Source organism: Megascapheus bottae, chromosome 4, assembly GCF_031878675.1.
Source record: "Megascapheus bottae isolate mThoBot1 chromosome 4, mThoBot2.hap1, whole genome shotgun sequence".
Lineage (NCBI taxonomy): Eukaryota > Metazoa > Chordata > Mammalia > Rodentia > Geomyidae > Megascapheus > Megascapheus bottae.
In genome coordinates, this window is record NC_143512.1 from 6,084,730 (window position 1) to 6,228,908 (window position 144,179).

Sequence of the window (144,179 nt, forward strand, 5' to 3'; positions counted from 1 at the left end):
AGCATTGAAATACATATGTAACATAGACAAAATAGTCTAGGCTAGCACACTAGGTGATCTCTAATTTTTTTTTTCTTCTAACTTTAGTGGTCCCAGAATTTTCAGTGATTACTCTGTGAAATAGTTGCCATACAGTTCTGTGTTCTTAGTTAGTCATTGCTTGAGAGAAAGAGCAACTGTTGTCTTTTCCCTTTACATCTAGTGTCCTCTGCAAAGAGAAATTTAAGCATGCAGAATGGGGTCCGAAAAGGCTGTCCCAATTTGGGGAGGAGAGGAGGTGATAATGGATTTGCAGAATTATCCAGGTTCTGCTTAGTGAACAGAAAGAAGCCTCAGCTCTTACAATGTCAGGAAGTGGGAGATTAAAAGTTCTTCATGTCATGGCTTTCTTTGCCTCGATTTCCTCTCTTCTTTTACACTTTTATTGTGGATTCTTGGATGAAATCTAAATGTTTGCTTTAGTGAAAGCAAGAATACTAGACTGAGGATGAAGGGAGATTACATCTTCTTTAGCAATTCATGTGGAGAGCCACATTTAATTAAGCTAATTGAAAAGTTTGTCATTGTGCTGTAATGCCAACAGCTGTCCTGTTGATGGAATTAGGCTGATCTGAGTTTGAATTTTGCTTCTCTTAGTTTGTAGATTACTTATTACTTCCTTACTCTGAGTTTATATTTCTACATATCCCCCAGGGGATGAGTAAAAGCTATCTAGTCAGACTGCAGTAATGAAAAATTTATATCAAGTACCATGTGGAAGATTTATACTATAAACACCAACCATGTATGATATATTTGTTACATTGTAAAATGTTTGGAGCTCATTATTATTTATCCTATTGTAATGAGATTTTTTTTATGTTGCTTAGATTGGTGATGGACTCGATAAAAAAATTCCATTCATCTCCTTTGTTTCTCTAGCTTTAGACTACTGCTAGGTAGAACACATGGACTATGTCCAGTGTATAGTATTGCTTTGATCCCTTGTGGATGCTCAGAGAACTACATCTTCTAAAATGTGGAACAGAATGATATATTTAAGTAGGAAGATTGGCGGGTTTGTTAATCAACTGAACAAACTCACTACTGAAATGGCTGTAAACTAAAAACTTAGCATAGTTAACATTTTATTTTAAAATGTTATATTTCTAAATTAAAGATAATGGGAATTTGTGAATGATGGCCCTTCATTTTTCTTTCCCTCTTTTCAGACAAATAGTAGTTACATTCTCCCATTAGTCCTATTCTGTGTGGTACAGGTTTTCTTGTTCTTGAGCTCCTGCTTTCATACCACTTCTATTCTGCCATAATTGCTCTGACAATGATTCCTCTCATACCTGAGGAATGTAACTGTAACCCATCTATAAATTAACTCAACAATATAAAAGAACAGAAAAAAAATGATAGAGCTTAGGGATGTCCTCAAATATATGGAGATTTATGAGAAGGAAGATGCTTAGTGTTTGTGTGGAGACGGTAAACAGGAGGAGGGGATGGGCCAACATTTATCTTGGCTTCTAGGACTATTTCCAGTTTCATGTAAGTTCATTCTTTTCAATAAAAATCATTGGTTTGTTAAATGTAAAAAATGATTCCTTTCCAACTACTATTGACAATTTATATAATGTTCATGATTTCCTTATAGCGTGTGCTATATTGGGTCACTCCAAATTGTTGGGAATGCCTAGATTAAAAAAATAATGTCAGTTCTCTGGTTCTCCATGGTTTATTTTTCTTTCGTTGTCATCTTTCCTTCTTTAGCATTAATTATACTGATCATTTTCAAAGTGGTTCATTCACATGATTTTTTTCTAAGAATGCATATTTTCCAAACAATACTAATAAGCCTCACTTCTTTTTGAGTTTTTGTTATAACTCAAATTCGAATTCCTGAATGTGAGAGTACATAAAATATCAATAGCCAACAATTTGATCCACATGTAAGAATTATTTGTATATAAACACAATTTATGAATTATATGTATATAAACATAATTCATCTTTTACCCTAGTACTGGGGTTTGAACACAGGACCTCACTTTGGTTTGGTCAAGTTTTTTCTTCTGTTCTCTTTGAAGAGGAGTGTCTCAATGAATTGTCCAACTTTGCACTACTTGATTTTCAAATTTTAATCTCCTTAATCACGATGATAATAGGTGTGAGCTACCAATGCCTGACTATATTCCTTTATGGTTCCCTCTCTACTAACATTTCCATTCTTCATGACAACAGAGTTCTTCAGAGTTCCGGCTGGAATTCAGACTAAAACACTACTTCCATTGTTAATTTCTTTATCTCTCTTTGCCTCAATTCTTCTTTACTAACTCCAATATACTTTCACCAAGACTTAGCTTCCTTCCTTTTTCAACTTCCTTCCTTCCTTCCTTCCTTCCTTCCTTCCTTCCTTCCTTCCTTCCTTCCTTCCTTTCTTCCTTCTTTCCTTTCTTCCTTCTTTCCTTCCTTCCTTCCCTTTCCTTTCTTCATCAGTACTGGGGTTTGAATATATGGCCTTGGGCTTGCTAAGATGGCATTGTATCACCTAAGCCAAGCCTTCAGCCCCATTTTGGTTATTTTTAAATTCACTCCCTGAATACCTCTGGACTGAGCCATGATCTGCCTACTTTAGGCTTTCTGTAATTTCGGGGCTCGCAGGTGCAAATCCTGCGGTGCAGCAGCACTCCATGCAGGTGGAGTCTTGCAGACTTCGATGCTCAGGGTCACCTGGAATGTGAGCCCTTGAAGGGTCAGCCTCAACTTGGGGTGACAGATACATGCCACTGTGCCCAGCTATAAAAGGGTTCTTCTTTGCTTGTGCTGGTTTTGGATACTATGTGGCTAGGATTACAGGTGTAAGCTACCAGCTCAACCACTATTTTCTGATCCAATAGAACAAGTTCTGTCCTTTCTGCCTCCTTTCCTTTTGGTTTCAACTCCTTGCATGGGTTATATTTAAAACAATGGTTATCTTGTCTGTTTTCTTTGCTGTGAAAGTAATGGGGCTAATAATTGCCAATGCAAATTTGTTTAGAAAATTACATTATCAACATTTTGGCAGCCACTGTATGCAGACTATTGCTCACTCAGCATCCCCCCCCCCCCCCCGCCACACTGTGGATTCCATGGGAGTGGAAGTTCTGCTGTGGTTAAGTTGTGGATGCTGGGTAAGAATATCAAGCTGCGTTTAGTCTGCCAATACATTAATTTGAAGTAAAAATGAAGTGGATAAAGAAGATTCAAAAAGCCCCAAATTACTCCAATCATGGAGGCTTACTTTACTATTTAAAAACACCCTCTTCATCATAAAAACACAAGAAGAAATTCAGTAATCCCAAAACACCTTGTAGAGGAAATTGGACCCTTATCGGCCTTTGAGAGGTCTGATCTGTCCTCTTTAAGCCAGACTGGTCCTTTCCACACTTCCCTAGGGATATGGCCCCTGAACACAGAGCAGAGTCTGAGGAAAAAAGAAAACATGGATGGCAAAGCAGTAATTAAAACAGCATCATTTATTCAGAACAAAGGACTGGCTGTTTCTAGACTGTCTTCCACACGTTCCTTGTTATTATGCAACAATTTAATAAAGGGTTCGTGACGCTAAGTAGTCATTTAATGTTCCTATTGTCATTGTGTTGTTGAATGTGCCTCCTTGGTGTAGTCTCAATTTGGCAACAGATTACTCATTTATATTTAAAAGGAAAGTTTTACTTAGAATATGCGTTCCTAATGGCTGGGAACATGCTTAATGTTTGACTTGAATAATATTTTGAATGGGAAGATTTTAGAAGAACTATAATTTGGATGGATGACTATAATCTCCCATAAGCTGTTTTCAGTGTGGAGATTTGGAAATCTGGAAAGAATGACTTGTGCATTAGGGAAATCTAATAAGAATGATTTCCTTCTGAAGCCTTAGCTGGAGCGGCCTTTGGTATACTCTCAATGTGAGCTCCAGCTGTCTCCAGATGCCCAGAATAGGAAGGGGAGTGTCTATGTGAATCAGAAGCAGTCCTTCTGATTCTTTGTGTTTGATGGAGGAGAAACCACAGTTTTGGCAGAAGAGATGTGGCTCATAATGGTTCAAATATTTAGTGCAGGGAGATGCTTTAAAAGTCAGGGAATCCAACCCTTTATGTTAAACAAACAAGCCACTCAGGTGGTTCAGATCTGAGAATCGCAGTTCAAAGTCAGCCTGGGAGATAATTCCCTGAGATTCTTATTTTTGTATAGCTCAAGTAGTAAAATACCAGCTTTGAGCAAAAAGCCAAGCAAGAACTAAAGGCCCAATTTCAAGCCCCAATATAAGCACACAGAGAAAAGAAAAGATTTAGGAAAGAAAGCAATGAGAAAGAAAGAGGCATTGCCTACATCACACACAGGAAGTTAGCGTGTGCATTTTGACCCATTGTCTGACTCCAGAGCCAGTGTTTCTTGGTACTGCTTGCTTCAGGCTACATACAAAAAAGTTTGAAGATTTTATTCTCTCTGAATAAGTAACAACTTAGAATGTAATTCCAAGTTCCTTATCCTTGCAATTATTATTCAGTGTCATATCAAGGCATATCATGGCAGAATCTCAGATGACCCAGAATCAAGACAATTATAAGACTTTAAAGAATGCGAATCCAACGAAGGTAAGAGAATTGTATGTAACTGACAAAACTTAGCTTAAATGTCACAGTTGTGACATGTGTAATTGTTATATATGTAATGGATAAGAAGCATGTTGATGGAGTCATATAATTTGCTGTGTGAGCTTTTTTTTATACAGAAGCCAATTTTAAGTTATAACTTATCATATAGCAATAAAAAGTGCATGTCTTAAACACATCCACCTATACAGGTAGTTCACTGGGAGGTATCACCAACTGTAGGATACACCTTAATTTCTAATACGTTAATTTTATTTTAAAAGCTTATGTAATATAATATTTGGGGGTTGGAAAATATTTGTCATTGCCCGCAGTTTGGAAAGTGACAACTAGCAAGCATTTTGGACACACCAAGGCAAAAAATGTAAACAAAGAAATAAGTACCAGGATTAATTTGAACTGTTCAATATGGGCACAGGATCAGAGTAGCACCACATACAGTATGTATTTTCCAGATTTAGATAATTAAATCAAGAAAGGTAACAAAAGTTATTGATTGAAATTAGAACCAAGGAAACCCAACAATGAAGAAATTAAATTAATGACCATCTATATATTCTCCACACAGAACATTAACCAAGTTCTCTTCTAAATTATTATTTCTAAAACTGATAGCATTGTCTTAAATACCTTAGAAGCTATTCAGCAGTAATTGATAGAAATTCTCTAGTAACTTTTATAATTTCCCCATTGTTTCCATAATTTCATTCATGAAATGAGTATTTGTTCTGCAAGTTAAATACTATTTAAATTTTATGATGTGAACAACAGGATGCCAATGAAATCTGCTCTTCTTTTGGTAAAAGTATTGCATTTGGCTTACTTTTTATTCGTGTACATTAATAGTAAGTAAGGGTTTTCACTGTGATAATTCCATCACGTTTAGGCTCTTTTGAATTGAAAATGGTATACTCATAGAAGAATTTTAGTTTAAACATTATTGTTTCAGTGAACATTTGTATTGACCTTACCTGTTCATTGTTTTTGCCCTTTTATTGCATACACAAACCTCATGTGGGCAAAGAAAAATCAGCTAAGCACATTCTGCTCAGAAGAAATGGATAAAAATACACTCACCTGCCCTCCTTGACTGTAGACATCTGAAAAGGAAATATAAAATCCAAACACTGTAACTCAGGAATGTGAGAACGTGAGATTTACACACTTAATACATCTTCATACTTCTTTCTGGTTCTGGGTTGTGTCAGGAGGTTACACTGTTCTGTTTGATGGTTTACCTCTGTTTACCATGAAGGGAACAGTAGGAACTTGGAAAGTTATGTAAGGACCTAGCCCACAAAACTACAATATTTGTTATGGATTAGGGTGAGGGGGCACAAAATGGCTTAAGGTTCTGGAAATTTATGATGCAGTTCTGGCTCAATCATTGGTTTACTGAGGAACAACCGAATTGCCTCTGGTCTCATTTTGGAGACGCTGTGTTAGGCAGTTTCCTCTGACACTGGCTTTGAGTCTGTGCAGTTCCTCTCACAAGTGCTTGTTTCAGGCAGTTGGAGAATTTTGCAATTTGTTCACTGAATTAGATTTGCTCTTTGGCCCTTTACCTACGAACACAATTTCAAAACCATAAGGCCAAATCCATTCTTTTCTATGCAGGATTTCCTCCTTCTACATTTCCACAAGTTTGTGAGAAAGGAGTCTTTTTCTTACTCCCTTAATATGAATGCCTGCCATTTTAGATTGTGACTAATTAGCTTAAATGATTTCAAATAGTGAGGCAGTGAAACTCCTAGGTTCAATTTTGGCACAGCTGCTATGTTCTCTGGCCATTTCTGTGGAGCTTGTATCATAGAAACACCACTTACATGTAAGCTCAAGGCTGCCTCATTGAGGAAGAGAGTGGACTTACGATATCCATCTCCAGTGCCAGCCAGTGCTTGGGGAAGATACTGAAAATGTCTCAAGGCAAAACCATAATAAGTGAGGATAAGGAGAGAACAAGACTTTAAATTGTAAAAGAACCTGTGTCATCATTTCTAGCATCATTGTTTGCTAGCCAATAGAGGAGTGTTCACTATAAAAACAGATTGCTTGGCCACATGCAGTGGCTAGTGCCTGTAATCCAGCTACTCCACAGAGGTTGAGAAGACCACGGTTCATGGCAAGCCCAGGCAAATAAGTGAGATTAAATATCAACATCAACAGAGGAAAGGTGAGTGAGGTGGTACTATGCAGAAAGCAGAAGTAGGAGGATGTAATGCTGGCTGGCTGGACAAAAGAACCCACCACCACCACCATCATCATAATCATCATCATCAACATCAGGGTTCGGGGTATTGTTCAAATAGCAGAAATTGTTAGCATATCTACCTAACGAACAGAAAGTCTTGAGTTTCAACATCATTACTGCCAAAATAGAAATAAAATAGAAATAAATGAAATAAAAATAAGGATTCTTCAGATGAACTCTTAAAAATTGTATGATATAAAACCTGACAAGCCCTGGGATTCCATTCTTTTGCAAACATCCTCAGTGAATTTTATGATCAGGGAAAAAAACCACTACAATTTTCAGTCCGATGTCCACTATGAAAGATCTGTGAGTAGATGAGGAAAGATTTGCTCAACATCTTTTAGCTTAAAAAATGGCAAAAGCAGAAGGAAGATGATTAACTATAATATCTAGGTCCAATTCTGTTGTTTTCATCAACTATGAAAATATGGAAATACGGAGTTATGGAAATAATACAAGGTGTTTGTTGAACACCTGCTCTGTGAGGCCCTTTGTATACATCTCATAGGCTTTTCCATTTTGAATTAGTCCTTCTGTAAAGGCTTCTTATAGGAGGGAGCCTCAGAAAGGTCACCTTGAGATGAAAGTGCTGGGAATGAGCTTCGTTTGGGGCGTTCTACAGGTGGCCCCTGGGCACCAAGTCCCTCCCACGTGACATCTATCACATCTACGAAGTATCCACAATTGATGCTTTTGATATTTCAGTCACCCAGATCTTGGTAAAGATCAGTTCATCAGTGCAAAGAAATGCTGAACAAGAAAGTAAATGACTACAGAGACTATGGTTGTTGCAACTGTATTTTAAGATGTCTGATCTTTTTCTGGCAGCTCAGCAACTTATTGGACTACCAGTTTGAATTGTTTGATTTTACTACGCAACCTTACTGCATTGTATCATGGTACTCTTTTTATGATTTTTAAAACATTTTGAGTGGTTGTGTTTATACAAAGTTGATCAGTTACAACAAATGATATTCTCTATAAGGTCAAGGTTATAAAAATTATTTGTTACATATTCAGCTTTAAATTCTTAGCAAAATCCATGTGCTGTTCACACAGATGATTTTACACAGGAGAGAATATTTCAGAGAAATGAGTTATTTATTTCATTATATAATTACTGGGAGAGATAGGACTGAGACTTGGGGACACACACTCTTGTGAGCACTTTGCCCCTAAAATATAATATCATAGATTAATGCAGGATAAAATATACTTATACACACACATACACATATACACATATGCTGGTCATATAGATGACCACAATAACCAGAAATGATTCTTTTCATCTTCAGCTGGAAAACATCACTTCCAAGTATGAGTGCTAGATGCATCACTCTAATTGATAAAATTACATTACTTCTAGTTAATGTGCTATATTTTCCTGTTTAAATAATTAATTTCTCAGTTTCTTCAACCAAAAGTTCAAGAACTTCTTTTCAAGAATTTCCTCACTAAGTTTATATTTTCCCCTTGTTTCAATTTTTAATTACTTGAGTCCTTTTGTAGATAACTAATGGCAGGATAGCTTAGTGCTATTTTGCAAAGGCAAGATTAATGCTGAAATCTTTATGTAATTCAGTTAACTCAATTTCTTGACTAGTTCTTTAGAATAAGCAGCATGTTGAATGTCTACAAGATCTGGTTTCAAATTCCAAATTCCATTTACTTGTGTGAGTCTCTTGGCAATTTTCTTAACTGTGTCTCATGCAGAACAGGGATTTGAATTCCTTTCCAAGAGATGATATATGTCATACCATGCCTAGAACAAAGTATATGCTTAAAAATGACAATTAGACAATAATTTTATCACCATGACCATCACTGTCATCATCACAATCATTACAATCATGATTGTGATAATTTGTATTTTATATTGTTGTGATGGTCTCCCTTTTATATCAAAGTTATTATAATTTTGAGACAACCTGGAGAACTACATTTTCACCTAGATATGGAACCAACCCAGATGTCCCTCAGTTGATGAGTGGATCAACAAGACGTGGTATTTATACACAATAAAAATGAGATGTTAATTTTAAGGAAAAAAAAACTCACCTGAGAACATGCAGAAAAGAGCCAGAGAGAGGAGCACAAAGACACCTGCTATTTTCATGGTGTCAGTTAGCTCACTCAGATCAAGGCTGCTTAGCTTAGCTTGGGTTCTTCTGTCAAGAAACTTCTCAGAAAGCACTAACGCACATATTCACACACACACACATATATACGAGAGACAACATAAGGAGAATTGAGATCTAATCTCCACCTTCTTTTATAAACAATCACCTTCTAAAACCATATACAGTCCTATACACTTTCGGTATTTATGGGGACCTGTCACAAGTTAGGGAAATGTTTTATGCTCCCCATCAATCTTAAAAATGAGGACAATTATGCGAGTCGCACCTTAGATCGTAGTAGAGGATGTCATTTGCTGCTAGTAACCTATATTTGCCTAACAACCAATACATCCTCCCTGCTCTTCATACTAAGGCTTCTCTTCATTAAAGTTATGACTCACACGTTCCGCTTGCTGGCTATGCTCTTTTCCAGGCAGGTCCTATGTGATGTGGACAAGATGAATAACCAGAGGGATGGAACTTCTGGGCGGAACATGGATTTTCTACATCATCTAAGGTGTACTTAAAGCAGGGGGGATATTCTAGAATGTTTCCAGAATTTCCTCAGCACAAAATTTCCTACTTACTGTTTGAATCACGATGCACTCAAATACCAGTGATCGGAAAGTGTTGAGTCACCATGTATGAGCAATTTGCTATATCCTCCTTATTTAATTAAATTCTTTGATTCCAGCTGGGCACCAGTGGGTTATAGCTGTACTATGAGCGACTAGAGACTGAGACTGTGAGGCTCACCATTTAAGGCCAGCTCTGGCATCCCTGCTCAATCAATAGCTGTGTGCTATGTTACACTTGTGTAGGAGGGTGAGAGTTGGAGGATTATGTTTCCCACATTGGTCTGCTGAAAAGTTCATGAGATTCTATCTCTACAGAAAGAGCATGGATATGGTGGTTTGCATGTGACTGAAAGCCTAAAATAGCTGAATCATGGTCTAGTCATGTGCCCATGCAGAAAGTGAGATTCTTTTAAAAAAAATTACTGGTATTAAAAGGGGCTGCATGGCTGACAGCAGTGGTAGAAAGATTCTCTACCAATCTCCGAACTTTGAATTAAGATACCACTCCCTAGAACTGCTGAGGAAAAAAAAATGGTTTCAAAGTATATTGGTTCATACTTCTAACCTCAGCACTGGGGAGGCTATAGCAGGAGGGTTCTATTTTTAATGCCAGCCTGGGCTACGTTGCAAACTCTGAATCAAAATAAAATATTTCAAATGTGAGAGGGTAGGAGGACAGAAAAAAGTAGGAATGAATTTGATCAGTTAGTGTTTGTGTGCATGCAATTATGACACTGGAGGCCATACATATTGCACAATTAATATACACTAATAAAAATGTTAGGAAAAAGTCATAGAATTGGGTATTTAAAATGAGCAATAGTTAATACTTGCAAAATTAAAAGCAGCTATATTAGAGACATTTAAGTTTGCATCTTGCAGAAAAACATTTTTCATATGTTAGGAACCTCATAATGGTCACAGCTAATGTAGTTGATAGATCCAAGGGAAGAATGCCATAACTCCTTTCTGTAAAGGATAAAAATGATTAAGAAAGAAAGGTTAGAGCCTGGAATCTGAGCTACTCAGAAGTGTAGATTGATGTTTGAAGCCAGCTGTAGCAGAACAGTCAATAAAACTTTCATCTTGAATTACCTGGAAAAAACTGGAAAAGGATGCATGGCTCAGGTGGTAAATAGAGGGCTACCTTGAGTGAAAAGCCAATTGAGAGCACGAGACTGAGTTCAAACCCCACAACTGCTGTGTGTGCATGTGCGCGCGAGCATGTACACACACACACACACACACACACACACACACACACACACACACACACACACACAGTATTGATAATGAGAGTCTGTCTTCAAACATAATATAAATACCATGAAAAAAATGTAGCAAGTTAAAATACGAAATGACTGTGTAAAGTGTATCCTGTGGAAAGAAAAGATTAGTGCAATTTATGTATATGTAAGTCACAAGTAATCAGGTAAAACAATTAACTTTCTTTTACAGTAGTTGCCTTGAGGGGCCAGGAGTGTGGCCTTGTGGTAGAGAGTACTTGCCTAGCATATACAAAGCCCTTAGTTCACTTACTAGGTACCACATACACAGAAAAAGCCAGAAGTGATGCTGTGACTCTAGTTGCAGAGCACTAGTCTTGAGCAAAAAGTGTCCAAGGACAGTGCCCAGGTCTTATGTTCAAGCTCCAGGACTGGTAAAAAAAAATAAATGAATAAAGTAGTTGCTTTGAGAACTTATACACACAATTCACGTATTTGTTTATATAAGAGATTTGCTTTCATATTAGAATTATTTGCTTTTAAAATGTTTCCTATGTCTCAAAGTTATATCAATTTTATGTTTGAAAATACTAAGTATATTTTATTGACTTTGACAATCAATTTTGAATAAAATGGATGACTTTGATATAAATAATCATTGTCTTTTTACTGCTTCTCTGTTAATTAAGAAAAAAATGTTGCCTGGTTATAAAACTCAGAAGAAAAAGGAAATAGGAGCAAAGGAAAGTATTAAATGTGTGTTCAAGAGAAAAAGTTAAAGGGGGTATGTTTGATATTTCTTAAATGGGTTTCACTCAAGGATAGTGTGATGCCATGCCTACAAACACACACTGGTGCCCACTTGCACATGCATGTGCAGAGACACAGTGTCAAAGATCTCTATATAAAAGTACGGATTGGAAGTTTGACCTTAAATGCTTCAAAAATTGTATTCAAAAACTGGAATTATATTCAAATTTTTTCTCACTGTCATACAAGAAGAGGATTGTGTGGTATCTAGAAAAATAGGGAAGTTATGACATTTTATTAGAAAAACTTGGTTCTTTATCATCTAAAATCATTTCTCTAAATCTTGTAGTCTTTATGAAATATGCTAAGTTTATATTCTGAATAAACATACTATGTGCAGTGTTTTAGATAATAATAAGATATAGACTTAATAATTAGAAATAACATTTCTCAAATTATACATGGACTGTTTATAAACACACTGCATAATTGGCAAAATGTGTAGCTAGATTTTTTGAATATTCATATTCTTTTATTTTGTATTTTACTTAGATCTTGGGAACTCATACTTGGCTTGTTTGCTCTTGGCTACTTATTGCTCATAGTTGGTGCTTTACCACCTAAGCCATGCCACCAACTCTTTTTTTGCTGGTCATCCTGAAGACGGAATCTTACAAACTTTTCTAGGGATTGTAGCAGTGGGCCACCAGGATCCAGCTTCAATTTTATGTTTTTCATAAGAGTAGCTTCCTGTGATGCATCATGTATTTTATATTTATTTCCCTGACTTTATTGTATTATAAACACCTTCCTTTTCAACCCATATTCTTCATTCAGTCTCTCAAGAATATTTAGGCTTGCTTATGGCATCACCTAGTGATATTCCCAGCTTTTTACCAATTGTCTCTAAACATGATTTTTCAGCCATCATCATTGTCATCACAAAGCATTGAATAAAACAGGCTCAAGGATCCTTCACTTCTTTTTTTATATATTTTTATTGTAATTAATAGAAGGGTTACATTATATTCACCAGATAGAAGGTGCATTACTTCACATACATTGATACCCTTTCTCATGACATGGTCCCCATTTCCCTCCCCCCCCCCACCCGCACTATTTGATTTTCCCCCTTCCCTCTCCTATTTCAAATAACTAATTAAGTATACATAAAATATATCAGATAACAAGGTGAAATATTGTAACAATATGGAATAACCAAGGGACAGCAAAAGAGATGAGCGATAACATAGTACATTAAGGACAACAATCACTCATTATATGGCTTTGACTTCTTATCTCCAAAACTACTCTGCTGAAATCAGTATGCAGGTATTTTCTGGCCTGGTTCTAAACGTCTCACCCTTATGAAATGCAATGAGGTGAATTTGCACAAGCAGGGCCACATGAATCACCATGGCACAAGTCTTCTAAATACTCAAATTAGAATATTTTCTGCTCCTCCTCACCAGAAATATCCATGTCCCCCAATATACACTTTACTTGATTTTTAAAATTTTCTCTCTTTTTTGTAAAGTTTACTTTGTTATTACTGTAGAGACCGTGTTCTGAGGAATTACCATTATGAGTCAATAATGAGTACATTGCCTTTCATACAGTTTCTTCTGTTCCCATTCTCTCTCCGTCCCTCCCTCCCATCTCCACCCATGAATTGTATCAGTGTCCTCTGAGCTCTGCTGCTACATTTTTCCACCCTCCATTCCTGAAGTTCTGTACCCCCTCAACTCCTCCCCCAACCCATCCAAAGAAAACCATGCATAAGGTAAAGAAAACAGAATCATCAAAAACTAAAAACTGAAGAAAAGAAAGAAAGAAAAAAAGAGATCTCAGCCAGGCACGATGGCTCATGCCTGTAATCCTAGCTACTCAGGAGGCTGAGATCTGAGGATTCTGGTTCAAAGCCAGCCCAGGCACTAAAGTCAGTGAGACACTTATCTCCAATTAACCACTAGAAAACCAGAAGTGGGGCTATGGCTCAAGGGTGGCCTTGAGCTGAAGAGCTCAGGGACAATGCCCAGGCCCAGAGTTCAAGTTCCACCATCAACAAAAAAAAAATGTCTCATTTCCATATATTGGAGTTCATTTCAGTATGTATATTATTTAACATAAATATGAAGAGGCACTAAGGCATTACACCTTCATGTTTCTTTCCCAAGAGTATCTTTTTGCAGTCTCACTGTGTATCTAGAATCCTGTATAGAGTATCATAGCACAGTGTATTTTAGATCTAACTTCAGCATATCAGAGAGAACATATGCCATTTGTCTCTCTGCATGCTCTTCATTTTTATTTTGTTTCTTTCACATCCTTGTTTACTCACCTTAACTTGTGGTGCTACCTTTGCCTGGGATATATTTTCTTTAATGATTAGATGTCTAAATGCTACTTACCAGACAATCAGAAGGCCAAATGACAATACTCCCCACAGGACTTTATTCTATCCACGAATGCAGACATTCTAAGATGGTTGCTTGAAGACCAACACTGACTGGGGCTTGTTAATATATTTCATTTGCATCACGAAATGGTTTTATTTTTCCCCTTAGGCCACGCCTTTTAACTACTTAACTAATAAAAGCACAAGAAATCTTGAAACTGTTTTAGCTCTTCATTGGTATGACAAAACCCATCTGATGTTCAATGGTAGCTCCCTCACAGAAGTTTGATTTGTTCCACTCCTTTGCTTTACATATCATCCACCCTAGAAATCACATGAGCTGTAGAATTTTACCCAAAGACATTTCTTAATTCCCAAGGTACATACCATTGTATATGTTTCTCTTTTTTGGTGAGTTGGGGCGGGGGCTTGAATTCTGGGCCTGGGCGATGTCCCTGAGCAACTCAGTTCAAAGCTACTACCCTACCCATTGAGCCAAAGGGCCACTTCTGGCCCTATGCTAATTGGAGATAGAAGTCTCCCAGACTGGGGGGAAGGGAAATGGGGACCAGGACATGAGAAAGGGTATCAATGTATGTGAAGTAATGCACCTTCCATCTGGCGAATGTAATGTAACCCTTCTATTAATTACAATAAAAATATATGAAAAAATAAATAAAAATAAAATAAAATAAGAGTCTCCCAGACTTTAGTGCCTGGGCTGGCTTTGAACCATGATTCTCAGATCTCAGCCTCCTGAGTAGCTAGGATTACAGCGTGAGCCACTGCACATGGCACACACACACATTAATGAAAGTGCTAATCTTTCAGGAAGGAGTACATCTTCTCCATAAGTGATAGAGAGTTCACTAAATCAGACACGTAATGAATTGTTCACTGTATTGATAATTTTGTATGTCCCATAATGATACTCTAAATATCCCAATGGGCTTTGGCAAAAAACAACAAAAAAAAAGTTCCACTATCTCTGCTGCCTTGTGATCAGAATCTATATTTATTATCCTTTTTCTTGCAAATTTCCATTTTATATTTAGCAATTCCCAGTGAACTTTTATTTTAAAAATATTAAAATATAACTAGTACCATATGTGTCTCAGATACAATTAAAACTATTCCAGCTGCCACTATCTCCACAAAATTCATCTTCCCCCTGCTTTAAACATGTAGACATTTGTTCATCCCTACTTTTCTATCACCTCATCTCCCATAACTAAATCTAAATATAAGTTGGAAATCTTATACCTTTATCGGCTTCCTAATGAGACAGAAAGTAAGTCTCTAATTCTCATTAAGTCTCATACAAGAGTCTATAGATGGCAAAGCTTGAAATTGGAAGTCAAGTACAGCAAGTTGAAAATTGTTTAGGGAAAATTCTTTTGGTATTGAATTAAAACAACCCATATGACCCTATCTTCTACCCCATGTCCTACTTTTCTAATTCAATCCACCTTCACTAAGATCAAGTCAGGCTGTAATTTATATTACTTTAGCCACAAGGGATATCATACTACACAGTGTAGTATTCTAGTATACCGTGGTTTATAAAACACATATAAACTTTTGCAAAGTTATTGCTCAAGTGCCAAGAATATTAGTATACCTTTAAGAAAATTTGCACTTAGCTAGGTGCTCATTTCTGTAATCCTAGCTACTCAAGAGGCTAAAATCTGAGGATAATGGTTCAAAGCCAGACCAAGTACAAACGTCTGTGGGACTCCCTATCTCCATCTCCAACCACTAGAAAACCAGAAATTGCACCATGGCTCAAGGGATGAGTGCTAGCCTTGAGCTGAAAGAACTCAGGGACAGCACCCAGGCCTGCAGTTCAAGCCCTGTAATGGACAAAAAAATATAAAAATAAGAAAGAAAGAAAGAAAGAAAGAAAGAAAGAAAGAAAGAAAGAAAGAAAGAAAGAAAGAGAAAAGGTCTGAGAATCATGATTCAAAGCCAGCCAGAGCAGGAAAGTCCATGAGACTTAGCTACAATTAGCTACTAAAAATGCTGTATGTAGGTGGAGCCTATGACTCAAGTAGTAGGGTGACAACCTTGAGTGGAAAAAGATACGGGACAGTGCTCAAGGCCTGGGTTCAAGCCCCAGTACTTCCACATATACATATAAAATTATATTTCAACCGAAGCTCTTTCGTCTTAGTTTGTTTCTTTTCCCCCATACTTGTATATTTCTGGTTTATTTCCTTATTTAATTTGGGATAGGTTGCCACTGCATTGTCTAAGCCAATATTGACCTTGTGGGCTCAAGTAACCCTCTCTCAGCCTCCTGAATATGTTAGAATGTGGAAGACATAACTTTATTACCTTCAGTAAAGTATATCTGAGATGCATAGCAACTTAATGGACTTAAAGTTTCCATGCTGGTATGAGTGGGTAGGGACAGAAGGGTAGCCTACTGTAACTGGAAGCTACTGAACAAAAAGCTAGTGATGAAATAGTGTAACCAGGAGGAATAGAATTCTGTCCTAATATGAATTTTGCTGTGAAATAAATGTGGCTAATAAGTGCCTCCATCGTATTCTGGATTACAGATATTCTGATCTATGTCACTGCATTGTATGGTAGCCCTATTTTTAGCTTTGTGAGATCATTTTACGCTGATTTAAACATGAGTGAACATTCACTCTAATAATATATTAGAATTCTTTGCCCCTACACTCCAACAGTTATCTGTTGTTGTTTGTATGCCTGGTGATGGCCATTCTGACTAGAGTGAGATGGAATCTCCATATTGTTTTTATTTTCATTTTCTTTATGCTGAACATTTCATCATGCATTTCCTGGCAAGGCAAAGGTTGCAACTATCCCTCATATATAGATGCCACACCTAAAATGTAAGCACACTTGTGTATGTGCACTCGCGGGAATATTATTCTGCTTTATACAGGAAGAACATTCCGACATGGGCTATAACATGGATGAATATGGAGGACTTTTCCTGAATGAAATAAGCACATACAGCACCACAAATACTATATGACTCACCTTTAAGAAGTTCTTACAATCATTAATAATAGGTACAGAAGTTTAGTGGCAATTCGTGCTTATGGGCCCAGAATTTCAGATGGGGAAGATAGAAGCATTGTAGAGAGATGTTTGTGACAGATGTGCTTACCATATGAGCATTTAATGCCACTGGACTGTTGAAATAACTGCACAGTTAAAATTGTTGAGGTAGTGATTATTTTTCCAATCCTAAGGCCTGGATGTTGTCCTTGAGCTTTTACTCAGGGCTGGCACACTGCTACTTGAATCACAGCGCCACTTTCAGATTTTTTTTCTGTGGGAGATGATTCTCACAAGCTTTTCTACTAGGATGATTTCAATTGTGATCCCCAAACCTCAGCATCCTGAGTAGACTTGATTACAGGCACAAGCCACTAGAGCCCAGCAAAGGTAGTGAATTTTATGTTGTACAATTTCCCATTGTTCCAAAGTCTAAATTGGCAAAGTGTTCAAGAGAACATGGCTGAATTTCTTCCCTGTGATTATTTATGTCCCTTATTTTTTTTTTTTTTGCCAGTCCTGGGCTTGAGCTCAGGGCCTGAGCACTGTCCTTGGACTTTTCTCAAGGCTAGAGCCACTTGAGCCTCAGCACCACTTCCGGCTTTTTTCTATATGTGGTACCAAAGAATCGAACTCGGGTCTTCATGCATGCTAGGCAAGCACTTTAACCACTAGGCCAAACTCCCGGCCCTGTCCCTTATTTTTTAAGAGCTTTTAAAACTTTGCTCCACTGAGATTGGTTCTTCATCACTACAATTTTATTTACTGGCTGATTTATGTCTTGTAAGTCCATTTACAGTATGAGATTATAACAGATTTGATGGAAAAGCATGCATTTGTCTTAATTTTTGAAAATTCTCATTGATTTTGCTAGACTAAGTCTGCAATTATAACTTTAACTAAAATACATACAAATTATTTCTACATTTAATTTTTCTTTTGGTATCCCACGGAAATTACATGTGAATTTTGTAAGCCATTTGTTATTTGAAATTTTTTTTTTGCCAGTCCTGGGCTTGGGCTCAGGGCCTGAGCACTGTCCTTGGGCTTTCTCAAGGCTAGAGCTCTACCATTTGAGCCATGAGCCATAGCACCACTTCTGGCTTTTTTTTTTCTATGTATGTAGTACTGAGGAGTCGGACCCGGGTCTTCGTGCATGGTAGGAAAACATTCTACATTAGGCCAAATCCCAGCACTGTTATTTGAATTTTTGCTTTTTCAATGTTTTCTACACTTTGTGTGCATTCTCAGTATTTTCAAAGGAATTTTTGTGTACCTTACATATTGTATTTACAGCAGTCTACTAATTCATAATCAAGGGCTCCATAGCTTAGAAAATCAGGTAGAGTTAATTCGTTCAATATAATGTGACAACATTTTAGAAAATATACTTTTTGAATGTATAACATGTACAGTTATTTATGATTCAGCTGGTGCTGATGGTGGTTCCATTTGGGAATAAAAGAGATACATGTGCAAAAATATGAGCCCTTTGAGTTCAGTGTAAAATAATGTTTGTGGTAGGAATGGGAATGGGTGACAATGAGAAGGACAGCTATAGAAACACAGCAAAACTAGAATCCATGAAATAGACATGAATACTAGAAGACCATTAACTATTTGAACTGGAGACAGCTCAATAGAGCCTTGGAATACCTGGCTAAGACGAACACAGCCACTACTATGAGCCAATGCATTTGACTGAGAGGGAGGTTGAGATAGCCAATACCAAGTAGACCCCGTAGCAGGTCTTGTGGTCCCAATAAAATGAGACAGCAGTAACTCAGAATTCCTGCTGGCGTTTGGAAATTCCCCATCATGCTAAATGAAAACATTTATTCACCATATGGAAAATGTGATGATGACAAGTTTGAATAAATTGCAACCTGGTGATAGTGAAAACAAAAGGGCATAGTTTCAGCCCATTTAAATGGCTTTACCAAGACACTTTGAAGTTTAATTATAACCATCAGAGGAAGCCTCTTAAAATTTACTAAGACACTCAATATGAAGAGGGGAAAGTTTCCCAAAGGTTTTTAAAGTCACAGGAAGGAATGCTGCTGAGGTCAAATAATTAGTTCAAATAAATCATTACTAAATTTACCTTAAACAGTGGAAATGAAAAGACTCTGTAGGAATTTTTATTTCTGCATGTAAATTTCTTCTCACCTCTTTTAACTCTGGCCCACCAAAGCAGTTTCAGGGAAATTAATAGGAGTGTGTCTTCATTGATTGACAAGACTTAGACAATAAACTTGATGCATGTAAGCTTGAGATTCAATGCTCGACTCTGAATGGGCATACTTTTGGCCCAACTTCATCTCCCAGTTTTGATTCCAGGCACCAGCATCTCAGATTTGCAGGATCCAGTGCAATTCAGATACAGTACAATTTGGATGAGTTCTTTTTGCATGTCAGAGTTACTTTTGTCTAAAATACATTTTGCATTTGGTACCTGTAAGAATTTGACTCAGGGTTGCTTACTGATCTAAAAAAATTGTATTCTAAAAGATATCCTTTTGTGAATCAAGAAAAAAGTAGGTATGTTGTATGAAGGAGATTTTGCATCTTACATGTTGCATATTGTTTGATGTGGCCTTATAGCCTGAGTGTTTGAGAAGCTTATTCTTGTGTTTTTTTGGATATCACAAATCTAATAATCCTTTTGTTTCATACTATTCATTTTAAAGCATGTACACATAAATTTAAATTTACCAACTCCTGCTAATTAAATACAAATAGTTTGGTAACACAATATTTTGCCTTTGAACATTAGCAGTGATAGCTGAGTTTTGTTCTAGACCCTTCATTCTTCTTTTTGTTTTTGTTTTGCCAGTCCAGGGCTTGAGCTCAGGGCCTGACCATTGTCCGTGGACTTTCTCAAGGCTAGCGCTCTACCACTTGACTCTCAGCACCACTTCTGGCTTTTTTTATGTATGTGGTATGGAGAATCAAACCTGGGTCTTCGTGTATGCTAGGCAAGCACTCTACCACTAGGCCAAACTCCCACCCGACCCCTCATTTTTAGTCAGCCACATTAAAAATAATAATATGCTTGCAGTTGTATGAATGTTTATATTCAAAATAAGTCTACACTTGACTCGATGAACAAACCACAAGGTAGGAGAAGATAATGCCCAAAGTAATATCGAGACTGTGTTATAGTCTAGAGATGAGGATGAAACCTAAAGTCAAAATAAGTTAACTGGATTATTTCATCTGATAAACACTTTGTCTTCTTGAGATTGAGCTCTCAATCTCACATAGGAAAGGGGCAGTAAAAAATTATCACAAAATAAAAAACAACAAAAAGCTACAAGCATTTTGCAGCATTTTCATGGTCTTAATGCAGCAAATTTTGCATCATATTTTTTGTTGAAGTATTATCAGGGTAATGTTAATGTGAAAATGACTGTGTATAAATATATATATATATGTGTGTATGTGTGTGTGTGTGGGGGGGTAATGTCTATTTTTGAGCTTCTCTACCTGTGGCTGAGTACAGTAACACACAGCTGTCATCTTATGCTATGGAGTTGGCAGGGTTCGGGAAAATGGTGGTTCTAGGACAGCCAATGCCAGAAAAGTAGTTTGAAATTCATCGCTACTAAGGAAAGCCAAACATACTGCCATACCTTTGCCAGCCACCTATGATGTAAGCTAAAATGGGTGGATTATAGACCAGGCAAGCACATGGGCCTGAAGTAAGATCCTATCTCAAAAAACAAGCATCACAACAGAGCTGGTTAGATTCAATGTGACATCCTTGACTGGTAAATGCGAACCTCTGGGTTCAAATCCACCCTTCTTCCACAAAAAATGATGGTAATAATGCTTTTTTACACCATCAATGTGGTATAAAGCACAATCTTTCTGCTTAGCATTTCTGAGAATTAGGCTTATACAGCATCTACATCCGAGGCAGATAGGGATACCAGGTCTGCGTGCTGAGAAGCTGAGCAAGGCTCCATCTCATGCAGTGCCCTTAGCCCAATGCTACTTTTCTGGTGATAGAGGAAGAAGGACAGTGTAGACAACACGTCCTCTGCTCTCTTAGTCCCACTGTGTGCCGGGTAACGATGCAATGCTCGCTCATTGCTTCAGTATCTCCTTATGTTGTTCCCAATGGCCGACCCGATTGTAGACCCAGTGTTCAGACAGACTTATAGTGGAAAGCTAAGCCTACTGGGATAAAGAACTAATGCACCAGAGAATATAGTTCATCCGTCAGTCAGTAGATGAAGCCATAATATCCAGGGAGGGATGGTGTGTGTGTGTGTGTGTGTGTGTGTGTGTGTGTGTGTGTGTCTGTGTGTCTGTGTGTGTGTGTGTGTCTCTGTGTGTGTGTGTGTGTGTTTGTGTCTGTGTGTGTGTGTCTGTGTGTGTATGGAAAGGCATGTGTGGCAGTCCTGGGGCTTGAACTCAGGGCCTGGGTGCTGTCTCTTAGCCTTTTTTCCCCCTTCAGAACTAACAAACTACCGAGTCACAACTTCAGAGTCTCATGGACTTCTCTGTCTGAGCTAGCTTTCAACTCTTATCCTCAGATCTCAGCCTCATAAGTAGCTAAGATTATCCGTATGATACCTGGTGGTATCACTGATACCTGATGGAAGCTCTTGTTTGGGGCAAGGAAACCTATTAGGAAATGTACTTGGCTTCAGGTTCTATGCATTCATTCATCATTTACATTTACTGGTCAGTGGACACTTGCCAAGCATTACCCAAAACTCTGTAATGTCTCAATCATTTAGCACACTCATGTTAGTTAGACAGTTAGTTTAACTGTTAGTTAGCTGTAAAGTCATTTAAGCAGAGCTTATTTTATGATGTCTTCAGCTAAGGCCTGGCCCCAAATTAAGCTCAGAGTTCTGAGCTATCATGGATACCTTTCTATTCTGAGTTTCAGACAGGACATAGTGGGGGGGGGGAATGGAAAACTAGAAATAGTTCACTCACAAAAGACGGCTAAATGTGAAAAGAGATGTTAATGAAAGAAAAAAGGACCAGAAAGTCTATAAGGCATACAAAGGAAAAACAACACAAGGAAAAGGAAAAAGGAAAAAGGAACAAGAAAAGGAAAAACAACACAAGTAAACCTCTACCTTTCAGTAGTTATAATCAATAAATGACACATACCGGCTTAATTCTCCAGTTCTTAAATACTTAAATCCTGCAATGAGCCCTTTGCTTCTAGAGCTGGTGTGTGGTTTTCCACTGGTGTGAGTAAACTAGGAACCTGCAGGTGTAAATAAAAGATGTTCCATGTGGAAACATGGGCAGCCAATGAAAAAAAGTACTAGAAGTTCTCACTTGTATGTGGACTCTATCCACATGTATGTCTAATGTACAATGTATACATACATACACACATACATGTATGAGTACCACAAGAAGCTGTTTACTCCCTCCACTGGAAGGAAGGAAGGAAGGAAGGAAGGAAGGAAGGAAGGAAGGAAGGAAGGAAGGAAGGAAAGAAGAAAGAGCAAGAAAGGGAGGGGAGGAAAGAAAGAGAGAACAAGAAACTCTCTTTTTTTACTACACAACTCAAATGATTGTGGAGGTCATTGTGTTAAATGAGCTAGCCAAAGACGTATAAATATTACATGAGCTCTGGGATGGAGTGTAATTAGATCTAACTCACAGAAGTGGAGATTTGTAGGCCAGTTAGCAGAGACTGGAGGTGAAGTGGTCATGGAGGTATGTTAGAGAGTAGAGTTTCAAATAGGCATGAAGAATAAGTTTAATGACATCAATTGAACCACAGTATGATGATAGGGAATAATGTGTTTCAAATACACAAGAGTAAATTTTGAATTTGTTACTCCAGAATAGATGAATATGTTAATTGCTTGACTTAATTATTCCACATTGTATACACATACCAGAGCATCACGTCCTACCACATTCATGTATCCAGCTATCACTTGAAAATTAAGACATTTTAAATAAAAAAGATGTATATAGTTCTTGTTTGCATATTTCTCTTAAACATGAACTTTTTAATTGCCTGCATAGATTCATACTGTCATTGTTAATTTTTGTTTACTCAGATGAGTCCTTTTGAATTAACTTGTTTTTGTTGGTAAAAAGATCTAATCTGAAAATACACAAGACTTAGAAGAGTAATATTTAGCTCATCCAGTAGAATCTTTCCATTAGTTAGAAACATTTTGTTAGGAACATTGCCCAATTCAAAGTGAGATCTGAAAAAGACAAAAGTCTAGTGTCTATTAAGGATTTTGCCTTCCTGGAAGGTGTTAAATAAGAAATCGGTTTCTCATAGCGTGAGAGCTTTACCAACCTCATCCAAACCACGTGGGTGATGACTGGTGGTGGAAGATCCTGTCAAAACTGTTATTCTAAACATACTGTACTGACACCTTGTGGACGAAAGGGCTCATTGGCACTTCTACAAGCATTCATCAAAGATTGCATGTACTCCGAAGTTTTGTAGAAAAAAAGTAAAAACAATAAACATATCACCAGGCACTGGATCTCAGGTGTGGCTTCCTTCAGAAGAAGCTCTCAGTAGGGGCAGAACTTGTGTCAGTGATGGCTTGAAACAATAATAACTGAGATCACCAAGATCCAGCCTGGTATCTCAGGCTCCAAAAGTGCCCTAAGATTGGTCCAAATAAAGCACCATAGGTATTAGGTGGAGAGAGCGGTAGAAATAAAGGGTGTGATGCATGAACATGGCTGCTTCTTTCTTTCCACATCCAGCCAATCCCATTTCTTGGAGCTTTACCATCAAAACCTCCATTGAATTCCTTTCCCCTGACCGAGATCCTGTACTTCCAGCTCACTGTTCATGTAAACATAAACCTGTTTCCTATTATAAAAGGCTCGATGGGATATAAATCCTCCATCTGGAGTTACATGACCTCACCCCCTCAAGAGTCTTCTCAGTTGTCACGACTATCTAGCCCCAACTTTTTTCTCAACTGTAAATCATTCTGCCTTTGCATCATAGGTTAAGTACCTCCACGGCCTCAGAAATATTACCTGTTATGTCCTGTACGCAGTTATTTTCCATTTTTCTTTCTATTTTAGTTTCTCGTACCCTTTTTCCTGTATATAAGCTTATCCAATCTGTGGAAGGGAAAGTGAATCCCAGAAAGAGCAGAATGCAACAATGATACTAGACTTTATGTTGAAAATGAACTTTAAAAATTTGGCATGAGGATGGCAGGGCTACATTTCAAGTACTTCGAAAAGTGAAGGAATGTGATGACACACATCTAATATAAAAATTAGAATTTCTCATTTTTCCTTTATGTCACTCACCATGTGAGTGACATCTACTGGCCTCATAATGCATGCTATGCTTAGAGCATGGGCCAAAATGAAAAGAGCATCTTCAATTCACATTCATAAACTTTTCAAATGCAATTCAAGATCATATTCAGAGATTCCCTACTCTTTGACATTTTACAGAAAGATGCATTGAGACATTACAATGTATTCCACTGATTCCATGCTGCCTACTTTCCTTTCTCTGCCACAGAATGACAGATAGTGTGGTCTGAAGTTCATTCTCATCTCATCCCAACAATCCCCGTGGATTTCTGGTGTAATGGAGCTGCTAAGATGGAAGCTAAAACAAAATGCCCTGAGCATTTTCTCATGCCATAGTTGACTCATCATAGAAAAAAAAAAGAGCCAGAAAAGTGTAATGTGTTCTCTTTGGATTGGTGTTCATTATTTAAGCTGCATGTTCTTAGACCTTCTGGGAGGTCAGAGTGGCTGTGCAGGAGAGAGAAGGCACTAAGGCTTTGTGTTCTAGACTAAGCAGGCCTTGGGTGGCCCATTTTTCCAGATGAATGGAAGTCAAACCTCAGCAGGGGATGTTGTAGGAGATATGAGGCTGGAGGGGGGTAAGAAAGGATCATGGGTAGGCATTCAAGAAGTGCACAATAGTGAGGATTCACGCCTCAGTATGAGGAAACATTGGAGAACATTGTGCATGCTTCACAACAGCCAGTGATTTTTCAGCCAGAATGAAAAATGGTGGAAGTAGCTAAGTCAGAGAGGCTGGAATAGAAATCTGTATGCTGCAGATAAAGTCTATGGATGCTGCTGGCATTGGTTTCAGCTTTATTCCTGTAGGAATCCAGAGCCTCCACTAGGTTACCAAGGAGGAGCTGTTATCATAGGTAACAGAGGAGTAAGTTCTGGTACTTGATATTTCTGCCTCTATCTTCTTTTTCTGTTTAAAAAAAATAAATGCAGTAGCTGTTTATTTAGAAATATAAAAATATCTTGAAGTTTCATACATCAGAAAAGGGTAAAAATACATTGAACGGTATTTTCCAATTTTTATAACATTTCTACATGTGTGCATTATAATATATATGTACACATTATAAAATTCATGTATATGTATGCATTATAAAATACATATAATTTGTGCCTATGATTGATATATAGGTATGTATGTGCATATATATGTATTATGCACATATATTTAATATTGGCACAAATATGCATGCATGTACACACATGTATATACATATACACATGCACACATTATATGTAATCTATACATTATGTATACATATATAGCATAGACATACATATACTTGTGCATATAACAAATATATACACATGCATATAATATATATAAAGCATAGAATGCAGAATTTATTCTAATAGTCGAATTCTTGTAGTCTACATGGGTGTTCCTCATTTATAAATTCACTATGTCTTAACTACAGTCTATAAAATGTGAATTTCGATCACATTCTTAACTCACATTCTATCACATTAATGAATCATATTAATTATTCTTCCATTGTGGCTTAATATTCATTATAATAAAGATGCTGAAATAACAGATTTTTTACAGAGCTCAGATAATTTAGCTCATTTCACTTAAAAAGGCCTTTATATAAACTTTGGGGAGACTTCCAGAAAGAAGGATTTGTTAAGTTGTGGGGCCTATATTTGTAATCTATTGTGAAAAATACACTATCATATTCCTGTGTGACCAAGTGTGTACTGAAAGGAAAAAGATACTCTACTGTTCAGAAGGTGTCTGGGTTCAGAGAAAAAAGATCCCATTGTAATGTTTTGTGAACTTGGAAAGTAATTTCTTCTCTCTGTATCACAGACATTTTTCCAATTCTCACCTTCTTTTATGTTCTCTTTAAAAATTTCATTCTGTGAGCATTTAAATAGAGGAAACTGTCTGAGCTAGATAAGCTACTATCAATTTTCTTTGATGTAGGACCTGAGGGGATCAAGTCAAATTGTTGTTTGAATTGGCTAATGGTGACTGGAAACATGTTTAAGAGAGGAGCAGTTATGAAACAGTAAATAAATACATGAATGCCAATAGATCTTCATTTAAGATCAGCTAGATTTGTTTTGTTTCTTGGTCCTTATTAAGGAAGTTTCTACCTGTGCCAAAAAGACCTACTGTATCTCCTATTTTTTTCTTGTAAAGTTTTCAGTGTAACAGCTTTTACCTTGAGGTCTTTGATTCATTTTGAGTTAATCCTGGTGCAGGGTGACAAAGAAGGATCCAACTTTAGTTTTCTGCAGGTGCTTAACCGTTCTGCCAGCACCACTTGATGAAGAGGCAAGCCAGACCCAAAGGAACATAGGCTCAATGGTTTCCCTCATTTGTCATAATCAGTAGAAACCTTGGACTCTTCTAGCAGAGAGTTACAATAGAACAAAACCTAGATATATAAGGCCATATAGTATGATGCTAAATGTAAGGACCTCCAGGATATAGAGACAAAAGCCATATAATGAGTGGTTGTTGTCCTTAAAGTACTATGTTATCTTTCATCTCTTTTGCTGTCCCATGGTTATCTCATATTGTTACAGTATTTCACCTTGTTATCTGATATACTGGATATATGCGTATTTGGTTATTTGAAATTGAATAGGGAAGGGGGGAAAACAAGATGGGGGCAGGGGTGGAGGGAGGGAAATGGGGACCAAGTCACAAGAAAGGGTATCAATGTATGTGAAGTAATGCACCTTCTATCTGGTGAATATACTGTAACCCTTCTATTAATTACAATAAACAATATATGGAAAAAAAGAAAAGGTAAAAAAAAAGATCAACTAGAAGAAAATAGCTTTTTAAGAAACAGCCCACAAATATTCCAATGAAACATTCAGCCTAAATGAATGTAAATGTATTTTTAGTACAGTTAAGGCAAAGAAACTATGGTAAATGCATCGCTGACACTCATACACAATTTTCATAATCATTTGTCCTCCCTGTAAAACAGGATATGAGATAATACAGTTGATGACTCTTCCTCAGAGTTTAATTGCTATGGTTGCATTAATGCATGTATGTTCTGAAATACGTTGCTCTTAGTAGTACTTGCTATTATAATTAATTTTAGGAAGACTAGAAAATAAAAGGAGAAAGAAAGGAAGACTATAAAGGAAGAAGCATGTATTGCCATCAGCATTCACTCTGTGTCTGCTCGTTAGCTGAGCTTCCATAGGCTATCAAACTGAGTCTAAAATGTCTGTGGGCCTCATAGACATATTTTTAAAGGCTTCTGCCTCCTCTGGATGCTGCCAAAGCAGACATTTTTATTTTTAAACTTGTGGCAAAAATGTGCCTGAAATTTACCTTCTTAATAAGTATATCGTGGGGCCGGGAGTTTGGCCTAGTGGTTAAAGTGCTTGCCCAGCATGCACGAAGACCTGGGTTCGATTCCTCGGTACCACAGACACAGAAAAAAGCTGGAAATGGTGCTGAGGCTCAAGTGGTAGAGCTTTAGCCTTGAGAAAGTCCAAGGACAGTGCTCAGGCCCTGAGCTCAAGCCCAGGATGGGCAAAAAAAGAAAAAAAAAACAAACCAAAAAAACCCAAGTGTATTGTGACAGAAAAGCACCTTTTGCAGAAAATGTTAAGATGGTTTTCCTCAAATGACTGAATTTCTACACACATTAAACAGATACTTAATTTTCCCTCCGTGTGACTCCTGGCACCATCCTTTTCTTACTTTTATGAAGAAGATTGAAATTTCTCATAGGCATAGAATCAGGCAGTCTTTTTTCATTTGTGTTTGATTTCACTTAAAATAATGTTCTCAAGGTGCATCCATAATGTCATATATGACATTTTTATGACTGAATGATTTTGCCTTATTTGTACACATCATGTTTTCTTTACAATCTGTTTGTGGGCCTCGGGATTATGTTAACATCTGGATTTTTAGGAATAATACAGTATTGTTATTTCTTTGAGATGCAGATCTCTATTCTTTTAAGTGTATACACAGGTGTGGTACTACTGGATCATGTGATAATTGTATTTTCAAGTTTTTGAAGAGCCTTCTTTTTTTCCTCAGTAGTTATATTATCTTACAGTCCCATAACTAGTGTACAAGGATTCCTATATCACTACTGTCTTAACCCAATAATAGCCATCCTAACAAGATTTGAAGATGAATTTTGTTATAATTTTGATTTACATTTCCATGATGATTAAGGATGTTGAACAAATTCTCATAGACATGTCTACAATTTGTTATTTCTCTTACGGAAAAATGTATATTCATATCATTAAACCATTGTCACTATCTTTTATTACATTGTAGTAATTCTTTAGATATTGTGGTCATTAACTTCTTTACATATTAAATATGGTTTGTAATGATTTTAGAGCAGACATTACTTGAACAAAGTAGGTTTTATTATGACATTTCTATAGATATACATACTGTACTTTGTTTATATTCATCCCTCTGCTGCTGCTCCATCTCTTTTCCCCTCCACATCCTTACCCATCCCACTTTCACTTTTGTGTTCCTCGCTCCTTACAACATTCTATGTAGAGAGAAAGCATGGGAATCGTGTCTTTGTGAGAAGACTGACTTGTTACACTTAAGATGAAGATTTCCAGTTTTAGCCACAGTAGAAGGAATAATGTCATCTCATTCTTTTTATGGGTGAATAAAACTCCCATATGTATATAATTATATATATATATATATATTAGTCATCCATATACATACATACATACATGGCTGAATGAAACTCCCATACATAATTACATATATATGCAAAATTTCTTTATTCAATTTGAAGGGCCTCTAAGCTATTGTGAAAAGTAACCAAACTATTGTAAATTTGTGTAAGTAGGGTGTGGGGTGGAAGAGAACAAAGTAGGGAACAAACCCAGTGTCTTGTATATACTGGGTGAATGCTACTGTTGAACTATATCCCTAGTACCTGGTATAGGGCTATTTTTACCCCATTCTGCACTGTGTTTTCAGTTTTGTTGATATTTTACTTTTGTTGTTCAGAAGACTTGTTTGATGTAGTCACATGATTTGTTTTTTAGTTGTTAGTGCTTTTGATGACATCAAATACTGTCAGTGCTAACGCCAAGGTTTGGAAGCATCCGCCTATGCGTTCTTTCAGCAGCTGTAATGCTGTGGGTCTTCCATCTAAATTTTAAGTTCATTTTGTGATGATTTTGGTGTATGATGGGAAGTCAACATCATTTTTCTGCATGTGGGTATCCAGTGTTTCCAAAATCACTTATTGAAGCCATGGCAAGAAGGATTGAGCCAATGCTGCGTCTCTCTCTTTTTAACTTTATTTGAATGATTTTATTTTCTCCTTTCAACAATCCTGTGTTTCTTCAACATTTGCTTACTTTCTTCAAAACACCAATAATAGTTATATTGTATTATATTAGTAGTATAAAGCATACTTTTTTATTTTCTTGACCATCATTTGTTTCTCCAAATTTAACTTAACCATCCTCTAATGAAGGAAAGGAAAAATACAACAAAAACTTATCCATAGCTTTTAACCAGTGCTTTCATTGTGGATGTTATGTTATTCACTTTTAAATTACAGAATGGAGATTCTATTTCTTTCTGCAGAAAGTCTTATCTTGTGTGTTTAAACAGGACATAAGTTGAAGGGAACTATATACCCTAAGTCCTGCCCTAAGCCTTATGTGAGGAATCACCCCATCCTCTGAGACCTCTTCTTAGCACAGAACAATGACATCTGCATGGAGAATTAGGAAGCATTTCCTGATGGGTTCTTCAGTGTCCATCTAGGACCTAAGCATATATCCTTTGTGAATATAACTTGTCAACAATTAACTTTTAAGATCTTGGACTCTAACATATCAGATGGAGAAAAATGTAGAAGTCTGTGCTAAGAATCACAAGAGGTAATACTAAGCTTACTTTTCTTAGTTTCATCTTGGGATCATTTTTCATTTCCTGATTTTGAATTTTAGGACCAGCTAATACAGTCTTGGTGAATTGGGTCTGTTCCTTAGCCCATAGGCTCATGAAGTAACTCAGTGCTGTTTACTTGACCTTTAACATAGCTATCTTGTGATGATTTAAATACAAATGACGTTTTTATATACGACTATTGTTTGTGTATCAAAAAATCCACCTTTACTCCTTTAGAATACTTTTTTTATTTGTGCCAGTCTTAGACTTGAATTCAGGGCCTGGACACTGTCCTTCAGCTTTATTGGTCAAGGCAAGCACTGTACCACTTGAGCCACAATTCCACTTCTAGATTTTTTTTTTTTGGTTGTTAATTGGAGCTGAGAGTCTCGTGGACTTTCTGTCTGGGTTGATTTTGAGCCATGATTCTCAGATATCATTCTCCTGAGTAGCTAGGATTTCAGGAGCGAGTCCCTGGCACCCACTATTTTTGGCCTTTTAATTAGTGACCATTCTCTGTCCACTAAAGGCCTTAGAATGACAAAGGGATGGAGTCTAGCTTCTGTTATTAAAAACAAAACAAAACAAACTTTCTTATTTCTTGGGCAGTGATAAAGAAATCCCTCAAGGATAATCTGCTGAGTTTCTACTTTTATTAAACAGGCAGTCGGACAGATAACATTGTCATGATATCTGCAGAGCACAGATGGGCTGAAGATGGCTCTGTACACTCAGACCAGAGTCCAGGAGGAAAGAGATGGAGAAGACTGAAAACCAGTAGGTCCAATACCAACAGCTCTGTATTGTTTTCTATAGCAAAAAGATAAGTTCTGAAGAAGTCTTTGTATATACAGATGGCAAAGGTAGGTGGTTCAGAATTGGGATATAGAGTTTCCCCCGGCTTTCACCAATCCTTGTATCCTCATTTGTCCTGAAAGAGAAGAGGGGGAAGGTTAGATGCTGGAACAAGGCACACTGCACAGATGTGCATTTATATGAATCAGAAAAGCCACCAATTCACAGGCTATCTGCTGAGAACTACCCATTTAAAATCATACTCATATTTACTCAGTGTGAGTCTATGAATCTCAACAGCAGCTTATACTGCCTATTAGGTTAAATACAACCGTAAAGCATGATTCAGACAGATAATAATTACATGAAACCTTTAGGTTAATACCAAAGGTAAATATCACTAACACCATTTCACAGATAAGGAAACTGAGTTTCAGATTTTAGTGTCCTATTAAGTTTTCCAATTAGGTCATTATGAATCTGACTCCTAGAATGCTTTTATTCTTATTAACCACTGTCTTAGTTTTCAGAATATCATCAGCTGTTTTCTTTCTACATAAATCCTGATAAGCTCTCTGTAACAGTTGATCTTAAGACATGCCTCATCTGCACCCGTAACCAAGATCACTAGCCAAGATGAGGGGAAACTGAATTTTCATCTATTTTTATAATGATTTGTTCTACTGAACACTAGGAAACATTGCTGGTATTAACAGTGTCTCCCAAGCTGTCATAGAAATAAACTTCCAGAAATGAAAGGAAGGGAGGCTCCTACAAAAGCTTACATGCTAACCCTGGCAGGGTTAGTCATTATTTTAGGAAATACTTATCAGTATAACTTTAAGACAAGCTCCTTGTGATTTCATTTGTGGCAAGTCTTCTATAAGGGCAAGAGGTACAAGGGCTTTGAATTTAAACAAGAATTATTTTGACATTTTTTTTGTCCTGAGATACCTCTTACAACTAGATATATTTGTGAGGAAGAAAAAGAGTATATTTTTCAATAAAATAGGAAGCTAACCAAATAGAATTTTATTAAATATGATAGTAAATGATGTTGTAGCTAGAATGTATATTTAAATATTTTTGCCAGTCTTGGGGGTGAACTCAGGGCCTTAGTACTGTCCTTGAGCTTTCTCAAAGAGAGAGCTCTACCACTTGACAAGAATAGGTAAATAAATGCCAAATAAGTCCACATAAGAAAGAAATGGGTTGTTTATGTTCTTGGGGGCCTTTATTCCTACTGCTACTGTGAAACCGAAAATGTTCCAGCTTGTATTTTTCTCTGTCGTTTTGTTTTGTTTTTTCAGTGTTGGAACTTGAACTTGGGGCCTGGGTGCTGTCCCTGAGCCTATTTATGCTCAGAGCTAACAGACTCAAGGCTCTGTCATTTGAGCCACAGTATCACTTTTGTTTTTTTCTGAGTAGTTTACTGGAGATGGGAGTGTCAGGGACTTTCTTGCCCAGGTTGGCTGTGAACTATGATCCTTAGATCTTGGCCTCCTGAATAACTAGGATTATTGGGTAAGCCACCTGTATCTGGCTCCTAGCTTATGATTCTTGTATTCCCAATTTCCCATATGAAAGCAATATGATAATATAATTTAATAAAATGTTCACATTCAATATACAAATTTATTAGAAAATATGTCAATTAAAATATAGTTAAATATTTTATTAACATTATAATACACTTCTAAAACTATAACCCTCTCCCCGCCCAAATGCTAAGTGCTTGTGGCTCACACCTGTAAATCTTTGCTGCTTAGAAGACAGATCTGAATTTCATGGTTCAAAGGCTGTCTGGGCAGGGAAATTTGTGAAAATCTTATCTCAAACAAAACACTAAGAAGCCAAAAGCAGAGCTATTGCTCAAGTAGAGAACCAGCTTTAAGTGAAAAAGCTTAAGGACAGTGACCAGGCCCTGGTTCAAGCCCCTGAACAATCAATAATAATGTTGATGACAGTAATAATTTTTAAAAAAGGAAATAGAATTAAGCAAGTAATGTGCCAGAGCTTTTCTTTCTTAAATTATACTTTGAAGTCTTCCTTTCACTTTATACTTGGATCTTAGGAAAGTAATAAGAAGTAATAAAAAAGGGAATAATAAAATTTGAATTATTTTTTCAGACACAGTGCCAACTGCTATAAAGTGGGTGGTTTATAAAAATATGTTTCAATAATTCACTGAAATCTTTGGTTTGAAACATTTATATTACTGGCTAGAATTTTCAAAAACTGGGAATTGAACCCAAATTCCTTTGACAAGAGGATATGTATTTTAAAAATTATCTATCATCTTGCCTGAGGAAGAGACTCCTCAGCAAATGTCACCAGGGGGGATTTGAAAGTCAGTAACCTGTGCTGAACTATCCTTATGATTGTTAAACAAAATAAGTCAACTTTCAATGTGGGGAAACCTTGAATGCAATGTGACATTGTGGAGAGATCTGACATTTCATAAAAATAATTTGTCTTGCTTCGTTGCTCTCTGTCTCATCTTTGCATGCTAGTCACAGTATTCTATAGGGCAGAATTAAGCCTGCCCTGAAAAATGTCATAGGGCATTTAGAGTCATAGCTCATAAACAATCTATTACTGAGGACAGAAATATATATATATTTAAATACAAGCTGCTATATTAACCCCATATGTTTCAGGAATTATTTAAACACCATCACAGGAAAAATGTGACCAGTCACTTGACCTCAAGAGAACAAACGCACAATCAACTATTTCTAACACCATGAGCACGAAGGTCAGAGTACTCACAGATGCGATGCCAGCAGGAGCTGATTCTGGGGCGTTTGTCTCCTCACACTTCCCTTCACTACGTATGTAAACATTAGTTTGACGTATCCTACGACAAAACAGAGCAAGCTTCAACAATCGCACAGCTACAGTGAGGGGGAAAATAAGACCAATATGAATGCTTTTGAACAATAAACCAAACTCAAGTTGGAGAAAAGGTCTGGGATCTGGTCTTCCCAAAATCACTTTCCAGAAGATATTTATTCTATTCATCTATTCCTCCCTGTCTTGATTCTTACCCTATCTCTGAACCTGTTCGGTCACATTTCATCCAGGATAACATTCATGGGATTATTGCATTTTGGAAATGCCCATTTCAAAAGCCACTCATTTATAAATGGGAAAATTAAGATTCCAGAGAGAAGTTTGACTAGGATTTGGGGACTAGAGAATATAAGAAGATACAATAATGCAGTATGGGTTTTGAAACTTAAAATCATTATTATGAGAAAATAATTGCCTTTTGATAAATATTATGAATCAAACATGTATTTGTCGAACAGTGGTAGTGGAAATTACTCATCTCTCAAGACAGTGAACTCTATCTTTGGATGTTGCTCAAGCTGAAATCGCTGCCCTATCCTCTCCCTTCATACCAAACAAATGAATATTAGTTCCTTTTTTCTAGGATAGCCTGAATTTTCTCTTCTCTCTCATATGAACTCCCACATTTATAATCAAACAATCCATCCTGAAGAATATTTTGTAGTTTTTTAATATAAGCACACTAATTCATACTTTGTCTTTTTTCCGTCCTCGTAAGTTTTTTTTAAAAAATTATCATTAAGTAGTGGTATAAAGGAGTTACATTTAACAGAGCAGTTTATGAATACAAAAATCAGTATGTATAACCCAATGTACAACTATCTTCTTTTATGTTACATAATTCAAAGGTCAATTAATATACACTGAATGATCTTTCCAGGGTTAAAAGACTATATCAATGAGCCCTCTTTTCATGTCCTAGGCCTTATTTACAACATTTTAAAGAAGATAAGCAGTATTTGGACTGCCAGTGTAAGCCTGGACCAAGATGTGACAACCTACGAGTTGTAACTATGTTCTCATTGAAAAATGGTCATGTGGAGATTTAGAGAAAATGAAGGATACATATTAAAGCAAGGGGAAATTATACCCAGAATCAGGTAGCATTTAAACAGAAAATCAAACAAGAAAATTAATAAAAAGGAACTAAAGTGGGTTCTTTGTACTTAACCTAAAATAAAAACATTTTCTTTTTAGGAAGTTATTGTCCATAGTCTGTGAACTTAATTGCTCAAACTACTCCCTCCATTTTCTCAATGAAAAACGGAGTCTCAGCATGATGAGTTAAATTGCTAGTGAGCAATTTAAAGCAGACATCGGTGTAGCGTTTATTCTAGGGGTTTTGTCTGGCACCACTTTCTTCATGAGAAAGATTAAGAGAGGACAGGAAATTAATGCTCTAATCATAAAACTTTTTAGATATTATAAGTAAGTCTGAATTCATGTGGCAGTGGTTCTCAGGTGATTTCTGCTGCTTCATGCTGGATGGATAACATTCTTATAAATATGCTCTATATCTATTGTAACTCCACCAGGTTCCTTTCTCTTCAACTCAGTAAGCTGGGCAACAGCATAGGTGAGCAACTTTTAAAAAGGAATAGTACTACACTTTTTCTATATTTTATTTAAGTGAGAATATTCACAAAATATTTTTCTTTTTGGTGTTATAAGTACTTGAACATGGGGCCTCTTGCTTACTAAGCAGGCTTCACCAGTTAAACCACACAGTGCTTTGTGTGTTAGTTTGTTTTCTAGATGGGACCTTGCACTATCAGAAAATGTGTTAGGACTGGGCAAGTCTTAGCCAGCCTAGCATCATCATCTCTCTACTGTATCTCCTCTACAGCTGGGATTACATACATAAACCACTATACCTGGCTTAACAAAGTTTGAGTTTAACTGACATGATTAACAAACATTTTGTAACATAGCTCAAACCGACACCCAGGTGTCAGTCCACAGAAGATGTGTAGTGTGCCTTTGTGTACTCACAGATTTTCATGACAAAGCATGCAGGGATTATTGTAGGTCTGACCATCATCACCACAGACATAATTTATGTTCTTCGGGCAAAGGTAACCCATCCTGGGCAGTATTTTGTAGTGTTTACACATGTCAGAATCCTGAATGAATAAAGCAGAAAACAGATTTGCTTGTTAGCTGTTAAGATAAAGCATAGGCTGGGAGATTGGCTTGAATCCTATTTGAATGAATGACTGAAACAGTATCGTGATATGGGTTATGCAAATGCATATTTTTATTTAACACACATGTTTGGTGGACTAAACCCCTAGTATTGGATTCTTTTAACTAGGTGAGTGAGTAAAAGAATAAAGAACAAAAGGAAAAATATGGTAAGAAAAACAGAAGTCTTAAAAAATATGAGGCATGCAGATTGGAGCATGCCTATAGAAAGAAAACTAGGGTGTCAAGGATGCTAGAAATAGCATTCTTCCCCCCCCCTTAAATCAGGGAACTAACTATCTAGACAATTTAAGAAGAAAAAATTCACAGCTGATTATCAACTATTCTCATAGATTTTGATATCAAACTCTTCCACTAATTAGAAAGCAGTTTATTAATTTTATCATATGAAAAATAGTTGCTTTTGTATTAATGTATTTCAGGATAAAATAAGATAGTGAATCAAAGTGGATAAATAACACAGTGTCTATCACATAGTAAGTGCTTGGTGAGGGTTTTTTGGTTTACTATGTTCTCTCAGTTAATTTAAAAATAAAAACAAAGCAACATTTTCTACTTGGCAGGTTTCCTATCTCACATAGGAAAAGACCTAGGTTTAATCCTCTAGATCACAAAAAATTGTTTCTATAGCCTTTGGGTAGTATAATTTAATAATACCAATAACAACTAAGATAATAACTTCAATCAGATTAATCATAATAGAAGATTAGGAACATAAGAAAAAGTAGCTTTGAAGACAAATAAGTTCCTGGAAACTTAACTCTAACACTATCAGACATTCTACTAAACATTAATAAATAAGTACTATACATTAAAAGCAATTTCAAGCTAAAAAACACAAATAACACAATTATTTGTTGTTGGTTTTTGAAACCAGAAATATACTTAAATATAAGGAAAATGGTAGGTTGGCAATAAAAGTATATCATGAGTCAAATTAATCATAATAAATTTAGAAAGTGGTTCAGAATGAATGAGAGAAATGATAAACTCTAAATCTAACAACTAAAACAGAGATTTGATGGAAAGTTATGAGTTTACAACTACTTTGAAATTAAAGGAAGTTGTAAAAATCAATGATTCACACACCTGACATCTCCAGAAGCTATTAGATTAAGGCCAAAGAGAACAGAAGTAAAAAGGAGACAAGAGGCAAAAACTAATAAAAAAAAATCACCAAAGAACCCAAAGTGAACGTCTCAAAAAGATCAGTGCATTTATAATCTGGTTTCAGAATTATCTGAGAAGACTATGCAACATACATCATCACTAATAGAAATAAAATCACATCAATGTATGAAGTTTAGATATTAAAAGGATAATTCGAGAATGTTATGAATAATTCCATGCCAATAAAGGAGACCATTTAGATAAAACTACAGTTTTGTTTTTGAATGAAACAAACAAGAAAAAACTTCAATAGTATTATATTTGTTAGTATTAATTCCTGAGATGTCAATGTTTGCTTATCCGTTTGTTTTGAGAAATAATTCCAACATCTAAATAGACTTAGATTGTGGTGAGTTCCATGCCAATATACACATTCAAAAAGAATTTAGGTAAGTAATCAGTGTGACTCAAGTACGTCCAGCAAACTTTTCAGAAAATTGCTGCAACAGTGTTCAGGAAATACTCGGATAAAGCACTGCAAAGAGGAAGCAGCTAGAGAAAATCAAGCAGAGTACTTTTCTTTTCCTGACATAGTTTATCAACCCTGAGCAAAGTCTCTTGACTCCTTCAACATTATTGATCTAGTATCCAATCACTTGTCATAAGCTCCTCTCTTACCACTGTGCTAAAAACCAGCTCCATCACCTCCGGCTGCCTGCACTCACTAACAAGCTGTGAGAGGCCACCATTCAAAAGTGTGCATTACTCAACTGCCAGTAACCTTAGTTTGCATTTTAGGGAACAGAAAAGTGCTGGGCATAAAAGAGGCAGGTGAGAGGAAAGTGGGCCACAAGCTTTTTGAACAACTAGAAATACACAATGGACTACATCTGACCACATGCTTGACACAAGACATATGCCATATGCAGGTAAACACAGTCAACAATATACCCACTTAAAATGTCAAGATGCATTCCATTGATTAATAATCCCAGAAAGCAGAAGAATGCTGAGAAATAACAACTGAGAAAACTCACAGTTCTATCTAACCCTGACGACTTGTTTGTCTTTGGTCCTGAAGCCTCCTAGCTGCATGGCTTGGTCTCCCCACACCCTTCCCCACAAACTGAGATTACGGAGGGGAAAGGAAATAGCCTGAAATGTCAAATGGCTTACATTGATGAGGGGCTTTTCAGGAATAGCTGGTCTTACCAGAGAAGCAACAGTGAAATCGGGGCTACTTTTTTCTTCAGAAGCTCTGCTGTGGGATGGCTTTTCTTTAAGTTTTGCTCTTTCCAAAGCTTCTTTCTGACTAGAGAAGGAAACACAAATGATTTAATAAAATCAAATGAGACAAACCTGGAGACCATTCAATCAGAGACACCCTGATAAGGTATTCAGAAAAGCACTCATGTAATCATTATTTTTTATGATTGAGATCATGTATAGAGGGGTTACAGTTATATTCACCAGGTAGTGGGTGCATTACTTCTCCCATATTAATACCCCTTATGTTTTGTCCCCATTTCGCTCCCCCGAATCCCTTCCAATCATCTTGTTTTTCCCATTACCTTTCCTAAGAAAGGGTATCAATGTTTGTGAAGTAATGCACTTTCAATCTGGTGAATATAATGTAACCCTTCTATTAATTATATTAAAATTGTATGGGGAAAAAAGACCTATTTTTTTTTAAGGAAAGGCCAAGTAACGGTGGTACACGCCTGCATTCCTAACTATTCAGGAGGCTGAGATTTGAAGAGTGAAGGTTCCAAGGCAGCAAGAGCAGAAAATTTTGTGAGACTCTGTTTTCAAAATGATCAGAAAAAAATAAACAGGGCTGGAGGCATGGCTCTAGTGGTACAGTACCCACCAAGCAAGCTGAGTTCAAAGGTGAGAGAAGAGGAAGGAGGGTGGGGACGGGGAGGCACAAAACCTGGTTTAGAGGCCTGGTTTAGAGCTCTCATCTGTTAATAAATGTGTGATCTTAAACATGTGGTCTTGAATAGGAGAGACACTAGGTCTCCTTGGCACAGGTCTAAACTTTCTTAATAAAGACCCAGAAACACAACAAATCGAAGATAGTTCGGATAAGTGGTACTGGATTAAACTGGAGAGCTTCTGTATGGCAAAGGACATAGCTAGCAAGCTAAATAGAAAGCCCACAGAGTGAGAGAAGATCTTCATTAACCATACAACAGACAAAGGCCTCATATCTAAACTATATCAACAGCTCAAAAATTGAATCACTCCAAAACCAATCTCCAGAGAAACAACCATCCCATTAAAAAAATGGGCCAAAGACTTAAAGAGCATCTTCTCTAAAGAAGAAATAAGAATGGCCTATAGACACATAAAGAAATGCTCGATATCTCTGGTCATAAAAGAAATGCAAATCAAAACAACTCTAAGATTCCACTTTACTCCAGAGAGAATGGCCATAATCTAGAAATCTAATAACAACAGATGCTGGCGGAATGGGGCCAGGAGGGATCATTACTACACTGTTGGTGGGAGTGTGAACTTGTTCAACCACTATGGAAAGCAGTATGGTGATTCCTCAAAAGACTAAACATAGAGCTCCCCTGTGACCCAGCAATTCCATTTACCCAGTGGTCCAGAAACAAGGACGTACTAAATCCACTAGCACAGTGATGTTCATTGCAGCACTCTTTACCACAGCAAAGAAATGGAACCAACCCAGATGCTGCTCAGTTGATGAGTGGATCAACAAGATGTGGTATTTGTACACAATGGAATTCTATGCTGCCATCAGAAAGAATGACATTGCCCCATTTGTAAGAAAATGGAAAGACTTGGAAAAAATCATATTAAATGAAATAAGCCAGACTCAAAGTAACATACGTTCAATGGTTTCCCTCATTTGTCATAATTAGTATAAACCTTGTCCTCTCCTAGCAGAGGTTTGCAATAGAGCAAAACCTAGATACATAAGGCCATATAGTATGATGCTAAATGAAAGGACCTCCATGATATAGAAACAAAAGCCACATAATATATGATTTTTGTTCTTAATGTATTATATTATTTCTCATCTCTTTTGTTGTCCCTTGGCCTATCTCATATTGCTACAGTATCTTACCTTTGTTATTTGATATGTTGTATATATGTTTTATTTGTTTATTTGAAATAGGATAGGGAAGGGGGAAAACAAGATGAAGGGAGGGGATGGGGAGAGGGAAATGGGGACAAAAACATGAGAAAGGGTAGCAATGTTTGTTAAGTAATGCACCTTCTATCTGGCAAATATAACATAACTCTTCTATTAATTACAATAAAAGTATATTTAAAAAACATGTGGTCAAAGTCCTGAGTTTGAATTTCCTGTAAACAGGAATAGTACTGGCTATTCTTATTTCAATAAACACACACTAAAATGTTACATCTACGATATTCTTTTCTTCACAGTGCCTTTTCACAACAACTGCCACTAAAATCACTATCATAATCATCATCATCACTACATATTCTGCCCTTGTCATTTGGCCACACCTTAGAATAATTCCTTAAAGTTACTCAGAAACAACTTCCGAAAGACACATCTTCTAGCCCTAGAAATATAATGTGGAGCAAATACAATCCAGGTGGTGGTGTTGGCTTATGCCTATAATCCTAGCTACTCAGGCCATGAGAATCTGAAGCTCTGAGAATCTCAATTAGAAGAGCCTGTGATACTCTTATTTCCAATTAATCAGCCAATAATCCAGAAGCAGGGGTTATGATTCAAGTAGAAGAGCACCAGAGTGGAGCAGAAAAAGCTGAGGGAGACAGGTAAAGATCTTGAGTTCAAGTCCAGGTGCCAGCACAAACAAATCATCTATCTTTACAGAAAAAAATTTCATATATTTTTATTGTAATTAATAGAAGGGTTATATTATATTTGCCAAATAGAAGGTACATTAATTCACATACATTGATACCCTTTCTCATGTCTTGGTTCCCCATTTCCCTCCTCCCCACCCCCCCCCATTGTCTTCCCCCCTTCCCTATCCAATTTCAAATAACCAAATACAAATATATCCGATATATCAGGTAACAAAGTGAGATACTGTAACAACATGAGACTTTTTATTGAGCAGAATAAAAAGTGGGATTTCCTTTTTGATGTTGGAAGTGGATACAAAATTCAACTGAGACGTAGTATGAGTCCCAGGTAGATCCCAGGTGGAACTTCCCCTGTCTACCTAGCCCAAGCGCTCTCTCTCCAGTCAAGAACTGGAGAGACTTACTTTAAGGACTCCTTGGATTTGTGAACAGGGCACACTTACTCCATCTGCCTTTCTTACTCACAAGACAGCTCTGCACTTGTAGCACTGGTTTCGGTAGAGCCTCCCATCTGCCCCGCGCACTGGGTCATTCTCTCTGGTGCAGGCCAGCTGGTTGTTCCTTATAGACTTGCGGAAGTCTCTGCATTCATCCTAGGAAATGAGAAAGGGAAGTGATCTGGGTCTATTCCCTTGGTTGCTTGGAGTGTTTTGGTCTTGTTTTAATTTATTATTATCTTTTCTTAGACTTGGCTCAGGCTGGCACTCACTGCACTGATCCTGGCAACGGAGGCTAAGGAACGCCCAGACTGTCTAACATCTGCATCCTCTGCTTCATTCGGAAGCTCTCTGCACTGGTCCTGGAGCATGGAGAAATACAAGACAGCACTGGGTTGACTCTCCCCCTCCCCTTTCCCAGTCATGCCTCCTTTCTCTCCCCTGGTTTTCCGCTGAGATTTGCTCTTAATCCAGGGAGGCTCTTGCAGCCATCTAACACTATACATGTGACCTCACTGTTAACATATCGGATTGAAGAGATCTTCTTTGTGGTCTTGGAAAGCAAATAGAAAAGGCAGCATGCAACACTAGTGATTCACTGATTCTGAGAAAAAAAATCATCTGGAGAAAAAAAGAAAAGAGATATCAAAGAGAAGAGCCGAACAGGATGCTTGAGATTAGTTTATGTTACCTGGGTGATTGGAATCAACATCAAGGAGTTACCTAAAGCCTCATTTCACATTTACTGTGTCAGATGTGAGCATGCAGTTTGCGATAAACATGATTTGTACCTTCTAGTTTTAATCCAAATCTGTCCTAAATCAGAAAAATTAAAGGAGATTACTGACACACGTGGTGGCAGAATTCTCTGTGATTTTTTTAAAGCATCAATCCCCAAACCAGAAGAATAAAATAATCTTACGATCTCCCAAAATGATCATGCGGGCAAAATCAATTTTTTCTCTGAAGTGAAATTACCATTTTTGTTATTCAAACACCAGAAAAGAAAGCCAGGTATGTGAAAGAGAACAATAAATGTTACTTTGCAGTCTTTTCAGAAATAACCTTTGCGTCATTTGAAGGCTTGGAACTTGACTTTTCTTCATCGTTCTTTTTTCTTTCATTGGCTTCGCGCTGACTGCAAAACACAAAAGTTGCAACATATTTTTTTTTCTAGGACTTTTACTAAGTTGTCTTTCATCACATGATTTTTCAAATTTTAAGGCTGAACAAGTCAAGCACTTACTTACATGTCTAAAAATTCTACTTAAGAAAAAAACTAGTCAGCTCTTATAGTTTAGAATTTTCATTTGAGACAATGTTCTAAACTTGCACTCATTCATTTATTCGACTATTATCCAGAATCTTAGGGTTCAAAATGGTCGTTATTGCTCTTTTTCTTTTATTTTTCCTTTTCTTTTCCTCTCTCTCCTCTCTCTCTCTCTCTCTCTCTCTCTCTCTCTCTCTCTCTCTCTCTCTCTCTCTCTCTCTCTCTCTCTCTCTCTCTCCTCCCTCCCTCCCTCCCTCCCTCCCTCCCTCCCTCCCTCTCTCTCTCTCTCTCTCTCTCTCTCTCTCTCTCTCTCTCTCTCTCTCTCTCTCTCTCTCTCTCTGCCAGGGGACTTGAATTCTGGGCCTGGACACTGTCTCTGAGCTCTTCAGCTCAAGGCTACCGTCCTGTCCCTTGAGCCACAGCACCACTTCCTATTATTGCTTTTCTTAACAGGATATACTTATTCTACTCTCACATCTGGGTCATCTCAACTTCTCTACTTTTCAAGTTAAGTTATCATTACATTACATTCTTCAGTTTGGTTATTCCTTAGAGTTCTTGTTTTTTTGAAGCTGATAAGTATTTAGGAAGCATTATCACTATATAGTTCTTTTATAGGAAACAGGCTGCAGGGGTGGAGATTTTTCTTCCCTTTAACAGTCAGTGATTCTGTCATCAATGCAACAATAGCCATTTTCCTACCCCAGAGGCTCCAGGTATGGTTCTCATCACAAAATAAATACACAAATAAACAAATAAATTGTGGTCAAAGTATTTCAGAAACTAACTCTTCATAAAGGAGATTGATCTTTATGCATATACTCAAGTCCTAAGGTTTAATTGACAGACATCATTTCCTGAATCACAGGCACTTATATCAGACTTAGAGATGAGACTTTTCACGTACAAGATGCTTTGACACATGGCACACTTATTCACATGCATCTTGCCATACGGGCCCCGCACAGGATCGTTTTCTCGGGTGCAGATCAGCTTTCCATCTCTCTGCTTGCTCCGGAATTCATGGCACAAGTCCTGCCAATAGGAGAAAAATCAGATTTCACCATGTTCGTCTTTTCCCTCTGGAAAACATGTTCAATGAGACAGACAAGGCCTCATAACACTTGGGGGATACTTGAGAAAAAAGGATTTCCCAGTTTGAAAGACTCTGTCTGGCTTGGTCCCTCTTTCCTGCTGCCTAATGCAGCCCACTGATTTAAAGACACTTCTTATTCCAGTGCTAGAATTGAACTCAGGCTCTCATGTCTCTTTTCTTTGTATGCTGGTTTGTAGACAGTGTGGTAAAGTTTTCCCAGGCTGGCTTCCAGCTCACGATCCTCCTGCTTCTACCCTCTGAGTGGCTGAGATTACAGATGTGTACTATTGGGTTGGCTATCTTATTAAAACTCAGAGTGTTCTGTGAGGCTCAGGCTTCAATTTATCTCCTCACAATTGTAAACATTACTGCACACTTAAGAAATCTAAGTCAGGAGCTGGGAGGTAGCATGCTTGCCTCGCACACACAAAGCCTGGGGTTTGATTTCCTGAACCACATACACAGAAAAAGCCAGAAGCAGAACTGTGGCTCAAGTGGCAGAACGCTAGCCTTGAGCAACAACTGTTCAAGGACAGTGCCTAGGCCCTGAGTTCAAACCCCAGGACTAACAAAAAAAAAATCTAAGTTGAGAAGAAAGGTAACAAAAACTTCAACTATTCCTATGTTCCTACAGCTAGACTTATAAACAAATCAAACTTCAGTGCCTTCCTAAGTAACCAAGTGTCGGATGTGTCTTACATGCCTGAGGCCAGGCCCTCGCCCCTGGCATACTGATAACTTAGGACACTAAGACTGGGACAGCCTAGGTTTGAGAAGAGCCAGGAAGAACATGCTTAGGAGACTCTTTTTCAATAAAGAGCTAAGAATGGTGGTGCATGGCCATTATCCTAGCTATGCTGAGAAAACCAACACAGGCATATTACAATCCAGTAGATACACACACAGGAGGCAAGACCTTATCCAAAATTAACCAGCACAGAAAAAACTAGCAGACTGGCTCAGTAGTAGAGTGCCTTCCAAACATACACAAGTCCTGAATTCAAACCAGTACTGCCAGTAGTGAAGGAAGGAAGGAAGGAAGGAAGGAAGGAAGGAAGGAAGGAAGGAAAGAAGGAAGGAAGGTAAGAGCAAGGAAGAGAAAGGAAAAAAAAAGAAGAGAAAAACTAAAAGCAACAGATCTATTTTTTTTCATTCATAAAAAATAAGAACTGGTGAAAACAAACCCATGGAACTACATCCAAGAAGTGTGGCTTCCTTTGAGATCACTGACATTTATAGAAGTCTCTTCAACTTTATTTAACCCCGAAGAGACAAAGTAATGATATGGAAATGCTATTCAAAAAGTAGTTACTAGCCTGGCATCATGGCTCACGCCTGTGATCCTAGCTACTCTGGAGACTGAGATCTGAGGATCACGGTTCAAAGCCAGCTCAGGCACAAAAGAACCTGGACTCCTATCTCAATTAACCTCTAGAAAATGGGAAGTGGAACTTGGCTCAAGGACATTGCCCAGGCCCAAGTGTAGGGTGATAGCCTTGAGCTGAAGAACTCAGGGACAACACCCAGGCTGAGATCAAGCCTCATGATCCACAAAAAAAGTACCATTACTTTCCTAAGCTGTAGTTACCCTTCTTTCATGAAATTATCCTATCTACAAACAATTCTAGGCCTGATATATCAGCTGTTCTTTTAAGTCTCTGAAATGGAATTGTTTCACAGCCCTCATTTGCAAAAATAGCTAGAACTGTTTTCCGTGCCAGGTACTCATGATTCCATTTATGTGCATGTTGATAATGAAGAGCTGAGATTTGTGGCTCCTCTCTAGCTATTTAGGAGGTTGGCATCTGAGAACTGTGGTTAGAGCCAGCTCAAGAAGACAAATCCTTAAGACTCTTATTTCCAATTGACCTGCAAAAAGCACAAGGTAGAGTCATGGTTCAAGTGGCAAAGTGCCAGGTGTGATGGAAAAATTTGAGAACACTAGGCCCTGAGTTCAAGAGTCAGTACTATCAAAATAACAACAACAACAATAATTGTACTTATATCTGCATTGCAAACCTTGCTTACAAAATTAGGTAACATGTTCTTCTATTTGTTTCTTATGTATAATTATAATTTCTTGATTCTTTCTCAGTTGTAAAATTGAAGTAGGCCATGAGATAGATTTTTGAGAATGCTTAACTGTGATAAAATGTAAAGCTTTCATAAGGCCATATAATGTGAAGCTAATTGAAAGGACCTACAGGATATTGAAACAAAAGCCATATAATGAATGATTGTTGTCCTTAATGTACTATGTTGCCTCTCATCTCCTTTGCTGTCCCTTGGTTATCTCATATTGGTATAGTATCTCACTTTGTTATCTGATATATTGAATTTATTTATATTTGGATATTTGAAATTTGATAGGGAAGGGGGGAAAACCAAGACGGGAGGGGGGTGTGGGGAGGGGGAGGGAAATGGGTACCAAGACATGTGAAAGGGTATCAATGTATGTGAATTAATGCACCTTCTATCTGGCAAATATCATGTAACCCTTTTACTAATTACAATAAAAAATGCAAAAAAATGTAAAGCTTTTTTCCTTTGCATATATATGTGCAAAGTTTATATAGTATATATATATATAATATATGTATAAAATTTTGCTTTTCTAACTGGATAAATTCCCCAATTGAACACTAGGAGGCAGTAAAAAGCCAGGGCAATGTTTGTCATTTGCCTCCTTTGTCTGTTTTTTGGGATTTGCTTATTGATCTGTTTTTAAAACCACAGGAATTCAATACACTGAAAAATAAGTCATAATCACTTGACATTTGTCAATGGCCCTATAAGTCAGAGTTTCTCTCAGGTGATTGAATGGTGTATTGTTACTTTGTGAGAGATAGCCATCTTTTCTTTTTCACCATCATACCCCCACTAATTAGGAGAGAGCAAGTATTCCAAAAAACATTTGCAAATGAATTCCCTGTACAGTGTATGTGCCAGATTTAGTCACTAATATGAGTAATATGTCTGACCTCCTTGTCCTTGCTCTTGTCTCCTGTCGTCCTCTTAGCTTCATCTTCTTTCTTTTTCTTCTCAGCTGCTTCTCGTTCCCTAAAAGAAACAATGCAAAAAAAAAAGACAATCAACCAAAACACAACCCTCTTCTGTCCCAAGATATGCTTCTAGAACAACTTCCTTTCACTCAACCTATTAAGAAATGACTATTATACACTAAAGAATTTCCATTCTGGGGGATATACTCACAGCTTGTCCTTACACATGGAACATTTGTTGACATGAGTCTTGCCATCTGGTCCCCGGACAGGGTCACTTTCGCGAGTGCAGAGAAGATTTCCATTTTTCATTTGGCTTCTAAACTGATCACACACATCCTGGAAAGAAGAAATGATGGTATTGAGAGTGTTTTTCCCTTTTAGCATTTGCTTCCATTTAAACAATCAGAAGATCTTTTATCCAAAATGTAGTTAGCAGACTTATACCCTTGAAATTGCCCATGTTCTAATTTCTCTCAGTCTCAGAATTTCAGACTAAAAAAAAATGACTCTGCTAGCCATTGCTGGTTTAAATGTGCCAAAAACAAAGCAATGTAGGCAGTTTCCACAAGTTAGAAAAAGAAAAGAAATGGATTCCCCCTAGACTTCCACAAAGGAATGCAACTTTACCAAGACTTTAGTCTTAGTGAGACCATTTGTAACATCTGAACAACAGATGTATTTGTTTTTGTAAATAGTACTTTTGTGTAACAACAATAGTAAAGTAATATATTTGAAGAACTTTGTTTTCTTTAAAAATGCAGATTTAAAGTCTTATCTGAATGCTGGATGCTGGTAGATTACAACTAGAATCCTTATTACTCAGGCGGCTGAGCTCTGAGGACCCTGGTTTGAATCTCTCCCAGACAGAAAGCCCATGAGACACTTATCTCCAAATAAACATCAAAAAGCTGGAAGGAAGATGTGGCTTAAGTGGTAGAGCACCGGACTTAAGTGCAAAAGCCTAGCGAGAGTGTGAAACCCCAAGTTCAAGTTCCAGTAAAGGCAGAAAAAAAATATTCTTATTTGATCATGCTATTGAGAGAATGAGATAAACTGGTATTAATGAAAGTGCTGTAGAATGTTAGATGGAAATATTTCCAATTGGCATTAAAATTTTACCCTGAGCCAGTTGGTTCTGTCTCCTGATCATCTAAGGGCAAACTCACAGCTGACCATTTCAACACCCTCTCTCCACTTCATTGATAGTCAAGTATGGACTGGCTTATGGGAAGATGAATCTCTCAAAAGCATGTTAAGGACTCACCTTTCCTGATCCACTTTCATTTGATCTTGAGCCAGAATTCTTATTTTTTTCTTCTATTTCTTTTTGCCTGAAAGAGAAAAGAGTCAATAGTCATCTTGTTAGCACATCCTTAGGAATTCAGGGCCTAAGAATTAATCATCTCAACCCACTTCTGAGGCAACTAATTCTGCCTTTCCTCAAGATGGACAGACAGGTGTGTGAGTGAGACTCCAGTAGACAGGCCCCTTTGCCTCAATGTACGTCAACTCACATGCTTACAGAGCTTTTGTTAGTTGGCTTCAAATACATCTTTGTATAACTTTCATCCTATAGTCTTAATTCATAGCTTGGGAGCAAACTAGAGCAAGTGTACTGGATCTATGGCTATTTAGTGTTGATCCTTTTGATATTTAAGGCATGTTTTATCCAGATTCCTTGTTCAACTTTTCATGAGTTCTAACATGCCTTTCTGGCTTTATACATTTGAGTCAACCTATTATAACATTATTTCTTAAAGTGAAATATAACATTATTCTTAAAGTCCCAAATTGTAATAAGAGCAATAGGGCTAGCAATTTAGAATTACATTGGGTGTTTTGTCTTACTTTTGTCATGCAATATTTATGCCAGTTATCTCTATGTTCTTATGCCCATGGTATTCACTTAAGAGACAGTTAAGAATTCAGATTCACTGATCATACCATTACTTTACATGCTGAACTTTGGCTTAGTAAACTGAGTGTTAGCAAGTAAGCCAGGAAATTCATATATCCTTAGCCACACATCAAAATATTAAAAATTCTTTCAAAATTTCACTGTGTTTTCACCCAAGACAATTTATGTGTATACATATATAATGCCATAGTTCTGAGCATTGAAGTACATTTTAAAACCACACATAATCTTCAAGGTGACCTAGAACTATCTCAATTTATGGGTTGAAAGGGTAGTAATTAGGCTACTTGATGTAATGTGGCTGAACTGCGTCAGAAAGCAGTATAATTCAATGCCCATAACCAAGAGAAAATAAACAGGAAAATTTGCAGCCTCTTTATACAGGAAGTATATACTGCACTGAGGATGAAAAACTCATTCTCCTCAGCTATATTGGCCACTTATTCTAAATGGTCATTTGAAATCACAGTGTCCTGGGATTCAGGCACAGGATGTGCTGTGTGTGTTGTTTATCTGTGTGGGTATTGTTCAGAGACATGCCTATTGCAGTAAGCACTTACAGTAACTCTTTACACATGGCACATTTATTGTTGTACGATTTCCCATCGGCACCACGCACGGGGTCACTCTCCCGAGTGCAGCTAAGTTTTCCATTTTTCATATGCTCCCGAAATTCGGCACACTGGTCCTGACAAAAGAGAGGAAGCCGGTCTCCTGAATTACTTAAGCCACTCTATGGAAGTTAGGCACAGTCTAAATAAGAGAAATTCTTTGTTTATCTTCCCTGATAAGAATTATGCCATCCAAAAATGTGGTTGGAGGGCTACTATTCACAGAGAGAGGCCAGAATAATCCATATTCTAATTATAAGAGAACCATTGTTATAGCTCTTAATGTTGCCTTTAAAAATCCACATTGAGAAATTAAAAATGCCAACTGGAATTTAATGGCATTTAAGGCTAGTGAACTATTTAGCCCACAGACCAATTCTGTTCTGCTGGTATCCTGCCATGTAAATGGTGGAAACAAATCACAGCAACCAATTCCCTATGATCCACAGTGCCTACAGAATTTACTAAGAAAAAGAAAAGTTGCTGAAATCAGGTATGAATAAAAGAGAAAGCACAATGTGGTGAGAAGCACAAGTAAAGTGATCTGTCAAAGACAGGCTTTCTGGGATTCGAGAGGAGACAGACACATTGCATTGCTTAGGAGAGAAGATGTTTTCCAAACCTGGCTTCAGCTGTGCACTGGTGGTTCATGCTTGTGATTCGTTTTTTTGTTTTTGTTTTTTTTTTGTGTGTGTGTCCAAATCATTGAATTGCTATTTATATATTGAATATGTTGGAAGAAAATTGTACAGTTCATATCTAATAAGTAGAACCTTGGGAGCAGGCTAGGGAGAACAGATACCCTTCAAATCAAACACCCAGTAGCATACTTCTAACAATTAGCCCCTAATTCTAAAATTTCATCACCACCAATGGCCCATTTAGCTAAGAATCTGTGGATCTCTAACTCATTGATAAGGTCAGAGTTGTCATGATCAAATCCCCTCCCAAGAGCCCTATTTCTGAGCACTGCTGCATTAAGGAATAAGCCTACAACACGTAAGATTTCAAGGGGCATTTCAGATCCAAAAAACTTTTCATGCTTGTAATTCTAGCTATTCAGGAAGCTGAGATTTGAGGATCATAGTTTGAAGCTGGGCCTAGCTCACGACTCTGGGAGACCCTTATTTCTAATTAACCAATAATGAGTGGTAGTGTAGCTTCAATGACAGTGCCAGTACTGAGTGAAAAAGTCAAACAAGAGCAGGAGACTCTGAGTTCAAGCCCAAGTGAGCGCGCGCGCGCGCGTGCGTGTGCACACACACACACACACACACACACACACACACACACACACACGAAACAATATTGACTTAATCCAGAGCAGGAAAGAATATTGGAAGAAAATGCAGAGCACGTGATACTGATGAGAAAGAATATTGACTTGAGGACAAGATTGCCTGAGCAGGGGAAAGGAGACTGACATGAAGTCATCGCATTCTCAATAATTTCCAGTTTGGAGATGTCAAACAGAAGCAAGCAGTGAGAAGCTGCCTTAGCTAATATCTCACAGAGAACCGCTCCATTCTTCTAAAAGCCATTCAGACTTATTACATCCTACAAATCCTTTGGCCTTGAGCCATGACTAGTTTCCCAGGCATTAAGTCTGGCCCCTGTGGTTGAATGACACAGAAATTACTCTCACCTGGGCTTTACCTCCACCACCATTAGAACCTGCAGCATTTCTCTGATTTTCTTCTTCTTTTCTCTTTCTTTCATCATCTTCTTTCTTACTGGAAATTAGAACGTGGGAAAGAGGGAGGAATAATAGCTTAGAGAAAGTACAGTACACTTCTCTGTGCCTGTTGCCACCACTACATCTACCGTCCCTCTTTTCTCAGAATAAAAAGGATTTGTGATGTGGATTCCTTGGCCTGGAAAAAAAAATGTCATATATGACTGCCAACAAAATAAGGTGAGTGATTAATTTCGTAAATGTTCACTGGGGATGTCCTGGGTTTCTTATTAATTCCTTATATTTAAGAAGCATTCACACCCAATAATAATTTTTTTTATGGGTCATGGGGATTGAACTTGGCCTGAGTGCTGTCCCTGAGCACTTCAGCTCAAGGTTAGTACCCTACCCTTGAGCCAAGCCCCACTTCCTGTTTTCTGTAGGTTAATTGGAGATACGAATCTCAGGTCTTTTTGTGCCCTGGCTGGCTTTGAACCTCGATCCTCAAATCTCAGCCTCCTGAGTAGCTAGGATTACAGGCATTAGCCACTGGGCCAGGAAAGAAATGAAATTTTTGATACCTCCTTTCCTACCTGCAACATTTTAATTTGTTTCCACTGCATATAGAATTGACCACTCTATGCATTTGGTGTGGCATTCAGGATTGGTAAAGATGGTCATTTCTAACTAAATGTATCACTTACATTTTACTTAATTCAGTTTTCTTCATTTGTATCTCCATCTATGTCATCATTCCTTTGTGCCATGACTGTACCTCAATCAGGTTGTAAGGTCTAGTTCTAGCTATACTTAGAACTTCCTATTAGCGAGTGCCTTCACCCAAACTGTCTTACGCATTTCTTCTGATATATATCACTTTCTCTTTTGTATCATATTAGTTTACTTCTGGGTCTAATACCTAGTACATTATCTTTTTCCTGAGAAGAATTTGTTGCTCATCTTTTCCTAATTATTATACATATTGTACACTTTAGACATTAGGTCATTTACTATTGAATCTATATTTTAAATATACTTTGGGTGAAAGACCACTTTCCATTTTCTGAAATATGAAATCAATAAGGCTAGTAACAGGAGTCAGATTGTTGATTTTAAAAAATCTGTGTATTTGCCTTCAAATGAGAATTCTAAGGTAATACAGAGAAAATATTTACTTGATAAAGGACTTCATATTTTAATATGAAGATGTTATGATTTATTGGTAGGTTCTATCCCCAGAGAATATAATAATCTGTCAATGTATTAACTACTTATTCCTAGCTCTATGAACATTCTATTGACATTCTAAAGGAAATTTCGCTGGAAAGTGCTTTTTCAGTAATTAGATGTTTCTTTTGTATACAAGGAAAGAAAGAATAAAATACATAACCTCCCTGTTGTTTTTTTTTTGCTAGTCGCAGGGCTTGGACTCAGGGCCTGAGCACTGTCCTTGGGCTTTTCTCAAGGTTAGCACTCTGCCAGTTGAGCCACTTCACCATTTCCAGCTTATGTGATACCGAGGAATCGAACCCAGGCCTTCACACGTGCTAGGGAAGCACTCTACGACTAGGTCAAACTCCCGGCCTGTTCCCTGGCTTTTTGCCTCCCAAAGTCTCCGACCACCAATAAGAGCATTACTTGTGCACTCACAAGACCGTCTTACACATGGCACACTTATTGCCATGAGTCTTGCCATCTGGGCCACGCACGGGGTCATTTTCTCGTGTGCAGTAAAGATTTCCATTTTGCAACAGATTCCTAAATTCACTGCATGTATCCTAAAAGGAGAGAAGATCAGAGTGTGCATATTTTCTTGGAGTTTTGGTTTCTTCAGTTTCTATAAAGCATTTCCAAGAGAAAATGGCTTAAAGATTTATTTGCTAGCAATCAGATCATTTGCTTCTAATTAAAGACTTACGACTTTAACAGAGCATTTCTTTTTCTTTGAGAGCTAGCTTCCAAATTCAGACTGGAATTATAATCACATACACTTAAGATTTTCTTGGTGACTTTGTTTCCCTGGGAACTATCCTTGCACTATGATTTATTGTCCATCTCTAGCACATCATCATACAAGGACACCACTTCCAATGTCTTAGAAGAAAATGGATTCCAAGTTTGAGAAAAAGCTTGAACTTCCTGTGGTTTAATTCTCCATACTGCATCTGAATTCCTGTCACATCATTCCTACCAAAAGGTTATCAAAGTTCTGTTGTGGAGACCTGCAGTGATAAGGAGTCTTTAGCTTACAGATGTTTCATTCCAAGATTTCAACTAGATAACTCCTACAAATTAGCCATAATGGTTCTTTGCAGGGTTCTTGAAAAATAACCCTAATAATTATCTATATTTAAGGTTTATTTTCCTGGTTTATTAAAAATTGAATGTGCATGGTGGCCCTTTTGCAGTGTGAGAGTTCATCATTTGAAGACACCTTCTTTCTCTACTGCACATTCCAATATTCCCTTCAAAGAGCCATTCTCAGAAACTTCATTTGTTAGGTTTATGGCATAATTATACACAGTTTCTTACCCTAAGTTCTGTCCAAAGTACAGTTTGATAAGTACTACCCTGTTGAAAGTTCATTCTGTTATTAGTTAGGATCTCAGTTTTGCTATCAAGAGAACTGGGATGGGGGCAATTGATTTTTTTTCTAACTCAGATACCTCATGAATACAGTGGAGATAGGGGTATCCATTCTACATGGTTAAACAGTGTTATCTGAAATACAAGTGTTATATGTTCAATACATATGCCAGACTATGCTGAGAACAAGTAATCTAAGAGATGTATGTGTTCTGTGTGCATATACATGTATCTATAGTGTGTGTGTATGTGTACTAACCTCCAGAAACCACGCACTAAATATCAGATAAAGAATTCTGCGAAGAATGCAGAGAATAAAAAACACTCAGGGCCTGGGCCTTGTCCTTTCTGAAGGCTTGTATTCTACCTTCTTATTCATATTTTAAGAAGTATTGAGCTTTGATATCAAGGATATGCCATTCTCATAAAACTATGGACCTAGTAGAATTTGCATAATATTAGCATCTATTCTTGATGTCTGGAACTCACCAGTCAAGCCAATTCAGATGAGAATTTTCTTTTTCTGAGGTTTTCATTTTGAATTTTATAATAGATATTGGACAACTTAGATTTCATAGTTCTTGGGTTAAATTTGGATAGTTGTGTTGTTCAAATGAGTAGCATACCTGTTGGATTTTTTTCTTATTATTTAATGTCTTTAAGATAGGTAGTAATCTCTTTTATTACTTGTATGTTTAATACTGTTAAATATTCTTTTTACTCTGAATTATAAATTGCACCATGATCAGTCTAAGATATTAATTTTATTAGAACATTTTTATGGTGATAGAGATAAAATCCAGGATTTTCTACCTGCCAATTGTATACACTGCCGTTTGGCCTTCCAGAAGTCAAATACTCTTGATTGTATTCAACACTCAGAGAATAAACTACATTTGTATGATTTCTATTTTACTGACGTAGACACTTTCATATTTACCTTATTTCCTTATTTATTTTGAATTTAAATAACTCTAATTTTATGACATCTAAAGAAAGAAGTAGTAATTCTAAATCATGAAATTTATGAATCTTAATTATTAAATGTTTGCCTTATAATTTTTATGAATAATATACTAAATATACCACATAAATTTTGATAGCTTGTTTTCATTGTAATTGAACTCAACTGAGCTCCTTACTTCCTTCGGATTTTTAAAAAAATTAATTTTATAAAGCAAAAAAACCTCAAGAATTTCAAATTAGTTATTGGTTGAAATTAATTTTGCGTTCATGACTTTTCTAAATTCTTTGTCTGAAGTTGAAATTCAGTGGGAATAACTATAATTTCTCCTCCTATTTAGTTGTTCTTCAGAAACTTGTGCTGTCCTGTAACTGATCAAATTTTGCAAAAGAGAATGGCTCATCAATGCAAAGTACAGTGGATAGCACTGATTTCATCTCATAGAGTCATCTCCTGCACATATTCCTGAGATTCAGATAAACAATTGTACACAATGAAACTGCAATAATCAAATCTATTGTTGCTTTTTAATAGGCATAAAGAAATGACCACAACCTGTAATAGACCTGGAGTCAGTCTTTTTATGGCCACCAAGAAAATGTAATTTGCATAGTGCTTATTTTAAAATTTCTTCCCTACAGGAGACCACAAGCAAATGGTCAAAAAGAAAGGCATAAACATGCCTATAGTTTGACTGAATGAGGGAATCCTAAAATATAGTGTGTTAGGAAGAATGTTGGACTGGGTGTGCCAGGAAGTCTGCATTTGAATTCTGTTTTACTTTCCACTTTTCACCTTTGATGGTACTAATGTCATTATACCACTAAGTTTGTAAGCAAGTTCTGTCCCTGGATTTATACTTTCATTTCCAATATGGGAATGGAGTCCATTAGAGAGTTAAAAAATGGGCTCTGCGTTAACAAAGTCTTGCCAGTGCACCTTTTGGTAGAATAAACTTTTATGAAAACATGGCCATGCTATTTGAGCGTCCATACTCTGTGTTGTGTTACAGACATAAACTCGAGTTCAGTAGTGGTAGTTGAGGCTGTGGCTGAAATAAACCACTATGTGGTCCTGAAAATACAAGATGCATTTCCTTTATTGCTATGAGCTTCAGCAATTCCAAAACTGACTTCTACAGAGAAATGGTGAGCTACACCCTTTTGTTATGGTATGAAGGACAACTACCTTCTCAGCCCCTCTTTTAGCTCTAGATTCAGCTTTTTCTTTGGCTTCCTGCAAGCTGTAAGAGAGAAACAGGGAAGAGTCATTTTTAGAATATAATGTATATCATCTTTAACTTTTCCTTGATGAAACTGGAGTTTGAACTCAAGTTCTTGTACTTGTTAGGCAAAACTCAACCACTTGAGGCAAGCCTGCAGCCATATCTTTTGCTGGTTACTTTAAAGATAGAGTCTAATAAGTTTTTCCTCCCATGTCAGTCTAGAAACTCAATTCTCCATATTACAGTCTTCTGAATATTTAGGATTATAACCCAGTTCAATTGTATTTCCTTGGGGGAAAATCTTTCTAAGTACTATTCCATTGCTTCTATATCACTGCCAGTATAGCTTGGAAATTGGATGGTAAGTAAAATGATTGTCCTTGATATTAATGTTGCTTTGGCAAATGAGACATATACAATATAGTAAATAAGTAAATATATTTTCATATTGCAGAGTATTTTTTAGGAAGTGAAGATTTTGTCTTTTTTTCCCAGAAAACATCTTGGAAACGATTGGATTTTTTTTTACTATTTCTTAACAAACATTGGCTAGATCTTTAGACATGGCTGTGCCCTAATGCACACAGAAAATTGAAGGCAGAGGCTTCTATGTCACAACTATAGGGGAATTGGTTATTAGCATATGTCATATGTTGTTTCCAGTACCTTTCTGAACATGGAAACACTAGAAACAAGTGCGTGTGTGTGTGTGTGTGTGTGTGTGTGTGTGTGTGTGTGTGGCTTTATTAAAATAGATTCTCAAGAAAGATGGGCGACATTATTTTCTTCAAATTCATCACTTCAATGCCAGCCTTCTCCATGCCCCATAGACATTCCTCTACACTTCACAGGAGTGGCTAAAGCTCTACTCACAAGAAAGCCTCACACATGGAGCAGGTGTTACCATGGATTTTCCCATCCAGACCCTCGATGGGGTCATTCTCTCTGGTACAGGGCAGCCGACCATTCCTCACATGGTGACGATACTCACGGCACAACTCCTGCCAAGTGAAGAATTTAAGGGAAACATAATTAGGTATCATTAATAGGCATAATCAATATAAAACTCATTATCCAATAATAAATGATAAATACATAAATATTAAAGGTCACTTTGCACTACCCCTTAGAAAAATACTACCTGATGCCACAAAATAAAGTGGTTGCATGGAAAAATGATGTGAATCCAATATTAACACAGCTTCTTTCACATGCATGTCACACATTATTTGAATCATATGGTCAATGTTACTAATCTCAGGAGAATCATAGCAGTAGAAAATGATGTGTGAAAGGTGGCTGAGCACAGACAGGTGATGCAAGAGACAGGTGATGTTGGTATTGTTACCCAATGGAAGGCTCTTAATTCTTACTTTAGGTGTGATGAGAAGCCAGTAAGTGACAGGATGTGCTTTATGTTGGGAAGTAATTATTGGTATTTAAGAGAGTCAGGGGTATGAGTAGCTGTGAGGAAACAAAGATAAGAACAGAGAGCCATATAAATGAGATTTTTCCAAATGAGAAAATAATAAAGGAAAGAAACGTAAGAAAACTTGAGACAAAACTTGAAAGAGTATTGCCAATGACCGAAGAGTGAATGGATTTAATAAGAAAGTAAGTCTTGGTGTATGTAAGGATCTGAATACACTTGCTCCATCTGGAAAGTCACTAAAGATCCTGAGATTAGGAGAGAGGTGAAGGAGATTCTTCTTAGAATGAGCACTAAATACTCCCAGGGGTCTACTGATCTAAAACAAGTACCTGGACTGCTTCTCTCTTAACCTTTTCAGTCTCAGCTTTCTCCTTTTCTTCTTTCTCATGGTTTTTCTTCTCTTCTTCTTCCAGTTGGCTGTAATGGAAAATACAAGCTGAGTACAATTCACTAACTTTGGTAGAATGTTTCAAGAAGGCATAAGGGATTTCCAAATCTTATTTTTTATTCTTAGGACAGGGACTTCAACTTATGTATAAAAAGCCACAATTGAGGGCTGGGAGTTTGGCCTAGTGGTAGAGTGCTTGCCTAGCATACACAAAGACCCTGGTTCGATCCTTGGTACCCCACATACACAGCAAAAAGCTGGAAGTGGTGCTGAGGCTCAAGTGGTAGAGTGCTAGCCTTGAGAAAGTCCAAGGACAGTACTCAAGCCCTGAGCTCAAGCCCAGGACTGGCAAAAAAAAGCCACAATTGTCTTGATTTTTTTTTTAACAATTGTGAATATCTGATACCAAAATTAGTACTACTGTTTCTCATAAACAAAGTGTGATACCAAGTAAATTCATGGCCATGAAAGCTATGTTTCAATATAAAATAAATAGTTCAAATGTTATTTTAGTGGAACTTATTTGTATATTATAACTAAAGATTTGGGTTACAATAAGGATTTGATTCCAGAAGATTTAGCGGCTTACTTATTATTTTTTTAATGGGTCATGGGGCTTGAACTCAGCCTGGGTGCTGTACCTGAGCTCTTCAACTCAAGGCTATCATCCTACACTTGATCCAAGCCCCACTTCCCTTTTTTTCCCTGGAGTTTAATTGGAGATAAGAGTCTCAGGTCTTTTTGTGCCCCAGCTGGCTTTGAACCTTGATCCTCAGATCTCAGCATCCTGAGTAGCTAAGATTACAGGAGTGAGCCACCACGCCCGGCTTTCAGCAGCTTATATTTGAGGTTAATTACAAACCTAGAATTCTTGTATTCTAGCCAGTGTGTGTGTGTGTGTGTGTGTGTGTGTGTGTGTGTGTGTGTGTGTGTGTGTGTGCTGGTATTGTGCCTTAAACTTGGGGAATGGGTATTGTTCTTTAGCTTTACCCTGAGGACTGGTACTCTACCACTTCAAGTCTATATTCAACTTGTTGCTGCTTAATTGGAGATAGAGTCTTGCAGACATAGCCTGTCAGGGTTGGCTTTGAATCATGATCCTCAAACTCAGCTTCTTAAGGTTAGAATTACAATTATGAGTACCAGCTAGTGAACTTTTCTGAGACAATTCTCCCATTCAGCCTAAGCTAGTTCTAAACTAATCATCCTGATACCTCACCCTTTTGAGTGCTGAGTTTACAGACAAGTAAATGCCCATGAGCTTCCCAATTTTTGACATTTTCTTCTGATGTATAGTATATCAAAAATCTATGCCATTTACTAATTGTACTCATTACCACAGTGCCAGAAGATTAAGGAAATAAGATAAAAGCCCTATCTCAAGGCCACTGTTCTAATACCCTGTTCTGTCAGTCTTTATTTTTAAGGAACTTTATGCTTTACAGAGCTATTAGTTGAGTGTTGATTTCAGTGTTTCTTTTAGGTTTGCTTTCAGGAGAAAATTGAGAGGCCATGAAAACATGAGAATTACGTGTGGAAACATGGAACATCTGTCTGGTCTCGAGAGTACCACACCACTTGGCAAAATAAAATGCTAGAAGTTCCTGATGTGGCTTAGCAAAAAGACATGAAGGAACCACCTAATATATAAGTTTTTCTTTTCCTTAGGGAGTTCATTCTACAGTAAAAATTACCCACACAGAGCAATGTCTCTGAAACAGATGAAATCATCACCATTCCTATTTTTGTTCAAGTTATATTAACAATCTTTGTATATTATTACACCCATACCTGGATATACTCACAGTCATAAATTACCAGCGTTCAGAAGAGAGCTCAAAGAGAATTTACAATTCTGATCATGACACACCTGCTGTCTTTGTAGTATGTAAATGAAAACTAACATATTAAAAACATTTAGTAGTAAACTGAGTCTTTACCCTTGACAGAATTGAAAGCCAGAGGAATAACTGAAAAAAAGCAAAACTGTGATTCAATAGTTCCTATGGTCTTGTCCACTTTTAAGATTCTCTAGCAAAAACCTATGGTATATTTTGTACGCAGGTAAAAAAAAAATCTGAGACCCAGGAATGACTATGGATGGGAGAGCTGGATTGGGGACTTACAACAAGCTCGCACACATGGCACACTTGTTCACGTGCATTTTCCCATCTGGGCCAGGGACAGGTTCATTCTCCCTGGTGCATATGAGCATTCCTTCCCTGACTTGGTCCCGGAACTCACTGCAGGTTTCCTAGAAAAGGAAGAAGATGCATATGCAGGACAGTTTTACACCCATCCTGCATTTTAACCCTTATAAAGCACAAGTAAACTGTGATGTAGGAAGAGTGGAAAGTGACAGCATGCAGTGATGGTTTAGGAAGCAGCCACAAAGCCCCTGCCACGAACTCAGAATGGGTCTGAGTCACTGAAGATCTATTTATCATCACTGTTCTACCAATGGCACTTATCACGGAGGTGTAGATTAAGATTGACAAAATTGTTGGAGACCAGTGGGAACATTTATGTTTATGCTGTGTTACACAGTGTCGTCCCTAAAAGCTATGGGCTATCTCGGTAGATCCAGTAAAGATTTTCTGAAGAAACTCAGAATATTACTGAGCTGTGCTTTGTCTTTAGTATGCTGAGAAAGAAGAGACAAACAATGCTCAAATTATGGAATAGACACCAGCGGAAAAACAAATATGATCTCTGGAGAAACTATTTGGTAGTAAAATCAATCCACGGTGTGGATGTAGATTAAAACTCCAATACTAGTGAGAAATGGAAGAATGTGGTAGGACATTTGAAAACATCTAGGAAGAGTTGGAAATTATCATATATAATGAATGAAACAAATGTTCAGCTCTAAATTCTTCATCAAAATACAGTTCCAACTAATGAAAAGACAGTTAATTTAAAACAAGCCAGAAATATTTAAGCTATATATACTTTCCCCAAATAATGGCTATTTGTAACTTCATAGGTATTATGAAAAAGGTAGAAAAACTGAGTAAAGGTATATCTGTGTATGGATATTGTCTAAGATATTCCAGCTTTACACATGGATAAATCTAGGTTTGTTACCTGTAAAATTAAAAAGTTCATTAAAGCCATAAAGGTTGACTAAAAGAGATCTGAAAGTCAAGGAGAAAAACAAAAGCGCTGGTACTCCCTCGATAATTGGGTGGGGATGAAGATTAAATATGACAATATACATGCAGGTTGTTTTGTGAATAGGAAACTTAGAATCTAGTACTTCCTTATGGGAAATGATAGAGGTATAAAGAACGCAACTTAAAATTTAGCCAACTGCATTAGTTAATTTTAATAACCTAAACTTAATGAAAGAAAGCTGGTAGAATAAAACCATGTTGTAGATCCCTTATAAGAAACCAAGATGTACGTCTAAAAACAAATATTAAGTGAGCCTCGAAATTGAACCACCATGAAATCAATCTGATATTCTGGAAATATCTAATTAAACCCCTGTTTTCAAGTTAAGAATTTTATTCTCCTCTTGTTCTGTCTTTTGAGACAGAATGTCACCAGATTTTCTTTGCAGGCTTTGAGACTTAAAAGATCACACGACTCCCTTCTCTCAGCCTCTGAAGAAACTGAGACTACAGATGACTAGTTATGTTAAAACTTTTTTAGTTCATTCCCTATGTAAAATGTATACAGAAAACATGCGTGGGAATGGGGGAGCTACATTGTTAATATAAAGAAAAACTGTAAGGTCCCACTGTAAGCACTTCTGGTAAAATTACCTTTGCAGCTTCTCTCTTAGACTTTGCTTTTGCTCTTTCTTCTTGCTTACTATAAGGAACAGAAACAAAACAAGAAAGGAAAAAAGAAAAATAATATATCTTAGTTCCACAGAGCTCATCATTCACATCCATAAAGGAGGTTCCATGCATAGACTATTCTTTAGTAACTCCAAATATTCACACAAAGCATTTGCTATCTTATTAGAGCATTAACTAGAATGGATCACATCACTTCAAGCGAATGGTGTTCAACAGCAAGTCTTTTAATTAAAAAGCAAGCTTGTGTAACTACCACCTTGTATACTACAGTGATAGTTTCTTACTTGCTATTTCTTTTGCTTTGTGAACAGTTTTTGTTGGTGTTGTTTTTCACAGCTGGGCTTGAAATCGGGGCTTATGTTTTCTAGACAGATGCTCTACTACTTGGACCACATCCCAGCTCTCTCTACCCCCCATTATGTTTACTTTAGCTAGTTTTTAGATTAGAATTTTGCTTTTTGTCCAAACCTAGAATGAAGACTATTATCTCCTATCTATACCTCCCACAACGCTACAATAGCATGTATGACTAGCATACACAGCTTACGTATTTGGATATGTTTTTGCCTGTGGTGGCCTAGAATCAGAATCCTTTTGATCTGTGTATCCAAACAAGCTGGAATTGTAGGCATGCACACCTGTCCTCTGTGACACATTTTAATAACGTGTAATATCTGACTTCTGGAAGGCAATACAAAAATGGCAATGAGAAGAAAACTCTCTAGTACAATGTTTTTTTTTTAAAGAAAAACAAGAAGGGATGAAAGTATGTCTTCCTTGTCTTTAAGGAGAGGACTTGTGGCTGGAGAAGAAGAGGTAGTAAAAACACACCTCTTATAGAACACTTTAGGAACATTCACTGGAGTTGCTGCATATAACAGTTTGAATATATACATCATAAAATGATTGGTAGAGTGGATTATGATAGGTAGCCATCATCATTATCATCATCACTGTAAGCTTCTATTCTAAAAATTAGTGCATGAGAAAAGTGAACTGAGAGTTACTGGACTCTTTTGGATAACTAACAATGCTAACATTGAATTTAATGGCCTGAATCTACAACATAATTGGACCCATGATCCAAGTAATGTAATCAGGTTGGTGGAAAAAATACATAAATGCATAAAAAATGCTCTAATGAACACTAATCAATCTTAATTGAGTCCTCAGATGAATTAAGAGAATTTGAAACATTGGAGAACCCATTTCTACCCTCTCTGAAAGTCTTCACCAGTTAGTTATCTAGGGAGGAAAGAAAGCTCCTCAAGATGTTCAGTGGCTTTGATCATGAAACATGGGGCAACAAAAGTTTATTTTCTCATTTTTAATATTTTACAGAAACCTATTATTTATATTTAAAATATAGGTGAAGGGTTGGCTCATGTTTCTTTCTATGAAAAAACTGATCTGAACACTGGCACAAATCTAAGTTGATTTCATGTTAAAAAATATGTTTTCTTTGCAAAACAAAACCACTCTAAGATTCCACCTCACTCCAGTAGAATGGCCATAATCTAGAAATATAATAACAACAGATGCTGGTGGGGATGTGGCCAGCAGGGATCACTACTACACTGTTGGTGGGAGTGCAAACTTGTTCAACCACTATGGAAAGCAGAATGGCAGTTCCTCAAAAGGCTAAACATAGAGCTCCCCTATGACCCAGCAATTCCACCACTTGGCATTTACCCAATGGTCCAGAAACAAGGACATACTATATCCACTAGCACAATGATGTTCATTGCATAAAGATATGGAACCAACCCAAATGCCCCTGAGTTGATGACTGGATCAAAAAGATGTGTATTTATACACAATGGAATTCTATGCTGCCATCAGAAAAACCAACATTGCCCAATTTGTAAGGAAATGGAAAGAGTTAGAAAATATCATCTTAAGTGAAGTAAGCCAGACTCAAAGGAACATAGGCTCAATGGTTTCCCTCATTTTTCATAATCAGTAGAAACCTTGGACTCTCCTAGCAGAGATTTACAATAGAACAAAACCTAGATAGAGAAAGTCATATAGGATGACACTAAATGAAAGCACCTCCAAGATATAGAACCAAAGGCATATAATATATGATTATTGTCCTTAATGTACTATGTTATCTCTCATCTCTTTTGCTGTCCCTTGGTTATCCCATATTGTTACAGCATTTTATCTTGTTATCTGATATATTGTATATATGTTTATCAGGTTATTTGAAATAAGATAGGGAAAGGGGGAAAACAAGATGAGGGGTGGAGGTGGGGAGAGGGAACCAAAACATGGAGAAAGGGTATCAATGTTTGTGAAGTAATGCATGTTCTATCTGGTGAATATACTATAACCCTTCTATTAATTACAATAAAATTATATGCTGCTGTCAGAAAGAACGACATCGCCCCATTTGTTAGGAAATGGAAAGACTTAGAAAAACTCATATTAAGTCAAGTAAGCCAGACTCAAAGGAACTTAGGCTCAAAGGTTTCCCTCATTTGGCATAATCAGTAGAAACCTTGAGCTCTCCTAGCAGAGATTTGCAATAGAGCAAAACCTTAATACATAAGGCCATATAGTATGACGCTAAATGAAAGGACCTCTAGGATATAGAAACAAAAGCCATATAATGAGTGATTGTTGACCTTAATGTACTATGTTATCTCTCATCTCTTTTGCTGTCCCTTGGTTATCTCATATTGTTACAGCATCTCACTTTGTTACCTGATATATCAGATATATTTGTATTTGGTTATTTGAAATTGCATAGGGAAGGGGGGAAAACAAGATGAGGGGTGGGTGTGGGCAGGAGGGAAATGGGGATCAAGACATGTGAAAGAGTATCATTGTATGTGAATTAATGCATCTTCTATCTGGCAAATATCATGTAACCCTTCTATTAATTACAATAAAAATATATGAAAAAAACTGTATGAAAAAATGACTGTCTCCTGTCTGTGAGAAACACATTCCTATATTCCTTAGCTATACGATCCATAACCTGCACTAACATTCCCACCTCTCTCAACTTCTCTGGGGCTTAGTTTTACATTCGATAGTTGGTGACAGTACAGAACTGATTTCATGTGATTGTGGTAAAGATTAAATGACAGTAAGTAGCAAAGGTCTTCCCAAGTACCAGTCTACTCTATGCACAAATAAATATTGATTATGATAATTACATGGTGATTATTTTAACTTCAGTGGAATTCATCTTTAGTCCTCCATGAGTCAAATTCTGTCAGAGAAATCTACTGAACTATAATGATGTCAGTGAAGATAGAACGATTCATTCCTTTAAGAGATATTGCTTTCACATAGAAAATAAACAGGGGTGTACTTTTGATTTTTAAAAATGTTTAGAAGGGCCGGGAGTTTGGCCTAGTGGTAGAGTGCTTGCCTAGCATGCAGGAAGAGTTGGATTTGATTCCTCAGTACCACATACATAGAAAAAAGCTGGAAGTGGTGCTGTGGCTCAGGTGGTAGAGCGCTAGCCTTGAGGAAAGCCCAAGGTCAGTGCTCGAGTCCTGAGCCCAAGTCCAGGGCTGGCAAAAACTCTTACTGAGGGGCTGTATTATTTCATTGATTCTTCAAGTCCCTGTTACTAGGCATGTGGATCCTAAATCTCAACATTATTATTTTCAAGTCCTACCCTCCCTACAGTAGTACAGAGTAAAGTCCTTCCATGTTTGTCTCTTTTTACCTCTGATGTATCTTAATTCTATTCCTTATGTCCACATCCAGTGAGGACAAAGAAAAGCAGCAAACTGAAAAAGAAAATCCTGATAAAATACACTATGATGACACTTCATCTACGATCTCATCTAGGCAATTATTTTAGCTAATACTTTTTCAGACTACTGAAACAGTTAGCATTGTTACTATAGAACTTTCCCCCCTCTGGGTGAAAGATGTTAGATTAAAATGCCTTAGAAGAAAACTTTTTTACTCTGTCTATGTATAAGTATATTAGAAATACTTCTAATCGACAAATCATAGTTACATATAGGCTATGACATGACATGATGTTTTCTATATGTATTCATTATACAAAGATGAAATTAGTCAAATGAACATAGTTGTCTTTCATACTTACCAATATTTATTTTATGAGAACACTAAAAATATACACTTTAAGAAATTTTGCAATCATGACATTAACTACTGCGTCCATCTTGTGCACTAGATAATAAACTATTATTCATCCTTATTGAAAATAAACCCATAATGAACACCTCTGTATTTATAGCTCCACCCCCCGGCAGCTTGCAGCCACCATACCAAACTTCACATCTGTGAGTCAGATTTTTTGCAACTTTACATGTAAGAGGAATCAGCTATTAGGATTTGTCATAATTACTCTGGATCTATTGGTTTCATAATAATGATAAACAGAAAGTTTTCCTTTTATTTTTGAAGATGATTTTTACTCCATTTAAATGTAAAAACTCAAAACACAATTGAAGAGGAAAATGCATTATCATCTCTTCTCCATAAAAAAAAACTCTAAGAACTAAACTTCCTGTATGTTTTGTTTGCCACACCACCCTAAGAAGTCCCAGGTGAGTGTTTCTACTCACAAGAAGGCATCACACATGGAGCAGGTGTTTCCATGCATCTTCCCATCTGGGCCCTGGATGGGGTCATTCTCTCTGGTGCAAACAAGTTGTCCATTCCTCCTTGAATTACGGTATCCACTACAGAGCTCCTATAACATCAGGGAGGAATGTAAAGGAGTTGGATATAGACTGGATAAGACTGGAAAAAAATGTCTAAAATGTAGACTCCAATTAGCCTGTCTGAACAGTTCATAACTTTGAAGGCATGGACATAGAGAAATAGGACATGAGAACGTATGTGTATGCACGTGATCTAACACACACCAACACACACACACTTCATATAAATACTTCATGGGATTTTATATGCTTTCAGAACATTGGTCATGGAACACTAAAGGTCCTAAGCTTCTGACTTATTAGAGAAAGTGCCCTTACCTCAAAGGAAGTTGTCCTTTTAGACTGTCTTTTATTTCTTGATTCACTTTCCTTCTTTTCCTTTCCTTTTTTTTCTGCTTGACTATATGAGAATGGTTAGAAATAGACAAGAGAAATAATTACAGATTTTTCAGATTGGGAGTGATCTCCAAGATTTTTTAGTTGTCACAGTTAACACTAAATTTTACTGTATGTCCAATGTTGGGCTCATACTATGAAGAATCACAACAGCATGTAATAAAATTCAGTGAAATCTGTCTTGCAGAACATCTACCTATGACTCGTGGGCTCACATTCATCCACAGAGAAAGCAGAAATAGTCTTGCTTCCCCACATTTAAAAATAAAAATGAGGAGTCGGGAGTTTGGCCTAGGGGTAGAGTGCTTGCCTAGCATGCACGAAGACCTGGGTTTGATTCTTCCATACCACCGACATAGAAAAAAGCCGAAAATGGGGCTGAGGCTCAGGTGGTAGATCTCTGTCCTTGAGAAAACCCAAGGACAGTGCTCAGGCCCTGAGGTCAAGCCCAGGACTGGCAAAAAATTTTAAAAAAATAAAAAAATGAGGCCTGGAGCATGGCCTAGTGGTGTAGTGCTCACCCAGCATGCACAAATCCCTGGCTTCAATTCCCTGGAACCACATACACAGAAAATAAACAGAAGTGGTGCTATGGCACAAGTGGCAAGGTGCTAGCCTTGAGCAAAAAGTATTCAAGTACAGTGCCCAGGCCCTGAGTTCAAGCCCCTGAACTGGCAAAGATTGGGATATTTGAAGACAGACTGTTTCTATAAATGTGACCCTATCTTAACAATATTCCAAGGACCTAACTTTTATATAACTTTCTGAATCAAGCAGGTTCTCTAAATATGCATTTTTTCCATTTCTCTGGCTCAAGGGGCCATCTCAAAACTGAACATAAGAATTAAGAAATGAAGAAGAAAGGACAGCTCTCCTGTCCCCCCCTTCCCCTCCCCCCTGCCTCGTTGCCTGCCCAGCTGCAGCTCCACTCACAAGAAGGCCTCACACATGGAGCAGGTGTTTCCATGCATCTTCCCGTCTGGGCCCTGGATGGGATCATTCTCTCTGGTGCAAGGGAGTTTACCATTCCTCACTATTGGGCGGTATTCCTGGCAAAGCTCCTGCCATGTGGAGAAAGGAGATGGATGTTTATTTAGTTCTCAACAAAGCAGAAGATTCAGACCTCTATGCTGGTAGAATTTCATATTGTGATTCTTTTTATTGAAACTAATTTAACTGTGCTTCTCTTAGTGCAAAATTCATATTCAATACTCTCAGCAAATGCTTTGCTAAGAAATGAAAATTGATGAGACATAATAGAATGCCACAAATATAATAGAAGATAAACCCCAGAACAATCTGAACAGAATGAAATAAATATCGACATGCATGTGCCTGGATAATTAACAACTCAAAAGTCATAATTGCAAAATCTGGCTGTGAAAATCATAAAGATATCAAGCATTATTCCATCACCCTGTTTTGAGACAAAAGAATTTTTCTGAGAAAAAAAAAGCTTGGATTGAGACCATATGCACTAGACTGAAAACAAATTGAGACATTCATAAGAAACTGCACAGAATATAGCAGAACCTGAATTTCTGAATGGAGATGAGTAATAAAGTAGGAAAAATAATGAGATTGAGTCATGTTCTGTGGTTTGATAGTGAGCTGTCTGTCATGATTTTGTGCTATTGAGGGATTTGTTTGTTTGTTTTTTTTTTGCCAGTCCTGGGCTGGAGCTCAGGGCCCGAGCATTGTCCTTGGACTTTCTCAAGGCCAGAGCTCTACCACTCGAGCCTCAGCACCACTCCTGGCTTTTTTCTAGGTATGTGGTACTAAGGAATCGAACCCGGGTCTTCGTGCATGCTAGGCAAGCACTCAACCACTAGGCCAAACTCCCGGCCGAGGGATTTGTTTTTAGATGTAAAATTTGTAAGAATTCATGCAGGCAAAGAATATACAGAGAGTTTCCTAGAAAACAGAAAAGTGACTTTGTGTTGTGGAATTTGTCAGATGAGGTCAACTCACTGCATATGAAGGTGTTTCTCCAGATCCTCTTTTGGTTCTGGCTTGGGCATCCATCTTTTTCTTTTTTTCAGCTTCGGCATTGCTGAATAGAAAAGAAGAGAAGCATCTACTGTGTGTTCTGGTCAAGTCTTTAATTTCTCCTCATCCCTGGCATGCTAATCTGTTCTGAAGGAAAAAGATCTTTGTTCCACTTTTCACTATGTATCCATGAGAAGGGAAGAGCCTGCAGGATAGTCTGAGGTCACAACTTCTTCATAATTTCTGCTTAGTATTGAAAGAAAGATGGTGACAATAAGTTTTGAGAACTTACTTTCTATAAGTAAGTGATTTTTCTTTCCTTCCTATGATGACAAAAAGTCACCAGTGTCCAAAGAAGGTAAGCAAAATGAAATCATGGTACCTAACAAGTGGAGGCTGAAATTGGCCTTAACAAAGTAGTGATGGAATACCTTGTTTCTCAGGGCCAGACCTACATTATGAATATGTTAGCATTAATATATACTTAAATACAGTGTTCTTAGAGGGCTGTCTTATCTCTATAAAATGGTCAGAAAAATGGGTAAATACCATAAACTTCCATATACTAATAAAAAATAAACCTTCCATATACTACTAAAAAATAAACCATTTTTTACAATGAAATTGTGTAGTTTTTCTGGTGAACTGATGTTATCTCGACCATTTATGATAATAAGCAGAAATTTAAGCATAAATATAGTCTTTTGCATTCTAAATATAGTCAAAAATGTAGTGCTCAGCTTCATAAAGAGAGTCATTAACTCTAACTTACTGTGCTTAAACGAAGACATAAGTTAGTTTTACAGGCATTCATGGTTTTTTTATGGGCAACTTAGCTCATTAGTCTCTGTGCAGTTGTCTTTACCCTCATGAAAGATAAAATGCCCATAAACTACTAAAGTAAGCTCACATAGGAAGCTGGCGCAATGAAGAACAACTAATACTTGTACATGTGATTATTTGTTAGGAGGTTTCAATGCTAACAGAGGAATGCACTGCAAACTAGGTGTCTTAAAACATATGATTCTGCCCTCAAACTCTAACGGTTTCCATACAATGGATTCAGTTCCACTGCCTCTCCTATTTTGAGCAAGTTTCTTCATTGATATAATGATCTATCATCTATCTGCAAGGCAGGACATTTATCTGCAAGGTCTATTCATTCCTTGATGTCCTAACATTTAATACTCACAAGAAGGCTTGACACATGGAACACGTGTTGTCATGCATTTTGCCATCAGGACCGCGGACAGGGTCGTTTTCTCTGGTACAGAAAAGAATGCCATTCTTTGCATGATCTTGAAATTCACTACAGAGCTTCTAAATAATGAAAATGAGAGAATTTAGGCATAGGTCTCCATTCCCTATCTGTAAATTTGACCATTGCTTACTAATAAACTTACCAAAGAGGAGTTAAGGATGAAAATAAATACAACTTTTTAATATTTAGGGCCATTCAAAAATTAATAATGGCCATCTTTGTAATATTTACCCCTAACCTATTAAATGAATATATTAAATTAAGAAAAAACATATATAGCAAAGTTGTGTTGGTCTTTTATGGGCCAAATAGATGTAGTTACATTATACAAAACTACAGGGTATAATCAGATCCAAAACAAATGTGAACTAGTACAAAGTAAGCAATGATTTACAAAAATTCCAAAAACTGCTGGGTGCTGGTGGTTCATGCCTGCCATCCTACCTACTCAGGAGACTGATTTCTGAGGGTCAAGGTTCAAAGCTAGCCTGGACACAAAAGTCGGTGAGACTCTTATCTCCAATAACAACCAGAAAACCAGATGTGGCTCCGTGGCTCAACAGTAGACCAGTAGCCTTGAGCTGAAGAGCTCAGGGACAGACCCCAGGCCTTGGGGTGAGGTATCATGAAAAAAAAACCAAAAATGTATTACTTGAAGTTTTATCTTGATTTTGACTTGAGGACCTGTCTTCAGGATGTATTCAGGAATACAATGTGACAAAAAATGTCCACCAAGAAGAATTAGGTCATACAAAATCATAGAGGCATTAGCAGAAAGGAGAAGGGAGGGAGAAAGGAAAAACAAGGGAGGAAGGGAGGGAAGCAGAGACAGAGGGAAGAGTTGGAAATGAAAGGTAAAAAGAATAACGGAGTCATATTTAGGTACTGAAATTTGAAGATCTCGGTGACCTATGACAAAGAGAACGAAAGAAATTGAAAATAAGAGGTAAATGAGAAGATGGAGTTTCCTGGAAACAGAAGGTAACTTAATGGGGTGGGCTACCTTGTAAAAGGTAGGCTGTGCAGTATAGAAGCCTGGATATTTGCAACAAGCAAATTACACAGGATTTTTCTATAAAAATAAAATGGTTCTTGTTTCCTCCCCCCCCCGTTCCCTATCCAATTTCAAATAACCAAATACAAATATATCCGATATATCAGGTAACAAAGTGAGATACTGTAACAATATGAGATAACCAAGGGACAGCAAAAGAGATGAGAGATAACATAGTACCTTAAGGACAACAATCATTCATTATATGGCTCTATTGCAGATATCTGCTAGGAGAGCCCAAGGTTTCTACTGATTATGACAAATGAGGGAAACCATTGAGCCTAAGTTCCTTTGAGTCTGGCTTACTTCACTTAATATGATTTTTTTCTAAGTCTTTCCATTTCCTAACAAATGGGGCAATGTCATTCTTTCTGACAGCAGCATAGGGTATCAATGTATGGGAATTAATGCACCATCTATCTGGCAAATATCATGTAACCCTTCTATTAATTACAATAAAAATATATGAAAAAATAAAATGGTTCAAATGAACTGCAGGATACTTTGGAATTTCAGGATATCATGAGCAATTCTTTTTATTTTTTTAAACATATTGTAAAAGTTATTTAAAGAGGGTTTCTAGGTACATAAGTAAAGTCATGGGTACATTTTCTTTTTCCATCATTTTCACCTTTAACCCACCTTTGCTTTGCAGAACAATAAGGAAGAGAAAACAAAACAAGACTTCTTGTTTCCATTTCTTGGAGTTCATTTAGAGAAGCACCATCTTACATGATCATATGCTTATATCTATTGACATGATCTTCCTTTAAGAATATGCTCCTTTGTTCTCACTGTATGACTGTTTATAGAGTGCTGTATAATTAATCACGTCCAAGTGTATTTATTGGTCTTTTATTATCCATTGAAATTACTTGTAGATTTATAGGCATATTCTAATTATTACAAATAATGGAAACAGTGTAGACTATATTTCTTTGGGTCTGGTTTACTTTGCTTAAGGCATTTACCCAGGCCACACTAAAGCAACTACCATAACCATGTTCATTGTATCGTTGTTTAACATAGCTAGGATATAGAGTCAACCCAGAATCCCCTGAGTGGATGAATGGATCAAGAAAAATGTGATATATATATATATATATGAATTCTATATTTCCATCAGAAAGAATGACATTGCCTCATTCATAAGGAAATGGAAAGACTTGGAAAAAGCCACACATTCTGAGAGATCCATGTGAGGATAACTTGGTCTTGTGGACTGAGGAAATTACTAAATGTATTAAGGCCAGATAAGGGTCTAATGTATCAATGCAATGGAAAACTCTTAGGGCCTCAGCTAATATGTTAGCAATAGAAAAACAGGAAAGTGATGAGTTAAGGGATGTCTAGAAATTCGAACACAGTGTATCTTAAAGAAAGTATACTAAAACCTGTACTTTCAGACCTCTGCATTGTTATGATTTTAGGATGAATACATCCCCAACAGTAGGAAGAGTTTTTGTCATGTTTCAAATTCAGATAATGTTTTGGCATATATCTATATCCACATTTTGTACATACACACACATATAGATCATTTAGGAATGTGAAATTATTTTACTAATGGTGATTTGATTAGTTTCTTCCAAAAGTAGCTAGAAATTGCAATGTCATAATTTCTTTTGACAAATAAAACAATAATTTGAAATTAATTTTCTTAAAACTGATTAGTATCAAAATATTAGCATTTACAATATTGAAAATGCATACCAGAGTATGCTAGAATAATGTCCTTACATGCTTACATTTCCTGCCTCCACCTCCCACTCAGAAGTCACAGCTAAATCAATCAAACTAATCCTCACCTCAGTTTCTCTTTTAACTTTCACATTTTCTTCAGCCTTTGTCAGGTTTCCATCTGCTTCATGTTTTTCTTCTGAAAACTGTTGCAAGCTGGAGAAAGAAAAAGACATAAATGAGTTAATAGCTATTTCAAATCTTCATGATGAAAAAATGCTCATTAATTTAGCTTTCCTGAGTCAAAAGGCAAGCATTATAAGACATTTTCAATTTCCCAGTGCCCTTTCATTTATCATTTATATATAAATATCTGCAATTTGCATGTATACATGTATGTGTATATGCACATGCATATAGTCACATACATGTTGGTATGTGTGTGGTATGGCAATAAGCATGAAAGAATTTCTGGGATACAAGCACCTAAAAGGGAGTATAATGGAATTCTGTCTGGACCATCTCCTTTAAATGCCATAATTCATATATTCTGGGACCAGCCCCTTCCCTAAGCTTATATATGCTCGATATATCATTTGCCATAATGTTATTCTTTCTTTTAACTGTCCGGCTCAAAGTATTTTTTAAAGAAGGCAAAATATTATGAGGACTGATTTTCAAGTAGTCATTTAGGAAATTTGATTCAAGGAAAGCAATATTTTTTTACACACCAGTCTTAAGGATTGAACTCAGAATCTGGGCATTGTCCTTGAGATTTTTTCTTCACTCAAAGCTGATGCTCTACCACTTAAGTCTGTCACTTTCTCTAACACTTAAGCATTTGGAAATGTTGAGAAGTATTCTGTAAACCAGCCTTCCAAGGAGAAAATGGAAACCATTTGGACTTAGAGATAAATGGTCACCATTATTGTCTACTTACTGGATGATAGGAAAGACTGGGTGATGTGTAAAGGACATAAAACTCAATAATTATGAATGACAAAGATTTCCGTGCAATGATACTCTTAGCTATCAATTGGATCAATCTCTTCTTCCTCCTTCTCAGCAATGCAGAAGAAATCATGTCTCTACTCACAATATCTCAGCACACAGGGCACACTTGTTGTCATGCATTCTGCCATCAGGACCACGGACTGGGTCACTCTCCCGGGTACAAGAGAGTTTCCCACTCCTCACCTGGCCTTCAAATTCCTTGCAAAGTTCCTTTAAAAAAGAGAAGCCATTATGTTTCCCACTTTTCTACTTCTTTGGTGTTTAAACTTTATATGGTAGATTGATAATCATGAAATGATACATCTGGTAATGTTGGTAAAAGCGAGCAATATAATAGTGAGAATCGATACAGAAATCATTATTTTGTCAAAGTACTTGGCACATGCACACTGCTGTGTGGTGTATTTAAGGAAAAGTGGAAACAATGCACTGTGACTGAACAAGTATTTCCTAAAACCAGAACTAGATAAATCTCGTTAATTTTCAAATCCATGGGAAAATAAAAATGAAACTTCCATAAGATTCCAACACAAAATATAGCGACCAAGGCACATGGCTTTCAAAGTAGCCAGTAAGCAGAAGACTCAAAAATGAGAAGCTTCAGGATAAATACAGATCACGTCAAGAACATCCCAACTTCATTTGCAAGGGAACAAAACAAGATGGTGCCTACTAACAGAAGATGTATTTAAATTGCTTTGCCTATGTTCATTTCTGGCAATGCAGGTGAAAACCTCAGAGAAGGGGAACCTAAGTCTTCTATTCTCCTTTCACAGGTTGTTTTGCACAGAAGTTTAATTTTTTAAAAAGAGATTTTTATTCCCAGATTTCCTCATGATTTGGTTAAAGGCTTTTTAGATTTCTACTGGTGTTTGGAAATTTTTACTAGTTGATGAAGACTAAAGTTCACCAAAACATACCCCCAATTTCTCAAAACATATGCTGTAACAGCATATGTTAGTAAATAATAAACTATAAAAAAGAATCTCCTTCTGCGGTGTGATCTTCATGTTTCTATTTCACCCAAGAAAATACGATAGTCAGAGTATGGATAAGTCAAAGGGATTGGGCAGTTAGGCTGTAGCGTTGATCCCTTAATGGTTCTGAACTTTGGAACCTATTTCACCAACTGTATAATGGGGTTTTTAGAATAGCTGATCTTTCCTACACAACTGTTTTCTGATTTTTTCTTTGAATTCTAACTTTATTAGGATGATTTTGAGTTCTTATTGCCTCGTATTAATAGGATATTTGATGGGCCAGGAGTTTGGCCTAGTCGTAGAGTGCTTGTCTAGCATGTATGAAGACCCAGGTTCAATTTCTTGGTTACCACATACATAGAAAAAAGCTGGAAGTGGTGCTGTGGCTCAAGTGGTAGAGAGCTAGCCCTGAGAAACCCCAAGGACAATGCTTAGGCCCTGAGTTCAAGGCCCAGGACCGGCAAAAAATAACATTAGTTTCTGGAGGACTCATGGGTATGCTCCAAAGTTTTGGAGGGTAAAAAGCTAGGAATACTGATGTAGAAAACAGGAACCTGATAATCATAGCATGATAATAAAATTCATGTTCAATGATTCCCAGAGTCAGAGGAATGATAAAGTCAGTCCAAATATTGTGATTCATCCAAGAAGATTTTGAAGAAGCACTTTTGTGAGCAGCTCACTGACAGGTTAATTACAGGGCACGGATTGAGCCATCACTGTAAAGCAGTGCTATTCCACACAATTATGCCTAATGACCCAGCCACCAAAAGGAAGAAGCCACGATGACGGTGACAATAGAAGCAAGAGAAAACAACCTTCTGTGTATGTCCACTAATGAATGATAATCATCACAAGATGACCCAGTGGCTTTTAGACTGAAACTTACCACATAAGAATCCAATTTTCAATCCTTTCATGTTGGTGTCTACAGAGACTTCTGGCCATCTGATTTATCTAAATTTGATCTCAGACTACTACTAAATGTAAGTTGGGAGTAACATTATGGTATGAAAGGTCAGCATTTGATGACCAAAAACTGAGCCTACAATTTATAAAAGTCATATTTCTTAATTGCAATAGAGTGATAGATATAGAATTGCAATCTACCAGGAAGACACAATTGAGCTCATTCATGCTGAGAAGAAAACTGAGGTCTAAATATGATATGACTTGTCAGTCTCACTCACCTAGTGCATGTCAGGTACCTGGACGTTCCAACAGAAGGCTAGCCATTTAGGGCAACGGTTATTATTTTTCCATTGAAGATAGAGTTTAATAACTTTGAAGAATTAAGAAGCCCAGTTGGTGAGTGCATTCTATAGTGAATAATTATTTAGTAAAAGTGGATCACTTTTTATACTAGACTAAAAAAATTTATTGTCGGATAATTTGGGGAAAAAAACAGCATTATTTTAAAAGATATCATCTCAATATATCCTATCTTCATTCAAGATCAACCAAGATCTTTATTCTGCAAGTTTCACTGAAAGTAATAATTATATGGAAAAATGAGTAACTCCAATTTTGTCAAATGAAGTTCTTTTTCCTTTAAATCTTGATGATGGTGCTAGAGCTTGAACTCAGGGCACAGGTGCTCTCCCTTAGATGTTACTCAAGATTGGTGCTCTACCATTTGAACAATACCTCCACTTATAGCCTTTTACTAGTTAGGTGGAAATGAAAGTCTCATGGATCTTCCTTCTTTGGCTGGATTTGTAACATAATCTTCAGATGTCTGCCTCTTGGATAGGTACGATTACAGATGTCAGCCATAGCTCCCAATTGTCTAATAGAGTTTAATGTAAAATGAACCAATGTATATGCTATTTAACAAACCTGAAATTATTTAAAACTTATTCTCATACAATTTATATTCTGTTGCAATTTTAAAGATATTCAAAACAAAGTAAATTACACTATTTCAGACAGAAGTCTGATCAAAATTAGAACTTGGTGTGCACACACTTTCTATTATGTGTCCTTTTGGGATAGAGTGAGAAGTCGAGGTTGAAAATTGTGTATTTTCATCTTTAGAAGAAAAATGCTTTTCAATCTGAACCTAATGGTTAACATACTATGATAAACAAATAGCAAATTTGAGTACTTTTAATATTTTTTTAAAAAATCTATGTGGTTAAAAATTCAATATTTAGGGCTGGGAGTTTTGCCTAATGGTAGAGTGATTACCTAATATGCACAAAGATCAGGGTTCAATTCCTCAGTATTACATTCATAGGAAAAAGCAAGAAGTGGTGCTGTGGCTCCAGTGGTAGATCCCTAGCCTTGAGAAAATACAAGGACAGTAGTCAGGCCCTGAGCTCAAGGCCAGGACTAGCAAAAAATCAATATTTATTGTATGACTTTAAAAATCATCAGCATAATTTTGTTAATGTGATGGCTACAACAATCAAATTTAAGACAGGCTCATTCTTGTAATGCTGGAAACTCTGGAAGCTGAGATCTGAGGATTGGGGGTTTTAAGCTTGCCCAGACAGAAAAGTTCATGAGACTCTTATTGCCAATTAATCACCCAAAACCAGAAGTGAACATTGGTCAACTAATAGAGATCCAACCTTGAGCAAAAAAAGCTAAGGGAGAGCACCCAGACCCTGGTACAGAAACACAGACACAAACACAGAAACAGACATAAACATAGAAGTACACACACACACACACACACACACACACACACACACACACACACACATCCCAAATTGTGTTATTTACCCTTTCTGTATCGCGTCGAATTCTCTTTTCACCTTCTCGTTTGGCACTTTCTTCAGCTTCTTTTATGCTGTTAAAAAATAGTACTATACTGAACAGGAGAATAGCCATTATCACAAAAAGTAACAATACCTAATGCTGGTAAAAATGTTCAAAAGAGAACTGTATTAAACTGTTGGTGGGAAGGTAAACTTATTCAACTACTCTGGACTACTCTGGAATGCAGTATGTAAGTTTCTCAAAAGACTTAACATAGAGCTCCCTTATGACCCAGAAATTCCACTCCTGGGCATGTATCCAATAGAACACAAACAAGGCCACTCTAACAGCACAATCATACTCCTTGCAGTATTGTTTACCATAACCAAGATATAGAATTAATCCAGATTCCCCTTAGTGGAGGAATGAATCAAGAACATGTGGTATATATACACAATGGGATTCTATGTTTCCATCAGAAAGAATGACATTGTAACATTCTTAAGGAAATGGAAAGACTTGAAAAAAATCATATTACGTGAAATAAGATCCAGAAAAACATAGGCTGCATGTTTTCCCTTATTTATGATAACTAGAAAATTCTTATAAATCTACCATTAAACACACTAGATAGTAAAAACAAAACAAAACAAAACAAAAAACTCCTGGATATGATACAGGTCTCTAGGCATTCACATGGAGTAAGATTATGGGATGATATTCTTAGGAGAGGATCAGAAAGGCACAATGCCTATGTGCTTCTGATCATATAAAATAATGTTTATCAAAATGAACTCCAGGACATGGAAAAAAGTTTTTTTTTTCTTGGTTACAATTTTTATTTTTTCTTTCTGTCTTGTTAGTTTATCTGTCTTTAGGAAAGTAAGGGAGGGCACAGAAGCGGGGTGGAAAGGATGAACAAATGCAGCGATGGTACTCACTAGAAATAATGCTGAAAATACAACGAATGGGTGGAAATAGTAGGGGAAAAACTTAGAGAGATTGAGGGTAGGGGTAACATTGTTCAAACAGAAATATATTCTTTACCTGACTTGTGTAACTGCAATCTCTCTGTACTTCACCCTTACAATAAGAATTCATTTTGGAAAGAGTTGGTCAGTTGGTGCCCAGTCACATTCTCTGTGTCCACCCCTGCCTAGCACTTGCATATCCTGTGCAGTAACTTGTCGCAACTGTTCATATTACAAGAGACAAGAACTACCCTGTCTTGAATGCCTATGCCAGATGAATTGCCAAAGATAAGGAAGGGTGTGAAACTGACTCACTGGCAGTCAATTACAAGCTTTGTTTGGCAGAACTGGATGGGCGTGCCTCCTTGAGTGACAAACAGGAGATTGTGAGGCAAATTCCCTTTAACAGGCAGAACCAAGGGTTTGAAACAATGCCATGACAAGGTGAAACCAAACTAAGCCTTTGAGCTATTGCTATCCACACCCACATGTTTAGCTTTCCAAACCCTGTGGAGGTTCGTTTTGCCTTCATGTGAAAACATGGGTGTTAATAAGAGCTAAATTTGAATTAAGCTTCAAAACCTTTTCATACCCGTTTTCTAGTTATAGTCTCAACCTGGAGATAAGTATGGCTTTCTCAGTTCTATGATGGAAGAAACAGGAATTTAGAAATGATGGCTTGCGTCACAATCTCTAACGACAACAATAGTAGACAAAGTCAGTTTGAGAAATTTTCTTTAAAGAAGACTCAAGTGGAATTTTAAAACTCATTTAGTTAATAAATGTGACAACCAGATTAGTACTGTGGGTAGGTTATCCTATTATTGAATTTCCCTATTATTTTTTCATTTTTCAGTCTTATGTTCACAAAGCTGAATTACAGAAGCATAGTGAATAGTAAAGGCATAAATGCGAACATGTGGTTGGGAGAATTCCATGAAGTAAGAATGATAATGACCTTGTTGCTTCACTTCAAAGGTTTAAGTATGAATCTCATTTATAGCTACTGCATAAGAAAGGCCTGGAAACCACAGGATTTGGGGCAAGTTTGAACACTTCAGATTCATGCTTCATAAGTCACCATGTGGAAATCCGGTTGATTTATTGTCTGAAAGCCAGTCCTAATCACTGTCTTGTGAACTTTATATAACCTGCCCCTGGCTTCTACATCATCGAACTGATTTTTAAATGCAGGTGTGAAGTTTATTAATCTGGCAAATCTTTCTGTGTCTTGCTTTTATAGCAGAGATGGATATATATATATATATAGCACTACAAGGGCTTGCTGCCACAAGACTAGAGTTTACACTTTGTTAGAAGACAATATTGAAGTCTATTTACTTTTTACTCATCTCTGGGTCTTTAGTGACTGAGCCAGAACTAATCATTAAAGAAAGATTAACTCAGTAGATCTTCCTTTTCAAATCATTTACCTTAACAGGAAAAATGAACTCAGATACAGTCTATTATTATTACTATTTTATTTAAAATTTAACTGTTATTATTTAATAAGAGTATCTCTACCTGTTATTATTTAATAAGGGTATCTACATTTCCACATGAAACAAGGCATGTCAAATGACTGCCCAAGATTATTTCAGAAGGAAGGACTTCTTAGCTTCTGATATATCACCCATTATTAAACACTAGGCATGTTCAAGATATTCTTTTAAAAGTGAAGTTTTCAGGGGCCAAGTGTTTGGCCTAGTGGTAGAGTGTTTGCCTAGCATACACAAAGTCCCAGGTTAGATTCTTCGGTACCACATACATAGAAAAAAGCCAGAAGTGGTGCTGTGGCTCAAGTGGTAGAGCTCTACCATTGAGAAAGCCTAAGGACAGTGCTCAGGCTCTGAGCTCAAGCCCAGGACTGGCAAAAACAAACAAACAAACAAACAAAAAACATCTATGAGACTACATCTCCAAAATAACAGGCAAAAACCCAAGTTGGCCTAGTGGTAGAGTGCTCACCTAGCATGCATGAAGAGCCAGGTTCAATTCCACAGTACCACACACATAGAAAAAAGCCAGAAGTGATACTGAGACTCAAATGATAGAGCTCTAGCCTTGAGAAAGCCTGAAGACAGTGCTCAGGCCCTGAGCTTTCAAGCCCAGGACTGGCAAAAAAAAAAAAAAGTGAAGTTTCCACTTGAATAATTAGCTTAACCATCTATCCACTCCTTTTTAGAAATTTATGTAGATGACACAAAGAAAAGAAGAGTTTGTAGCGTGGTCTATTGCTCATGATAAAGCTTCGTGGAAAGGACTTCAAGTCTCCGTGAAGCTTTCCCAGGAAGAAAGTTGAGCTCAGTCACACGGATCCACGAGGGTGTGAGGATACTCACAAGAGTTCAGCACACATCGCACACTTATTGCCATGAGTTTTCCCATCGGGGCCAAGAACTGGATCATTTTCTCTTGTGCAGCCAAGTCTTCCATCCTTCACATAGGCTCGGAAGGCACTGCACACATCCTGCAGAACAGAGAAAGGACCCGATAGCCATCCAATTCATCTCCAGATGTTTTCAAGACCTTGTTTCCTGTCACTACTAGGGTCATAGGGCAGTGCTAGTAATTCAGAAGCAGCTAAGTGAGGATGGCAGAGTCCGGGGGGTTAAGGATAGACTTCTTTTACTTGGGAAAAATGGATAATGGTGCTAGAATTTAGAAGGATCAGACCCCTGCCTTCAGCAGGTTCATAATATCCTATCGCACGCAGGTGGAGAGGCATTTAAATTGGTGTATGCTAAGAGCGTGGTAGATGTAATCTCAAATGCTCCAAGAGCATGAAGCAAAGGTATTAAACCCTGCCTGTCAGAACGTTGTCTCGCTAGAGAAAGTCAGGTGTGACATGCATGAGAACCTTCCTTTCCCAAGCAACACAGGCTCACAGAAGCATTGCACAGAAAAGTAGCTGTTTAGTTTAACTCTCAATGCAGTTAAGAAATTTGTGTGAATTAATGCACCTGCTATCTGACAAATTTCATGAATTAATGCACCTTCTATCTGGCAAATTTCATGTAACCCTTCTATTAATTACAATAAAAAATATATGGAAAAAAAGAAATTTGCCACCTGGCATTAAGTGACAATGCTGGGGTCTCAGATTCAGTTATTCAGGTCTAGTGACTTTTCACTAATGCACAATGTTTCCTTTATTTGTTCATTTACTTTTGTAGGTTATGGTGCTTGAACTTGGCCTTGGTGTTGTCCCTGAGCTTGTCAGCTCAAGGCTACCATCCTACCCCTTGAGCCACAGCCCCACTTCTGGCTTTCTAGTTAATTGGTTTCTAGTTTTCTGGTTAATTGGAGATGAGTCTCATGAACTTTAGTGCCTGGGTAGCCTCCTGAGTAGCTAGGATTACAGGTGTGAGCCACTGCACACAGCTAAGATATTTCTTTTAGGATCCCTTTAGGTTAATACAAGGCAGAATTAGAGCTGAAAGATCTGCCACTGGTGTATCTTAATCTAGATTCAGGACCTGAGCATTGTCTTTTCAAATTACCGGGCAGTATTCATTCTATAGGGCAAGAAAGATTTTCTTGAAAGCATCCCCTTGAAGAGAGGAGAACACTTGCTTTCTCTTTGCCTTAGGCCCCAGTATTACCACCCTGCTGGTTAGGATGAGTCCTCACCTGTTCTGCGTTACTTCTCTCACAGTCTCCTTCACTTTTTATGTCAACTTGGGACCCAGATTTCCTGGAAACAAAAGTTATTAGACCCCAAAATTAGTATGATGGAATTCTCTAACATTATGATTATGTCTTATGACTTGTATTTTCCCCTTGAAAACAGTGTCACATTCCATAGGTGGTTTTGTTGTTTTTTTCTTTGTGAGGTTTGAACTCAGAGACTGGGAGCTGTCTCGGAGCTTTTTTGCTCAAGGCTCGTGCATCACGTACCATTTTCTGGTGGTTAATTGGAAATAAAGAGTTTTACAGATTTTTCCTGCCCCAGCTGGCTTTGAACGGCAATCCTCAGATCTCAGCCTCTCGAGTAGCTAGGATTACAGGCAAGAACCACTGGCACCCTGCCCCAATAATTTCTTACTTACTTTGTTCAGTAAGGTTCTATGTTTATAAGTAGGAGTAAAATAAATGGAGAACTAATAAGATGCTTAAAAATATTATTTCAACATATATTTCTGCCCCCTGGGTCTAAGGTGGTAATTCACATGAGAAGATGGGCAAAAGCAAGTTTGATAACCAGATGCCAAAAGTCCACCAGGAACTTGATTGTCATTATAAACAAACACGTTCAAGCTTGTGCAATACCACTCTCACTTGAATCATATTGCTACCACTGTATTTTTATGAACACTATCTGAAGTCCTGAGAGTTAATTTCATACAATCTTGTAAACTTGAAAGAGCATCTGAAAACAGAGAGGCATAAATGTAGGTATTTTCTATTTTCTGAAACAGTAGCTTGGCTGGGTGCTTGTGGCTCTTACCTGTAATCCTAGCTAATCTGGCTGAGATCAGAGGATCATGGTTCAAAGACAGCCCAGGCAGCAAAGTCTGTGAGACTTATCGCCGATGAAGTGCCAAACAACTATAAATGGCACTATGGCTCATAGTGGTACCTTACTAGCCTTGAGCAAAAGAGGTTAGGGACAACACCCAGCTCCAGAGTTCAAGTTCCATGACCGCCAGCCACCACTACCACCACCACCACCACCACCAACACCACCACCACCAACAAAAGATCAGCTTACAATACAGCATGTATATAACAATGAAAATACAAATACAGTTAAAACAATAAAAAGAAACTAAGTATATAATGAGATGATTTGTATAATGTATCAAATGAGGGAATCTATAAAAATAATTTATCAATATGATTGGAGACTCCACTGGAAGGCAGAGATAAGAAAGAACCCTCATGAGTGGCGTGTTCTTTTGTATGAGTGAAAAGAGGTATACCAAATATTCAAGAGGAGAAACTTGCCCATAGGCTAGAGATTTAAGAGGATTCTCCCACCTCAAGCAGTAAAAATTAAAGGAATATTTTAGGCATAGTTATGTTTGTATATAAGTATACATACACACACATACACATACAGACACACATTTACAAACCCTCTTTCTTTCTTTCTTTCTTTCTTTCTTTCTTTCTTTCTTTCTTCCTTCCTTTCTTTTTCTGTCTTTCTTTTCTTCTTCCCCCTTCTTTCCCCCCTTCCTCTTCCCTCCCTCCCTCCTTCCTTTCTTCCTTCTTTCCCCTTCCTTCCTTCCTTCCTTCCTTCCTTCCTTCCTTCCTTCCTTCCTTCCTTCCTTCCTTCCTCCCTTTTTTTGCCATTCCTGGGGCTTGAACTCAAGGCCTGGGCACTGTCCTTGGACCCTTTTGATCAAGGCTAGTGCTCTACCACTTGAGCCACAGCACCACTTCCTGGCTTTTCTGTGTATGTGGTATTGAAGAATTGAACCCAGAGATTCATGCATGCTAGGTGAGTGTTCAACCACTAGACCTCTTTGTTTTTTCTTTCTTATTCTGTGAGTTGAACTGAGGACTTTAAGCTTGCTAGGCAAGCCATGCTTCCATTTCTAGTTTACTAGAACTTAATATTGAACCTTGGGGAGAGCTGAAATTATAATTTTAATGTATTTACTGGGCATGAAGCCACGTGAGGGACCCAGTTGATTTAAAGTAGTTTTATTTTTGGTGAAGATGCTTATTTCAAAGAATAAAACTTCTTGAACCTCAAAGAATAACTCATATTTCCTTTCTAGCCAAATATTTGTTGCTACATTTTCAAGCACGAAAGGGCATATCATTGAAGATTGAGGTCATACAAAAAAATGAAACCTGAAAAGCAGGTATGCATTTCATTGGTGGAAGACAATCAATAATCCAGGGTGGAGACAGAATGAGACAAGGGCATAATCTAGGACAAGGAGAACTTTTTTATGTACTGGTAAAGTTTATACAGCTGGGAAGTAGTTCAGTATAAAAAGGTTCAATTAAATAACCAAATGGATAGGGAACGGGGGAAAACAAGATGAGGGGTGGGGGTGAGGGGGAGGGAAAAGGGGACCAAGATATGTGAAAGGATATTAATGTATGGAAATTAATGCACCATCTATCTGGCAAATATCATGTAACCCTTCTATTAATTACAATAAAAATATATAAAAAGTTCAATTATTTCTATTTTAAATCACACAAACAGATCATTTGCTAAGGAAAGCACTGTTTAAAAGGATGCACTAGGATATAAATAGATAGATAGTAAGAAGACATAACGATGCCTGTATGCAACATCTATGTGTAGGAACGTCCATACATGTGCATGTGTAATGTCCCTGTCTTGTATACTTCATAAAGTCCATGGAAATCATCTCATATTGAACACAAAAGTGTTCTGTAAATTTAAAATATTTTATAAGCTTTTTATCTCCTTAAGAGTAGTGAAAGAATGAGAGTTAGTGATCAATAGCTTATATGAACTCTGTAAAATAACTTGTCTTAATGGCTCTAGGGGATGGTATGTCATGTAACTGCTCAGACGCCATGCTGTGTGAACACCTGTCTAGAGGCACTCACGTGTTCTCGGCGCAGAGCTCACAGCGGCTGCGGTATGTCTTCCCATCTGTACCACACACAGCCGCAGCAGCAACACCACGGGCACAGACAAACTCCCCATCTTTCCCGTCTTTCTTGAATTCATTGCAATTCAGCTGCAAGAGACATGATCATAATCAAGGCAGAGAAAAACAAAAGAGATCAAAATATTCCCTACATACATCAACAAGTTAGCACCTTTGACTCAGAATAAAATAACTCACTATATATTTCAAAAACAACATTTGCTCTGGGTGCCAGTGGCTGTCTGTAGTCTTAGCTACTCAAGAGACATATCTTAGGACAGAAGTTCAAAGCCAGCCTAAGCAGGAAAGTCTGGAAACTCTTATCCCTAATTATCTACCAAAAAGCTGGAGGTAAGGTTGTGGCCCAAGTGGAAGACTTCCAGTCTTGAGAGACAAAGGTAAGGAAGGGATCTCAGGCACTGAGTTCAAGCCTCAGTACTGGCACAAACTAAAAACTATTTGCTGTCTTGGTGAGACAAACCCAGTCACCTCTCTGAAACGTAATCCACTGTTTCTTTGTCCAATTCTGCTGGCATACCTTACAGATCCTCCCTGAGGAGCTGTTAATAACAGATCTGAAAACTCTGTAACCCTTAAATGACAATAATATTTCAATTGTTACAGATTACAGTGGCAATTTAAAGCAAGATCACTGAATTCAGAACCCTAGTAATTTAAATCATAAATTTCTGGATTTGGAGTTCACAAATATGCCAGTTGTTTAGCTCTGTGATCTCTTTATATTTAAGGATCTCAAATTAGTTTGAAAAGTGGACATAATTTCACTAACCTATCAGCACTGGAAGGGAATTTAAATGTGTGAATACATGCATACCAGTTAGAACATAGCATAAATCACTCTTTATTTCTGTTGTTATTTGAAATACTTTTCTCTACTGATAATCTAGATAAGAAAGTTCATATCTTTTAGGGATTACAAGAGAAATGGGAAAATCTCTGCTCTGATGATATGACAAATGCACAAGACAAACCTGTAGAGTGAGAGAATTGCTACAGGTGGTAACTGAAGATGATTGTCCAAATTCAAGTCTGACACCCACTCATTTTTACCTCTGTGAACCTCACTTTCCTCATCTAAAAACTGGGAATTCACACCCTACCTACATTCCACATTTGTGGTAAAGATTAAATAAATACTTATGAAACATTCTTATTGTGACATAAGCTAACTAAAGAATACAGAGTGAACTTCAACTGAACGTCTATCTAAAATCAAATGATTAGAGCTGGAGATTTTTTCTGTAGGATGGCACATTGTGAAACAAAATTTTGAGATTATTAAAGAGAATTTAATGATATACATAGAACACTTAGATAATGTACCTGTGATGAAGTAACATGTCACAGGTGTAAAAAAAATTGAGTAGGATGGGTGTAAGTTTGTAGTGAATCTTTCAACCTGAAAGTAGAGGACTCTTAATACATTTTAAAATACAAACAAAAGCCATATCCTCATCTCACTATCCGTATCATACATTTAGGAAGAAGCACATTTGAAAAACTAAGATAAGTTCTGGGCATATATGCTATTTTAGTCATTCATTTACTGATGTAGTCAGTGAGATTCACAACAGTACTGTGAGATTTTTGGTATATTACTACACTGTGAGAATACCATATTGACTAGGTGTGGTGACACATGCCTGTGATTCTAGCTACTCAGGAGGCTGAAGTCTGAGGATCATGGTTTGTGGTTTGTGATATGTGGTTCAAAACCAGCCCAGTCCAGATAGTCCATAAGAGTTTAATTACCCATTAGCCAGCAGAAAGGGAGAAGCTGAGCTGTAGTTCAAGTGATAGGGTGCTAACCTTGAGCAAAATAAGCTGAGAGACAGCACCCAGGCCCTGATTTCAAGCTCCACAACAGTATAATAGTGGTGATGCCTGTAAATGTGAATCTGCAAGAAGTGATTCAATGAGGTGATATTGGAGGTGACATGGGATCAGTGAAAAGCAGAGACAAACATCAGAGAGTTAAAGGCAGAGAGCATCCTGGTCACACAAAGGACTTGTGGTAGTGATTGAATTTGCTGTGCTAAATGAGAGGAAACTGACTTAAATACAACTTACAAGGTGAAAAAACAAAAGCATTCTAGATACTGCAGAAACCTAGGACTATTTTGGATTACAGTCATTAACTTGGAACAACCCCTGCCATTTGCCCTCCATCAGAAATCAACAAAGCATACCAGGTCACAGGTGTTGTTGGCAGGGGGATGGGAAGGAAGAAAGAGGCCAGGCAGGAGGTGCACACATTCTCTCCTCCACCTCCTCCTCCACTGAGCTTGTGAGGTGAGTGTATACTAGCCTACAGCAAACGCCTCTTCCTAATGCTAGTGATGACTGAGCTCATGGATGGATTTTGTTCTCATCCCATAGCAGCAGCCCAGAGGTGAAAGCAGTGGTTTCTGAATACTCAACTCTGGGCTTCGTCCTTTGCCTTCTCAGTATACTTAAGGGAAGCATGGCCTTGAATATTCTCTCAATCACGTGAGCAGAAAAATATAGCTGAAGTCATAATGGAATCCTATGGTAAAGTATCTGCACATCCTAAACAATGTAAAGAAATCCAGCATACTAAACAACGAATGTCAAGTGAACATGATCAGTGTAAATTAATAAAAAAAAGTTTATGAAAAATAAAAAAGTATTTTTTTTGCCAGTCCTGGTGCGTGAACCCAGGGCCTGAGCACTTGTGAATGCTAGAGCTCTACCACTAGAGCTACAGCACCACTTTTGGTTTATCTATGTATGTGGTACCCAAGAATCAAACCAAGGTCTTTGTGCAGGCTGGGCAAGCACTCTATCACTAGACTAAATTCCCGGCCCCAATAAAAAGTATTTTTCCAATGGAAAGACTTAGAAAATAATCATATTAAGTGAAGTAAGCCAGACTCAAAGGAACATACGCTCAATGATTTCCCTCATTTGTCATAATCAGTAGAAACCTTGAGCTCTTCTAGCAGAGATTTGCAATAGAACAAAACCTAGATGCATAAGCCCATATAGTATGACACTAAATGAAAGGCTCTCCAGGATATAGAAACAAAAGGACCCAGGCCCTGAGTTCAATAGTGCTGGAGAGTGGTGATGCCTGTAAATGTGAATCTGCAAGAAGTGATTGTTGTCCTTAATGTACAATGTTATCTCTCATCTCTTTTGCTGTCCCCTTGGTTATCTCATATTGTTACAATATTTCACCTTGTTATCTGATATATTTTATATATGCTTAATTGGTTATTTGAATAGGATAGGGAAGGGGGGAAATCAAGATGAGCATGGGGAGGGAAATGGGGACCATGACATGAGAAAGGGTATCAGTATTTGTGAAGTAATGCACCTTCTATCTGGTGAATATAATGTAACCCTTCTATTAATTACAATAAAAATATTTGAAAAAAGTATTTTTTCCAGAATTTAGATGTGAAAGCAAATATAGCAAGGAAATTATGTGAGTATAGCCAATGACTTATACTCAGTGGTATATGATGACTACTTATGAAATAAAAAGAAAACCAAAAGGAGAAAGGAAGTTGTAAACAAAATGGAATAGTTACATTTTTTGAAATATTTAAATAGTAAAAAATAAAAATTTATAAAGAATAAAAATTAAATTTGTGCAAGTAGATAATCCTGATTCAAAGACAGTCTAGGCAGGAAAGTGCCTAAGATTAATATCTCCAATCAGTTACAAAAAAGTCAGAAGTGGCTCTGTGTCTTAAGCAGTAGAGCATTAGCCTTGAGCCAAAGGAGCTCAGATGTAGCACTCAGGCCAGTGTTCAAGCCTCAAAATGTGAAAAAAGCAATGAATTAAAAAAAATAAATACATGTGATAGAATCATATAAAATCTTGAGAGAAATATCCTGATATAACAGAAATAATGTATGTGGATGATTATATCTACAAGTCAGAAAATACACAGATGATTTTCTAATGAGATTAATCCTATACTAACCAGAAGAAATTAAAATCAAAGAATATATACCTATGTTAGAATAAGATAACACATAAGATAAAAATGAGTAGGAGAGAGCAAATACATCTATATTAATACTGAAAATAGACATTAGTTTAAATATATTACAAATTACATGAGATATAACATCAATTTAAGTTGTTTTTAATGTACTATGTGAAGTTATTTCTTCTTTATTTCATGATCTTTTCCCCCTATGAATTATTCCCTTTGTCATTGTATTTGAATTTGGTACCTGTTCTCTCTTATGTATGTTTATTTGGATTATTTGGGAAGGGAAACAACAAAATGGTAAGATAAATAACAAAAGGCCAACCAATGCAACAGTGATACTTTAAAAAAAGAAATAATTTCAAAGCTATTTTCCTGAACCAAAGTCTATGGAAATAAAAGAGGAAATATCTACATATATGAAGGTTAAAAGCAATCTTACTAAATAACTTTGAGTGGATAAGAATTAAGATATATTTGATAAATAATGGAAAATGGAAACACTTTTAAGTGTCTTGAGACCATTGATTATCAATGGTTAGGAATCTTTTACATATGCATATCAGAAAAAAAGAACATCAAAGAATTAAGTATTTTTCCAGTGCATTATAAAATTAAAAGAAAATTGGAAGAAACATGAAGGGATACCATAAAAAATACAATAGAGATATTAACCAAAAATGATGGAAGAGATTTCTAGTGAGGCTGATAAAAGAGAAAGAGAAGATATTTTAAAAATTGTAAATCAGGAATAAAAATAAGCTTAGAAGCCAATGATTGCATACTAGATCTGGAAGCTAGTACAGTTAAAAATGAACATCTCACTGAAAACATATAAAATGTTAACAGTGTTACAGTAAGCAAGAGGAAAACTGAATAGATCAATAAGTCTTAATCCAACTGATTTGTGGCCTGTGATAGCCTCTCTCTACAATGACCAAATCCAATCAAATTTTCTGAATTGTTTGAAAAATGTTTTTCAACTTATAATGATTTACAAGTTACCCTACAAATAAGTAAGAAATTTAAACCAATAACAAGCATATAATATAGTAATCTCATTTAAGTATACAATTCAGTGATTTTTAAGTACATTTATATATTTGTAAAACCACCAGTAGGAACCAGTTCTAGAATATTTCCATCACCCATAGTATAATTTATAAACTGTCTTTTCTCTGAACTTCTACTTTAGCAACCATGGAACTTCTTTTTGAATCAATTTGTCCTTTGTGGCTATTTAATAAAAATGCAATCACAAATATGTCAATGTTTACATCTAATACCTTACATTGCATTTTTTGTTTGAGAGTCATTGTCATCAATACCATCCTTTTACTGCTGAATAAAATTTCATTGCCAAAATATGAAAATATGGTTTGTTCTAGGTTTATCCATTCACCAGTTAACATTTGCACATATGAGTTAATGTCACTTTGGGCTATTAGAAATAATGCTGCTAACAAGCATTCATAGATCCACACATAACATTCATACAAATTTTGTGTGGGCATATATTTTTCATTTCATTGGGTTCCTAGGACTCAATTGACTAAAAGCCTATGCTATTGTTTACATTCAGTTTTCCCAGCCATGAGTTGTGAAATGTGAAACATAATGGACGCATAATAGTTGATAATAAGGAAAGTAATTTCAATTCTAATCAATTGATTTTCGTGTCTATCTTTGTACTAGAAACACTGTGGCACCGTTTCTTTACAGCAAAATTTTAATCTAAATGCTTAAATGTTCCAGTTTGTTTATATGAATACTAGATCAACTTCTTTTTAAAAATATAGTTTGTTGTTATTATAGAGGTGATGTACACAGGGGTTAGAATGACATAAGTCAGGTAGGTAATGGGTACACTACTTTTTGAAACATATTACCCTTTCGCTTGTTTCTCCCAGTTTTCCCTCCTGTCCACATACCCACAAGTTACATAGTTTATTTTCCAGGTAAGTCTAGTGAGTACCTCTGCTGTATTTGTTTACACTTTGTCCCACCTTTTCTGTGTTCCCTCTTCCCCTCCCCAAGACAAAATAACTAATAGATAAGACAAATGAAAAAGAGAACAGCAGCAACAACAAAAATCAACAACAAAAATCTCTTATTTCCATTTCTTGGAGTTAATTTCATAAAACATTATTTAATATGTTCATATAAACACCGCTAACCAGCCTTTGTGATCCACTCTTACAAATATTCTCCTTTAGTTTCACTGTGTGAGTGGCTAAACATAGTTTCCCATCACCCAGCAATTCCAGTCCTGGGCATTTAACCAACAGAAGAAAAACTAGGCCATACTAAAGCTTTCAGTACAAGGTTCATTGCAGTATTGTTTACATAGTTGAGACATGGAATCCACCTAGACGCCCCTCAGTGGACAAATGGCTCAAGAAAATCTGGTATATATACACAATGGAATTCTGCTCTTCCATTGGGAAGAATTATATTGCATTATTCTTAAAGAATTAAAAGACTTGGAAAAAATTATATCAAGTGAAGTAAGACTCAGAGAAACATAGGTTACATGACTTCTTTCATTTGTGGTAACTAGAATGTGCCTATAAATCTATAAATAGACACACTGGTTGGTAAAAGATATACAATCTATACATAGACACACTGGTTGGTTAAAAAATGTATGATGAATTATAAAGGTTACTAGACATTCAGATAGTGAAACGAGGTCAGTTTCTGTTACTGATTAAAAAGAGATTTTGTTAGCTAGAATTTTACATTTATAGACTGTGGAAGAATTGTCATCTTGACAATTGACTTTTTCAATTAATGAAAACAGATTATATCACCATTTACAGTGATAGGTCAATTACTGATAAGGGGATCATTAGATGATTTTATAACTCTGAGAAATCTGGAGAGTATAATTAGCCAAACTTAGATAGCCCAATCTATTCTACCCTTATGTTAGAAGGAGGAGACTCCAAAATAGTGATAAAAAGTTTTGTTAAAAAAAATAGCTAGTTACTGGTAGTTCACACCTGCAATCCTATATACTCAAGAGACTGAGATCTGAGAATCGTGGTTTGAAGCCAGCCTGGGCAGAAAAGTACCCATGACACACTTATTTCCAATTAACCACTCAAAAACCAGAAGTGCCACCAGTAATGTAATGAATGTAAAGCCTTTGGGTATTCATTTACTCATTACTATGAACATCCGTTATTACATATGTTTGTGTCTCTATATGTCACCCAGTATAATAAATTTGTTCTTGATTGTATGACCCCCAACTATATGAATAATACAGGGGGCTATGAGTCATAATGGCTATGACACCACTAAGTGATAGCAATTTTGTTTTGTATTATTTAAGTGATAAAGTCTAGCTAGGTAGCCCAACTGGTCTAGAACTTATTTTTAATTCTGGGATGGCCTCAAACTTGAAATATACTGGGCTATAGCTCCCAAGTTCTGATATTACAAATAACTGGTAATAGGATATCTTGTAGGAAAACCATGGTATATTCAACCAATTAATGATTAAATCATATTTATGTTGAAAATGACTATAAGTCTTCCATTTCTCTCAGCAACACTTTATAATTTAGGCCTTATCCTTATATTAATTATTTTTTGTGATAGCGTTAATAGTGTTAATAATTTAAGTTTTGGGTTGTTCATTGCTAGTGCATACAAATACAACTGACTTTTATTATCTGAATCATTGATGAATGTATTTTCTAGTTCTAGTAGATTTGTACCATGTTAGAAATATACATACATACATACATACATACATACATACATACATACATAGACAATATCACTTTCCTGATATTATTGGTAATTGTTGTATAGTGCTGGTGGCTCATGCTGGTAATTCTAGCTACTCAGGAGACTGAAAGCGGAGGATTGTGGTTCAAAGTCCATGAGACTCTCATCTCCAATTAACCACTAGAAAGCCATAAGAAGTGATGCTGTGGCTTAAGGAGGAGGGTGCTAGCCTTGAGCTAAAGAGCCCAGGCCCACAGTTCAAGTCCCATGATGGACAGAAAAAAGAAATGTAGCAATATCTGCACCTGAACATTGTTTCAGAATAATCCTGTCTTTCTGGAATGAGCTGGGATGTCTCCTCTTCTAGAGAGAGTTTGTAAAGCATGGATATTATTTCTTCTGCCAGTATTCTATGGCAATTCTCAGTGGAATGATCTGAGCTGGCATTTTCTTTGATTTTATGAATTACCGATTCATACTGTTAATTTGCCGTTGTTTGATTATGAGTTTCTATTTCTTTTAAGCCAATTTGTGATGTTTCTTCCTACATACTTTTCTGCTATCTAGTTTACTTATTGTTGTAGCATTGTTCATAATATTCCATTGTAAGCTTGGCATGGGCCAGATCTTTCAGTTCTAATTCTGCTTTTTATTAACCCCAAGGAGGCCTAAAAGAAACATCATAGCCTGGCGCAGTGGCTCACATCTGTCATCCTAGCTACTCAGAGGCTAAGATCTAAGGATCATGGTTCAATACCAGCCCCAGGACTAAAGACCATGAGAATCGTGTTTCCAATTGATCACCAGAAAAAGGGAAATGGGGCTGTGGCTCAAGGGGTAGGGTGGTAGCCTTAACTGAAGAGCTTAAGGACAGTGCCCAGGCCCAGAATTCAAGCCCCATTACCACCCCTCCCCCCCACACACAAACACACAAAATCCAGTGTAATCATTTGATTACAGAGCACATTAGTCTTTCCTATTTAATTCCTGAATTTAGATTGTATGTTTTATTTCTCACTTTCTGGGACAATTTAGCTAAGGAGATTTTCTTCATAGTTTATCTTTTCAAAGAATTAACTTTGCTTTTTCTGATTTTTTGAATCATTTTTCTTTCATATTTTATTAATTTCTGATTAATGTCTCTTGGCTTCTTAGTTTGCTTTTAATTTGCTTTCTTTTTCTTAATTTCATAAAGTGGATGCTTAAATTGATTTGAATTTCACCCTGGATTATTTAAATATTTAAATGTGCAGGTATTTCTTTATCTGAAGTCCATGTATTTCATTTTCATGTTTTATTTCCAAAGTTCTGTCTTATAGATATTTCTCTGATTTATTACATTTTTAAGAAATGTTTTGTAAAAATTCCAAAGCTTTGAAGATTTTTGTAATTTATTTTTGTTACTAGTTTTTAATTCAGTTTTATTGTCACTAAAGAATTATACTTGTATGATTTTAATCCTTCTAAGTATATTTTTAACATGTTTTATTTTCAATAATGTTCCTCAGTAACTTGTTTATTCCTTAACATTTTACATTCTTCAACATTATTAGTATTTTTAACACGTTTCAGTAACAGATAATTTTTTTTTCTGCAAGCCAGGCTCTGGTGTTTCACTCCTGTAATCCTAGATACTGAGAAGGCTAAGGTGTGAGGATTATATTTTGAAGCCAGCCTGTGAGACAATTATCTCCAGCTAAGCACAAAATGCTGGACGTGGAGCTATGGTTCCAGTGGTAGAACACCATCCTTGAGCAAAACAGCTCAGGAGAATTGCTTAAGTCCTGAAGTCTAACATATACACAAAAGAATTTTTCTGCTGTTTGTCCTGAACAAAAGTGTCATGTTTTTCTAAGTATGAATTGCATCTGTTTCATTTGTATCACTGTACTAGCCTTTGAAACAGGATGTTTTAGATAATGCATCACAGAGTCTCCATAGTAGTTGGGATAATGATTTCTCAGCTAATGTTAACTTTTGCTTCTTTTTCCTTTTTTCCTTTGTCAGCTGCACTAAATCTTTGACATCTTGCTTTCCCATCGTTAGCAGCTGCTGGTATGTCTGCCAAGAAAGTACTTAGTTGCATTTTTAAATCTCAGCCTCCAGGGTTTTAAACTATGGTTTTCTCTTATAGCCTTCATGAGCTTCACGATGGGATATAGTTTGCACCAAATACCTCTAACAATAAGGCTTGCACCCTCTTCAGCAGTCTGTTTATAAAGAGGCACAGGCAATTTTTATATTCGCTTTCCTGGGGGTATTTTCTGTCTTCTAATTGCAGCTATATAGTACTAGCATTCATTCTCAATTGTATAGGCCTTCCTTAGTTCCTGATGCACCTCTATAAGACTTGGGAAGATATGCCATCCATGGCTGCCACTCCAGCTTGGTAAAGGCTGTCCTTTCCATTGAAACATGTCTGCGAGTGGTAGGTAAGCTGTCTTCAACAGTGCAATATTGCTGTCTGGGCTCACAGCCCCTGTGCCTTGCATAGAACCCCCACACTACCTGAGCAGAGGTGAGACAGGCATATTCTTGAGCAAGAACATTATGTTTATCATTCTTTGCAAATTCAACAGCATGCGAGCATAAATGCTTCTCAGCTTGGCATAGGTCAGTTTCCCCGAGTGCTAAAGTTGTTCTGGTCATTTTAATCTTTCATTTGTATATTGGGGAAAAGTTATGATGATCTTTCTCATTCATTTTTACCTGAAGTGCTACCACTCATGGCTATAATATATAGATTTCCAGACCCAATAAGGAAAAGAAAAAACTATACACTCCTTTGACTTATAAACTCTGTATTAAAAGGTGTTATGATTAAATATAAATTGCTTAGAAAACAATAATAGTTTCATGTATGGAATGCTTTATATAAATTTCTTATATTAGTAGAATTAGAGAGAAATATTAGATTATTTTGAGAGTTGCTGAGAACATATTTGATAAAGACCATCACATATTTAGTAAGATAAGAATAAAAAGGATTTTCTGATACTTAAGTTCATGCATTAAAATATTAATGGTGGATATTAGATTTAATGGAGTTACTTTTAAAGAACAAGGAGAAAAGGCAATTTCTTGTTCACTATCATCACTTCTATTTGAACTTTCCAATCTTAACCTCGATTGAGAGATAATATGGAGAACTACCATTGAAAGGTAATTATAAAATTTTTCTTTCATGCAGTTGCAATCACTTCTCAAGAAAAATTCTCTCATAGGGCCAGGAGTTTGGCCTAGTGGTAGAGTGTTTGCCTAGCATGCACAAAGCCCTAAATTGGATTCCTCAACACCGAAGACACAGAAAAAGAAGTGGAGCTGTATGTGGCTAGCTAGCCTTGAGCAAAAAGAAGCTCAGGGAGTGCTCAGGCCATGAGTTCAAGCAAAAAAAAAATGCTCTCTGTAATCAATAAGTCACCAAGAGTTACAGAAGATATTATCACTGTGTTATACAAAAAACAACCTGAAAGCTGGGCGCAGTGGCTCACACCTGTAATCCTAGCTCCTCAGGAGGCTGAGGATCAAAGTTCAAAGCCAGCCTGGGCAAAAAAGAATCTGAGACTCTTATCTCCAATGAATCCCTAGAAAATGGGAAATGGGGCGTGGTTCAGGGATAGGATGGTAGCCTTGAGCTGAAGAGCTCAGGGACAATGCCCAGGCCAATTCAACCCCATGTCCAAAGGAAAAAAAAACAACCTGAAGAAAACAATAGAATGTGTATATATGAGCAATTATCAGAAAGATGGTGAAAATAATATACTACTCATAAATATTGAAGCACATACCAATAAAATTATTAATTTTCTAAACATTAGCAAATGTTATAAAGCTATTTGGGAAAATATTTAACAAATTTTCTAAATATGGAAATTCTACACAATAGTAAGAAATTATTCTATATTTGAGAATAAGAAACTATTCTGTTTTTCAGTTATGAAATGTCAAACTTATTCCAATTAATTTATAAATTATATATATGTATGTGTATATATATATATATATAATCATGTTGTTCCCAATTTCGAGTTTAAATTTTTTCACAAATTCAATAAAAATTTATTTCTAGTACACAGGAAATTATATATATGCATTGTTTATTCAATTTTAGTAATATGAACTTGCCTTACTCATTGAAATAATAATATAAAAATAGTAAACAATTTAGAGCCACACCTATACACTGTTATAAACTTAATATCCTCCAAAGTTGTCAACTTATATAATGAAAGGTATTAAATGAACATGTTCATCTATCAAAAGGCAATGATGTCCACCTGGATCAGCATAGCAATTATGGGTGGCTGGGTGAGATTGTAGAAATGGTGAAATGGAAAAAAGAAAAAAAAAGAAATGGTGAAATGGAGTCTGATTGAGATCCAGTTGAAAGGAAGTGCCAGCATTGCCTGATGCTGGAGTGACTTCCAGTTGGCAGGTGAAAGGATGGCATGGTCATGAGGAAGTCTAATGAGGAAAGGTGGGGAGAAAGGATACATCTGTAGGCAGAGTGCTCTTAAAGAACTAGAGCATCGCATGCTCAGAGAAAGTAGCAGATTGGTTTGGGATGGAGGCAACTGGAACCAAGAAAGTGGCTAGACTGTTGGCAGATGTTTTTCTAACAGCGCACCATCCAAAAAATAGTATAATTTCATGAATTGATTTAAAATCTGGACAGAAATGATTTGAAAATGCACATAACAGAATATTAATTGCCTTAATTTATTAGTTAGAAATTTCTTAGGTTACAAACAATATAGCTATAAGAATTTTATTTAGATGTAAAGTGTTAATGCAGGAATTGAACATTATCAGAGAGAATTTGTAATTGTATTTCTTTTTTTGTAATTGTATTTCTTAACATTATTGGATTAAAAATAGGATTTAAGTTGGGTAAACTATATCTTAGCCTACAGATGTGAATGAATGGGGGTGATTTTTAGTATTTGTAACAAATAGATTTCTGAAGATGTGTGTTTTGTTTGATTGTTGGATATTTGGTTGCTTTTACATTTCTAAACACCTCTTTTTAAACAGTGACCCTCACTTTAAATGCAGCAAAGAAAGGCAATTAAAAAGCTGCTACCCAAACATACTATTCCTTTTGATCTTACAGCATTTATCATAATCATCTTTTGTTACAGGCAAGGACTTGCCAATACTAACAAACTGAGTGGTGCCTGTGTTACTTTTTTGTTAACATGAGACCGATTGAACCCAGAGTAAGAATTTAGTTAACTATGTTTACTGTAGAGCCCGAAGTTCTCAGACATTCCGGAGTAATGCTGCCAAAGAAGACAGTAGCTTCGTAAACCAAGGAAGTTATAAGTAATTAGGGTGTTTCCACCTTGACTGATCATTTTAATTATGTGTCAGGCCAGGAGAAAGAGAATAAGCCACCTAGGTGAACTGGAGGCAAGGTACATTGTTGTCACAATGGGTAGTGACACCAGTTTTGTCGATTAACAATGGGATATTTCAGACCAGGAATTGCCACTAAAATGGGTCTGCTTTCTTATTTGTTAATTTGTTATTTTTATACTTTTTCTTTAAATAACATTTATCAAGTCAAACTTTGTGTGACGGTATACAGCTTTTTTCTTTTTCTTTTGCTAATTTTTTAACCACTTGATCCTTTTCTCTAGCAAAATATTAACTTTGAACCTCAAGCTGAAAAATAGATATAAACAAACGATTCTAGTTGAATCGTGGGAATATTCCAGATGTTAGGAAAGAAAGACAGTAGGAAGCAAACCAGGAAAAATGAAAGGAAATAAGTCAAATGCCTGACGATTCATTTTAAACATTGTGACTGACTTCTTAAATGTTGTCTCTCACTCATGAATCATTTCACAGATGGGAAAGTGGAACTTAGGCATACACAAATTGTTCAGGTTTTATAGACAGTAAGAGTTGTGAAGTTTGAGGTTAGTTCAACACTACTCAGAAGGTCCTTGCTAGAGATGGACAAGCCAGAAGAATGAGAACTTGTCACAGAAATCACACATCATTCTGCTTTACTCCACCTCTGTACACCTGTCAGTGCTCCAGATGTTTTCTGAGAGTTGGGTCATGGGTTGGGCCTCTGGACAAGACATACCAGGTATTTAGCCCACCCTTGGACTAAGCCACATTCCCTCCCTTCTAAGTACTTGGCTTCAAAACAGGTATAACCTAGTAATTAGAAAATAAACAGATAGCTGTAACTAGAGTCAGGCACCATCCCGAAAGTAAACATGACAGGTTGAGGTCAACTAGTCTCACCTTTGCTGGACCAGCATCCCTTGTAGCTCTTGTTAACTGCCTGGCTCTTTTCTGAGATTTTGCTGCTTTTTCCCTGAGAAGAGAACAAGGAATATTATCATGTAAGCACAGCCTGGACAACTTTTAGTAATCTCCCAAGTCAGAAGTGAAAAACAAAAAGTCCTCAACTGACATGATAGTAGAAACCTCCTTTCATGATAACAACAACAACAGCAACAAAAAAGAAATCTCAAGTATGATCCAGTGTATGCAAAAATCATTGGCTTTCACTGTGTATCGAGCTACATATCATAAACACATCCAACAGCAAGAAGGTCTCCAATTCTAGAAACTCTTTTATTTTTGCCAGTCCTGGAACCTGAACTGAGGGCCTAAGCACTGTCCTTGGGCTTGCTCAAGGATAGTACTCTATCCCTTGAGCCACAGCAACACTTCCGGCTTTTTCTATGTATTTGGTACCAAGGGATTGAACCCAGGTCTTCATGCATGCCAGGCAAGCACTCAACCACTAGGCCAAACTCCCGTTCCTCTAGAAGCTCTCTGTATTGTTATATGAATGCGATCTTAAATTGACAGTATTTTTTCATATATTTTTATTGTAATTAATAGAAGGGTTACATTATATTTGCCAGATAGAAGGTGCATTAATTCACATACATTGGTACCCTTTCTCATGTCTTGGTCCCCGTTTCCCTCCCCCCACCTCCACCCCCATCTTGTTTTCCCCCCTTCCCTATCCAATTTCAAATAACCAAATACAAATATATCCTATATATCAGATAACAAAGTGAGATACTTTAACAATATGAGATAACCAAAGGACTGCAAAAGAGATGAGAGATAACATACTATACATTAAGGACAACAATCACTTGGGCTCTCCTAGCAGAGATTTGAAATAGAGCAAAACCTAGATACATAAGGCCATATAGTATGACGCTAAATGAAAGGACCTCTAGGAAATTGACAATATTTTGACTGAATCAGAAATTAACAGCTTGCACGAGTTCCATCCCCTGTGGCCTCACAGAACAAATCAACCTGAGCCAACAGTAACATGAAGATGATATACTTCCACTGCGTGGATTCCTTCTTTCCAGTTAAAGTAATACACTCATTCACCTTTGATTTACATCTGTAATAAAAATTAATCAAAGGAGCATCTCCCAAGTAATAAACTTTCAAGTCTTAAAATATTTCACTCTTGTAAAAATATTTGTCAGGAATTCAGAGTATAATCTCCTATTAAACCATCTCATATAACAAAAAGGGCTTCATGGCAACAAATACATCTGGTCTGGTGGCTTACACTAAGTGCTGAAGAGAATAAGAAAGGAATTTTATCCTGGCTTTGGCCTCTCCTAATCAGTCTTAACCTGCTGTCTTTTTTTCTCCCAATCTCTTTCCTCCTAGAGTCATATTATCAGACATTATATTGGGCATGTCACATTAAATACTTTAATACATACCAACCTGACCTTTGAAAGGTCAATTATAACATGATTTTCTTAAATGAATGGGGTCTTAGCATGGAAGTTGTATATAAGTTCTGGTGGTGGTGAGATACTGAAAATGACAGCTCTGTGCACAAACACACTAGGGTTTTTGTACAATGGTGGAGTACTTGCCATACATCTACAAAGTCCCTAGATTTGATAACCAGTGCCTCACACAAAGATTCTAAAAAGAAATAAACATAAAAAATAAAAATAAAACTGGGTGCCAGTGAGTCACACCAGTAATCTTAGCCACTCAGGACACTGTTTGAAGCCATCCTGAGAAGTAAAGTCTGTGAGACTTGAATCTCTAATTAACCACCAAAAATAATGAGAGGTAGAGCTGTGGCTTAAGTGGTAGAGTGCTAGGCTTAAACAACAACAACAAACAGCAACAACAACGAAAAGCTTAGGACACACACATACACACAATTCAAAGAGAAAAGAAAAAGTTATTTAGTCACTTCTGTTTTAAGGATTTTTAAATTGATGAATCACACTTTCTTCTACTTTGGGGGTATCATTAGGAGGAAATTAAGGTAAGATGCTGAAGCAATGTAAACAGTATCTAATGAATGTCTAGTTAGCTAATACTTTCTGAGCTGCAAGAGGTCAGATTCTTCAACTAATCTGTTATCCATCTCTTCTTAGCTGAATCTCTAAGATCTGAAGATACTGAACTTCTCCCAGACAGCTGGTGACTTTTGCTGGCAGATCACCACAGGTGTCTGACATCCTTCTCTATTCGTTCTTCTCCAACTCTCCACTACAACAAGCCCAAAGAATCTTTCTTTCTCATGTTCTTTCTCTCCAAGAACCAGGAAGCACAAAGATGTAGTACCGGATCAGAAGCATGTGGTGTGTATTAGAAGGTAACACTAGCTGGCCCCCTGAAATGGCTTTGAAATTACAACTGACTTGACTGGGCTTAGTGGATGGCAAATACCCAGTTTTCTCTGATGGGGTGTCAGAATGTTCTTCTAGGAACATTTACCTGCTCCTTCGTGTTTAGATGAAAGGACAGTTGAAAAAAATAATGCTCATTTTGACTCAGATAATAGGTTACTCTTTGACAGGAGATGTTTACTCACAGTATCAGTTTGCATGTAGTACATTTGTTGATGAGCATTTTTCCATCTGGACTTTGAAAAAGGCTTTTATCTTGGGGACAGAACAGTTTTCCATTTTTCATCAATGCCTGAAATTCATTGCATGTGTCCTGGGGAGTGGAGAGACAAAGTAAAAATCAGTGTCTTTACTTAAATTTTATCAAAGCAGATATTTATTTCTTCCTTTCCTCTTTCACTTTTTTCTCTTTCTTCTACTTCCTTCATACCTTCCTTCCTTCCTTCCTTCTTTCCTTCCTTCCTTCTTTCTTTTTTTTTTTTGCCAGTCCTAGGCTTGAGCTCAGGGTCTGAGCACTGTCCTTGGACTTTCCCAAGGCTAGAGCTCTACCACTTGAGCCTCAGCACCACTTCTGCCTTTTATCTATGTATGTGGTACTGAGGAATCGAATCCGGGTCTTTGTGCATGCTAGACAAGCACTCTACCACTAGGCCAAACTCTTGGCCCTCCTTCCTCCCTCCTTTCATTCTTTCCTTTTTTCTTTCTCTCTTTCATGGGTATGACCATTCTGGGGTTTGAACTTAGGCCCTATATACTGTCCTGTATCGTTTTCATTCAAAGGCTCATGCTGTAACATTTTAAGCCATAAATTTACTTCTGGAATTTTTGTGGCTAATTGGAAATAAAAAATCTCTAGGGTTTGTCTGCCCAGGCTGGTATCAAAACATGATCCTCAGATCTCAGCCTCCTGAATATCAAGGATTACAGGCGTGAACCATTAGTGCCAAATCAGCATTTCTTTAAAAATAACTTACTCAAACAACCATGCTTAGTGGTATCTATTTCCTTGTATGAAAGCTACTCAATCCATTAATATAAATTTAAAATTTATTACTAAATCTTGCTTAAAAGACCCTATGGTAAATTCACATTATAAGCACTGATCTGATACAATGAATGAAACAGAAAGATCTGACCTTATATTCTGGACTGAACATTTAGAACTTCAAAAGCTTTAGCTTCTTAAGCCTCAGTTAAGCCACCAAAAGCACAAGATATGAATTTATACATTTCATAGGACGTAGGCAGACTAAAGGTAAGTACATAGTCAAATCCTCAAAGAATGGCTGATCCATTGCAGATATTCAACAAATGTCTTGTATTATTATTGTTATGGAATTTGGCGCCATTCTTATTGGCATATAAATACTTAGTGTGCAAAAGAGTGATAGTAATTTCTGTAAATGGAGCTTGAGAGGCTGAGGGGAGAATGAGACAAGAGATCACTGGAACTTGTATAGCTATCCCCCAGTTGTGTACTACAAAACCTCCTCACATTTGTATGTTAGCAGTTGTTAATTATTTTAAAGGACTCCTTAGTCATATATGTTTGGAAAACAAGTTTCTACAGTGATTCATTTTCTGGCAAACTTACAGATCCTTTTGTCGTATATATGCAGGCAGACTTACTTTAAAGCTAATGAAGCTGAAGTTTCAGGGCTTAATGTTAAGTCCTCCCAGAATCTTAGAAGAGAAAATTTCCTTTCTGGTTTACATTCTTTCTGTAGATGTATTTCCACTTCCACCCCAAAATCAACACCATCAGTGCCACCAGCGCTGTCACTGTCACCATCATAAAAGCTTGCGAGTCTATGATGTCATGCAACATTATTTCCAAACTTGCTTCTCTCACTCCCTCCCCTCAAAATATTTCTCACATTTTTTGATACTGCTGTTTTACAACCCGATCAAATGTCCTTGCTGGTTTGGGCTCTTTCTTTGCCTGTGCCATGCATAGTGCCAAGTTTGGAAGAGAATATGTAAGCAATATTGAATGTTAGAATCACTGGGGAAAATTAGAATGGGAAATTGATTTAATGTGAGAAGCCGGGACATCCATCCACCTCTCCATTCTGCTGTATTCAAGGCTCATAATCTCTTAATGTGAAATGCAGCTGGCAACACTTATAGAATAATTAATGGTAAAGAATAATAATATGTGAGACCAGCCCTGGGAATTTTTGCTAAGACTGGCCTGCTAAGTTCTCTCTCTGATTATTATCACTTGCCAGTGATCTTGTCATGGTAGCAGAGTAGCAATTTCTGGCAGTAGTGGAACTATACCTGATGTCTGGTTCTTTATTTTGTGCTATCTTTGAAACTTACTCCCTAGCTTACCATATATTAGTGGCCCTATAAAGTCTTATCATCAGCAAAGCCCAATGTCTATAATAAAAGAATAGCCCGTGTGCTGGGAATTTTAGACAAAGAATATAGAATGAAGAATCATGAAAATATTGAAATGAAGCTGTAAGTAGATTTAAGTGAATAATCATGAGAAACGCATTAATTGTAATCAAAAGCAAAGCAACGCCAAAATTGTGGAATTTGGACTTCCACAATGTCACAGTTTGATAAAATATTAATTCTCAAAGAAAAAAGGAAAAATGTTTTGCAAATGGGCACTGGAGTTTTGACGAATAGGTTAAGAAATCGTTTCATAGTGTTTAATTTGTAAGAGAAGGCTCAGTCCTATTTTTGACATGATTCTGTGTGGGACATAGGATCATACAAATGGAAAGTAGAAGCTGTTCTGTCTTGGAAGCAAATTATTTGCAATTACCATAATAGAGAGTTGAAAATGGAACCGATTTAGACCAATTCTTCTTAAGGGGAGACCACTTTTCAGCAAGGATTATAATCCAGCCCTCTGTACATTTTTGCTTGTGTTATTGTTGTTGCTATTTTTTTCCTTGCTCTGATTGAGGGATTCTGATCAACTCAAGTATTTTTATGCCTCACTGGTTTTAATATAATTGTTTTCCATTCATGGTCTGTGTAACTAAACCTTCAGGGACTTGGAATGTTCTCATCTTGGAAGGGCACATTAATAAGGTTGCTTTGGTTTCATAATAAATCATCTCTGATGAGAAACTTAGGCATATATGTTAGATCTATCTTTTTCTATTCTGTTCAGGTTTGGGGGGTCTATAATATTTAATATGGTGCTAGAAATAACCCAATGTATTCAACTTGGGAACAACACACATATCAGCTGTATTCATTTCTACTGAAATGACTTCTCTTTCTCTCTCTCTACATATATATGCACATATATGTATATACACATATGTGTATATATGTATGTATATGTATACATATGTGTGCATATATATATATATATCCTTTTGCCTTTTATGCCAAGACAAGGTGGCTAATCTGGTACCCTATATTTTAAAAGCATTTTTCCCAATACAGTTTATTGACAGGAAAAAGCCAAAACCCTTCATCATGAATTTTGGAAAAAGAAAATAATGCTGTCATGCTCAATGGTACAATATCCTTTCTTTCAGTATTAAAATGGCTAAGTGACTATTTGCTTTGGTTCTCAAAATGCCAGCCCATTGTTTTCATTTCTACCATAATTCTGAACTTAGCCTTAATCATTAATTTGGACTAATTAATAAACTGATAAAAATTCTCTAGAACATTTCTATAGAAATTTTCTTTCTATAAACGTAAGTTGTAAGAAAATAAAGTAAGAAAACATCTTATGCGTAGACCAGAGAATTTGGGAACAGGGATGGTATTTTATTACTGTATTTACTCTATTACTTTGTTAAACTAAAGGAATGCATTGCTATAAATAAGTGCATAATAAATATATGTGTGCAGATTGGTATTTTAATTTGCCGTTCATATAGAAAAAAATTAATTCTATGGAGAATGTTCATCAAATTTGTCAAAGGAATGACTTTTGGTAGTCTTGCTGTTGCTCTACTGGGTCTGCTAGGAACTGCACATGTCTTCATAGCTCAGTTCCTCAATCATCATCTAATGGTTTCCCTCCAGAAAAACTTCCTCGATCATGCTAATGACAAACAAATACCACCTCCATTCCCTGGAATTCCCTTCTGTCCTTTGCTTTATTTTCATTATGTATTTTATTTCCATTTCTAATTTTTACTTTTAGTACTTTGCTTTTTAATGTCTGTTTTCCTCCAGTAAAATATAACTTTCAGAAAGAATAGTTGACTCTTCCAAGCCTTTCAAATAGGATCTGACACATACATCTGTTCAATAAATATTTATTTATTCAACAAAATATACATATAGTATCTATACTAGATACAGACATGTCCTTTTGGCATAATGATTACTTGAACACACTTAACTTTGTATGTGGTATGTTATGGCTTTATTGGTTAGTTTGTTTTGTTTGTGGAGTTTTGGAACGCTCCTATGAAATTATACCTTGTCACTTAAAGATGTCTATCACCATTAATATATTGATTGTGTGTTTGTGTGTGTGTGTGTGTGAGAGAGAGAGAGAAAGAGAGAGGGGGGGGAGGGGGAGAGAGAGAGGAAGAACCAAGGAGAAAGAGGAAGACAGGAAAGAGAGAGTGAGACAGATTCATGTCTGATATACAAAGACTTTTCTTTCTGTGTTTTTTTTTTTAACAAAAGCCATTAGCGCCTATCAGTGTAATCAGCCTGTGTTATTAACATGGAAATGCCCACAAACCATTTTTCTGAAGGGAACTTGGAATGGCTTCAAGGAGAAAAAGCAAGACTAACCTGATCAGCATCCTTACTGACAGCATCTGGAACAAAATGCAGAAGCCATATTGAATGTAAAGTATTTAGCAAACAAAACCAACAATTCACCCCAGACCCAGTTCCCACTGCCTTCATGACAATACATTGTAAAGCCAGGAATTAGTTTAAACACATTGCAATTTGCCATGGCAGATACATGAAAGCCTTGCACCAAGAGATTTCAAAGGTTTATCACACCGTACAAAACAATTACTTTGCAAAATAATACTCCTGCTTTACAGTCACAAGAATATATAATCCCAAAAGATCTTTTCAGAATGAAGTACAGCAGTCCCCTTTTAGGATATAACATACTCATAACCATATACATACCAAATACACCATTCAATTTTAATGTAACTTAAAATTGTGATGTAAAATGAAGATTATATCCTATGTGCCTATAAAATTCCATTTTCTGAATTTTGAGAACTCTATCTCCACATTGTAGGTGCAAATATTAGATAAATGACAAAGAATTAGGATAAAGTCAGAGTATTATACTGTTTCTCTGACTGTCTGACACCTATACAATTCGTATAGGAGACTTTATATAAGAAGCTCACTGATGTAATTTCTGAGATTTTGTTTTTAAAAATGTAATCTCACTTATAGTGAGATAAACTTAGACAATATATGTGTCCTTATCACTCAAATAGCAAATGAGATAAATCTGTATCTTCACTCACATATAAGTCCTTCATCAACAATACTTTAATCCCTTGCAAATTTTAAAACACAAACATAAAATAAACTAGAAGATAGTATTGCTTTAAAACAAAAAAGATATTTGAATTCCAAACATTACATATAGTATGCATTATTTAATATTGATTATCTGTATAGCATAACTTGACATTTGATAAGATAAAGATGTTGTATAAGAACCTATTAACTTTTCAAAACTAAAATAAAAGTAAGAGGAGGATTTGCCATGGATTAAAAATTCACATATTCTCCAACTTCTTGCCCTTTTTGAGGGTAGCAGAGTTAAATCCACATATGTAAACATAAGTCTATGTCTGGCAAGATACTGTAGTGTTAATGTATCTATTCATGTGCGGGGAAGGGACTCCTTTTCCCCAGGGCTCTGAGAAATACAGCAGGAGACTTTGATTGTATGTAAATTGCTCACCTTTTATGAGGCAAAGAGCCAGGATCAGGAGTGTTGGCGCTGTGACTACATTCATGGTGAAGATGATGTAAGCCTGCTACAGGTCTGCGCCGTGCATAGCTCAGCTGGTGCTCTAAGACTGAACTCCCTGGGTGCAGCTCATTTTTATACAAGTACTGATGACATGTAAAACCAGTTGTTCAGGCTTATGGCAGACTTCTTCACATACATCACGCCAGGTTAACTTCCATTCTGTAAGAATCCTGTGAAAGGAGCAGCTATAAGAAGCTCATGTCTGTTTCTTCAAGTAATGTACTTTCCCCACAAGGGCTCAAGGACCCTACTCAAAATTGAATATTCCATAATCACTCAAGAACTGGGGTCCTTGTCCACATCCGGCATGTTGCCTTACGCACAAATATGCTTCTGACTGTGCTTCCTTCTTAACAGGGAGGGGAGGGAAAAAGAAGACAGATTGATTGGCCTACCAATCAGGTAAAGATTTAAAGACGTCTACATCTGGAGAAAGTTGCTTTTACTGAAAGAACCCAGGGTTCCTGTGGTTCCATCCCTAGGTATTTTGAAGGCTCTGGATTAATTATCACAGATTCAGATAGGATTAAAGGTGAATGATCCTAAAGAGAGAAGCTAGAAGATTTTGAACACCATATCCTTGGAGAAACAAACTCAGAAACAGACAAATCACTTTCCTATGAGCTCATCGTTGAGACAGAACAGGCAGAGCTAGGACTTACAGCAAGTCAAGGAGTCAGTATTTTTCTCCACACACAGTATTATCCTCATGCATCTTTGTGAAAATAAAGCTGTACAACACTACTTAAAAATATGTTCTAAGGATATTTTATACCCTAAACCAATCTTATGTTTTAACCACATATCATCCTCATAAATAGCAGAAACCTAACTTTGAGCTTTCCATAGCTTTCAATTATCCAAAAGACTGTTTGAGAAACATGGCTTTTCCCTAAATTAAAGTGCAGTCTTTGTTATTTAATCTCCCAAGGAAGAAAAAGAGTTTTAAAAATTCTGTCAGGGTAATTTATAGAGGGGTTACAGTTACATTAGTCAGGAAGTAGGTGCATTACTTCTCACACAGTGATACTTCTTCTCATGTTTTTGTCCCCATGTCCCTCTCCCATCCCCTCCCAATCATCTCCCCCCCCCTTGCTTCCCTTCCCTATTTCAAATAATCAAATAAATGTATATACAATATACCAGGTAACAAAGTCAGATACATTAACCACCTGACATTATCCATAAGGGATACAAAAGAAAAATAAATAACAGATTATTAAGAACAACTATTCTCATTTTTATTTATATTTATCTGTTGTGAGGCTTGAACTTGGGACCTAGGCACTATCTTTGAACTCTCTTACTCAAGGCTGGCACCCTACCATTTTAAGCCACAGCTCAACTTTGGGTTTTCTGGTGGTTCAATGGAGATAAGAACCCCAGAGGGACTTTTCTCTCTGGGCTGGCAACAGAACCACGATTCTCTGATTTCAGACTCCTGAGTAGCTAGGGATTACAGGCTTGTGCCACTGGCACCGGCAATGACAATATCCTCAACACTGTCAAAGTAAGGGTGGATCCTTACTTTTGTATAATTTCTTTCCTATAAAAACAGTTGTTGGCCTGGAGCCATAGTGGCTCAGGTCTGTAATCCTAGCTACTCAGGAGGCTGAGATCTGAGGATCACGGTTCAGAGCCAGCCCGGGCACTGAAGTCCGTGAGACTCTTATCTCCAATAAACCACTAGAAAACCAGAAGTGGCTCTATGGCTCAAGGAGTAGGGTGGTAGCCTTGAATAGAAGAGCTCAGGGACAGTGCCTAGGCCCAGAGCTCAAGCCTCATGACCAAAAAAAAAAAAAAAAAAAAAAAAGTTGTTGGGCCTAGTGGTAGAGTTCTTGCCTAGCATACATGAAGCCCTGGGTTCAATTCTTCCATACCACATACATAGAAAAAGCCAGAAGTGGTGCTGTGGCTCAAGTGGTAGAGGTGTACCCTTGAGAAAAACCAAGGACAGTGCCAAGACTCTTGAGTTCAAGCCCTGGAACTGGTAAAAACAAAAGCCATAATTGTTGGTCCTAGGCTCTATCCTTTGGTGGCAGCTTTGTCATTTCCCAATGGTGTGATAATCATAGTGACTCCAGAGCAAAAGGTTAGCCTGCATCAATCACAATCCCAGGTTAGAACATCAAACACACTCACAAGTTAAGAGAAGGAGAATGGAACAGGCAGTTAGGAAGTCTGTTTCTATTCCTGTCTTTGCAATGACACAGTGTAATGGAAATGAACCAGGCTTTAGAACAAGGTAGCTCTGGGTCCAAAACTTGACTCATCAATTGCCATATTGCCTGGGGCAAGTCGCTTATTTTCTCTGGGCCTCAGTTTCCTAACATGTAAAACAGAGGTAATAATACCCACATTGTACAATTGTTATAAGACTTAAGCATAATCCATATATTCTATTGCATGTGTGTATGTGTTCACTGCTTAGAACAATACCAAGTGTATGTGAAGAGCTTTATAGTTAATGATAGCTGATCTGCCCATTATAATAATGTGGTTTTACTAGGCAATTTCTAAGATTCCAAGAAAAGGAGACATCTCTTGAGCACAGATCTTAACAGATTTGATTTAAGTTAGTACAGAATAACTCTCTTGACACATTCCAAAAGCGAACTTAAAGAAAAATGTATCTTTTTACTTCATAATTGCAATCACCAACTCTTTATCCTCACAAAAGTGTCTTCTAACTCTTGATGGACTAATATTAATTTTTCTCATTATTTATAAATGTGCCTCCCACACGTGTTTGTGGTAAGAAGTGTAACTTGCTCTAATGACTTCAAATCTAAACCAAATACAGTTTTCCCAGGAGAGGAAGCAGTGCTAGGGAGGACCAAAGGATTAACAGGTGACTCTCTCTTTGAAGAATCTCTGCTATGAGGAAATGTGGAGTTTATTTCCTTCCTACTGACAAAGAGATGTTCATTAAGAGACATGGCCTCGTGAAGGGATAGATAAGGGGTTTAGGATAGATAATGAATTAAAGAAGAGCAGGCAACCCAGGGGACATTCAGGAAGCCCCCTCAATATGGGAAAATCTCATTAGCTTGCTCATACCATCTGATTTTTTAAAATCCACTTCATTTTAGGTATGTTACAAATCCAAAGATGATTTACTCTATGTTCTGGAAATCACTTCTTATTTCCAAAAGTCATCATAATTATTTAATTCAAATGATTGTGATTGAAATTATGGTGAACTAGTACTTGGATTAGAGCTAGGTTATTAGAAAAATTTTCTCAAATTCAAAATTCCATCCTTGATTCCTGCTTTTATGATTATTCAGCAATCATATAGATCACTCATTTTTCTCATTTGAATGGAAAAAGAGGGGATCATGAAGGCATATGTTTATCTACTGGCTTGGAATCTGATTTTACGGGAGAACTTTGATACAGAGGAAAAATAAAGGCAAACAAGATCTTAGTAGACCAATAGCGTGCCTAGAACCAATGCTATCTTTCTATTTTTCTTTGTAGTGAAATTATTGATGGTGATAATAGTTAACTAATAACTATTATTGCCATTAAATGGATTTGCATAGTTTTCAAACAGTTTGGTTTTCATTGGCTCTCTTGATTTGTCTGTGTATTGTAGTGAACTAGCAAAGTAAGTAACATCACTTCCTTACTTACAAAAATGGCACCATGGAAGATGCTTTAAGGAGGAACTGGCTTAGGTGGTCATCCTAGCCTCAATATGTTCTCACCTTGTACGCTGTTGGTTTTTCTAAATCCCTTATACAATGTGGAGAATCTAGTTGTCAATGTCTTTATTTATAGTATGGGACCATTTATATAACTCTTTATTCCTTACCCTTGCTTGCACAAATTTACACACAAATGCACACACACACACACACACACACACACACACACACACACGCTCCCCTCATATCCCATAGACAAGAAAGGTGTGTTGCTACAACCAGAACTGCAAAGGATAAAGGTGCTCTTGACATTATGAGGCTCTGAAGTTACGGTGATACAAAAACATCAACCTGCTGTTCACCTTCAATATAGTAGTCGACAAATTATATGAGATACCCAATATTCATTTTTAAGTCAACTTGGTATGAGATTTTTTTCCCCATAAAATGGGGAAAATGGACTAAATGATTAAAATAGATGGTGGTTGGTACATGGTATATTAAATGTATTTTCACTTACCATACTTTTAACATTTAATGAATGTCATGATATAATCCTGTTATTATATTTCTTAATATGTATGCATATACATCTGTGTACATTTATATGTGTTTGCATGTGTGAATAATGGAACTTGAATTAGGCTTAGTAGCCATTCCATAGCTTTTCCTGCTCAGAGCAGGTACTCTACCAACTTGAGCCATAATTCTATTTGTGTTTTTGAGCTGTTTAATTGGGGATAAGAGTCTTTTGGATTTTTCTGCCCTGGCTGAATCATGAGCCTTAGATCTCAGCCTCCTGAGTAGCTAGGAATACAGGCATGAGATAGAGGTGCCTGGGGAACATCCATGTATTTTAATAGATACCATGTATCCTTCAAAACTGTTTAATTTACTTGTGTATAATTATAATATCTCTTTCATGCATCTTGAATCTTTTGTTAAAGATATAAACTAGAAAACACTCTGAATAGTCTTATCTCAAATATTATATTAACAAGTGACTTATTTTCTGGGTGAGAATTCCTTTTTGTTTGTCTGGAAAGACTAAGAAACTATGGAGATAAGCCTCTAATTTTATCTAAGAATAAAATGGGATAGGCTTTGTTTATTTACTGAGTAGACTGCTATTTATAGACATAATTGTTGCTTTGATAAGATTAGGATTAAAAATAATAGAATGATTTCAATGTCTAATTTTCACTGAATTAAATATATGTGGGGGTTATATTAGGCCCCAGAGATGTGGGGATAAAAATTTTTGTTCAGTTTCCCACTTTGTGATATTTTATTAAGACATCTTGAGGAAAAAATGTATTTTAGCCAGGCACGATGGCTCACACCTATAATCCTAGGTACCCAGGAGGTTGAGATCTGAGGACTGAGGTTCAAAACCAGCCAGGGCAAAACAAAGCCTTAAGACTCTTATCTCCAGTTAATCACTAGAAATGGGAAGTGGGGCTATGGCACAAGGGTAGGGTGGAGGCTTGAGCTGAAGAGTTTAGGGACAGCACCCAAGCCCAAAGTTCAAGCCCTATGACCATCCCCCTCCTCTGGAAAAAAAGAAATGTAGTCCCTGTAGTTGTCAACAAAGACACTCAGACCATGAGTACAAAGGCATTGGTAGTTGTTAGAATTTACATTGGTTGGTTCTTTTAGTCTTCATTTTTCTAAAATTGAGAACTTATAGAACAGTATGAAAGAGAAACAGCGACAGATATTTTTATTAAAAGAGGAAGATAGATTTTTGGCCAGCCTATTAGAGCAGAGAAGAAATTCTGTTATAAATCTAGCTTATTTTAAAGGCTTTTGTTTCTCTTCTTCTTCGCCTCTTCCTACTTCTTTTTCTCCTTCTCCTTTTTCTTCTTCCTTTTCCTCTTCCTGTGCTTCTGCTTCTTCTTCTGGCTCTCCATTATTCTATCCAATGCCCATCTATGAGCACATTGGTAACTTCAGCCCAGAAGACCATGTGGATGCCAAGTCATGTGCAGTGAAGTTGATTGTCAGCATGCTAACAGGCTGACCCTCTTCGGCAGGGACAGCACTTGTCCTTGAGCTAGGGGTTTGGGGACAAAGAATTTCACTAGGGGCAGCCTGATTTATGTGGAATGTGGGATTCATGAGGTGTGTGAGCGTGGGGGATATTGTTGTGGCAAGGCTAAAGTTTAAGGTGCAGCTGCCTGTGTCACCAGATAAGATAAGGCCTGAGTCAGCTAATTTCAGGGAAGGGCTTGTGTCACCAGATTTTGGGAAAGGCCAACCTTTACATCAGGGAATAAGTTAGTGGAATGGCTTCTGAAGTGGAGGAGGTTAGGCTAACAATGGGAATTGAACCTAAGACCTTACACATGCTATGAAACACTCTGCCAAATGAACTATATCCCTGGGGTGAATGTGGCTGTTTGAACTCTAGACTATACTAAAGAAAAGTTATGAAGGAGTTTGGTCGTTGTGGTTAGGCCATTTGTGTTTGCTAACTAGAAGTTGTTAAAGTTAGCTCCTTACCATACCAGTACACAGGGAAACAGCAAGATTATATTTCTTTGTTTTGTTAATGTATATTAATTAAATGAAATGTGGGTTTCATTGTAACATTTCATATATGCATAGCAGATTCACTCCACTCTTCTTTTTATGTTTGTTTGGTTTTGTGCTGGGATGGGGCTTAAGCTCAGAGTCTGGAGGCTTCCCCTTCACTTCTTTACCAATTTAGCCACAGCTCTACTTTTTGGTGGTTAATTGGAAATAAGGCTTCTCTGCCCAGACTGGCTTTAAATCATTATCCTCAGATCTCATCTTCTTGAGTAGCTAGAATGACAGGCATGTTAGTCTTTTAAATGAATTACAAAAATAAATGAAAACTGAATTCAGCTTCATGATTTACAACAAACTTCCATATTTATTGTTCTATTTGATGTTAATTGCCTTAAAAAGGAGCCATATTGTGGCATATGAACTTGTGGGGCAGAAGCAGGATTATGAACTTGAGGTCAACTTGGAATACATAGTGAGACTCTGGCTCACAAAAAAAAATGGAAGAGGAGAAGTAGAAAGAGGAAGAAGGGGAGAGGAGGAAAAAGATGGAGAAGTAAAGAAATGGGAAGGAATAGGGGAAGGGAAAAGAGAAAGGGGAGAGGAGGAGGAAGAGGAGACTAATACCAAAGAGAGACTAATACTAAAGTGCCGAAATCTTGCATCTACCCTGAGCATCATAACCCAGGATATGATAAAGACACTTGCTCAGCCATATTCACTGAGGTACTATTCACAACCCAGATGCCCCCCTCAGATGAATGGACACAAAAAATGTTATATATATATATATATATATATATATGTGTGTGTGTGTGTGTGTGTGTGTGTGTGTGTGTGTATACATATATATATGAATTCTACATAGCCAACAGACAAGATAAAATAATGGCATTCACTGGGAAATGGATAAAACTACAGCAAATCATGTTGAGTGATATAAGTCAAGACCAAAGGAACAAAAGGCACATGGTCTCGTTGATATGTGGATATTAGATCAAACAGTACAAGAATGATGACTCAATATTAGGGTACTCAAGGTCATTGACACAATCTTAGAGATATAAATATAACTATATAGACATAAAAATCTATGATGGAATATATACTCTATAGACATAATGTCATTATATAGAGAGATATGTATCTATTACACACAAATTCCCAGCTTAATTTTAATTTTGTTCTTAAATTTATGTGCCAGTGATCACATATAGAGATCTCATTCTTGAATACTTATTTGTTAAACTTGACATTTGAAATATGATGTAAAAAAAAACAGTGTTAATAAAATCTAAAAAAAGGCCAAAGACTTAAAGTGTCGCAAAGGTACATCCATTGCTAATCAGCGGTCAAATTGAAGCTCAGATCCAAGGTTTAAGCTACAAAATTACCATTGTAGCAAATTAAAGAATGGCATCCTTTGTATCATAAAATGATCTTGATTTATGAGACAGGAAAAGTAGGAAAAGGAAAAGGAAAGGAGTAACTAATGCGTATTCACTCTGAATTATCTGCCATGGGGCTAAAGTAATAAAAGATGAGTCTAAAAATACCTAAAGTGGTCCTTTGCTTATCTCATATTGTTAAAGTATCTTATCTTGCTAACTGGTATATTGAATATATGATTATTTGTTTATTTGAAATAGGAAAGGGAAGTGGGGAAACAAGATGAAGGAAGGGGGTTAGGGGAAATGGGGACAAAAACATGAGAAGGGGTATCAATGTGTATGAAGTAATGCATCTTCTATCTGGTGAATATAACTGTAACCCTTCTATTAATTACAATAAAAATAAGATAAATAAAAATACCTAAAGTTAGTAACATACTATTTTATTTCAGGTGAGTTTACATGATATTCTCCGCAGGAATCTCATAAACATTTACTGAACACCTATGTTCATATGTCTGGTGCTAAAAGCATACTGGTGGTAAACTCACAGACACAGTTGTGTATGTCATTTCCAGGACAGGAAAAGAGAATAAATGGAAAAGAGAATACAATGGTCAAATATCATTGTTCAAATCAATCTGCAAGAATGCTTTTTGTAAGATATCAATAAGGAAAGAGAACAGTTACCATATAATACAAGCATTTTACTTTTGAAAAGAAGGAGATTTCTAGATTACGAGAAATTATCTAGAAAAAAATCTAGATTGCTAGATTATTGTCAGTTAATGAACTGCTATGGATTGGTGGGCAGAATTTGGAAGAAAAGTAATAGCAGTCCACGTACTTACAGGGAGGACAGTGTTACACTACAAGAAACTGAAGGAAGTTAAATGTTGTTAGTTCAAGAACCAAGAGGGTTCTCAAGAATTGTAACTGGGCAAGATGGTAAAAGAATATAAATCTATGATAAGGAAAAAGAGTGCATTTACCCTCAAGACAGTTAAGCAATTCTTTTTATGATGGTATAGAATATGAATAATCTTATTGTACGCATTCCTAGACTTGTATTCAAAGCTTCAGTAAGACTCTAATCTCCAACTGATTTATTTTCTTTCTAATCCGATGAATAACATTCCGTTCATCCATAATGTCAGGTACTAATTTATAAAATAGGTAAAAGTAAGTTTGTAGACTTACAAAAGAGGTTCATTTAACTGGAAAAATATCAACTAATGGGACTATGTCACTCCTTATGAAGGTCAAAGTTTTGATCTCATCATTTTTCCTGAATTTTTTAGTTTAGCTTCTGTACACATACTTTATAATAATAGGGATTGAAATTAAAATTGGATATGGAACTCATATTTCACACAGTAGGTTTTGACAATTTGAAGGGCTAGCTCCTTTGTAATATTAATTTGGCCTTAACTAAAGTCTACTATAAAACTGCTTCATTTAAGAAAGGTTTCGAGGCCAGAGATTTGAGGCCCAGTAGTAGAGTGCTTGCCTAGCACGAACAAACACTGGGTTTGATTCCTTGGTACCGCATATACAGAAAAATCTGGAAGTGTTGCTGTTGCTCAGGAGATTGAGAAAGCCTAAGGACAGGGCTCAGGCCCTGAGTTCAACCCAGAAACTGATAGAAAAAAGAGAAAGCTTTTAATAGACTGCAATCTAAATAATTCTACCCCAAAACCTGTATGTAGAGTAAATGTTGTTACATAAACAAGCTCGGGGTACCTTCTTTCCTTTTTTACAGGACTAAATAGAGATGTTTCTTGCAGTCTTCTATAGAAAATACTGGTTTTGCTAGTAGAGAAATTACATTCTTCAAATGTACATGAAATTGTTTAATCACCCCCTATAGCTGCTAATATTAATAGTGACATTTATCTGTTCATTATCGGCATATAAGATGTGCAGAAAAATGTACTTTTCTAGAATAACAAGGTACTTTACCAATCTGTAAACTAGATGTACATATTGAAAAAAAACTCTCAATTTATGATGACATTAGGTTTTGATAAGCCCATTGCAAATTGAAATCACCACATGTCAAGATTGCATTGAATACAATCTAATTTCTGGAACAATACAGCTTAGCAAACTAATGCACAAGTTGAGACTACACAAAGTGTTGTCTTTTGGTAAATAACTAGAGAAACCAATAATTAGAGAAAACACAGGGACAGGAATGTTGCCTGTTCTCGAAGCTGAGCCTCCTGAAAGGTACAGGGCTGGAAGGGCTCTTACTGAAATAGCTGATGATTACCTTGGATTGGTGTTTCGGTATGGATAGTATTAGTAAGACCTCAAACAACATGGCTTCCAACTGACTTGTTTGCCTTAAGCCAAAACTCAAAATATCAAAACAAGATGTCCAGTAGTCAGTGTAAATGTGCCATCAACCTAAGTAAACTTCTACCTACGACCAGAAAAATCATCTTTGGAAAAGAAAGGCACAATAAAGACTTCTTTTTTTGCCAGTTGTGGGACTTTTTTTGCCAGTTGTGATGAACACTTCGGGAGTAACTCTATAGATGAATATACAGGCCCATTTAAAAATAATGAACTGTTTAAATAATTACAGCAAATATGATAAAATGGTAAATAAAAATCCCAAAAATATTTTATTCATCTAAATGAAAACAGAAAAGAGGTACAAGAGCACATGCGTAACTAAAGACAACAAAATGAAGGAAAACCAAATGGAACAAATGAAAAATATGTCAAGATAGTAGATATTTAAGTGATCTTAGCAACAATTCATGTAACATGCATATCTACACTTCCTTGAAATTACATTTATCTTAGATATGAACATTTGTATATGCATTACACATAAATATGTGTCACATATATTAAATCAAATTAAATATATACTATATATATGTAAATTGAAAGGTAATAAAATGAGTTAAGCAAGACCTGCTTATTTGCTTATTATAAGAAGTATACTTTAAATATAAATAAAGGGTTTATAGGGCTAAATTATATGAAGAGTTATATTATGGTAGCATCATCAAATTTGAGTGTGTATATTATATTAGACTAAGTATATTCAAAGCAAAGAATGCCATCAGGAAGGAAGAGAATTGTGTCAAGACAAAAAATAATCAGTCCATCAAGAAGACAGATCAATTCTAAGTGGTTAAAGCTCTAGAATGCTTTGAAATTGTATAGGAGAATTTTTTCCATTTATGGTTATATTAAAAACAAAGTTCTTATGTAAAACTTAGAAAATCCATTATATCTGTGTTGAACTCACATTAACCACAGAAAAATTAAAATGTTATGTTATCATAGAAAATAAGGTGATAGCTTTACTCTATCCAACCCAAGAAAGCAAAGCTACAACCTTACCCAGGGTAACAGCCCCGGGAGGAGAGAGGGCTCTGTAAAATCGCTATCTGGTCAGATATAAGTGAGGGTTTCCTTAGGAATCCCGTGTTTTATCTATCTAGATAGGGTAGAGAAACCATGGCCACAAACTATATTTCAACTTGTAGAACATCTTCAGAATACAGAATTGTATATATGGAAATTATTACTTGGTAGATGTCAGACGTGAAGGATGATGTGGAAAGAGATGCATAATTTTATGCAAGAGTAATTATATGGAGCCTGCTGCTGGTGGATCACACCTGTAATCCTAGCTACTCAGGAGGCTGAGATCTGAGGTTCGTGGTTCAGTGCCAGCCTGGGCAGGAAAGTCTGTGAGACTCTAACCTCCAATTAACCACCAGAAAACTGGAAGTGGCACTGTGGCTTAAGTGGTAAAGCATTAGTCTTGAGCTGAAGAGCTCAGGGATAGTGCCTGAGTTCAAGCCCCACAACCAACAACAACAAAAGAGTAATTATACAGATCTGTTTATGCATTTGACTGTACATGTGCATTGTATCAATCAAGTTCCTGCTTTTGAACTTTCACTATATTGCAAAATGTAACTATTGAGAACACCAAATAAATAATATATTGGACCTCTTTTTGCTACCTTTGAAATTCTTGTGAATCTATGATTAGTCCCAAATAAACTTTATCTTCTATATCTATATCATTATCGATATCTATCTGTGTTTATTTGGGTCTATATATTAAGACTGAGATCTACATAGATATATATTGCAACCTAACATTAACCTAGATATTTTAAGGTGTAACTCTTAGGCTTTTAAGGGCTAACTCTTAGGTATTTAACCTATAGGAAAATACCTCAATATTACTTATGAACACTAAAATAAAAGAAACTGGTAACTATAAGCCAGCTGACACTTGGGTGAATAGACTGTTCTATCAATTCTGTTCTGATCAATTGCTACTAAAGAATTGAAAGAAGCCAGTGGTAGTGACATTCACCTGTCATCTCATACGTTTGGAAGGCAGCCACCAAAATAACTAAGCAAAACTATGAGCAAAACACATATGAAAATTAAGTGGGAATGGTGCACAGCTTAAACAGTAGAGACTGCAGGGCAATAATGCAACTCCCAGAGTTCAAAGGCATCACACCTCTGGTGTGCAAGGAAATCTTTATCAGAAATGGCCTCCAGTCCGGAACAAAGGGTCTGATTGTTTTCCCTCCTCCCACTTTTCTGCTCTATTTGAAGTCTTGGTCCCTCAGGCAGCTCTGGCAGCATTGACAGTGGAGTCCCTACCTCATTTACTCATGCATGCACTAGCTCGGAAATACCTTCATAGACACACATGGAAGAATTGCTGTAATCAGTTCTCAGGGCATCCCATAACCCAGCCAAGTTGACACTCAAAAGCAGTCATCACAAAGGAATTAGAAAGTAGCATGGCCTTTCTTAATCATAGTAAATTGAAATAAGCTATATATGCCCTCACTTTGTGACTTTCTGTGATGCATGATTCAATTACAAATGTCATTATTGATGAGAACTAGGGGCAAAGCTTGTCCTAATGCCGACAAAGAAGCTTCTACTCCATATCTCCAAACTCCTGCATTTCAAGCTTCTCCTGCAGTTTCTCCTGCTTGGCAGATAGAGACAGTGTCTGCAGAGAAACGATTTACTTTTCTAGTCTTTACCACAGGAACACTGTGGCTTTTGGGAAATGTGTCTTTTCTGGTAATTTGACCACCAGCAAACCATGATCAGAATACCATGCACTTGACTGAATGTCTGAGCAGACGGAGATGCATGTGAGAAGGCTGAAGTACCTCCTGCTACTGCTGAATGTTCATGCCATATATGGCCAAATCTACTTGGGAACCTAGAAGTTTAGAGTTGAGTTTTGAGGCAACACTCAATGTTTAAAGACAGATTTCTGTGCTAGGTGATCACGGAAGTGCAAATATCCCATTTTTCACCATTAAACTGAGCACTGGAATCATGATTGCCCTTCAGATCAAATGAGTTAATTAATGTAAAGTCTTAGTGATGTAGTTCGAGACATGACAGTATTATCTGTGTTCAGAAGTCTTTACTGATAGCATACCAAATGCAATGACTAACACAGCACAGTGGGAAAAATCACCTGGCAGTCTCTTGAAGTACTGGATAGTTTATGAAAATTTGCAGAAAATAACTTCCTATCATTGGAACATAATCTAACATTCTCCAGAGCACAAATGTCATTTCTTTAAAAGCTTCCTACACTCCAGATGGTGAGGCCTTCAGATGGACGTGGGCCAACTGCAATAAGTAATGATCTCACAAGAATATAGAGAATGACAGGTCATTTGAACCATGGAAAAGAAGTAACACCTTCACAAATAGGAACAAAAAAAAAAAAGAAAATCAATTGGCTGTCTAAACTTCAAAGAAGTTAGACATTGTTCCTTCTTTAAAACAGCTGTAGAGGTAAACCGTGCATTTCACATTCCTTTTACAGTTCTAAGCCACTAGCAAGATCAATGAACATAGTCAAAATGACATATTTGATTAAGATTTGCAAATCTATTTTAAGTCCATCCATCACTGTTTAGCTGAAATCAGTCAGTTAGTACTGAAGAAATTCCTAACTTATTCAAATTAAACCCAACTCAATCAATATAGAAGCCCATGTAAAAACAAAAAACAAAAATGTATTGCCTTCAAAAGCAAAAGTCTGGAACATAATAATACTATATAGGTGCTGAATTAACTGATGAATTCATCCTTCAGGACATTCTATCATTCAGTAATTTAGAGAAAAGCCATGGAGACCATGAAAAGAAAAACAATGGAACAGTCTGTGATTTAAAATGCAAACTGAATCCTTCAACATGTCTGTGTAAGTTTAGACATGTTTATGTTTCAGAGTACATTTTCTCTATGAGAAAATACTTTACTGCCTATATATGAGTATTGCCACAAATATTAAATAAAACAGCATATTTGAAAGCTCTCTGCGAGTGATAAGGTACTGAATGAACACACCTGCTCTTCCAAAATCTGAGTAGGGATAAGATGACATGGTCTGTGAAACTGTCTTTTGTCACTGCCTATCTCCTAGATGTACTTATGAGGCTAGCTTCTTACATCTAGAACTCTTACAAGAGGGTAAGAGGAAGGGAGAAAGAGCTGATGCTTTTTTGTTTTGCATCCAGATGAACTGATTTACATAGTTTACATGAACATAAATCGCTGAAAGAATACAATTTGTTGTTGTCTGGGTGTGGTTGCATAAGATTCCATTGGGCTCTGAGCGTGGTTGGTAGAGGCATCAGGCCAAATCCACCATGGGTGTGGAGAAATCCAGAATACAAGTATCGCTCCACCCTGTTGTCATGTTGCCTAATTAGCTGGTGGATGGAAAACAACCCTTGAGAGTCAGAGTAATCTCTCATTGTAGAGTCGTGACGCAACAGACAAATGGCAGGCTATCTATGGCGGAAATGCTGAATAGCTTCTGATGTCTGCTTTCTGAGAAGAGAAGCAAGTCAGAGGTGTGGGCTCTACAGTTCCCAAGAAAGCTCACTTGATACCTTTCTCACTTCATTTTGTTGAGCTCAACAGCAAGTGCTTCCAGTCTGCCCAGCTTTCCAGTGGAAAAGTCAGTATTGTTTTAAGACAAAGAGCTGCCTTCACCAGGGTCCTCTTTTTTTATTTCTCCTAAGGCAGTGAGAATGGATGCAGAGAGAGAAAGGAGAGGAAAAAAAAGACCTTGGGTTTGACATGGACATGAAATCACATTACCTCTGTTGACCATCTTTGAGAAAGTACAGTACCCAAAGAATGAGGCCTACATTCATGAGCTTGACTTGTAGCTAATATCCTGGCACTCAGTAAGTGCCAAGATATTTTAACTAATTGATATTGTCAATTGGTCTTTGCAAGGGACAGTGGCAAAGACAACTATCCCCCTAGCTGACAGATTTGTGTGCAGTTCTCAGAATATTTCTTTTTTCAATTTTGAAATTATGCCTGAATTAGGGATAGGTTTTTCTTTTACTATGATATGGTTTATTTTAATTTTTTTTCTTTTTGTCAGTCCTGGGCTTGAGCTCAGAGCCTGAGCACTGTCCTTGAACTTTCTCAAGGCTAGAGCTCTATCATTTGAGCCTCAGTACCACTTCCAGCTTTTTTCTATGTATGTAGTACTGAGGAAGTGAACCTAAGTCTTGCATGCTAGGCAAGCACTCTACCACTAGGCCAGACTTCCGGTCCTATTATGATAGATTTTAAAGAACAAATTGAGATTTACCCCATGCATGGCATTTATGTGTAGGTTTAACCCCTAGATTGTGTTCTTATAAGCTCTATTCCAGTGTTTTGCAATGAAGACTCCTTTGTAAAGAAAACATTTGATCTATAGACATTTTGGGTTTTTGCAACTATAGAGATGGTATAGTATAACATCAGAAAAAGATAATAATCAGGGATGTTGCTCTACAAAGAATAAAACAGGTCAAAGTGTCAATAAGGGCATGAATGGCTCACACTTGTAATCACAGCTACTGAAAAGGCTGAGACATGAGGATGACACTTTGAAACCAACCCCAGCAGACACATCCATGAGATTCCATTTCCAATTAACCAGCAATATGCTGAACTAAAGGTGTGGCTCAAGTAGTAGAGTGAAACCATGGACAAAAAAGCTGAGCAAGATACAGGCCTTTAGTTCAGGTCCTAGATTTGACCCCCCTACCTGCAAGAAAGTGCCAGTAAGGACATTCAGAAACCTAAATTTATTCATTCCAACAAACGTAATTAGCTCAAAACTAAATTAATTTGCTTGGTGATTAACTAGTGATGCTGTAGCAAAGATTTTTGTTATGGTACCCCAATAGGGCATGGGGGTCTTACCAGAAAAGCTAAATATGACTTAATTTTGAATGACTTAAGTAGATTGGATTATTTCTTATTTCTGACTTGAAAAACCTAATTAATCCTTAATCTATTTTGTAGTAGCTATAAATTTCCTCCCAAATTTCACATATATGAAAAACATACATGATACTTTGTGTGGCTCCATTCCCATCCAGATTCCCTGAACTACACAAATATATTATTTTTGATGGCTGAATATATTGCAGTGTATACATGCATATATAATCTCTTCTTTATCCATTTAATTATTGATGATTTGTACATTATATACAATGAATCAATAAACATGGTGTTTATGAATCATTATTACTAAATATTATGGAATATAATTATTTTGGGTATATAGCTGCTAAAACTTTAGCACCCTACCCAGGAACTCCCTTTGGATACGTTTTTCAGACTAGTGTTCTTCCTCTTTCTTGTTCCTTCTTTTTATATTTCTAACTTCATTCTTAAAAGCGTGGTCTGTCTAAAATGTGTATTCCAAAGTTAACATTCCTGACTTCCTCTTTTCTTGTTCGTTCTTCCAACATGAGTTTTGAACATTTTTGAGACAATACATTCAGTGAAAATTCATTATCTCTCTCTCTCTCCTTCCTTCCTTCCATCCTTCGTTCTTTCCTTCCTTTCTTCTTCCCTCCTTCCCTTCCTTCCTTCCTCCTTTCCTCCCTTTCTTTTGTAGTACTGGCCTTTAAACTTTGACTCTTGCACTTACTAGGCCCAAACTATATTACTTGAGCCATGCCCCAGACCAGTTTTTGTCTTTACTATGTCTAACTGAATCCTTTAATAATAAAAATTTGTTTGAAATATTTAATATGATCAGAAGAAGATATAAATGGTTTTGTTTACCACAAGTGGGAGTAAGAACAGGCCTCTCTTTTATCATAAATGTAAAGAGATAATTTTAAAATATCCCTTATAATAGATAATTAGTTTCTGGCATAGTGGATATATGCAAAGAAATATGTGCATATTTATTGATTATTCATTTAGTGATTACAAGTGGAAAAGCCAAAAACCAGTTGATCACAATGATGCCAATTGTGAACACTTGCCTCTTGCTTTGTCCCTGGATCCTCTTTGTCCATCTTCTGAGGTGTATGGCATCTGTATCACCTGACTATTCCTTAATTGCTCAAAACTTGTGTCTTTTTCTATTGACCACTGCTGCCTCTCTCTTCATTTTAAAAGTCATCTTCTTATTTCATTTCTAAAAACTGCTTATTCAATCATCCAGACATTACCGCACATCAGTGTCACAGTTCTGTGGAAGTTACTAAAGATGAAATCAGCTAAAACCACACCCACAAGGACCTCATAGTCTATTTCAATAGATAAGGAGTATTTTCAGTGTGACTGTACTTCAAATGGAAAGTTACAGATATCCAAAGTTAACTAACTGATGCACATATTGAATATCAAGTGAGAACACCATTCGATATCAAGTCCGGGTACTAATCAATCACCAAAAAGAGGAAGAAAGAGGTTCGTGGGAGACATGAAATTTAAAACAGCTATCGAAGTAGACTGTGAGGTCCTTGTGGGAGCTATGTAAGTCATAATACATAGGCAAAGCTAAAGGGAAGGGTATTTTAGCACACTTCAACTTTGATTTGATTTTAACAAAAAAGGATGGAAATAATGGTAAGTATGAAAAAATATAATTTGTGTCCCAAATGTGAAGGACACAATGTCCAGATAATATATCTGATCTTTATCTATTTTATTTTATATACTTGGACATTCTAATACTAAAGTTTTTTGAAAAAAAATTGACATGGGACTTTTTTACATTCTTCTGATGAACAATTCCCCTGTGAGTATTTGTTGAAGTGGCCAAATTTTGGTGTGTCAAACTAAAGACTAATTTGGTAAAGCTTATTAAATAATGTGATCAGAAAATAGTTTTTAATTTTCTATAATTAACATAACATATCATGATTAGAAGCTAAAGGGAATACTTAAAATTTATCTGCATAAACAATTTTACTGTAAATGAACTAATTTTTGTATTTTGAAAAAATTGAATAAAAATAATAAGAGTTGTTTGACAGAGGCTGGATATGAAACTCTGAGGTAAAATGCTTGATAACTAGGTATAATGCCTTGGATTCAATCCCCGGCACCAAAAAGGATAAAAATATTGCAACCCTATGTTTTTTACTAGTCAGTACTACATGACAATCCATTCATATCTCTTTCCATTCAGCTATACAATGGGATCAATAATAAAGTTACTATGAAAAATGTAATACAACAGACTAGTACTAAGAAAGGGTGTTTAGTACAAGCTAGTTTTCCTTAACAATGGTAATTACAAGGCCAATAATTCACTTCTATATGCTAGATAGAAGAAAAAACACTGAAAGTAGAAATCTTGAGACATAAATTAGAAGCTTGGTTTATACCTTCAAGTCATCTGGTCTATGACCAATCTCATTTCTTCTCAGGACAAGCATTCCTCATTTATATTATGCAGAAAATTTGACCAAAGCACATAACATTCATATATGGGTATATCACAGTAAATCCCTTTTCATAATTAAAATATACTAACAACAAAAAAGAAAAGAACCCAAATATGTTGGCTCATATCTATAATCCTAGCTTCATGGAGACTAGAGACCAGTAGAAATATGATTCAAGGCCAGCATGGGCAAAATGATCACAAGACTCCTACCTCAAAAACAATAAAAACGAGATGAGCAAACGGATACACACCTGTCACTCTAACCATACAGCAAGTCTAAATGACAGGATAAGCCTAGATGCAGGACAGTCAAAAAGGGAGACCCTGTTTGAAAAATAATAAAATCAAGATGGTCTGGAGGCATAGCTTAAGTGATTAAATAATCTACCTAGTAACTTCAAGGGTCCAGAAGTGGAAGGAAAAAGAAAAGTAATAAATCAAATGACCTTCAATTTTGTGTAATGACAGCAATGACACTTTTATCTTCCCGATGCCTGACATGGCTACAAGAAATTACTCCTCCTGATTTCTTGAGGAGGAAGATGCAGGTGCTGCTTTGAGCAAGAACAAGCATTGCTACCATGCACTCACAGTCCAGAGTCTGAGGATTTCTGCTTGATAAACCAACAGAGGTTTCTGCTTGATAAGGATGGTAGATATCACTTCCACAGTCCGAATTTGAGAAGGGGAATCCGAAGAGAATCTTTAAAGAATTTATTAACATTGATTTTTACGTGATATTTCAAATGTCATGTTTAACAAAAAGTATTCAAGAAGGGAATTTCTATATACAATCACTAGTACTTTGATTTTAGAACATAATTAAAATTAAGCTGAGCCTTTGCATATCATAGATACAAATTATTATATGCAATAAAATATTATGTCTATAGAGTATACAGCCCATCATAGATTTTTATGTCTATGTACTTATTTTTAAATCTCCAAGATCATGTCCATAACATTGGGTACCCAACTATTGAGTCTTTACTCTTGTACTGTTTGAATCTAATATCCAAATTTTAAGGATACCATGTGCCTTTTGTTCCTTTGGTCTTAACTTATCCCACTCAACATGATTTACTCTAATTTCATCCACTTCCCAGCGAATATCATTATTTTATCTTGTTTGGTGGCTATGTAGAATTCCATTCTCTCTTCTCTCTCTCTCTCTCTCTCTCTCTCTCTCTCTCTCTCTCTCTCTCTCTCTCTCTCTCTCTCTCTCTCTCTCTGTGTCTCTGTCTCTGTCTGTCTGTCTCTCTCTCTCTCTCTCTGTCTCTGTCTCTGTCTCTGTCTCTCTCTCTGTCTCTCTCTCTCTCTCTCTCTGTCTCTCTCTCTCTCTCTCTCTATATATATATATATATATATCACAGATTTTGTATCCATTCCATTCAACTGCAGTAGGGTATCTGGATTGTTTCTATCACCTGGCTATTGTGAATAGTGCAGAGATGAACATAGCTGAGCAGGTGTCCTTATCATATCTTGGGTTATGAGGTTCAGAATAGATGCCCAGGAGTGGTATGGCAAGATCATAGGGGAGGTCTATTTTCAGTTCTTTAAGAAAGCTCCAAACTGCCTTCCAGAGTGGCTGAACTACTTTACATTTCCACCAGGAGTGCAGCAGGCCAATGGGAAAATGAACTACAAATCATATCGTTTGTTGAAGTCAGAAGAATACTGAGAAAGGTAAAGAAAATCCCATTTTCCATAGACAAAGCTGGGGCTTTGAGCTATTATGATTTTGCTGATAAAAATATAAAAATGTGGAGCTCAAAACTGAAAAATTATTAAACCTAGAACTTGTATATAGCAGCCACGTGTCTGGGTTCTTGATTCAAGACAATGCAATAATTCTACCTTCTGAAATATCAAAACATTTAGAAATATTTGACAATGGTCTTTAAGAAGTCTCAACCTGCTTATTGGAACATTGAGCTGCTTTTCGTTTTCAATAAAAATCTTTCAAGAATTACTTCAGGAATTGTCTTCTATGTTTGTACTTCTGGTATTTGAGATTTACTCACTTAACAAAGTTTAAATATGTATTATAGTAGTGTCAGCTATAAACACACTACTGTGTAGCAGACTTCTAGAACTTTTTCACTTTGTATGACTCCAACTTTATTCTCAGTGAACAGCAACTTCCCCTTCTATATTCTTTTCTATGAATTTGACTGCTTTATATATCTCAGGTAACTATATTCTCCTTAACATAACATTCTCACATCTCATTCATATTGTAGCATAACGGAATGGCCTCCTTTGATGTCTAAATAATTGCTCCTCTGGGAATAGGTGTTACATTGACCCACACCTCATCCATTGGTCTTCTTGTCATTGTCACATGCAAATTCAGGACACATCCCCATTCCTGGAAGTGGTATATGGGTCAAACCTCTTCTCCATGGCATATAGAAAACTAAGTAATACAATTTTGCACTTGTCATCAGTTTTGAGGTTAACAATAAGCCTATGAATTGTTATAGTTCCCATCTTAAATATTAGCAAATGAGGCTCAAAGGGAGACATTTCATTACTTAAAATCACAAAGCTAATGAGTGGCACAGAAAGGCTTCAAACATAGAGACATGTGCCCTCAAGGCTGTGTCATGGGTCTTCGTTGGGAACTGTAAAGTTCCAGACACCTGTGGTCCCACAGATCTGAAAATGATAGGACGCTGTTTCTCCAAATTATCATTTTTTTTTTGCCAGTCCTGGTTTGAGCTCAGGGCCTAAGCACTGTCGTTGGACTTCCTCAAGGCTAGAGCTCGTCCACTTGAGCCACAGAAGCACTTCTGGCTTTTTTTTTCTATGTATGTGGTACCAAGGAATAGAACCCAGGTCTTTGTGCATGCTAGGCAAGCACTTTTATCACTAGGCCAAACTCTAGGCGTAAATTATCATATTTTTATCCAATATTTAACAAGCAGATTCTTTTACATGTACTCATGTGAGATAGATATAAAATGTAATGTTGGCCCCTGCTGCAGAAGAAGAAATCAAAGATGTCTCCAAATACGGAGACCATCCAAAGCTCTGCTGTGGAGAAAATGGCACAGGCTACAGGGCTGTCTTCTGCGGCAACTATGCACATAAACTTTAGCTGAAGGTAGAATAATAAAGTTGTTTCCATTAAATGTGACAATAATTCCGAATAATTGGGAATTTAAAAAGTTTAGTCAGTTATGGTTCTCTTCCACTTTTCTCCCAGATCTCACTTTTCCTGGTCTTAAGAATTAAACAAAACTGGCTCCGGGAGTTTGGCCTAGTGGTAGAGTGCTTTCCTAACATGCACGAAGACCCAGGTTTGATTTCTTGGTACCACAAACATAGAAAACTCTGGAAATGGTGCTGTGGCTCAGGTGATAGAATGCTAGCCTTAAGAAAGCTGAAGGACAGTGCTCAGGCCCTGAGTTCAAGCTCCAGGACTGGCAAAAAAAAAAAAAAGAATTAAACAAAACTGATCTCAATAATCATCAAAATCTCCAATGTCAAATTATAAAGCAAACCCAGAGTAAGAGTCATACTGTAAAATTTCCTTAAATTTAATAAATCAATTTAAGTTCATGGTACAAATGTCTATACTCATCCACTAATTATTTCCAATCTTGTTCTAACAAGTACTTGAAGCAGTCAAATCAACTAATTCCTTTTTAAAATCTAATCAGCAGTCGTCCAAAGAACTTAAGAACTACAGAAATGGAGGGGAAGGGAGAAGGTTCATTAAAACAGAAGCCATTTATGTTTACAATTAATATGGACTTTATTATTTAGTAAAAGATAGAATCTAGTTAAACTGCCCTTTCTGAATCCTAGCTTCTGTCTGTAACTACGAAATGAAGGAGTAAAGTGGATCAACTACATTATTTGGAGATTACAATATGAGAACATTGTAGCAATCAAAGGATCTATTTACCATGTTAAAAATCAAAGTACAGGGTCTGGGAGTTTGGCCTAGTGGTAGAGTGCTTGCCTAGCATGCATGAAGACTTTGGTTCAATTCCCCAGTCCCACATACATAGAAAAAAGCCAGAAGTGGGGCTGAGGCTCAAGTGGTAGAGCTCTAGCCTTGAGAAAGTCCAAGGACAGTGCTCAAGCCCTGAGCTCAAGCCTAGGACTGGCAAAAAAAAAAAATCAAAGTACAAAAGGAGCTCCATCATCTGAGCATTGGTCTCAGGTCTGTAATCCTAACTACCCAGGAGGCTGAGATCTGAGGATCCTGGTTTAAATCCAGCCCAGACAGGAACACAGCCAATGAGGCTCGTGCCTCCACTGAACTAGCCTAAAACCTTAGGTGGCACTGCCTCAAAAGGTAGAGTTACTAGCTTTGAGTACAAAAGAGGCTCAGGGAAAGCATCAAGGCCCTGAGTTCAAGCCTCAAAGCTGACCAAAAAAAAAAAAGAAAGAAAAAGAAAAAAGAAAAAAAAGAGTTCCAATCAATTAGAATGAATATCTCTGTTCTTTTCGGTTACAGGATCACTTCTTCCTTTTTAGCATACCCATACATCTTGTGCGTGTGCGTGTGTGTGTGTGTGTGTGTGTGTGTGTGTGTGTGACAGAGAGAGGGGGGAGAAAGAGAGATCATATGACACATAATTATGCTGGTTAAATTATAAATTGTTATTTAATTTTTTACTTGTGTATTAAACAGGGAAAACTCAGTGACATGCATTTTTTAACCACAGTAATAGCAAAACCTGGACAGTGATTATATGAGATAGAAATTTCATTTTTGTCTTCCTAATATTTGCCATTAAAAGTTTAATACTGGATATGTGTTGAAGATTGTGCTTTGTCTAGGAAGAAAAGTCTCTATTAGTAATTTTGGCCCCCCAAAATATAAGACATTTTAAGTATTTATACATTCCCATCACTGGCAAGTAAATGACTTATTTCATAATTAAAGGTAGCTCCAAAAGAATTCAATTTCAAGATAAAGCCTCCAGGAAATGTCATAGTCTGGGCTAAAACACATATAATCCAATTCTAAAGCTATATATCTCTCCCCTCTTATGTATGCATCTAAGCATTTTCCAATTTTCTCATCATATTTAAATATAGTCTATCACTCAACTCAAGAGAACTTTTTTCATCATAAGCTGTTTCTCTTTACATATCCTATACACTGAATATTAAAGAATGTATCTTGGTACTTACATTTTACATAAAAGTATATGGAGAAACAGATGACTTCAATATATTAAAGTGCCCTTCAGTAATAAACTATTTATTCCCTCTAAGAGCAAATATTATCAACAAATCCATTAATCCTTACTTTCTTTTAAAATTTAAAGAGAACTTTCAACATGTTTCTATTTTGATACATTTTCCTCCCCAAATACATAACACATGCTTTTCCATGTAACACAGTAATATCAAACACAACCTACAAACATGGGTTTAAGCTTCTCCACATAATCTAGGAAACTTGGAGAATTTTAGAAAGGATATTTGTGTCTTTTCCAAGGAACAGGACCAAGCATAGGTCAACTACAAAACCAATGGCTTTCTAAGAAAGCTTCTGTGTGTCCTGTAACTGATGCTGGCTGTTTCTTCTGTGTCTGACTGTGGAATTCACCACATTCAGATGAAAGTGGCTAATCTATCTTGACAAGCAACAACACAGAAAAATGAGCTTTAAAAGCAGACAAACTAGGATCTTCTCCTGAACCATCCATTCATTAAGCAAGGGAGCATAAGTAAATTAAAATTCCTGACAGTTACTGCACTACTTCAGAGTTAAAAACTGTCAGCATTCAATATGATTCCATAAACAATAACTTGTGGTTAGTTCCTTCACAAAAGCTACTATGACTTTATAAAGTCTTTTTATAAATATTCTCCAATGACTTCTCCCAGCCAAGAAGATACTACTTCTTTCTCCATCCAATGGGTTGATTTCTTACCCGTGGGAACATCTGCAAATATAAAGGTATGTGAGTCCTTACCCTTGACACCACCCAGCCTTAAAAATGGTGTCCTCATTTCTCCATTTGTCACTAATGAGCAGAGATTTTAAAGTCAGGTGCAACCTTTTCGAAGCCACTCTGTAGCTTCAAACTTAGGAGATCTTATGTAAGTCACTTAACAAAGTACTGTGTCTAATGAAGTGGTAGAATTAAGAAGATAGCTGCTTTTCCTCCAGTACTCTTAACTACAAGGGCCTGGCCCACCCAACTCTCACTTGGTTGGTAATGATCATGGTAATAAGGAAGATGGTTTCCCTGACTACTCTAGTAGAGTAGCAAAGAGAAACTTTCTCTCTTTCAATACTTCAGCAGAGTCCTAACTTCATAAATGTTGACTTACTCAGCTACTATGCATTTTCCTCTAGCTAATGAGGTGTTTGATAGCTGGAACTACATATACACAATATTATGTTGCTGTTTGATCTTAATGAAGCATTTACCAGCTGGATATGGAAGACCATAATGAGTTAGAAGTGGAGATTCTGGCAGTAATTTTCCTGATTTTTTTATCCATTCTGTTACCCTTTCTTGTCTCAAATTACCTTCATTAGAGCTGTACTAATTTGCATTTCCGCCAGCATAGTATGAGTGCTCCCTTTTTCTTATATAACCAGAATTTGTTTTTGCTTTTTAGTTTCTTATTTTGTCATTTTGCTAGCAATCATTCTAACTGGAGTGAGATGATATCTCATTTTTATTTTTATTTTCATTTCTGTAATAGTGCTGTTGAATATATTTTTCAGACACTTGCTGTCTCTCTCTTTATATATATAATATATATTATATATTTATTTCCTTTTGAGTAATTTCTTTTGGGGTCAATTGCCTTGATAATTGCTTGTCAATAGAGGTCATATTTAAAATAAAAAATAAATATAAAGTAATAAATAGCAGATCTTTGATCCTTCTTTTGCCAATGACATAATAAACTAGGTATGTTGTCCTGAATATACAAGCTTCATAATTGTAATGTAGTCCATAAAATATTACAGCAATTTAAACGTACAACAAAAGAAAAGTGGCAAAGCTACCCATAGACTATGTCTGATGCGGATATTGAACTTGAATCCATCTAAAAGTTGTCCAGTTCTAAATTCTCATCACTGTAGTTAGCCTTGCAAGGGTCTCCAGTGCCATCCAATATCTTAAGATTCTTTATTTTATTCTATCAAATCTTATAATAAATCCTTTTATCCTTCCTCTGCTCCATTCTGTGGGTCTCTCCACGTAACCAAACACTGCACCAATGTGCGTCTCACGATGCTTACTTCTGAAACTTACCAGCTTTCTTACTCCAATTTGGACGCGAGGCCCATTTTCACCAGGTGGCCACTCCGTTGTAACTATAATTTAGAACAAATGAATCACATTCTAAGACCCCTCTCACCATTTCCCCTTCAACCCTCACACACAGAATTATGTACAAACCCCGGGCTGTGACCCACAAGTCATAGCAATATCAATGTGCACTGTTGTTGACAACTCTCACTTGTGGTATCGCAGTACCATCAGCCCTCTTCTTGATTCTCCAACACACCCAGATCATCTCACTTCAGCACTGTGTACCAGGCACTCCTGTCTGGGACATTCCCTCCCTAGATTAAGAAAGGTGGGTTCCTTCTCATTAACATAGCTCAAACTAAACCTTGGGTTTATGAGAGACATTTCTTTACCACAAGTTCAGGCTTCTACTATTTCCTCAAGCCCAGTGCCTTCAGATACATGATTATGTTCATGTGTTGGGGTCAAATCTTCCTTTTATTAACATGCTTCCTACTTTACAATGTCTTCCTGCGTAAAATATAAGATCTCCAAAGCAAGGACCACACCTTAGAGAGAACTGTATGTTCATGAACATACATTTTGTTTGACCTCATGGTAATATATTTTGTGAGGATTATAGTTTGATCAGTCTCATTTTATTGTTATTTTATTGTCTGACTTAGAATTTCTACTTGATTTTCTCTATTTCAAGAAAAATTTAGATTACTCCATTACACAGATGTAATTGTAACTTTATCCTTCCACGGTTTTATAAAAATAGTTAACTCATTACTTGACTACTGAATATTCTGATTTTCCCACAAATCTCCTCATGTAACATTCCCAGCCATCTCTTCATAAATTATAATGTCTACAGAGCAATAGGCCCTGCTGTATCTTTAGAATCTGTGTCAGTTGCTCAACTTTCCTATTTCATTTTAATATGCTCAACCATTGATTTAACTGTGTCCAGCACTTCAACAAAAACTATTCTTAATTTTAACCATCTCCATTGCAGCCTATTTTACAGAGCAGGAAGCTAGGAAGAAAAGCAATGCACTACCTTATCTGAGACATTTTATTCAAATTATTGATGGAAACATCAGGAATCAAGACTCAAGTCCAATTCATCTGATTTAAATTTATTTTCTTAGCTTTTATCCTAGATTGTCTTACCTTGTGAGAAAGTCTATTTTGGAAGAGTTTTAAGAACTGAATGAAGAGCACAGAGTCTAAACCATTAGCCTATGTCAGTTTTTTTTCCCCCAAAGACATTGTCACATTCAAAATCAAAGTGATATGTGACTCAACGAGTTGTTACAACTCAGGGTTTTCCATACTCAGGCCATTACTCATTCTGCTCAATGAACTGATCCACTCCATTCTTCATCGAAAATTTCCCTCTTCTTAGGACTCACTAATGTTCCCAGAGCTGTTCACCACACATTGTGTACACCCACCTTCGGCCAAGCAAATGGGAACAAACTGGCCTGGCATAGAAATGAAACTTCAGTGAGAAACCAAAGCCCCAAAAGCCCAGGATGACACACCACAGAGCAGAACTTGACTGAGCACTCCCCATTTTCCAGGAAATGTGAGTGCTTGAACGCTTCATCTCCCTCAGTCCCTCTTAACAACCTGTGACATAACCATCATTACTGCCATTCCAGAGGAGGAAACGTGGACCGCATGTTTAAGCAGTTCATCAAGGTCTACAAATAAAATCGAAGGGCCTTGATTTGAATACCAGTTGGTCTGATCCCATAGATTATTCCTCAACAATACCCACATCAATAAACTAACAAAGCTAGACAGGAGTTTTACATGGAGTTTTATTTTAATCCTGTTTATCAATGATGTTTAATTGCAATGTGGGCAATTCAACTAAGTCACACAGGAAGAATGCTGCATGTGGGAGAGCTCAGGTGTCGGTGAGGGCACCGTATGAGTTAGAACACTGCTTCTGACCTTACATAACAGGTGCGGAAAATGTTCCCTGACCAGACATGCAACATCAGAGCTCTCACTGGATTACACGTTCAAAATTGTCATTCCCAGCATTGTTATGGTATCCTAGCAACTGATTCAGGTCAGAAGTCCTGCTTTTAAATTCTTGCAAAACAGTGGAAAAAGCTTTGTCATTGACTCTCAGAATCTAAAAAGTCTTCAGAGCTCATTTAGCCCAACCATTTCATTGTGTAGGATAAGAAACTAAATCCTTGGGCATTAAAATACTAAGGAAAAACTTGAATTAATTTCAAAGACATATTCAGAGGAAATCAGACACAAGAAAATGTGGCATACAAATGGCCTTATTTAACATTAAAATTGTTTTGCATATTAAGTTAATTTTTTGTTGGAGGATTGGAACTCAGAACGGGGGCACTTTCTGGAGCTTTTTGCTAGCTCTCTACCACTTTGAGCCACTGCAGCACTTCTGTTTTTTTTTTTTCTTGATGGCTAATTGAAGATAAGAGTCTCACAGACTTGTTTGCCAGGGCTACCTTCAAACTGAGGCCTTCAGATCTCAGCCTTCCGAATAGCTAGAATCACTGCAGTGAGCCACAGACACGCACCTGTAATTCCCTTTCTATGAAGTTCCAGACAGAACATGTCTGGGATAAAAAGAAAAGCGCAAGCAGTAGTAACATATAGGCATTCTGTTACCCAACAGTTCCACCCTGCTTGCAGTTCCAACTGAAGCATATACAGAGAATCATGACAAGACCTGTTTTGCATGTCTAGAACACACTACTCATACTGTCCAAAGGTTAGAACTATTGAGAGGTCCATTCACTATGAACAGCTGTGGCATAGTATATAGAATGTAAAATAAAGAACATAGAAGAAGGTAGAATATAAAAAAAATACAGCATATGGATGGGGACTACAGAATGCAGAATATAGGATAGGGAACACAGAATGCAGAATAGAGCGAATTGAATACAGAATATAGACCATAGGATATGTCATAGAATAAAACTCTAAAGAGAAATGAGAGTAAATGACTTTTCATTATAAACACTAATACTCATGTCATAAAGATGATATCAAATTAAAGAAGCAAAGAACAATTCACACATGAATAGAATTCATCACAAGGTAGAACTGTCCTGTAATTTTATATATGAAGAGTCTGATAAACCTTGAGAAGACAGTGACTAGAAGGACAAGGAAATAGTGGCTAAACAAGTAAAATCTATTGTATGTATATTTGTATGTTACACTTGTGCATATATAAACATATTATACACTGATTAAAACTTATAGTCTGGGTTCAGTGGCTCATACCTAGCTACTCACGAGGCTGAGATCTGAGGATCACAGTCCAAAGCCAGCCAATGCACTAAAGAACATGAGAATCCTATCTCCAACTAAGGACTAGAAAATGAGAAGTGGTGGTGTAGCTCAACAGGGAAGGACAGAAGCCTCCATCTGAAGAGCTCGGGGACAATGCCCAGGCCCAGAGGTAGGACAGTAGCCTAGAGCTGAAGAGCTCAGAGATAGCACCCAGGCCTAGAGTTCAAGCCCCATGATGAACAAACAAAACAAAAAAGATTATAGAAGTTGATTCCCTTTACCAGTTACCATCAGAGCAGTTGGATGATAGAGAGTTCTTAGAAACACTTCTCTGATCTGAGGAAAGGGACATCAAAATGGTCCAGTGATGGACATACCACCATAGGTTTTCCAATACTGCCTCTAACAAAACCAGGCTCTCCTGAACCCCTTGCCATATAATTGTTTACCTTTACCCCAAAAAGGTCGGGAAGCACCAAAAGCTGTATGTGGTGTGTGCCCCAGTGGGCTCCAGGAGGTTTATGATGTGAGAGCTAAAGCGATTTTCCAAAACAATAAAACATGGGACTGCGAGTTTGGCCTAGAGGGAGAGTGCTTGCCTAGCATGCATAAAGACCTTGGTACGACATACATAGAAAAAGCTGGAGGTGATGCTGTGGCTCAAGTGGTAGAGCACTAGCCTGGCATAAGCTCAAGCACAGTGCCCAGGCCTTGAGTTCAAGCCCCAGAACTGGCATAAAAAAGACAAAAACAAAACCAAAAACAGGTCAACATGGCCTTTGGTGGTTCCATTTGTGTCAAATAAAATTCAGGACAGGATCAAACTCACTTTCCTGATTGAGGAACAGAAAATAGTTGTAAAAGTGCTAAAGCCACAAGCACAGAGTCAGAAAACTAAATAAAAATAGGAAGCTGCTTGTGTGTACCTAGGATGCAAGAGGTAAAAAAAGTGCTAGCTAAGAAAAAAACTTTTTTGATGAATAAAAAGGTTTTGCATAATAAAATGTCAGAAGGCTAAAAAAACTTACAGAAGTTGTTATAAAAAGATTGTAACAGGGAAGTGAAGAGGAATGATTTCATGTAAGAGATATCTACAAGGGTAATTTACTAAAGGTGGTTCCAAAGCTTAAATTTTTCCTTCAGATGATAATAATTGGTTTAGAATAAAACATAAAATTAAGAAACATAAAACACTTAACAAATTATACCTTCAATAACCATAAAATTGAATACGCAATAATGTTCAGCAGTTGAAGTCTCACAGCTTATGTAAATATAATGTAAGTTACATTTCCAACATACAGTCTCTACATATTTCTTTTTCAAGTTCAGATGACAACAACAGTACCACAAAGTTCTTTGTGAGCCTTTATTAGATATATGCATCAAGAATCACAATTACCAGGGAATTATATAAAACTCAATAAATCAAAGTTCTAATTGACTCAGTCAGTATGAGTTTAGAGAGGCTACATAAGTCAATATAAACCTTGAGCATATTCAAAGTAGAAGTTATATTGTTCTGGAATCCTTTGACAGAAATACATGCAAAGCATTGTGCTCATTTGTAAATTCCAAATTTTGGAGGTATAAAGTACATAAATGATAATTAAATAAGACACTTGTAGAAAAGAAAGATTTTTACCTCCAAAGTCCTGTAAAATAGCAAGAAAAAAAATGGGACATTCTCCCAGAGAAGAGTATCTTAAAATACTAACATGTGGTCCAAGGAAGGTGGGCAGAAAAAAATCTGTAGGTTGAAAATCACAGAGTGAGTCCTTGGGCAGAAGTTATTTGGGGAAAAATTTCATCTCATTAAAAGAAAGCAAAAGCCAAGAGCCAGTGGTTCATACCTGTAATCCTAGCTACTCAGGAGGCTAAGATCTGAGGGGTTCAAAGTCAGCTGGAGCACAAAGGTCCATGAGATTTTTATCTCTAGTTAACCACCAGAAAACCAGAAGTGGTGCGATGGCTCAAGTGGGAGAGTGTTCGCCTTGCACGGAAGAGCACAGGGACAGTGTCCTGACCCAGAGTTGAAGCCCCATGACCAACCAATAATAAAGATAATAAAAACAAGTTACCCAGCTGAGAAAAACCAAGTGCACACTATCCAAAGACATTTAGGGATTTCTCAGCCTTATCTGATAACACATGTCACTGAATACGTATGGTATTCTCAATTTTTACAAGAGTAGGAAAATCCTATTAAAGTTGTGAGACATGATAAAACAAGAATTACCTAAGAAGTAATGTGTTGCCTACTTCTGCAACTTTTGCTGGAAGTGGAAAGGTTGACATAGACAATGCCTGAAATCCCTTTCTATCCCTCTAAAACGTTCTGTGAAAGCATGATGCTTTTGAGGATCGGATTTGACTTTGAAAGTTCTATTGTCTCATACTGAGCGCATCACTGACAATACACTTACTATTTCTCTCCTTACTTAAGGATTTTTAATTACTTCAAGGAAAAAGCCATGCACCTGTGGCTCACACCTAAAATCCTAGCTACTTGGGAAAATGAGATCTGAGGACTGAAGTTTCAAGCCAGTCCAGTCTGTTTTTGAAGCTCTGGGATTCTTATGTCCAATGAACTACCAAAAAGCCAGAAATGGAGCTCTGGCCCAAAGTAGTAGAGTTCTAGGTTTGGGGACAAAAGCTCCTGGATAGCACACAAACCCTGAATTTAAGCTCCGGTACAGGCACACACAAAAGAAAGAAAGAGAAAGGAAGGAAAGAAGGAAGGTAGGATGGCAAGAAGGCAGGGAGGCAGGCAGGAAGAAAGAAAGGAAGGAAGAAAGGAAAAAGAAAAGGACGGGAGAGGAGAAGGAAGGTATTTATGAAACAAAGGCCATATCTGAGTAGATATGGCCACATTCCTGTGGAATGTGGATGGGAGTTTCCTGAGATACTGTCTGAGGGTGGGGAAAACTTACCAGATACAAATGGAAAGGAAGATAAGCGAAGATATCCCTAAAGAGTAAAGAAGGTTTGGGAGTTTGGGAGTTTGGAAAGTCCACACACCTACAGTCACCATGCCTGAAACCCATACATACAATGTCATGCAGCATACAACATTAACTTGCATACTTGAGGTTAGAAGCACTTAGCAAACAAATGTAGTGGGAGTAATTTTAAGTGAGCCAGTACCTTAAAGTATGTTACTTAACATCAGGATTGAAATATTTGAGAATTAATGTCAAAATGCCATATGACTTCTCAGTGTCCAGAGTTAAATATTCTAAAAGTCTGTATTCTAAAACTCTCTATATTTTACTTGTAAATATTTGTATTTACATATACTAATTTTCAAGTACTAAATTAATATAGATTAGTTTAGTCTGTCTTGAATAACTGAGTAAAATATAATTAAACTCACTGGATTTCACTCGGGCATGTGGATTTCTTTTTGTTCTACTTTGCCCTCAAATGAATGTGTGTGTTTTCTTTTATGACCATTTTTGGTTAAATTGTTTACCTTAATAATTTGCATACATGGCTACACGCTGTCATCATTACATAGAATTCCTTACATTCCAGATGTAAAACTCCAGTTCTCTTTCTGGTCATAGGTTCAGCTTATGTACTTTTTAAACCCTACTCACATTTACCACCACAACAGTCCCCTCTACAATTCCCATTTTCTCTAGCTAAATATTCCTAATCATTTTTTGGCCTTTAGGGTTTTTTTGGGGGGTGGGGATAAAATCTTGCATTTTTACCCAGGGACAGTCTCAAACAACAGTGTTCCTGAGCCTTCTCATGTAATTGGAATCACAGACATGAACAGTCAGGTCGAGCTGTTTGGTTAAGAGGTGATCTGGCTACCATTTTGCTGAACTGGCTTTGTGCTCTGATTTTTTTTTTCAATATCTACCTTCTGAGAAGACTAACTGAGGGTTAACTATTTGATAACAGCCTTCTGGCTGAGAGAAAAGTAAAAAACTCCTTCTCACAATCTCCTCTTCTATCAAAGAAATAGGTTTATACTTGTTGGAAATTAAAATTATCTTTTTATGATGTGTGGGAAGTAAGACAGGTTGTTGTTAATGCCTAGTGTGGTTTAATCCATCCACTACACAGTCCTGACAGTGCAGAGGAAAAATAAAGATCAGATATCCCTCACCCAGATGAAGACTGGGGAATGGCCTTAGACTATCCTATAAGAAACACCTCTTAGGTAGTTTGGGGGGGGGGTAGAGTCACTCCCATAACTGTTCTCTGATAAGTGGATCCTCTCCTCAACAGATGCTTCCTTGCAGATGTTTGGTTGACATCATAGGTCAACATCATTGATGCTCTTTCTCCTAGGATGACAATAGTCTGTCCTTCTTCTGTGAACACTAATGCTATCTTACAATAAGTTTCTGGGGCCAAGGACGCTGTCCCTGAGCTTTGTTGCTCAAGGCTAGAGCTGTACCATTGAAGACACAGCTCCAAATCTGTATTTTTGGATATTCATTGTTGATGAGTCTCATATACTTCCTGGCCAGGGCTGGCATCAAACCATGATCCTCAGATCTTTGCCTCCTGAGTGGAATTACAAGTGTGAGTCATTGGTGCCTGGCAGTTCTTTGTCATTTTTCAGGAGTCTTCAAATTCTTCATCATCGTGAAGCCTTGATTGTTGTGTTCTTCTAGAGCAGCTCCATCTCTGGAGTCCTGAATACAGACACACCCCCACACACACACACATTCTCCTAGCCTAGTGCCTCAGGACTCATGAGCCATTCTTCCTACTCTTCCTATAATCACCTTTCCCCATAGGGTCCAGTACAATGACCCTGAATTCTGTCTGCCCCCTCTGTCTTATTTACCTAAGTAAAATCCCAACTCTGAAGCCTGAATCTCACCTTGTGTTCTCCTCATACTCTCACTACTGAGAATCCATTCCTAGATGGAATCTAACTTTCTGATGGCAGAGGATGCTCAAGTGTTATTCCCTCAGTTTCCCACTCCAAAGCTTGGCATCCTCCATGAGAAATCCATAAACTGAAATCAAGTTCTCCTAGTGCTTATAGCCAACTGCTAACTGCAACATAATATAAACTGTATCATAGACACTTGCCAAGTACTGAATATACATGATCTCACAGAAATACGTTAGGGAAAATAGTGTTACTTTCATTTTTCAGATTAGTGAACTGGAGCTTGGGGGGATTATATACCTTCTAAGTTTATATAGCTAATAAATGGAACCTCTGACTTCAGGTCTATTAAAGTTTGATATCTGTGTTCTTAACTAGTCAGCTAGAGAAGTCTGTCACTTGCCTTTCACCCTACCCTTTACAAACACAGCAAATTGCAATAGGCAGCCTGAAGTTTCTAATCTGACATGCTGTGATTGAGTCTCTGTCTCTTCATCCCAGTGGGCACATAGAATCTAACTCTTTGGCCTCTCCCAGTCATCAAACCCCAAGCCATCCCCACTCTTGACCACAGTTCTCTCCATGCAGGTTTCGGGTCTGGAGAGGAAAGATTTCACTGATTTTACAGATCATACAATTGATGCAGACAGACAATGAATGCAAACCAAAAGATATAGCAATAATCTATGCTCCTAAAGTACCTGTGGAATGGATCACATCATTTTCCTCCATCCCACATTCTAGATGGCTGAGATAGGATAACTAGTCTGGATTTAATATAACTAGCTAGTGACAAAACCATGAGTAAACTCAGTTTTACTAGCTCAGCCATGAAAGCATTGTATTTTAAATTCTGCCTCAAATGTATCTGAGCTAGGCAAGGAACATGGCTATCATACAAAGGTCCTACCTCTCCTTTCTTTAAGAGTTCCATGTGGAGGCTTGAGGCCAAGAAGCACCAGCCTCTTCACCATTACTACTTCTTTGTCCATGTGAACCCACAGAACAGAACAATAACCTACACAGTGTAGGATGGAGACATGCTCGATGATCCGGAGTCTGTGACCCAGTAGATCTGAATGGCATTATGTAAGTGGAGGAATGTCAGTAAGGAATGAAGTAACAGTGAGGTGAGTGGGGTCCCTGGATGGCACAGAACAAGAACCAGAAAGATTCTGTTAAGGGACCTGAAAGCTCACTGTGGTCAACAGGGCCTTCTTCCATGCTAACCTTTGTTTGAAACTAGTTTGGGCAGAGACTTGTCAACATTGGATTATGTCTCAGAGAAGCCCAAAGCATTCCACACCATTGAATAAACATGGCTATCTCTGTTGTGATCTTGTAATATTCCAGTGGGGGAAAAAATCATAAGAGAAAAGAGACTTGCAAAGACAACTCATCTGTAGTGCTGCTTGGTAGAATGATGTACAATGTGTCAATAAGCTCCTCAGAAGGGTATACAGGAAACATGGGTGTATATAAGTACATTCATATATGCATTTGCCTTGATCCTCGGTACCAAAACGGACTCAGCTATACCCTTTTAATGTAAATGAATTCTACCGAGTGTATATCCTACGTGGTATAATTTGACTTCCTCTGAAATACATTTTTCTTTTCTTTTACTGTGTGTGTCTCCCAAGTTTTATAAGCTGTACCTGAAGGGAAATGAGAGATGTTGTACTTACATGGCCTATGGTGTTTAAGGTTCATTTTGGCATTTTCAGTTTCCAGTTTGAAATTTCAGATGATTTTTTTGTCGGTCATGGGACTTGAACTCTGGGCCTGGGTGCTGTCCTTGAGCTCTTCGGCTCAAAGCTACTCCCCCTACCCCTTGAGCCACAGCCCTACTTCTGGTATTTTAGTGATTAATTGGAGATAAGAGTCTTACAGACTTTAGTGCCCAGGCAGACTTTAAATCTCGATCCTCAGATCTCAGCCTCCTGAGTAGTTTAGGATTACAGGCATGAGCCACCATGCCTGGTTTTCACATGATTTTTTTTTACATTTTTTTATTGTAATTAGTAAAGGGGTTACATGATATTTGCCAGATAGAAGGTGCATTAATTCACATACATTGATACCCTTTCACATGTCTTGGTACCCATTTCACATGATTTTTAAAAGAATATGCATATTTATATTTTCTGCTAGTACTAAATTGTGTGTGTGTGTGTGTGCGTGTGTGTGTGTGCTAGACTGGGGGCTTGAACTCAAGACCTAGGCACCATTCCTGAAGTTGTTTTTTGCTTTATTTTGCTCAAAGCTAATACTCTACCACTTGAGTTACAGCTTCAATTCTGGGTTTTTTGCTTATTTGTTGTTGATTTTTACTGGTTAATTGGGGATAAGACTGCCACAAACTTTCCTGCCCAGGAGAGCTTGGAACCATGGTACTCAGATCTCAGACTCTTGAATAGCTAGGATTAAAAGTGTGAGCCACTGACACCCAAGATAGTACTAGAATTTGAACTTCAGGACTTACATTTCCTTGACAGATACTCTACTCATGATCCATATGATTTTACATTGGCATATATAAGCTAGCATTTTTGCACAAGCTATTCTCTGAACTTCAATCACCCTATTTCAGTATTCCTCCATTGCTTAGAATGAAAAGCACATGTCAACTTGCCCAACTTTTTTTTCCCTTGAGCTAACACATTAGGTAGCCTATTTGGCTGGCTGACCTGAAACTGGGATTCTCCTAATCTCAGTCTGCTACGTAGCTTGGATATCAGGCAAGCATCTATCACTTTTCCCAGTAGTGAGCTGAAAAGTGGATCTTGCAATTATTTATTTATTTGTTTGTTTGTTTGTTTTGCCAAGACTGGCTCATAAATGTGCTTCTCTCAATCTCAGGATCTTACAACTAGGATGACAAGTGTGAATGCTAGTCCTGGCACTTCAACTCAGGGCCTGGGCACTGTCCTTGGGCTTTTGGAAGGCTAGTGTTCTACCACTTGAGCTACAGCACCAATTCCAGCCTTTTCTGTGTATGTGGTACCTAGGAATCAAACCCAGGGCTTAGTGCATGCTAGAAAGGCACTGTACTGGTAGGCCACACTCCCAGTCCAATACATGGTTAGTTTTATATTTGTTTTTCTTTATCTTTTCTTCATCTACTAGGATTTTCTGAAGAACATACATGCACATCTTTTGTGCATCAATCCTATAAAAACCTGTGAGCCATGAACCAAAAAGATGATCATTCACTGAGACTTTTATTTTTAGATAAGGCAGAGATAGTGAACCATAATCCATTGGGTGTATGCAATATATAGCATAAATTAAGGGTTCAACATTAGAGGAAATGCCATATTCATGCTAACTACTGTTAGCATTGGAAGTAAATGGAAAATATGG

General features: G+C 36.9%; 2 protein-coding genes and 1 pseudogene across 2 annotated transcripts in view; 1 reads left to right on the forward strand and 2 right to left on the reverse strand.

The window, feature by feature from the left end:
* LOC150063916 (serine protease inhibitor Kazal-type 6-like) overlaps positions 1–9,022 on the reverse strand; it is a 13,757-nt gene extending 4,735 nt beyond the window's left edge. The window contains exons 1-2 of the mRNA XM_090331082.1: positions 8,965–9,022; positions 5,727–5,749 (exon numbers count right to left, since the gene is read on the reverse strand). Of these exons, the coding sequence (XP_090187208.1) occupies positions 5,727–5,749; positions 8,965–9,022 (81 nt within the window). The remainder of the gene's footprint in view (positions 1–5,726; positions 5,750–8,964) is intronic.
* A 24,640-nt stretch (positions 9,023–33,662) lies between these two features.
* On the reverse strand, positions 33,663–102,852 carry Spink5 (serine peptidase inhibitor Kazal type 5). Its single transcript, XM_090332188.1, has 32 exons — positions 102,715–102,852; positions 101,306–101,433; positions 98,719–98,791; positions 84,684–84,817; positions 81,774–81,837; positions 80,483–80,610; positions 77,194–77,260; positions 73,566–73,693; positions 72,598–72,685; positions 69,667–69,794; positions 68,457–68,538; positions 67,419–67,546; positions 66,408–66,489; positions 65,991–66,118; positions 61,387–61,435; positions 59,743–59,870; positions 57,558–57,645; positions 56,670–56,797; positions 55,760–55,814; positions 52,672–52,799; positions 50,992–51,079; positions 49,296–49,423; positions 48,082–48,148; positions 47,026–47,153; positions 46,794–46,872; positions 43,624–43,751; positions 42,512–42,584; positions 41,719–41,808; positions 41,475–41,602; positions 38,379–38,478; positions 35,844–35,974; positions 33,663–33,855 (listed from the first exon to the last, which is right to left on the reverse strand). The coding sequence occupies exons 2-32, from the start codon at positions 101,404–101,406 to the stop codon at positions 33,663–33,665; spliced, it is 3,240 nt and encodes a 1,079-aa protein (XP_090188314.1). The 5' UTR covers positions 101,407–101,433; positions 102,715–102,852.
* Positions 102,853–136,305: 33,453 nt separating this feature from the next.
* LOC150063918 (large ribosomal subunit protein eL34-like) lies at positions 136,306–136,851 on the forward strand (annotated as a pseudogene).
* Positions 136,852–144,179: the final 7,328 nt, after the last annotated feature.

What these genes read in the sequence shown, in the direction of transcription:
- Spink5 (XM_090332188.1), bottom strand. Translation starts at nt 101,406, where the DNA reads ATGAAAAATGGAAAACTGTTCTGTCCCCAAGATAAAAGCCTTTTTCAA. An exon ending in GAGAAACACCTTCATATGCA is followed by an intron (nt 67,547 to 68,456) that starts GTGAGTTGACCT and finishes TCCACATGGCAG; the next exon opens with GAGCTTTGCCAGGAATACCG. An exon ending in TACAAGTGCAGAGCTGTCTT is followed by an intron (nt 38,479 to 41,474) that starts GTGAGTAAGAAA and finishes TTCCTTCTCTAG; the next exon opens with TCAGAAAGAAGCTTTGGAAA.